At 46.7% G+C, this 102,412-nt stretch overlaps 2 protein-coding genes and 2 non-coding genes across 5 annotated transcripts; all 4 read right to left on the bottom strand.

Annotated features, from left to right (window-relative positions):
* Nucleotides 1-5,721: 5,721 nt before the first annotated feature.
* Nucleotides 5,722-46,581, bottom strand: SAG (S-antigen visual arrestin). The gene is made up of 16 exons (XM_007966691.3): nt 46,375-46,581; nt 45,135-45,237; nt 38,385-38,445; nt 35,743-35,787; nt 33,688-33,881; nt 31,482-31,541; nt 27,514-27,590; nt 26,125-26,260; nt 25,177-25,261; nt 22,949-23,021; nt 19,570-19,707; nt 15,569-15,646; nt 13,272-13,295; nt 10,719-10,774; nt 6,354-6,363; nt 5,722-5,963 (listed from the first exon to the last, which is right to left on the bottom strand). The coding sequence occupies exons 2-16, from the start codon at nt 45,207-45,209 to the stop codon at nt 5,858-5,860; spliced, it is 1,218 nt and encodes a 405-aa protein (XP_007964882.1). The 5' UTR covers nt 45,210-45,237; nt 46,375-46,581; the 3' UTR covers nt 5,722-5,857.
* An 11,521-nt stretch (nt 46,582-58,102) lies between these two features.
* ATG16L1 (autophagy related 16 like 1) lies at nt 58,103-101,666 on the bottom strand. Of its 2 annotated transcripts, XM_007966687.3 has the most exons (18): nt 101,381-101,666; nt 97,136-97,229; nt 90,167-90,272; nt 89,347-89,420; nt 88,272-88,523; nt 83,114-83,179; nt 80,135-80,221; nt 79,388-79,444; nt 78,394-78,496; nt 75,525-75,630; nt 71,968-72,038; nt 70,548-70,619; nt 63,796-63,916; nt 63,418-63,523; nt 61,496-61,645; nt 61,340-61,387; nt 60,397-60,498; nt 58,103-59,503 (listed from the first exon to the last, which is right to left on the bottom strand). In XM_007966687.3, the coding sequence occupies exons 1-18, from the start codon at nt 101,493-101,495 to the stop codon at nt 59,410-59,412; spliced, it is 1,824 nt and encodes a 607-aa protein (XP_007964878.2). In that variant the 5' UTR covers nt 101,496-101,666; the 3' UTR covers nt 58,103-59,409. The 2 variants fall into 2 exon arrangements, with proteins under 2 accessions (XP_007964878.2, XP_007964879.2); XM_007966688.3 differs by lacking the exon at nt 79,388-79,444.
* Nucleotides 64,797-65,061, bottom strand: LOC119625522 (small Cajal body-specific RNA 6). Its single transcript, XR_005241715.1, has one exon.
* Nucleotides 77,176-77,451, bottom strand: LOC119625523 (small Cajal body-specific RNA 6). The gene has a single exon (XR_005241716.1).
* Nucleotides 101,667-102,412: the final 746 nt, after the last annotated feature.

Below are 102,412 nucleotides of genomic sequence, written 5' to 3'. Positions count from 1 at the left end.
GTAAGCTGCATGTGGCTTAGCAGCTGCCACTTTGGATAGCACAAATACAGAACACTTCCTCCGTCCCCCCAGAAAGTTCTGCAGCACAGTCGCATGCTGAACTGTGCCCTCCCATCATCCCTATGTTGAAGTCCTAACCCCCAGTACCTCAGCATGTGACTGCATTTGGAGTTAAGGTTTTTAAAAAGGTAGTGAAATTAAAATTAGGTCACAGGGGTGGTCCCTAATCTGGTATGACTGGCGTCCTCATAAGAAGAGGAGATGAGAACACAGACACACACAGAGGGCAGCCCATGTGAAGACACAGGGAGAAGATGGCATCTACAGGCCAAGGAGAGAGGCCTCCAATGGTGGCATCTACAAGCCAAGGAGAGAGGCCTCCGATGGAACTCCCCCTGCTGACACCGTGATCTTGGACTTCCAGCCACCAGAACTGAGAATTTCAATTCCTGTGGTGGAAGCCGCCCAGCCTGTGGTGCAGTGCTCTGGCAGCCCTAGAGAACTCATGCAGGCACAAAGGGCTCCAGCCTCCCCAGAGAGTTGGAACTTTTCTATCAATTAACTACATGTGGAGTGATACACAGAAGCAAAACCCTGGGGGTGAGCAAGGCGACAGAGGGGCAGGGACACACAGGGGAAGAAAGAATTCATTCCTTCATTCCGCGGGGGAACCGGGTGACCTGAGCAGGGTTTAGAATTGGAATGGAGAGGCCGGATATGAAGGGAATTTCCCAGGACAACACAAAAAGGGGGAGACTACCCCCTACCAGGTGAGCAGAGCGGGTGACGAGGGATTTAGGTGAAGCTGGTAGCAAGGTGGGTGCAGGAGGCAGGGAGGTGAGCAGCCGCGCCAGGATGCGGAGTAGCCTCCCGGCCCTGCTATGAGGCAAGGACTTCAGTCCCGTGGACACTGGAACTGGCAAGGGGGTTTTGGAAAGCAGAGGAACTCATGTATCTGGGCAGAGAATGATCCAGGGGACAGAAGACTAGAAACAGGGAGGCCATTAAAATGCTGTTGCCTACAAGTGTTAGGAGCCCGGGGGACATCTGGGCCCCAGAACCCCTCATTTTAGAGGCAAGGGCATGAACATGGTGGTTAAGAAGCAGAAACCGTGGCTGGAGAGGAAATCTGCAATTACCAGAAAATACTGAGATTGTCACAGCCAAGAGGAGCCAAGGAGACATGATGACTAAACGTCACGTGGGATCCTAGATGGGATCCCAGAACAGAAAAAGGACATTAGGTAAAAGCTGAGGAAATTGGAATTAAGTACGGGGCTTTAGTTTAATAATAACGTGTCAATATTGATTCCCGGGTAGGAGGAGGGTAAGGATTGAAGAACTACCTATCGGGGATTATTGCTCTGATTACTTGGGTGACAAAAGGATCTGTACACCAAACCCTCATGGCATGCAATTTACCCATGTAACAAACCTGCACATGTACCCCCTGGATCTAAAATAACAGTTGGAAAGAAATACATGTATTACTGGAAACAAAATTTGAGTCATTCAGTGTGGCAAATGTACCCTACTCATGTAAGGGTTAATAATAGGGGCTTTGAGGTGTGGGGGACCTCACCATAACATCTTTGCAACTTTTCTGTAAATCTAAAACTATTCAAAATAAAAAGTGTATTTTAAAAAGAGAGGATTAGGCTTGGTAAAAATTATGTTCTTAAAGCAAAGAAAACTCTGGCATGAATGTTCTTTGATGATGAAGCAGCTTTTTTGTTCTCCCCGTGAGCGCACAGTGTGGTTCCCCTGGAGATCTCAGGAAGGGCTGAGACATCAACTCCCCCAAAGCGGTGGCCTGGAAGAGCACATTCCCTCCGGTGCTTCTTTATTGAATGAGTCACACTATGAATCATCTCTAACGAGAGCCTGCTCCCTGAGTCTACCCCACCTTGAGGGCATATCAAGGTGGCAGTAATAACACACTTCACGTCTAAGCTAATCCTTCTTTGTGGCAGGTCAGTGAAGAGGCGCAACTCTTGGCAGAAAGAACCACTTCACATTGGAGAATATAAACGGGAAACTTGAAAACATGGGAATCATCCAATTTTTACCCTCAACTAGGGTCATGATTGACATTTGGAGCCGCACGTTTCTCCATTGCATGTGACATAGAGCTTCTGGTCCCCAAGCATGTGAAAACCAAAAACCACCACACACATTTCCAAATGTCCCCAACTCCCACCCCGCACTTGCCCTACTCCTCAAAGATCAGTAAATGCGACTCAGTCCTGTGAAAGTAAGGTGGAAGGAAGAAACGTTTTTTAAATGTTAAATAGAAAACAGACACCCTAAAAAGAAAGTACACAGGTGACAAAATTGCAGAGAACTAAATACACATACAAGTACAAGTCCAGTTGTGGAGATCTGAGATGAGCAGACTGGACCCATGTCGATACCCCGGTGTGATACTGTACTATAGCTTTACACGATGCTGCCAATGGAGGAAATCAGGTAAAGCGTTCCTGGGGTCTCTGTATTACTCCTCACAACTGCATGTAAATACACAATTCTCTCAATGAAAATTTCTTTTTCTTTCTTTCTTTCTTTTTTTTTTTTTTTTTTTTGAGACGGAGTCTCGCTGTGTTGCCCAGGCTGGAATGCAATGGCACAGTCTGGGCTTGCTGCAGCCTCCATCTCTTGAATTCAAACAATTCTCCTGCCTCAGCCTCCTGAGTAGCTAGGATTACAGGCACCTGCCACCATGCCTGGCTACTTTTTTTGTATGTTTAGTAGAGACGGGTTTCTCCATGTTGGCCAGGCTGGCCTTGAATTCCTGACCTTGTGATCCGCCCGCCTCGGCATCCCAAAGTCCTGGGATTACAGTCATGAGCCACCGCGCCCGGCCTGAAAATTTCGATGGAAAAAAATAGCAAGGGCCAAGGGCAGTTGTTGAATCCTAAATGCTAATCTCCCTCCCCCGACTCCACCAAACTCTCCTACTTCCATTCAGCACCATACAGTGGGCAAAGGTCTAGTTACAGACTGAGGGACACCAGCATTCAAGCCTTGACTCTCACTAGCTGTGTGACCTTGTGTAGTAAGGTACATAACCTCTCTGAACCACAATTTCCTCATCTGAGGAATGGGAATGATGCTACTGATTTATAACTACTACTGGAATGGTTAGATGTCAGATGTGAAGTACAGTGGCAGGGATCCCCCTTCTCCAGCCCTTCATTGCTGGTTGCAGAACTTTGTGCAGCACCTTCGACTGCTCTGTACCCCATTTCTTGCACTGCACCTGTCCCAAAAACTCTGGGCCACACATTCAACCTACACATAGACTTCCTGCCTCCTGACACCAAGGGACACTGCATGCCAGTAGACAGCCCCACACACGTGCAGGCTGAGCTGAGCCAAGCTTCCACTTTCTGCTCAGGGCAGCTGGTGGCTCGCTTCCTTCCCCAACTCCCTCCCCAGCATGGCCAGCTGCAGGCCATAAACAAGCCAACACCTGGAGGGCGTGTCCAGACCTTTTGGCACCAAAATAACTAGGAGGGCAAGGGCTGTTCTGACCTCTCGTCTCCAGGGATTGGTCTTCCAGCCCTTCTCTCCGGCTCTCTCACCCACATAGTTCCAAAGGTCGGGCTTATTAACGTCCACCCTGACTTAGGATGTTCTGGGGTCAAACAATGCAGGAACCAACGGGCTGGTCCTCGCACCAGGCACCACGGGGCAGAATCCCAGGCCCTGGGCTAGCCCAAGAGCTCTAACAGGAGCTAAACACAGCAGCCTGTGTACTGTGGTAGAGGGCAGGGGAAGGACTCAGTGCAATGGGGAACAGCTTTGAGAATCCTCAGAGGAGTGTGCCACCCTGGCCGTCCCTTGCCTGCATGCCCTGAGGGGAGCATGGGTTAAAATGGTTATGCACCATTGCCTTAGCACAGAGAGGAGAAGAAGGAGGGACTGTGTCTGATCCTGCTAACCCACAGCCTGAAGGACCAATCTTCCACCTGTAGTCTAGTGTATTTTAAATCCTCCTCCCAATGCCAAGATGCCTGAGTCAACACACGGGTCCACACCTCGTTTTGTCTGGGATCCCATCCAAGCTTCCCAAGTGGAGCCTCCTCATCTAAATCCCAATCTGCAGGACCCAAACAGCTGGAATCCTGCTCAACAACCCCAGATGTTGGGAACCTTCATGTGTATGGAACCCATGCCCTGGCCAGCCCTCTGTCGCCACATTCCATCCCAGAAGGCTGAGCCATGTGTACTCTCCATCTAGAAGTTAGGGTCCCCATCACAGAAGGCACCCTCTGCCTTCTGTGAGTGGGTTGAACTGTGGAGGAATTTCCAACCTCCCTTTACCCTGCTCCCTTAAAGCATGGACCAGAGATGGACCAGAGCCTACGCATCCCCAACCCCTCCTTGGCCGCCATGAGCCTGTTCAGTATCTGTGCCATCAGCAGCAGGCCTGGTGGGTACCTCAGGGCAGGAAGGGACCCCACAAAGGAAAGGCCCCTGGTATCACCTCTATTATCCCTCCTCCACCTGCAGCTCACCTTCCTTCCTGACATTCAGAGTGCTCTCCCCTATGCCTTTCATGCCCAATCTCAGTGAAGCACACTCTAAATAAGCCCACGTGACTCACAATCAACCCCTTTTTCTGGGACTCTCCATCTTCAGGGCTGGGCTCTGCCATCACTGGCCATGGCCAAAGCTGAGCCAGTTGGATTCTCCTTCCCAATAACTGCCCACTGGGACCAAGAGACGCAGAGCTGGGAGCATGTGGTGCAGAGCCGCATGAATAGCCGCCCCAGAGAGTGGGTCCCTGACCCCTGGAGGTTCTCCAATTCCTGCTCACCCCAGATGCGGCAGCTAAGGTTCGTCCTTCAGTTCTCTGACCACACCAGGGTCCTCCCACAACATCCTTCTCCCCACCTTAAGTTGACCAAATCTGATTTTGTTTCTTGCATTGAATAGATCTTAACCAACAACCCAAAGCTCAAACAGGCACCTGCACCCAAAAGTTGAATCAGTAACCAAGAGTATTTTTGTCCACAGGTGTTCTCTGCCCTGTTTAACTTGGGAGGCTCTTTAAGGCCTGGAAGTTGGGACTGGTCAGGTAATTAGAAACATACACACCAGGCCAGGCCCGGTGGCTCACGCCTGTAATCATGCACTTTGGGAAGCCGAGGTGGGTGGATCACCTGAGGTCGGCAGTTCGAGACCAGCCTGGCTAACGTGGTGAAACCCTGTCTCTAACAAAAATACAAAAAATTAGGCGGGCTTGTGGCACGTGCCTGTAATCTCAGCTACTCAGGAGAATCGCCTGAATCCGGGAGGCAGAGGTTGCAGTGAGCTGAGATCATGCCACTGCACTCTGGCCTGGGCAAGAAGAGTGAAACAAGGAAGGAAGGAGGGAAGGAGGGAGGGAGGGAGCGAAGGAGGGAAGGAGGGAAGGAGGGAAGGAAGAAAGGCAGGAAGGCAGGAAGGCGGGCAGCAGACGGGCAGGAAGGCACTGTTTCCAGAGAAACACCTCAGATTGAGACTCCTAGGAACGCCCCTGGACACACCAAGGGCCCCACCTGGTAAGCACATTGATTTCCAGACACCTTCTGTCCCTCATGGGCCAGTGGTGAGCCCTTCTGTGGAAGACTGGCCTCCTTCTCCCCAACCCTCCAACTTTAGGGATCCTAAAGGTGGCAGCTTCTGTGTCATGTCATCAACTCAGCCTCCCCAACAAATCAACCAACTCATGACTCAGAGGAGAACAAACAAGCTTTATTTCTCAGAAGAAGACTCATCCTTTCATACATAGCATAACTCCAAAGGGCTAAACTGTGGGGCTTTACACTGGTAACTACAGGTCATTTTCTGGCATCCTGAGCTGACATCTTCACTCATCAACGTCATTCTTGTCTCTCTTCCCCTCCTCAGCTTCTCCTGCATCTTTCAGATTCTGTCGAGCAAACTCCTCAAAAACTAAATTTGCATCCTGATAACTAAAATAAAACAAACAACATTTTGATCATTGCACGCCCTTTGAAGCTGAAACTGAAACAAGATCCTTGATATTTTTGCAACAAAGGAACTGATCAATGTTTTCCCCATGATAGAACATGGGAGCACGTCATTTTCCTCAAGGCTTTGTTTAAAATTCCTTTAACTAGCACCAATGGGAGAAAACAAAGGCACGCACAGTGTGAGCAAGCCCAGCATAATGGTGCGCGCGTGCCACAAGCACTAGGGAGCAGACAGGAAGTAGCAGATGTGCCTCCTGAACCGGCCGGAGAGCTTGGGATATGTGAAAAGACTCAAAGAGGGGTTTGTGCTGGAGGAGAAGGTCCCAGGGCACAGGGCAAGTCAGGGCCACAATCAAGAGGCTCACTCACCTTTCCTTAGCTGTAAGCAGGAATTAAAGGGAGGCAGGGAAGAGGGAGAGAGAGACATTTGTTAGTATAAATTCTATATCATAGCTGTACCTAGAAAATGTCTCCCTTTTAGGTGACTTTACGGTTTGAGAGATAAGGCCTAGATACATGTAATTCACGATCACAGCGTGTAATTCCTGCCTCCCTGCCTTTCCCACTTGAACAGCTTTTCTCCTTGCATTTTATTTTATTTAGACTGAGTCTCGCTGTGTCACCCAGGCTGGAATGCAGTGACACGATCTCTGCTCACTGCAACCTTTGCCTCCTGGTTTCAAGAGATTCTCATGCCTCAGCCTCCTAAGTAGCTGGAATTTCAGGCATGCGCCATTACGCCTGGCTAATTTTTGTATCTTTAGTAGAGACAGGGTTTCAGCTATGTTGGCCAGGCTGATCTCAAACTCCTGACCTCAAGTGATCTGCCCGCCTCGGCCTCCCAAGTGCTGGGATTACAGGCGTGAGCCACTGCGCCCGGCCTCTCCTTGCATTTTAAATCACTGCTTCCTTTACAATGTGCCACAACCCTCACCTCCTCAAATGAAATCCCCCCAGTCTCACCTGTAGGACGCTTTCCCTGATCAGCCTTGCCCCCTCTGGTGTTGCTTCTCCTTTCTTATTATTTATTTATTTATTTGAGATGGCATCTCGCTCTGTTGCCCAGACTGGAGTGAAGTGGCACAGTCTCGGCTCACTGCGACCTCTGTCTCCATTCAAGTGATTCTCCTGTCTTAACCTCCCAAGTAGCTGGGATTACAGGCGCCCACCACCACGCCTGGCTAATTTTTGTATTTTTAGTAGAGATGGGGTTTTACCATGTTGGCCAGGTTGATCTCGAACTCCTGACCTCAAGTGATCCACCTGCCTTGGCTTCCCCACCTTCCATGTCCTCTGGACCCCATCAAGGTCAGGGTCACCAGGGTGCCATGAGAATGTGCGCCCTGGCACCTCCATCTGTCAGGCTTCAGAGGGCTGAGACCTAGGACTTGACATTCACCAGCTCCCCAGGGGTGGGGTGTGCATTAAAGCTTGAGGACCAACCCCCAGTCACAAAGTTTTCAATTTCTGTTAACACATTGATTTTGTTGTTGTTGGGTTATGTTTTCACATGTGTTGTATCCCCAGACTGACTGCTATTAATTTGAATGATTTTTGTTCTCTTTTAGCTTTCTGCCCACCTAGTTTTGGGAAGCACAGTGGCAATTTGATGGTGAACCCCTGCTCTTGTCTCTGGTGCCCACCTGGAAGCCAGCACTGGGAGGGACTGTCTATGAGGGTGGCTACGTATGGGGCCCTAGAGAGGCCAGCTTGTCAAAACATCCCCTGGGCAAGAAATGCCCTGCAGCCCACAGTGCTAAGCGAAGAAATGACACTAAGTGGGACCATCAGCCTTGCAGAAGTGGACAACGAGGATGAATCAAATCAGCATCTTCGGATTCAGTACAGATACCCTTGACAGGGGACAATACAAACTTGGTAGCATGTCACAGCACTTATTACACACAAACTGCTTGGCCCCCAGGCTCCAGCAGGGCTTAACTACATATAGCTTATGCTTTTTCTGCTTAGAATCTTACCAGCCTAGACTCAGGGAGCCGAGAACTAGGCAGAGAAGACAGGAGAGATGGCATTTATCTCTAGAAATCTCATCTATCTCATATCTATCTCATATCTCTAGAAATCAGAATTTTATAACCAAGGGGTGATTTGTCTTAACCTTTGCACCCAGAAATCTCACAGTACAAAAGATCATTGTTTCATCCTGACATTGTGATATGTTCGCTGTTACGGTCATGATGACTGGAACGTGAAAGTTGTATATGGAGAAAGAATTTTTTAAAATTAAGTCAGGCCGGGCACGGTGGCTCATGCCTATAATCCCAGCACTTTGGGGGGCTGAGGTGGGCAGATCACCTGAGGCCAGGAGTTTGAGACCAGCCTGGTCAACATGGGGAAAACCCATCTCTACTAAAAATACAAAAATTAGCTGGGCATTGTGGCACACACCAGTAATCCCAGCTACTCGGGAGGTTGAGACAGGAGAATCACTTGAACTCGGGAGGCAGAAGTTGCAGTGTACCAAGATCGTGCCACTGTACTCTAGCCTGGGTGACAGAAAGAGACTCTGTCTTTAAAAAAAAAAAAAAATTAAAGCATAAAGTCTACTCAAATTCCAAAAAACAACCCAACATAAACTATGACATATCCTCAAGTGACTATCTTTTTAATGTGCTTGAAAGGAACCAGAAAGCATCTTAATCTCACACCACTAAGTAGTAGTATTTTAATGACACAAGCATAAATGAATTGAAAACATATAGCTAGACTACATTTTTCAGTTTTGGAAAACTTCATTGAGGGTCTGAATCCAAAATATTTGGAAAAGCTGCTTTGAAACAAAGTACTGTTGAGACAAAACCTAAAATGAATAGCAGGGGCTCATTCTAATGTTTAAATGGCATTTCACTATCAATATAGAAAAGCTACTTGTAAAGTATGAGAAAAATAAACCCTGCTTGTTTATACCACTTTTACTTAAAATATCCCTTATTCCTATACTTGTGGAGAGTTCTCATTTAGACAGATCTGTTTTTCTTTCCTGTCACCTAAGCTGCCTCAACGTGAAGAAAATGTTTCTTTAGAATTTCTGAGATTTCACCTATATTATTTTTGCTGCTTCATTTACCTTTTTAGAAAGAGAATGATTGAGGCCGGGCACGGTGGCTCAAGCCTGTAATCCCAGCACTTTGGGAGGCCCGAGACCGGTGGGTCACGAGGTCAGGAGATCGAGACCATCCTGGCTAACATGGTGAAACCCCGTCTCTACTTAAAAAAATACAAAAAACTAGCCGGGCGAGGTGGCGGGCGCCTGTAGTCCCAGCTACTCGGGAGGCTGAGGCAGGAGAATGGCGTAAACCCAGGAGGCGGAGCTTGCAGTGAGCTGAGATCGGGCCACTGCACTCCAGCCTGGGCGACAGAACGAGACTCCGTCTCAAAAAAAAAAAAAAAAAAAAAACAGAAAGAGAATGATTGAGATCAAATTCATATACCATACAATTTACCTTTTCACAGTGGACAGTCTAGTGGGTTTTAATATGTTTTCAGAGTCATACAACTATTGCATAATTTCGTATCCATACAAGAGCCAGTAGATTTACAATTCAAATGAGCTGAGGTGTCAGGAACCCAGCCTGACCCTCTTTTCTAGTATTTTCTGTATTCTTATCATAACTGCCACTGTCAAAAATAGTTATCTTGAGGCCGGGTGCGGTGACTCACGCCTGTAATCCGAGCACTTTGGGAGGCTGAGGCGGGTGATCACCTGAGGTCAGGAGTTTGAAACCAGCCTGGCCAACATGGTGAAACTCCGTCTCTACTAAAAATACAAAAATTAGCCTGGCGGGGTGGCAGGCGCCTGTAATCCCAGCTATTCAGGAGGCTGAGGCATGCGAATCACTTAGGCGGAGGTTTCAGTGAGCCCAGGTTGTGCCACTGCACTCCCGCCTGGGTGACAGAATGAGACTCCATCTCAAAAAAAAAACAAACAAAAAAAAACAAACCAAAACAAAACAAAACAAAAAACAGTTATCTTCAGCCAGGTGCAGTGGCTCATGCCTGTAATCCCAGCACTTTGGGAAGATGAGGCAGAAAGAACACTTGAGCTCAGGAGTTCAAGACTAGCCTGAGCAACACGGCAAGATCTCATCTCTACTAAAAATCAAAAACACTAGCTGAGGGTAGTGGTATGCCTGTAGTTCCAGCTACTTCAGAGGCTGAGGTAGGAGGATGGCTTGAGCCCAGGAGGTCAAGTCTGCAGTGAGCTTGATCACACCACTGCACTCCAAACTGGGTGACAGAGTGAGTGAGACTCCGTCTCAAAAAAAAAAAAAAAAAAAAAAAAAAACTTTTAAATGCCTGTTAATGCTTTCAAATGAAACATGAGGCCTTTCGTTTCCAAATGAAATGCAAAATCCTTGTGCTTTCAAATTAAGTTTTTACCTAAATCATCTTTAATTCTAAATCCAGGTCTGTTGACAGCAGAGCTTCTGCTCTTAAATCATTCTTGATAAAATCTCACGAGATTGTCCCCATCCAAGAGCAAGGATGCTGCGTCTTGCAGACTCCAGCTGAAGCTGGATAATCTACCCAGCTCAGTGCTGAACAGATGGGCTCTCCCTCTCCCCCAGACTATTCGCCTTGTGCATGACATGGAATCTCTTATACCCGGCCACTCCATGCTCTAAGGTGTGGTCAAGAAAGACTAGAAATACATCAACAATAAATCTGCAAGTAGGAAATAATTAAAGAAAGCCAAAAAAGGACAAAACTGACCTGGGTCCTCAGGCTGAGGGTGCATGAGGCGGAATGGGACCTCAGTGGCGACTTCACTAGAAAAAAGAATGAAGATTGGTGTGAACACACACACACAATTATAAGTAACACAGCACAGACCTATGACTGCGGAGATTCACAGAAGATCCCCAGGCCCAAGCTGAAAGACAAGACAATGCAGTGGGATTTTTTTTTTTTTTTTTGAGATGGAGTCTCGCTCCGTCACCCAGGCTGGAGTGCAATGGCACAATCTCGGCTCACTGCAACCTCCACCTCCTGGGTTCAAGCAATTCTCCTGTCTCAGCCTCTCGAGTAGCTGGGACTACAAATGCATGCCCCCATGCCTGACTAATTTTTGTATTTTTGAAAAGTAGAGATGGGGGTTTCACCATATTGGCCAGGCTGGTCTCAAACTCCTGAACTCAGGTGTTCCACCAGCCTTGGCCTCCCAAAGTGCTGGGATTATAGGCGTGAGCCACGATGCCCAGCCTGCAGTGGGATTAAAAACTAAACAAAACAGAAATGGTCAAGTAGAAATTGGAAAGGTTCCAGAAACTTCACTTACACAGACACGGCCGAGGCAGCTAGTCTATTTAGGTCTCGCTTACTCCTGTTTACTAGGTACGGTGACTTGATACTGTGAGTGGGGAAGAGGTGAAATCCTGAAGAAAGAATTTTTTAAAAATATTCTTTGCAACAACATACACCGTGTTTCATATGTTAAAATTTCTGCAAGGCTGGTATGTTGCTGGCTGGGCACAGTCTCTTGCTACAGAGCAGAACGGAGACAAGCAGGATCCACTGAATTCCAAAAGCTAAAGGGCTGTGGGGCGACTTTCAATTTACATAAAACAAAGGAAGGAAGTAGAAGGGAAATTTAGACAAATGAAAAAGTGAAGAGAGGGGATGAAAGAAAGGGTTACTCTTCACTTCACCCAGGAACCAGGGCCTTCTACCCAAGGCTTACCTCCAGCCCAAGCACCTCTTTTTACAATGAAGCCACCACCCTCATCAGACCCAGGAGCAGATGGGTCTAAAAGAAAAGGTATAACCTGGGCTCCAGGTGAGGGAAGGAGATGAGAAGAGTTGGGATGATGGAGTACATAAGCTTAATGCCTGTCTCAAACATTTCTTAACTTGCTGCTTCTTCGTGCATAATTTAAAAAGGCAGCCATCACTATTTGCAATACCAAAAGGTAGAAACAACCCAAATGTCCACCAACAGATGAATGGGATAAACAAAATGTGGTATATCCATGCAATGGAATATTACTGAGCCATAAAAAGGAATGGAGTACTAGTACATGCTACAACATAGATAAACCTTACACTAATGACACTATGCTAAGTGAAAGAAACCAATAACAAAAGGCCACATATTGTATGAATCCATTTACCCACAATATCCAGAACAGGCAAATCTACAGAGATAGAGAACAGATTAATGATTATGTCAGAGACTATAGTGAGGGAAAATGAAAGTGACTGGTTAATGGGTATGAGATTTTCTTTTTGGGTGATAAAAATGTTCTAGAACTAGATAGTGGTGATGGTTGCATAACAGCGTAAACATATTTAATGCCACCGAATTGTGCACTTTAAAATAGTGAAGGCTGGGCAGGGTAGCTCACGCCTGTAATCCTAGCACTTTGAGAGGCCGAGGCAGGTGGATCACTTGAGGTCAGGAGTTCAAGACCAGCCTGGGCAACATGGTGAAACCCTGTCTCTACTAAAAATACAAAATTAGTTGGGCACAGTGGCGTGAGCCTGTAATCCTAACTACTCAGAATGCTGAGGCAGAAGAATCGCTTGAACCAAGGAGGCAGAGGTTGCAGTGAGCCAAGATCATGCCATTGCACTTGAGCCTGGGCAACACAGCAAGACTCCATCTCAAAAAAATAAATAAAATGGTTAAAATGGTAAAATGTATGCCAGGTGTGTGGTGGCTCATACCTGTAATCCCAGCACTTTGGGAGGCCAAGGCAAGATGATCACTTGAGGTCAGGAGTTCAAGACCAGCCTGGCCAACATAGTGAAACCTCGTCTGTACTAAAAACACAAAAATTAGCCAGGTGTCGTGGCACACGCTTGTAATCCCAGCTACTCAGGAGGCTGAGGCGGGAGGATCACTTGAACCCAGGAAGTGGAGGTTGCGGTGAGCTGAGATCACGTCACTGTGCTCCAGGCTTGGCGACAGAGTAAGACTACATCTCAAAAAATAAATAAATAAATAAATATAATAGTAAATTTTATGTTATGTGTATTTTACCACACACACACAAGCTGACTGCGTGGAGTACACCAGTTTTCTAGGTGTGCATATGTGTGTCCTTACACAGGCATAGGTCTAGCTGTGGTTCCAAAGAAATGTGGTCCCAAAGAAACACCTATGAGCCATGGTTCTGTGATGCATCTGAAGGCAAAGCATCATTCCTAACACCTCTGAGCACAACTGCCCAGAAAGCAGCTTTCACCAGAAACCATTTTGGAGCCCCAGGTTTGCTGCCTTTGATATTTTGAGAAACAAGCAAACAGGAAGGTGAACAGGCTTACCTGGAGGTGAGCTCTCCCAGAAAGCTAGAAAACACAAAATAAATGCCTGTGGTAACTGTCACAGTGGTAACGCAACCCTTTCCCATGGTTCAGAGGCAGGACACAGCCCAGCTCTCATGGTCCTTGCACCTGAACCAACAACGTCCAGGGTCTTTGTATCCCTTAATGTTCAGCTTCATTCCTGCTGTCTACCTGTGACTTCATCTCTTTCTCAAGATGATTAGTTTAAAAGGGGCTGGGCATGGTGGATCATGCCTGTAATCCCAGCACTTTGGGAGGCTGAGGCGGATGGATCATGAGGTCAAGAGATCGAGACCATCCTAGCTAACATGGTGAAACCCCATCTCCACTGAAAATACCAAAAAAAAAAAAAAAAAAAAAAAAAAAAAAAAAAAAAATTAGCCAGGTTTGGTGGTGGGCGCCTGTAGTCCCAGCTACTCGGGAGGCTGAGGCAGGAGAATGGCGTGAACCCGGGAGGCAGAGCTTGCAGTGAGCTGAGATTGAGCCACTGCACTCCAGGCTGGGCGACAGAGTGACTCCATCTCAAAAAAAACAAAACAAAACAACAACAACAACAACAACAAAAAACCAACCTAACCCAACTCTACTAAAAATACAAAAATCAGCTGGGCATGGTGGCAGGTGCCTGTAATCCCAGCTGAGGCAGGAGAATTGCTTGAACCTGGGAGGTGGAGGTTGCAGTGAGCTGAGATCATACCACTGTACTCCAGCCTGAGTCTCAGAACAAGACTCTGTCTAAAAAAAAAAGTGGTTGGGCGTGGTGGCTCATGCCTGTAAATCAGCACTTTGGGAGGCTGAGGCGGGCAGATCACTTGAGGTCAGGAGTTCAAGATCAGCCTGGCCAACACGGTGAAACCTCGTCTCTACTAAAAATACAAAAATTAGCCAGGCATGGTGGTGTGCACCTGTAATCCCAGCTACTCGGGAGGCGGAGGCAGGAGAATCACTTGAACCTGGGAGGTAGAGGTTGCAGTGAGCCGAGATCATGCCACTGCACTCCAGAGTGAGACTCCATCTCAAAAAAAAAAAAAAAAGTCAAGCCCTAACATTCAAGGTAAGTCACATGGGTTATTGTGAAATACCTGCTGGTTGCTTTCCTTGACTGCTAAAAGAAACTCCACCCTGTTTTTAGATCCTTTTATGCACTATCCACTGTGAGAAATTTAAAAAAAACACACTATACTAACGAAAAATGCAAAACAGACCCATGTTCTACTTGTTAGAAATTTGGGAAACTCTTTTTTTTAAACCCTTATTTTATTCAAGGGAATTTTTTGTTTGTTTGTTTGTTTTTTTTTGTTTGAGACAGAGTCTCGCTCTGTCGCCCAGGCTGGAGTGCAGTGGTGCAATCTAGGCTCACTGCAAGCTCTGCCTCCCGGGTTCACGCCATTCTCCTGCCTCAGCCCCCCGAGTAGCTGGGACTACAGACACCTGCCACCACACCCATCTAATATTTGTATTTTTATTAGAGACGGGGTTTCACCTTGTTAGCCAGGACTGTCTCCATCTCCTGACCTCGTGATCCGCCCGCCTCGGCCTCCCAAAGTTCTGGGATAATAGGCGTGAGCCACTGCGCCCAGCCGGGAATTCTTCACTACTTAGAAGTGTGAAACCTAGGTACAGACTTGCCTTTGATGGCAAAACTACTCAAGGCTTGTCCAGGTAAAAGGCCAGAGTCTTTAGCAATGGAACTTGAAACAAAAATGAGAATTCAAGTTTTTCCTTTTTGGTAAGATTAAACAAATGGAAGAAATTGGTTTCACACGAAAATGAAAGTGGAAACCTGTTCCCTTAAAACTCTGAGATATTGGCACTCTCGTATGAAAAGAAGACTCCTACACCCTGTGATTACATGTGCGAGAAGGGAGGAGAAGGTCCCTGCTTTATGGATCGATACCTTCTAAGATGCAACTACATGAAGATTTACTGGGTTATTTCACAGCAGTTACTCTTTTCTGAAGGATAACCTTTGACTAATCTTCATTCTTGCACATCAGCTTCCACCACATGCACATATGCACATGTACTTTTGCAAAGTGGAGCTAAGAGTGCACACATTTCAGAGTCTGCTTCTCCACCCTTTACCACCTGACATTTTATCAGACAGAAGCATGGTACTAGACAAACAGAATCTCTCCCAAACTCTACTTGGTAATCCTTGGTAAAAGCTGTGGGCCTTTCCTTGCTTTCTGTCTCCCAGTCATTCAGGAAAGGAACAGTTCAGACCATCTAAGACCAGGACAGAGCAGCCCGAGGGTTGGTGCCGGGACACTTACCCTGACACTGTGAGCTTCACCTTGATCTGGTAAGACACCAGGATCCCCAGGACGGTCCGATCTATGCCCTCTTTAATGCTGCCCAAACAGAAAGGAAAAGGAGAAGGATGATGGAGAGCAGAGGAGGGTGAAGAGCAGGTGGGCAACCTTTCCATTCCGGGCAGGCACGCCGTCATGGAGGTTCTCCAGGGACTGGTAAACTCACGAGCTGCCGAAGTCCTAGAAGTTCACGTACTTGGGGGGTGGGTGTGGGGACTCCTTGCAGGCACTGGAGGAATTCCTGCATCTTCTCCTCTAGAAGCTCCCAGAGGGCAGAGCGTGCAGCCCCCTTCTCTGTGCTTGACCTCTACAGATGCACATCCCCCGGTCATCCTCCTCAGCTCCTCCCTTCCACCACCTGCCAAAACTGCCATCTCTGCAGGTCCCCAAGTCCTCCTACAGGCTTTGCCTGCCTGGATTATCTCAGCAACTCATCTCCCATGCGCCAGGCCCCTTCTCTGAGCTCTGTGGCCACCTGCAGGTTCAGCCTCAGAAGCAGCCCGCAAGCCGCCCTGGCCTGCCTTTGCTACTTCATCCCCAGCTGTGTCCCAGCGCCCCCCCGTGCCAGACTTGCCAACACAACCCTGCACCAGAATGACCCCTCCTTCTCTCCTGCCTTCCAAGATATCCAGCTGGGTGTCCCCAGCACCCAACATCAGACCTGGCACCAAGTGAGAGCTGTCAATATTTAACTGAATGTGCAGGATGTGCAAGACCCTCAGATGCGTCCCCAAAGACAGTGCAATGTGACATTCCTTGACAGAAATGTCATTCCAGATCCCACTAATATGTACTGAAGTCCTACTATCTGGCAGGCACTGTGCTGGGCATTTCATCACCGATGCTTATCACGTGGGATCCAACGCGGAGGACATGAGTACTCCAGGATATCCAATAACAGGAATTAAGGTATAAAAAAAGGCATGAAATGCTAGCAAAAATCATGTAAATAATGATAGAAAACAAGCCCAGAAACCTGAAGGCTACAGGCAGAAAGCAGGGGAGGGTGGAACAGCTCTGGAAAAAGAGTTGGGGAGGCAGCCAGCAGGTGCTGGGCCTGGAAGAAGACGTCAGCTCGGGAGCCTCTGAGGGGAAGTGTCTGAGGCACGTGTTTCCAGGACCACAGTGCTCCCCAGAGAGCTCATGGGTGTCTGGAGCTCCTTTAAAAGAGGACAGAATAGCCAGACATAGTGGCTCACACTTTTAATCCCAGCACTTTGGGAGACCGAGGTGGGCAGATCACTTGAGTTCAGGAAATTCAAGACTAGCCTGGACAACATGGTGAAACCCCATCTCTGTTGAAAGTACAAAATTAGCCAGGCTTGGTGGTGGGAGCCTCTAATCCCAGCTACTCAGGAGGCTGAGCCAGGAGGATCTCTTGAACTCGGGAGGCGGAGGTTGCAGTGAGCCAAGATTGCGCTACTGCACTCCAGCCTGGGTGACAGAGTGAGACTTTGTCTGAAAAATAAAATAAAAATAATTTTTAAAAAGAGGGCAGAATATCTTTATCTGGACTTGCGGAGTATGGCCAAGGGAAGAGAGGATGCCTCCAAAGGGAAAAAAAGCGGGTACGAGCTTGAGATCCTCCCCTTTGCTGGGATTGGCCTTTTTTTTTTTTTTTTTTTTGAGACAGGGTCTTATTTTGTTACCCAGGCTGGAGTGCAATGGCAGGATCATAGGTCACTGTAACCTCGACCTCCTGGGCTCAAGCAATCCTCTCATCTCAGCCTCTCAAATAGCTGGGACTACAGGCATGTGCCACCATGCCCAGCTAATGTTTTAATTTTTTGTGGATATGGGGTTTCGCCATGTTGCCCAGGCTGGTCTTAAACTCCTGGGCTCAAGCGATTCGCCCACCTTGGCCTTCTAAAGTGCTGGGATTACAGGTGTGAGCTGCTGCCCCCAGCTGGGATTAACTACCTTGCACTGAATGGGGCCGAGCAGCTGCTGAACAGAACGTGCTCTGCCACCTGCCTAAGAATGCCCTGCATGCCGGGCACGGTGGCTCAAGCCTGTAATCCCAGCACTTTGGGAGGCCAAGACGGGTGGATCACGAGGTCAGGAGATCGAGACCATCCTGGCTAACATGGTGAAACCCCGTCTCTAATAAAAATACAAAAAACTAGCCGGGTGAGGTGGCGGGCGCCTGTAGTCCCAGCTACTCGGGAGGCTGAGGCAGGAGAATGGCTTAAACCCGGGAGGCCAAGCTTGCAGTGAGCTGAGATCCGGCCACTGCACTCCAGCCTGGGCGACAGAGCGAGACTCCGTCTCAAAAAAAAAAAAAAAAAAAAGAACGCCCTGCAAACTTTGTTCCCTGGCATCTTCCTGGATTGGGAGATCTGCTGTGGAGTGTACTCTGCTCTGCTATTAACTGATTTAGTGACCTTGGATAAGTCTTTCATTCTGGCTCAACCTCAATTTCTTTATCCATAAAATGCATATAAATATACCTTCCTCATGGAGGTGTGGAGAGTCATAAATGTTTTTTTGTTTTGTTTTGTTGTTGTTGTTGTTGTTTCTGAGATGGAGTCTCACTCTGTCAATAGGCTAGAATGCAATGGTGTGATCTCGGCTCACCACAACCTCCACCTCCCAGGTTCAAGCGATTCTCCTATCTCAGCCTCCCGAGTAGCTGGGATTACAGACACCCGCTACCAGGCCCAGCTAATATTTGTATTTTTAGTAGAGATGGGGTTTCACCATGTTGGCCAGGATGGTCTCCAACTCCTGACCATAGGTGATCCGCCTGCCTCAGCCTCCCAAAGTGCTGGGATTACAGGTATGAGCCACCATGCCCTGCCAAGTCATACATGTTTAGAAACTAGTCCACACGCCACGGAACATTCCCACAGTGCGGTGAGCTGTCATTGTTCATCTTATGATTCCTATGCCCTTGAATGCATTGACCTAGGCTCTCAGTTTCCCTGATATTCTCTCCTGGAGCTTCACGAATGTGCTTTAGAATCTAACACAGTCACTTGGTCAATTATTCTCAGAAAATCCTTTGACTTCCACCTGCTTTCTGCCAGTTATTCACTGCTCCCCACTCTCGGTGTCTGAGTGTGTCAGCTACTGAGCGTCGGGGTCTTGGGGTCAAACAATCCAGTCTGCCGGCCGTTGGCATCACCTTGGAGGTGGTCTACTGGGGCCACAGAGGGAACCCCCAGCACATCACATGGGGAGGTGGCAGTGAGTGGGCCCTGAGCCTGGGTTTTGGCTCCAATCCAAAACTCTGAGAGTTCACCAACAGACACGCTCCTGGGAAGGGAAGCGCAAAAGCATGGCTCGGAAGGACAGCGGATGCTAACTTGGGAACTTCACTGCACAGTCTTTGCTAGATCTGCTGCCCAAATTCAGTCAGGGGTCCTTTGAGTCAGGGTCAGCAGATCAGTACCTAATTTCATTTAAATTTAATGGACATCTAAAGTCATTAGGACCTCCCGTTCTTCACAATTCCTGATGGAAATGGATGAATGAATGAATACAGCCAAGAGCATCACTCAGTTTACATGCTTAGGGCACTACACTAGCCAGTGATGCTTCTAAAAACAGTAGCTGACATTCCTGGAGCACTCACTGTGTGTTAGGCCCCACGCTTTACATGGACTGTCTCACTGAATCCTTATAGCCATTCTATGAGACTTGAACTATTATTGCCCCCACTTTACAGACAGGAAAACTGAGGTTCTCAGAGAACTCAAGGCATTTTCCCAGGGTCAGCAGCAGAGCTGGGATTAGCGCACAGCTGTCTCCAGGGCCCACGGGTGTAACTCCCACATCACACCAGGGGTGAGAGTGGGATCCTTGTTTGGGCCCCTAGGTATGCAGTCAGTCCACACTACACACGCCAGGCCACCATGCTGCATGTGTGTGCCTGCGAGCCCAGCAGGGTGACGTGAAGGGGAGCAGACCAGCACTAGCCCGCCCTGCCGGGGCCTATTCCCTGAGCCTCAAGGACCTACATGGTGCTGGAGGCAAGGTTCGTGTCCTCATGCTTGATTTTCCCGTCCAGGGCAATGCCTCTCCTTTCTCGATTGTTAGCCAGCAAGGGCAGCAGCGTCAGCGTCTTGGTCAAAGTGCTGTTTGGTGGCACTTTTTCTCTAGAGGAAGAAGAACAGAGGAGATTTATAACCATAAAAGTTGCCATGGGCCCATGAGCCCCTATTTGACATTAGTCATTTTCCAGGATCCATATCCCCTGATGGACCTCCTGGGAAGCTGGGTTCAGGTGCCTGAGAACTTGCCTTATGAGAAGCAGAACAGTGCTTGTGAAATCTCAGGGTGGGCTGGCAGCACAAGGAGGATATTTCTTCAAGCAACTCAGCCTATTCTGAATTGCTGAATTTCCAGAATTTTCTATGGAGTTAATGAGACCAACTGGCTTGAGAGTTAGAGACCACAGTCTCCTCCTGAGACTGTGAACCACACGGTGGCCTGAAGAACGTTATGGTTAGCGTCAGCAACGAGCCCAGGCCAGAAAGGCTCTTGGCACCAAAAACTGTCACTATAAGGGGGTCACAGTGTGACTGTGTGGTAAGTTGTCTAGAGGGGCAACGCAGGGACCCACAGTTTGTGGATCACACAGACGGACTGGCTTGGGTCCAAACAGCACATGTTCTTTCTCTACTGGATCTTCTTCCACATCAGTCGGGGTATAGATTTCTCAACATCTGACAGATGGTGGGGACCCTGTGCCAACGGGCGGGTCTGGGATCAAGCTGGGGACACAGCAGTGTGTGTTTCTCCAGGCAGACACATGGCAGCATGGCCAGGATCACAAAGCAGCCTCCGCGACTGGGGAGTTGGCTCCTCCGCTCACATGCGTGCTGTGTGCCGGGCCTGGTGCTGAGGCCTGTCCCCAGAACCTCTCACCTTACCCTCATCAACCCCATACCAAGCAAGTGCTCCTAAGATCCCCATTTTCCAGACGGGAAGTGTGCTCACGGTCACGTGGCTGCACACTGTCTGACGGCAGAGCCCATTCGTGCCGCCAGCACACCCTCCATCCTGTGCCTAGCCAGAAGGAGGTGGGGTGTGGCCAGCATCAGGACCATTCTAAGGCTGTCCTGAGACAGCTGGAAGTCTGAACTGCCTCTCTGGGAAAGGACTTCGTTTCCCTAATCAAGTGTCCCTGGATAGGTAAAAGCAGCTGTTCCCTATCCTGCCTCCAATGTCTACAGGATGCTCTTTCCAGAAATCTGCCAGAGCCCAAGGTGGCCCACATCCTACCATCTGGGTCCTGGTAGAACCTCTCTTCATGAGCATAATTTGGGCATTGAAAAAAGCAGAAACAGCATCGTAAAGATGGCTGGAATAGGAAGAGGGCCCTTGGGGTTGGGCTCAGAGGATGGACTTTGTGTGTGTGCAGAGCTTGCCAAAGGACTATGTCTAGGCCCTGGGGCTGCTCCCCAGAGCTTCAGGATGTGGGTTTGGACGGCGGGGAGCAGCTTGGGAGTCAGGTCTGACCTGGTTCCGTGCAAGCCTGCCCACCAAAGCCCCAGAAGCCACAGGGCTCTGGGACGATGGCTCCTGCTCTGCAGCCTTCCGAGTGACCTCTAGCCTGAGACTCATCAGCACGGTCCAGTCCAGCTCCCAGGCTCCTCCAGCCTTTGGGGGAGTTTGGGATGCTTTCCAGCTTCCTGGGACTCTTTGACCCAAAATGCACCCAACACTTTGAAAGAGGACCAGGTGATGGAATACATATTAGGGGAAAACTGGGCCAGGACCCTTCGCTCCCATGTTGCTGCGCACATGTGGAAAGGTGAACCAGGGCCAAGACCCCCAGGACACAGGGATGTGTGAGGATCCCCTAAAGGCAGAACAGAGCCCAGGCTTGGCAGAAAGGAGGCAATAAGTGGTGGTTCTTTCCTGTCTCCCTCCCTTCTAGACCTGAAGGTTGAATCTGTTTTGAGTAACAGTAATAGTTTCTCCTAAAGTTGCCTTTTAAATATTACCATATAGGCTGGGCGCGGTAGCTCACACCTGTAATTCCAGCACTTTGGGAGGCTGAGGCAGATAGATCACCTGAGGTCAGCAGTTTGAGACCAGCCTGGCCAACAGGTGAAACCCTGTCTCTACTAAAAATACAAAATCAGCCAGGCACAGTGGCTCACACCTGTAATTTCAGCACTTTGGGAGGCCGAGGTGGGCAGATACCTGAGATCAGGGGTTCAAGACCAGCCTGGCTAACATGGTGAAACTCTGTTTCTACTAAAAATACAAAAAATTAGCCAGGGGTGGTGGTGTGCGCCTGTAATCCCAGCTACTCAGGAGGTAGAGGCAGGATAATTGCTTTAACCTGGGAGGCAGAGGTTGCAGTGAGCCAAGATCGTGCCATTGCACTCCAGCCTGGGCAACAAGAGCAAAACTCTGTCTCAAAAAAGAAAAAAAAAAATTAGCTAGGCGTGGTGGCAGGCACCTGTAATCCCAGCTACTTGGGAGACTGAGGCAGGAGAATGGCTTGAACCTGGGAGGTGGAGGTTGCAGTGAGCCGAGATCTCACCACTGCACTCCAGCCTGGGCAATGGAGTGAGACTCCATCTCAAAAAAATATATCTATTACTTTATATTATCTTAAGGAATCAGTTTGTCTTTCATCATTCCCCTACCCTAACCTTCCTCTAACTCTGCTAATATTTTTTACATACAACGGTGCTTAGAACATGCGAGCGAGGCAAAGAGTTAAGACCTAGCCAAGTTATCCTCTTGTGGGGCTGGAGGTGGGGGATCATCGCCCTCCACTCCAAGCCATGTGTTAAATGAATCTATTTGACTTTGTGGCACACAGCAAAGCTGGGCAGGTCTCTCAGGCCAGCATAAAGGAACCATGGCAGGATTCTCATTTGTTTTTGATTCTAACAAAGGGGAAAAGTCATTCACAACAACCGGCTAAGAATGGATATATTATAATCCAGCTGTCACTGGTGTTACGATTTTCAATTTGAGATGAAAAGATACAGAATCCTAGCCTGGGCTGACAGTTCATTTGACCATCTTCTGCGAGGTAGAAATAGTATCAAATTCCTAACAACTCATTCCAAGGATAAATAGAAAAAGCCAGTTGATCCCATGGTGACATTTCTGTCTTTATGCCTCTCCTCTGCATCACTCTTTGGCTAGCATTAATCCTCAGAACTCCTGTGAGATGGGCACAGAGGGGTGTGGTAGACGCAGAGATAAGATGCTCACTTTCTGTGCAGCCCTCGAAGGGAGAAAGAGGAAGGAAGTGGAAGGCTGGCGAGCTAGCTGAACATTCTAGTTCCCTCTTCAGCAATAACCGGTGAGAAACTTGACACAGAAGGCTGAGACGCCCAGGAAATGGAAACCCCACCAGCTACTCACTGCGCTTCCTCCATAGCCACAGGCTTGACGTAATAATCACTCGAGTAGAGAACCACATTGGCCACCTGTTCCACTGCAAGGGGAAGACGGGAGTCAGGTGGTCAGCACTGGTCCCCCGACACGTGCACATTCCCTGCGGCGTCCCAGGGTGCACGCTGGTCTCTCCTCTCTGATGATGGTTTCCCTCCACTTCCCAGGCTTGGCTTTCTCAGCCCTCAGCTTCAAGGCTGTGGTTTTGAAGTTCTGTCTCCAGGTCATTTCTGGTCACCCATAACCTGCTCTGTATCAACTCCCACCCATAGCCCAGTGCCTGCAACTCCCAGGCTGCAGCTCCTGGGAGACTCCTCCTTTCCTATGCTTAGCCCCATCTAACACCCTCCATCTTATTTCATGAACATTGTCCTTCCTGTCCTCCAAGAGACTAGCTAGAGGCAGCACAGGACTGGTTGGTGGGTGGAACGTGGTAGATAGGAAGGTGGGCCTGGAGCCAGGCTGTTTGGGTGCCAGTCTTGGCTTAGCCACTAACTGTGGGGTGAATTATTTAGCTATTCTAAGCCTCAGTTTCCCCATCAGTAAAATGGGGGTAATAACTGCATCTAACTCATAGGGACGTTGTGATGATTAAAAAGATGACTTTTAATCACCTTTAAAATTAAGTTTGAGGATTAAAAAAAAAAAATAAAGGCAGGGTCTCCCTATATTGCCCAGACTGGTCTTGAACTCCTGGGCTCAAGGGATCCTCCTACCCTGGCCTCCCCAAATGCTGGGATTACAGGCGTGAGCCACCACACCCAGCCAAAGTTTGAGGATAAAGAAACAATTTGTGCAAGGTATGCAGCACAGTGCCCAGTCTATAGAAAGCAATTAATATTTTGTTTTAAAAAATTTAACAGCTATCTGGGTGCAGTGGCTCATGCCGGTAATCCCAGCAATTTGGGAGGCCGAGGCGGGTGGATCACCTTAGGTCAGGGGTTTGAGACCAGCCTGGTCAACATGGCGAAACCCCCCTCTTTACTGAAAATACAAAACTAGCTGGGCAAAGTTGGTGCACGCCTGTGATCCCAGCTACTTGGGAGGCTGAGGCAGGAGAATGGCTTGATCCAGGCGGTGGAGGTTGCAGTGAGCCGAGATTACACCACTGCACTCCAGCCTGGGCAACAGAGGGAGACTCTGTCAAGACAGACAGACAGACAGACAGACAGACAGAAAGAAAGAAAGAAAGAAAGAAAGAAAGAAAGAAAGAAAGAAAGAAAGAAAGAAAGAAAGGAGGGAGGGAGGGAGGGAGGGAGGGAGGGAGGGAGGGAGGGAGGGAGGGAGGGAAGGGAAGGGAAGGGAAAAGTCTAGAATTCCTTAGCCTGCACGCATCAGAGTTGCTGACCCTCATCTGTGATGACTCACAGGGAAAAGTGGTATATGACACCTAGGGCCACTGCTCATCCTGGCTTGCCTGGGATAGCCCATTTTAGGACTGGAAGTTTCACATCCTCAGTACTGGGCCACCTGGGACAGTTAGTCACCCCAAGATGTATAAGTCTCATTTTGTCTCGGTCATCAAATGTTTGAGTTAAAAACTGAACTTAGAGGTTACCCTCACAGGTGATTCCATCATGTCTTTCTCGTAAAAGAGCCACATAAGACCATCATATATGACCCCCTGTGCTTTGATGCCCTTTGAGCTTAGTTAATGTGTGGGAAAAGCAGGCAAAGGCACTTCCCCTGCAGGATATGGCAAGGTCAGCCATGACATGATGGCCATTTGAGCCGAGACCGTCACACTTCAACATTTACAAAGCGCTTCCACATGGGACCTCTCCTGAGAGCCACACAAAGCCTGAGAAGGCAGACAAGGAGCCCCTGCTGCGGATGCTGGGATCACAGAGCCCACAGCAGGAGTCCACAAATTAGGCCTCACCCACGACACTGTGCTGCATCTGTCAACAATGCTGAGCACTGTGGGGCCTGAGCACATGGAAGGCATGACCATGGAAAGAGATCACTTGTCAGGAATTTTGTTCCAAGACAAAAACCAGCTGTAAGTGGGCAGGAAGTTGACTGAGATGACTTGTAAGGCCTTTCTCCCTCCACAGTCCTGCTGCCTATGACGGCAGAGACAAGTAGCCAGTTCCAAGGACCCAGAAGGGCCTTGTCAGACTGGAGAAGTGACCCCTCAGGAAACAGGATCAGAAACTCTAGAAGACTGCCCTCTACTTTTGAGAAGAAGGTCCTACCGAATGCTTTAATCTTCTTCACGGTCTTCTCTGTGTTATTGGTGACAGTCACGGTCACAGGGATGGGTTCCCCATGGAAATAGATCTGGAAAAGTCAGCAGACAGGTCAGAAGAAGAGAACAGATGTGGTAGTGTCTTTAATCTCACAGCTTTCTAGATTCATCTCAATCCCTTTCACTAGATGAAAAGCAGCAGAATGTAAGGAAGATGAAGTGACAGCAACACGTTTCTTCTAAGGAAGGGTCTGAAACATTCCACCCACCTGTGGAAAGCTAGGGAGGGGAATGGAGTTCCAGTCATCGCATGGAGGAGGCCAGGGCTCAGAAGGTGATGGGGGCAGGATGAGTGAAGTGAAAGGAAACCACTGGGAAAACCAAGTGCTGGCATCCTGCCCAGCAGAGCCCGTGTAACCCAGCCCCTGGGCACACCCACACACGTGTATGCACACACAGTGCACACACGGCTGACCACTGACCAGAGGAACCAGAGGCAGCCTCGGCCAGCAGCTTTCACCTTTTCCCACCGTGACACCCCTAAGAGATGACATCACAGGTGACACCGCCATCCCATATGGTTTCTGCAAAATTTAAATTTCCCAGGAAGTGAAGAATTTGCGATATCACAGCTATTGATGCTCCATGGTGAACGAGGCCAATGGAGGTGGAGAGGGCAAGGACAGCTGGGGGGCAGGTATGTGCAAAGCAGCGCACCTTCCTTCCCCAGTCCCTTGGGACAGCCAGTAGGTGGAAACCCTCCACTAAGGACCACGCTGACCAGCTCCAGGCTGTGAAAACAGGCCAGTCACTTACGCACGTTGGTGCTTTATCCTAAAAACAAGCTTCCTTGCAAGGCACCCATGTAGACAGGGGCTGGGGCTGGTGAAGAGGGGATGTGGGGCCTGCCCCCAGGCCTGCTGCCCTGTGGGTAGTAGCGATGGTAGGTGGTTACCTCTTTGCTGAGAGAGACCGCAAGGTGCAGGGGCTTGTCAGACATGAAGAACTGCCAGGACGCCTCAGCTCGGGGCTGGGGACCCATCTCAAGTGGGGCATGCTGTACTTTCCGGATCAGTAACCGCACAGAGCTCCTGCGGGGAACAGCCACAGACAAGCCAGGGATTGGCACCCAGGCCGCTTCAGGGAGGGCTCTGTTCTCTCCCAACCGTCACACGGGGATTCTCCAGGAACACTCCACATAGAGACAGGGTGGACGGAAAGAGGGCAAGGACACTGGTCAGAGCCTGAGGCAGCCCTGACGGTGGGAGAGCCTGGGGTTCTGGTTTCTGGTCCCTTCCCTGGGGGAAAAGCTGTGGGGCCAGGCAACGTCCCAAGGGCTAAGCTTAGCCTCTTAGGCTCCATGGGCTCCCAGCTCTGCCTCCTCTCAGAGAGGCTGAGGTGTGAGGGTATCAAAGACCTCATGGAATAGCTGCGATATACATGCAAGCTCCACTACTGCAGCTCCTGCGCCTCCAGAGATGTGTACACGGGACAGGAGGAGACTGGGTGAAGGGCCAGGCGGAAACCTTGTTTAGGTAAAAAAAGAAAACAGCACGCGGGTGGGAGATTGGGAGGGATGGAACGGTAGACTTAATGGTTGTAGAGTTCCTGCTCAGGCAATGAGAAAGTTTTGAGTATAGACAGCAGTGATGGCTACACAACATTCGGAATGTCCTTAAGCCACTGAATGGTACATTTAAAAGTGGTTAAAATGGGCCGAGCACAGTGGCTCACGCCTGTAATCCCAGCACTTTGGGAGGCCAAGGCGGGCGGATCACTTGAGGTCAGGAGATCAAGACCAGCCTGGCCAACATGGTGAAACCCCGTCTCTACTAAAAATACAAAAAAAAAATTAGCTGGGTGTGGTGGCGGGCACCTTTAATCCCAGTTACTCGAGAGGCTGAGGCAGAAGAGTCGCTTGAACCTGGGAGGCGGAGGTTGCAGTGAGCCGAGGTCACATTGCACTCCAGCCTGGGTGACAGAGCGAGGCTCCACTTCCAAAAGCAAAATAAAATAAAATACAAAAGTGGTTAAAATGGCAAACTTCATGTTGTGTATATTTTACCACAAAAAACAAACAAACAAACCAAAAACCTAAAGAAAGGAGAAACCTGGGAGTTTCACGGGATTATGTGAGCCCTGGAGGTTGCTAACTTCCCTGTCATTTTCTTGTATTTTTTTTTCCCAAAAATGATCAACCTTTGACCTCTATCCCACATGCAGATGGTACCCCAGCTGTGCCAGCCCTGTGGGAAGAGTTCTGTCCCACAGAGACAAGGTAAGGCCATCTCTTCTCTCCACCCCCACTGCAGACCCCTCACCTATTCCACAACCACACTCTTACTTCTTGGGGATTTTGTCCTCTTCGTCATCGGCGCTGTCTGTGGCGAATGCTTTGACCTCAAAGTCAACCCCACAGGACTGTTGGGAAGAGAGAGCAGACAGGCAGCGGTCAGCACCTCCCGCCCTGGGTGCCGGGCCAGAGGGTCACACCTCACGTAGGGCACGTGACGTGGCACTATCTCTTTTTGTCTTGGCCGTGTCCTATTCGGGGTTGCAGCATTTAGGGATTTGGAAGCATACTAACAGTGAAACAATGACAGTAGCACAAGGAGTGTGCCATGGGCCCAAAGCCCTCAGAGGGAGGGGATCCGCCTGCCCCATGAGCCCTCCTGCTGCCGTGGAGAGTCACTCGCATCCTCGCTGTCCTTGCCTCCCGCCACCTTGCACACTTAGGCGTCCCCAACTGTGACCCCGCACATGTTATTGACTTCCACTGCCTACAGCAGGGGCCAGAGGTACAGGCACTCACAGGGCCAGCGCTGGGGTCCAGGAATCCCCTGATATAGTATGAAACCCTGACCCCCATGGTCACCTGCTGTTCAGCGGCAGCCTCATGTGGCCAGGCAGCAAGGCACCCAGTGCTGGCAGCTCGATTTTTTATTTTTTATTTTTTTTGGAGACGGGAGTCTCACTCTGTTGCTCCCAGGCTGGAGTGCAGTGGTGTGATCTTGGCTCACCGCAACCTCTGCCTCCCGGGTTCAAACGATTCTCTTGCCTCAGCCTCCAGAGTAGCTGGGATTACAGGCATGCGCCACCATGCGCGGCTGATGTTTGTATTTTTAGTAGAGTTGGGGTTTCACTATGTTGGCCAGGCTGGTCTCAAATTCCTGACCTCGTGATCTGCCTGCCTTGGCCTCCCAAGGTGCTGGGATTATAGGCGTGAGCCATCGCACCCAGCCAGCTCGATTTAAAAAAAAAAAACTCCACATGGAATTTGGAATGAAATCTCCTAGTTTTTAAATTAAATAAAAAGACTTTTAAGCATTGTGTGGGTTGAATGAACACATCTGCCAGTGACCTTCCCCCGATTCCCAGTGTGTGAAGCCCCTGGCCCCCAGTGCAAGCCCTCAGTAACCTCCCTCATCTCTGCACGTTCACAGGTGTTGGGGAGCCAGAGGTGGGCACCAGTCTGCTCTCCACCACTGCCTGGTGGGGAAAGGAGAGCTGACAAAAATTACAGGAAGCCAGTTCTGTCCATGGTGACATATGAGGCACGGATTTATCGGTTCTGCAACCAGGGAACCATAGCAGTTCTAAACTCTAGGTGGAAAATAAATACGCATCCTTCCCTGCCATCAGCCAGCCATTGTTCAGCCACACCAGCGCCTGTTCTGCTTGCCCACCTGGGTTCCTCAGCTGTCGAGCCCCCAGGCCCCCAGGCATTCAGGCACTTCTCTCAAGCTCCCTGGGCTCAGGGCTCGCCCCCTTTCCTGAAGCCCTGCGGCTGTGCTAAGACCTTCTCCTCTCCTAGAACAGGAAACAGGTGGTGCTTTGGTGGGCCTGTACAGTGTTGTAAAAATCAAGAAAGGTCACCTAAAAATCTGAATTTGGGGTCTGTCTTATAGAAAACTATAAGATCTAACACAACCAATTTCATTTCCCATTGTTCTGTGCCCCCTTCTGTAATCACCTCGTCTTCCCCCATCTCGACTGCACACACCCCACCCCATTTTCCTGGACCAGTAGCTTCGAGATGTTCTGAAAGTTGGATTTGTAACATAGCCCAGTAAACAGACACAAACATCTGAAACAACTCTCCTGATACCACATTCAGCTTCACCATGTGTGACCCACTCTGAGATTTTCCAATCCATTCCATTTTGTTCTATTCTATTCTATTGTATTCTTTTTTTTTTTTTTTTTTCCAATGGAGTCTTGCTGTGTCGCTCAGGCTGGAGTGTAGTGGCGCAATCTCAGCTCACTGCAATCTCCACCTCCCAAGTTTGAGCGATTTTCCCATCTCAGCCTCCCGAGTAGCGCACCACCATGCCCAGCTAATTTTTGTGGGTTTTTTGTTTGTTTTTTGTTTTTTTGAGATGGAGCCTTGCTCTGATGCCCAGGCTGGGGTGCAGTGGCACAATCGCAGCTCACTGCAACCTCCGCCTCCCAGGTTCAAGCAATTCTCCTACCTCAGCCTCCTGAGTAGCTGGGATTACAGGCACTCACCAACATGCCTGGCTAATTTTTGTATTTTTAGTAGAGACACGGTTTCACCATGTTGGCCAGGCTGGTCTCAAACTCCTGACCACAGGTGATCTGCCCACCTCAGCCTCCCAAAGTGCTGGGATTACAGGCGTGAGCCACCGCACCCAGCCTGTTCCATTCCATTCCATTCCATTCTGTTTTTTTAAAATGCCATTTTGGATCCACAACATTGATTTCACAAACCACTATCGGGTCAGATGCCCCAGGACAAAAACACTGCCCTTGTCATCACCTATCACTGCCCAGTCCATAATCCAGCTACAGAACCTGCCACTCTGCCCTCAGTTGTATCTGTGTAGCTCCCTTCCTCATGAATCCCAGATCCAGTGGCTTACGGGGCCTGAACCCACAGCTCCTGGCACCTCCCTCTCCTCCTGTCCCTACTGCCTCCTTCCATGCTGGAGCCCCGTCTACCTGGCTCACTCCTCTCTCACACACCCTCAGCCAAATCACATGCTTAGCCAACTCAACTCCATTCTCAACTCTGTGGCCATAGTGACTGTTTGGAAAGTCAGCGCCTGTCATTCATAGCCTGCCAATGGCTCTCACCTCATTCAGGTAAAAACCCAAGTCTCTACAACATTGACAAGGCCCTTCGTGATCTGGCCACACCTTCCCTTCCACTCTAACTTCAGTTTCCCACTTTCTTTTTTTTGTTTGTTTTTGAGACAGGGTCTCACTCTGTCGCCCAGGCTAGAGCGCAATGCAATGGCATGATCACAGTTCACTGCAGCCTCTGCTTCCTGGGCTTAAGTGATCCTCCTACCTCAGCCTCCCAAGTAGCTGGGACTACAGGCATGTGCCACCAATCATGGCTATTTTTTGTAGTTTTTTGTAGAGATGGGGTCTCGCCACGTTGCCCGGGCTAGTCTTGACTCCTGGGTTGATCCACCCGCCCCAGCCTCCCAAAGTGCTGGGATGACAGGCCTGAGTCACTGCACTTGGACTCCCCTTCCATTCCTTGCTCCTCTCACTCAGGAGGAAGCCTCCTCACTGCCCCCGGAACATAGCAGGCGAGGTGTGCCCTCTACCTGGAAGGCTCTCCCCGGGAGAGTGTGGCTTTCTCCTTGGCCTCATTAGAGGCTGGCTTTAAACACCCTCAACACATATCCCACCAGATACTCCTGTTGCCTCTCACAAGCCTCTTGTTCTCCACAGCATCTGTGGCCACCTGACATGCCGTGTAGTTCCTTGTTATTTGGGTTTACCTGGTGCTCTCGATTAATCTGTGAGACTCATGGGGGTCGGGACTCTGTGATTTTGTTCACAAGGATGTTCATGGTTAATAATTGTTGAAGATGAGTGATGGGTTCACAGAAGATCTTTATACTGGTCACTCTACTTTTGGGTATGTTTGAAATTTTCCGTGACGAAAAGCTATCTTTAAAAGACTAATGGGCTGGGCACGGTGGTTCACACCTGTAATCCCAGCACTTTGGGAGGCCAAGGTAGGCAGATCACTTGAGCTCAGGAGTTTGAGACCAGCCTGGTCAATGTGGTGAAACCCTGTCTCCACACAAAACACAAAAATTAGCTGGGTGTGGTGGCACACACCTGTAGCCCCAGCTACTCAGGATGCTGAGGCTGGAGAATCACTTGAGCCCAGAAAGCAGAGGTTGAAGTGAACCAAGATTGCGCCACTGAGCCCCAGCATAGGCAACCGAGTAAAATCCTGTTTCAGAAAAAAATTAAAATAAAAAAATAAAAAGTCTATTGAAGGAATGAACAAATCCATGAAACCATGGCATTTCTTCTTGAACTAACCTTTCCTGTATCTTGCGGAGCTGGCTGCAACATCACTGAACAGGGCAAGTAGTCAGGAAACTGTGGAAAGAAACAAATGAAAAATCATTTATTTCAGAAGGGGCTGTTCCATAGGTAATATATAATCATGTAAAAATCAGAAAATAAAGATGATAAGCAAGAAAAAAACATTCACCTATACTCCTGACACCCAAATACATGTTGCTAACATAACCTTCCCAAAATTTCCTGCCTGTACACATAAATATGTATGTGTTGTCTTGAGATGGAGTCTTTCTCTGTCACCCAGGCTGGAGTGCAGTGGCATGATCTTGGCTCACTGCAACCTCTGTCTCTCGGGTTCAAGCAATTCTCAGGCCTCAGCCTCCTGAGTAACTAGGATTACAGGCACACACCACCATGCCTGGCTAATTTTTGTATTTTTGCTACAGATGGGGTTTCACCATGTTGCCCAGGCTGGTCTCAAACTCCTGATCTTAAGTAATTCACCCACCTTGGCCTCCCAAAGTGCTGGCATTATAGGTGTGAGTCACCACACCCGGCCACGCCTAAATATGTGTATGTGAGAAGACGTTTTACAGAAATGGGACAAAGTACTGATCATGTTCTGTAGTCTGTTTACTCACTTCATTAATCCTAGTCCTTTTCAGAAAGGATTGTGACCATTTTCCCACATCATAAAATATGGTTCTGAATCATCTGCTTTAGGGCTCTAGAATATACATTTAACGTAGCCAGTCCCCTTTGCTGGCTACTGAAGTGGTCTTTACTTTTTTGGCCATTATAAACAATGCTGTAATAAATCAGTTTTAGCCAATTAATTATATAAGCTGCACTGCTAGAAAGAGAACCACATTTTTTTTTTTTTTTTTTTTTTTTGAGATGGAGTCTCACTTTGTCACCCAGGCTGGAGGGCAGTGGCACAATCTCGGCTCACTGCAAGCTCTGCCTCTCGGGTTCACACCATTCTCCTGCCTCAGCCTCCGGAGTAGCTGGGACTACAGGTGCCTGCCACCACACCTGGCTTTTTTTTTGTTGTTTTTTTTTTGTATTTTTAGTAGAGATGGGGTTTCACCATGTTAGCCAGGATGGTCTCAATCTCCTGATCTCGGAGAAGCCCATTTTTAAAGGCTTTCAGTACATGTTGACATATTGTCTCTAAAAGGTTATGTCACTTCAAACTCCCAGCACAGGTACATGGGAGCACCCAGGACCATATAACTTTTTCATAAATGTGATTTTGTAAAACAATTGTGATAAACATAGAATAACATCAAATTTACCATTTAAGCTATTTTTATGGTTCATTGGCATGAAGTATATTCACAGTATTCTGCAGTCATCACCACTATCTATCACCAGAATGTTTTTCATCAGACCAATCTGAAGCTCTGTTCCCATTAAACCCAACTCCCCATCCTCCAACCCCCCAGCCCGTGGGAAGCACTACTGTGTCTCTGTTAGTATGAATCTGATTACTCCAGGTATCTCCTGTAAGTGAAACCATAGAGCGTTTGTCTTTTTGTGTCTGGCTCCTTTCATTTAGTATAATGTATTCAAGATGCATCCATGGTGTAGCACAGAACAGAATTTCATTCCTTTTTAAGGCTGAACCATGTGACTTTGGAAGTGTATATGCTCTTAAGACAAATAAACATGCTAATAAAGGGAATGGTAGCTTCCCCAACTGAGCTCACGCCCAAGACTTCAGGGAGTTTGCACACTGGCACCGTAGGTAGCCAGGTCTCAATGGATGAGAGACGGGCCCCCAGGAAGATGAAGATATCTCCTGTGATCCCCCAATCTGCAGGCAAGGGAAAAGATGACATCTTACTTCCCTAAGCTCTCCCGTCCTGTAGGGAACCCTTTCCTGCTCAGAACTCCCCAGGGCCGAGGGGCACTTCTGTGAGCTTTCTTTTTCGAGCTTAGCAAGCAAAGGAATAACACGTGCTCATGTAATTAGGGGGTCGGGTGAAGGGAAATATGTAAACGGTAGGTTGAAAGGGTGTCTTCAAAGGCTGAGAGGCTATTTTCAAAGACTTAAAAAAAGACAATCACAGACCATGCAATCTAGAATTTCTTTCAAGGGTGCAATTTCCAGGCCCACGGATGTGAAGTTCTTCCTCTGTCCCCTTCCCTTTGCCCCCACCCACATGATAAGGTGCTGCGGGTGAAGGAAGCAGGGCTGGCTGGAGGAGTCACCCACCGTCAGCAGAAAGGGGTACGTGTTGCTCCCCAGCTTTTTGAGCAGGCTCTCTTGCAGCTTTGTGGGGGTGCTCGCAGCCCCCACAGGAGGGTACACCTGGACCCGGGAGAAGTACAGGTCCCTGCGGAAGGCCAGGCCGATCACGTCAATGTCCTCTTGGCCATAGCGGAAGGCGCAGGTCAGAGTGACATACACTGCAAAGGAGATGAAGGCAGGGTTGGACTTGGCACTCAGCCTGGCACCCACCACCCCTGATGGAGTGGGCAGCGGGCACGGGTTTTCAACTTTTAGCATCTGGAAAGGATGCGGGTTGGGACTGGAGAGAACCCTGCTACCCAGCTACTCCACACCGCTCTGGAGAATCAGCCCCTTCGTGAGGGTTCACCACTCTAACGGGAGATCCTGGCATCTCCCTCCCAATTGTGTCATGTTGTCAGAATGGTAGGAATCTGCAGACAGAGGACCCAGTCCCCTCCATCCTGCCCGCCCCCTTCATTCCCTAGCTCCGTGGCCTCAGAAGCTTTGAGACAGTGCTGGCTGCTCAGGTTCTGGCGGGCAGGATGTCTGGACGAATGAAGGAAGAAGGTAAGATGCAGAGGGAAACAGTGCTGGGCAGCCAAGCAGATGTGGGCCGGAGTCAATCGTGGGCTGAGTGAGGAGCCAGAAGGCTCACAGGCCACATGGGGAGGCGAAGTCCAACTTGAGAAGGCTCGAGTTCCAGCCTCCTTTTCACACTGCTCTGAAACATACTGAGCGTGCTCCAAACCCCCACTTCTGAAAATTCCACTTGTTGAACAGACTTAAAGTGCGCGCCCAGTGGACTAAAAGAATTGTATGGAAGTTCACTACGCCTTCTAAAAAAGACACGAAGCATGTATCTCTCAAATATAAAGCGCGTCTGAGGTGGCCCCTCCAAGTGCTGGCAGCTGTTGGTTGAGAATTTTGCCTGTCAGCCTTAAAGGTAACTGCCCCTCGCTGCTGACTCAGAAGAAATGGTGGCCACTCACTCGCCCCTCATTCAAGGTCAGGACTAAGAAGGTGCCCAGAGACCACCCGGTTTGACAGCTGTCCTGTGCTGTGGCTTTCCCTGAGAACAGGCGCCCTTCTCTGGTCAAGGACATGGGCTTTTGGATGTCTCCTGGTCCAGAGAGGAGCAGGGCACCCAGATGTCTCCTGGTCCAGAGAGGAGCACGGCATCCAGGAGGAAGGTGGAGAGGACAGAGGGGGCCGTTTGGGGCCCCATTTCAGCCATGCCCTTCTCGATGCTGATGGCCCCACAGTTGACATATTCCAGTGGCACATCCAGGGTTCTCAATAATTCCTTGATGTTGCCAGTAGCAACACTCAAAAAGGCATATTTAGAATGGAACTGAGTCAGTGACATTATCACAAGGATAGCTGGAATCTGTTCTAATTTGGTTTACGCAACTGTTATTAGTAACAAATTACTTACCACACACATCAAAACTGCCAGAAATCATCAAGGGCACCGTGACACTGGTTCAGAACCATCAAAGCAAGCGCCATCATAAATTCCGGGTCTTACTCCCCCTGTCTCCCAGCAGGCATCATTTGCCCCTTTCTGGTGTTGGTTGAGAATTTTGCCCGTCAGCCCCAACAGTAACTGCCCCTCGCCACTGACTCGGAAGAAACACTGTCCACTCACTCTGCCCTCATTCATTCAAGGTCTGGTGTCCTCCTGAGTCCCAGGCACCCCAGGTGCCCTCCTGAGTTTGCCCCTAGCACAGAAGTACACGATACAGGGGCTAGCACACACGGATGGTGGCCACAGACCTGGGCTCCATCTACCATCTACTTATCTGCCACCCTGGACAATGACTTTGCTGAGCGAGTGAGCTCTGGCATCAACGGGACCTATGTCACGTGAATTAGGTACGGGAGTGTGGGTCAACCGGCCTGGCACTGGTTCCATGTGCAAGAGCGCTGCCTCTGCCTTCCTGTCTCTCCTTCCACATAAATGCCCCTTCCCAGAGCCGCCCAGAGAGCAGCCCACTCCACCCAGAAACCAGCCTGAGACAAGGGGCTTCATCTCACCTTTCTTTCCCTTCACGAGATCAGGATCAACCAACACGACACCATCTAAGGCAAAATGGGGAGAGAGTAGTGAGGGTGGAGAAGATCAAAGAAACCAGACACCTACTTTAAAAACTATGTATGTTTTTAATTGTACATGTAATCCATGTTCATTATAAGAAAGAAAGAAAAGTTAAGCAAACGGCAAAAAGTCATCCAAATTCCTACTACCTAAAAATACCTATTGTGAAGCTCTTGGTGCAGACTTTTATTTTATTTTTCCAGGCCAGGTGTGGTGGCTCACGCCTGTAATCCCAGCACTTTGGGAGGCCGAGGCAGGGGGACTGCTCGAGCCTAGGAGTTTGAGAGCAGCCTGAGCAACACAGTGAGATCCTTGTCTCTACAAAAAGCTTTTTAAAAAATTAGCAGCGGCCTGGGTAACAAAATGAGATCCTGTCTCTACATAAAATTTAAAAAGTTAGCTGGGTGTGGTGGTGCATGCCTGTAGTCCCAACTATTCAGGAGGCTGAGGCAGGAGGGTCCCTTAGGTCTGGGATGTCAAGTCTGCAGTGAGCCATGATCATGCCACTGGACTCCAGCCTGGGTAATAGAACCAGACCTTTTCTCAAAACATACAAAAAAGAAAAAAGAAAAAAAGTTAGCAGGGCATGGGCCAGGCATGGTGGTGCCTGCCTGTGGTCTCAGCTATGTGAGAGGCGGAGGTAGGGGGATTTCTTGAACCTGGGAGGTTGAGGCTGCAGTGAGCTGTGACCATGCCACTGCACTCCAGCCTCGGTGACAGTGAGACACTGCCCCACACCCCCGCCCAAAAAAAATTTTTCCAGATATATATCACTTAATTATATGAATGCTTTTACTAAGAAAAAAAGAGATCCTATTGTACTTACTGTTCAGCTAACTGCTTTCCTCACTCAATTATACATTGCAAACATCTATTCATACTCACATACATACATCTATACACACACGTATATATATACACACACACATATAGAGAAAACATGTGCTAAGCATTTTAATAGCTACATATTACTCCATTGAATGGATGTACCATAAATTATTTAATCACTTCCTATTGTTAGGGCATCTAGGTTTTTTTCAGTTTTTCCCATTGTAATTAATATTGTGATGAACATCCTTACACATACATCTTTATATCTCTCCATGACTTTTTAAAAATAAATTATAGAATTGGATTTGGCTTTTGATAACATGCTGTCAAATAACCTTCCAGAAAGTGTTTTGCCAAGGCACATTTTCATATCCAGTGTCTGAAACTGCCAGTTTTTCTACAGTCTTTAAAAAACGTTTTGTGTTGAAATGATTATAGATTCACAGGAAGTTGCAAAGATAGTACAGAGACGTCCCTCGTATCCTTCATCCAGTTTCTCCCAATGGTTCCATCTGCCATAATTACAGTACAATATCAAAACTAGGAAGCTGACGTGGGACGTTCTGAGAAACATTTTGGTTCTTTCCGGTTTGGAGCTACCACAAATAAAACTGCTGTGAACAATCATGTATAGGTTTTTGTGAGGACACAAGTTTTCATTTCTCTGAGATAAGTGCCCGGGATGCAACTGTTGGATCATATGGTAAGTACATGTTTCGTGTTTTACGAAACTGCTGCTGGGCGCAGTGGCTCGCACCTGTAATCTCAGCACTTTGGGAGGCTGAGGCAGGCAGATCACTTGAGCTCAGGAGTTCGAGACCAGCCTGGGTAACATGGCAAAACTCTATCTCGACAAAAAATACAAAAATTAGCGGGGCATGGTGGCACATGCCTGTAGTCTCAGCTACTTGGGAGGCTGAGGACAGAGGATCGCTTGAGCCCGGGAGGTGGAGGTTGCAGTGAGCCAAGATCTCGCCACCACATTGAAAGTAATGGCAAAAAACTGCAATTACTTTTGCACTAACCTAAAATATTTTAGCCATTTTGGGAGGCATATAATACACTCTCACTGTAGCTTTAATCTGTATTTCCCTGATGGCTAATGATGCCAAAGATGTTTTCACGTGCTTGCTTGTCTTCGTGTATCTTCTTTGATGAAATGTCTCTTCCTGTCTTTCCACTGTTTTCTCATAGGATCTTGCTTTTTGTACTGCTGAGTTCTGAGCGTTCTTCATACATTCCAGACATGAGTCCTTTGTCTCTTCACACTCTTTAAAATTCTTTCCAGCCAGACACAGGTGGTTCAAGCCTGTAATCCCAGCACTTTGGGAGGCCGAGGCGAGTGGATTAACTGAGGTCAGGAGTTTGAGACCAGCCTGACCAACATGGTGAAACCCCATCTCTATTAAAAATACAAAATTAGCTAGGCGTGGTGATGCATGCCTGTAATCCCAGCTACTTGGGAGGCTGAGGCAGGAGAATCACTTGAACCTGGGAGGCAGAAGTTGCAGTGAGCTGAGATCATGCCACTGCACTCCAGCCTGGCCAACAAGAACGAAACTCCATCTCAAAAAAATAAAAATAAATGTAAATAAAATTGTTCCCACTCAGCCAGTGGAAACTCACTGATGTTTTAATTTGCATTTCTTTAATTAGATTATTAGCAAGGCTGATTTTTGAAAATACAAAGTGAGCAGTTATCTGTGACTTAAAGGAAAACCAGCATCACAATTTTCTCCAAGCAACTTACCCACAGGCTGGACTTGGCTGACATGGTCTATGTAGTCTCTCTTCCCCAGGTAGATGGTCACCTGCAAGACAAGCGGGTGTGGGTCTAAGGGCCAAAGAATGCTAAGCTAAGGCATCCATGATAAAAACCAGCTGCAGCCTGGGCGCGGTGGCTCACGCCTGTAATCTCAGCACTTTGGGAGGCCAAGGCGGGCGGATCACAAGGTCAGGAGTTTGAACCTGGACAATACGGTGAAACCCTGTCTCTACTTAAAAAAAAAAATACAAAAATTAGCTGGGCATGGTGGCATGCGCCTGTAGTCCTAGCTACTCAGGGGGTTGAGGCAGGAGAATCGCTTGAACCCGGGAGGCAGAGGTTGCAGTGAGCCAAGAGCGTGCCACTGCACTCCAGCCTGGGCAACAGAGTAAGACTCAGTCTCAAAAAAGAAAAAAAAAGAAAAAAGAAAAATATGCAAATGAGATGTTTGCCATTCATTTGCATATTGCATCTTTTATTTCCAGTTGTGGAATGAAAGGTATCCCCTCTTTGTTACAAGAACTTCTGGACAGGCCGGGTGTGGTGGCTCACCCCTGTAATCCCAGCACTTTGGGAGGCTGAGGCGGGTGGATCACCTGAGGTCAGGAGTTTGAGACCAGCCTGGCCAACATGACGAAACCCCGTCTCTACTAAAAACACAAAAATTAGCTGGGCATGATAGTGTGTGCCTGTCATCCCAGCTACCTGAAAGACTGAGGCAGGAGAATTTCTTGAGCCTGGGAAGTGGAAGTTGCAGTGAGCAGAGACAGTGCCACTGCACTTCAGCCTGGGTGACAGAGCGAGACTCTGTCTCAAAAACAAACAAAAAAGAACTTCTGGACAAAGCAAAGAGGTGGGAGTTCTGGAGAAGCCCCTGAAATCCCACCAGGTGAACTTCTGCACAGGTAGACCTGAAGCCGTACCCCGAGGGAGCTGGGTGGAGAGGGGATGGCCATCATCTGGGCCCACAGGCCCTGCCCCTGTCCTGCCCCTGGCAGCAAAGGTCTCCACCCACTCATGGGAGAGCAGGGTTGGGTTCCCCAGCCCTCAGCACTTTAACCCATAGGACTGTGCCTTGGTGGTGGTAACCCGGAGTCTCTGCACGTCTTTCAGCATCTACTGCACAGTCCTGGGCACACAGGGATTCAGTGTTTGCCAAGTGCAGCCACGAATGAGAGCACACTCTTTCACTGAGTGGCCCCCCGGCTGGCCCCCTTCTTCAAATGAATATTTGGTATTCCAGGAACGGCCTGAATCATTTTTGTTGGCATTAAGTCCTGTCCTATACGCTCCCCTTCCACCCATATCAGATGTCCCGAAGTGTGGCCCTGTGTCCTCTAAGTTACTTGCATGATTGATGCTGAAGTGACTTCAAGCAAATACCACTAGAACCCTGGTTTACAGAGAAGATTCCGCAGGAAACCTTTTACTCCCAGCACTAAGCATATTTGGGAGGCCTCACTAGCCTGGGTGGTGTGGAAGCCTGGCATCTGAGAGGAGCGGGCTGACCAGGACTCACACTGCTACCTGCTGGTTCCTGCAGTGAGTCCCAGCTTCCTAAACACTGTGGGTGTACTGGCCTTGCCCTCAAGATCCCCCCTGGGAGGCTGACCAGGGTGTGTTACCCTAGTAGATTCCCTGGTCTTCTGGCTTCTGGGCAAGGTGGACCAGATGTTTGTCCCCACCTTGCCTGCATGGTGGCCGGGTCTGGGGCTGGCACAGCCCCCTAGTGGGGATCACAGTTCCTGGCAGGTAGCCCTGAGGGCCTCGGGGTTCTGAGACTTGTGTGATCCCTTAGCCCCAGGGAGGTGCCAGCGCCCAGCTGCTCGTCACTGCCATGTGGCGCACTGAGCTCTTTCTTGTAATTTTTTTTTTTTTTTTTTTTTTTTTTGAGACAAGGTCTCATTCTGTCGCCCAGGCCGGAGTGCAGTGGTACTATCTCAGCTCACTGTAACCTCTGCTTCCCGGGATCAAGTGATCCTCTGACTTCAGCCTCCCAGGTAGCTGGGACTGCAATTGCACGCCACCATGCCCAGCTAATTTTTTATATTTTTTTTGTAGAGACGGGGTCTCGCCATGTTGCCCAGGCTGGTCTCAAACTCCTGGGCTCAAGCAATCCACCCACCTCAGCCTTCCAAAGTGCTGGGATTACAGGCGTGAGCCACCACTGTACCTGGCTATTTCTTGTGATTTCTTTCACACCTGCCTACACCTTAGCAAACAGCCCCTTTTAAAAACTCTCCTCTGGCCAGGTACAGTGGCTCATGCCTATAATTCCAGCACTGAGAGACCGAGGTGGGAAGGATCGCCTGAAGTCAGGAGTTCAAGCCTGGGTAACAAAGTAATACGCCCTCCTCTGCCCCCTGCCATCTCTCCAAAAAAAAAAAAAAGATTAGCCTGGCAAGGTGGTGCCTGCTTGTAGTCTCAACTACTTGGGAGGCTGAGGAAGGAGGATCACTTGAGCCTAGGAGGTTGAGGCTGCAGTGAGCTATGATCATACCATTATACTCCAACCCTGCTCTCCCACAAAGGGGGTAAAGAGATCTTCACTGGTCTCTAGAGTAAGACCCTGTCTCTAAAAAAAAAAAAAAAATTCTCCTCAAATCAAGCTATTTGGAGGCTGCCTTGCAGGAATGGTAACTATTACATCGCGCTTCAGCTGCTCAGTGTCTAGTGGCTGCTCACTCCTTCCCTGTGGAATAAACTCCAGGGCCTTGTGCGTGGCCACCCTGAGAGTGTCCCCTCTAACAGCTCCACTCTTCCCCGGGCTCTGGCCACAGCGGCTCTGCCACAGCTCCCCCAAACACCACAGATTTGTGCCTCTGTTCCTATTGTTTCCACTCTAAGGAAGGCCCTTCTGCTGCCCTTTCACCTGGGAGCAATCCTATCCACGCTTCAGGGGACACCTCAGGGTCCCCATCTTTCCCTTTGCCCAGCACCCCCTGACCTTTGGTGCCCCGGGAGCATGTGGCCTGTGATTCCACCTCAGCGTGCAGCACACTGTGTTCTGGGTGTTCTTGCAGGAGCCTGTCTCCTCTGCTAGACTTCGCCTGTCAATTAGGCAAGTGCTGCTTTCATTCATCCCATACACGGCTATGGAGGCCCCAGCAGCTGCTGGCTACTGAAAATAAAAACTGAAGACGACATCCCCTTGGTCCCCAAGGTCCCTGCTCTTTGGTTGGGAGTGAACTGGCAATTGTGCCCCTGGAATAAATGCCAGGGCAAAGGCTGGTGGGGAGGAAGCCCGAGGGGAGGGCAGTGAGGAGGGAAGGAGAGAGGGAAGCCTCTTGCTTTCAGAGGAGGCTCTATCCAGTGGACAGATGGCATAGCCAGGGGACAGGGGACGGTGAGGGCATGCTGTCTGAGCAAAATGTATACAAAGCCCAGGGCCCTGAGAATGCTTCTGGAACTGCCAATGGCTTCGCCTGCAGGTGAATGGCCACCGAATGGGGATGCAGGCTGCTGCTGAAATGGTCTCATAGGACGTGGCCCTAAAGAACCTCAGAAGACGTTGAAGCGTTTTAAGCAGGATGAAAGACTTGAATTAAACAGTATTTAGAGAAGCTAAATAGAGAAATAGCTTTTGGAAGAATTAAATAGCATTTAGAGTGCTTATCATGTATCAAGGGCCAAGCTAAGCACTTTGACCACATGGTTTCACTTAATCCTCACAGCAACTCAATGAGATAGGAATGGAGCCCATTTTATAGAAGGGAGCACTGAGATTTAGCTCATATCAGCAGCAAAGTGGAGAATGGATTGGCAAGGGGAGGGCCGGTTAGGCAGCCTGACTGTGGTGCAGATGAGGGGCACTGGAGAGTGGTTGGGAGAGAAGAGGGTAGGTGAAGAGAGGACATGTTTCTTCTCTTTCAAAAGGTTTGGTTGCAAGGGAAGAAGAACTAGAAAGGATAGGGTCGAGGGTAGTTGGTGGTTGTTTTGAGGTGCATAAGATCAGTACTTATTTATTTATTTGTTTTGTTTTGTTTTTTGAGACAGAGTTTCGCTCTTGTTGCCCAGGCTGAAGTGCAATGGCGCGATCTCGGCTCACTGCAACCTCTGCCTCCCAGGTTCAAGCAATTCTCCTGCCTCAGCCTCCCGAGTAGCTGGGATTACAGGCATGCGCCACCACGCCCAGCTAATTTTTGTACTTTTAGTAGAGACGGGGTTTCTCCACGTTGGCCAGGCTGGTCTCGAACTCTTGGTCTCAGGCCATCCACCCGCCTCAGCCTCCCAAAATGCACTGCGCCCGGCTGGTACTTCTTTTCATGCTCAGACGAAGTACTAGCAAAAAGGAGAGGCTGCAGACACAAGCAGACCAATGGCTGAGGCCCCTGAGGAGGTGGCCAACCATGAAACCCAGGGTGTAGCCAACCTTCAGGGGGCCATCCAACAGCCACACACCCCTTCTTCTGGATAAAAGCTGCAAACTGTGTTCAGGGACCACCATCTTCCACCAGGTGGTGTCCTCAGAGGAGGCCAGCTCCAGGGAACGATTCTTGATTGGCCTGATTCACTGTGATCATCTAATTCTTCTGGCTTGGGATTGGTTTACGGTGGGCATGTGACCCAGTTTTGGCCAATGAGATATGGGAGAAGAGGCTTGGGAAAGATTTCCTGACCCTTACAAGAGACCCCAGGAAACCATAGCCTCTTCCTTCTGGATGTTGTCAAGTGTGGGTGAGACGCCGGGAGCGGGGGCATTTAGCCACCTGCTGGAGGATGAAGGTCAAAGAAGAGGGCAGCGTCCGGAGAATTACAGAGAAATGGGCTCAAAGCCCTGGCACCTCATGCCTGGGGCCACACAGACGTCGCTGGCAAAATGATCTGAATACATGAGACAGGAATTGAATTCTCTTTTCCCCAATGTGATGACTTATCCACAAAAACCCTCTACATTTCTGGGTGGAAAGGACATCTATCTAGGAGCGAGGGGAAAACAATGTGGGACACCAACACGAGTGGTTTCCTCTTTAGCTAGAAGTTGAGATAAAATGGACTGGAAAGATGCAACTTGAGAAAGAGCTTGGAGAATGAAAGAATCAGAGTGCTTGATTAAAATGACGGAGTTCCTTAGCTAGGAAAGGAGAAGGCGGGAAGCACACAGGCAAAGCCGGGTCTCCTGGGTGGCACAGTAAGGATGGGGAGGTTCTTTGGCCCCCATACGGGTTTCAGAAGTCAGCCACAATGGGCCAGGCGCGGTGGCTCACCCCTGTAATCTCAGCACTTTGGGAGGCCAAGATCGGGGGATCGCCTGAGGTCAGGAGTTCAAGACCAGCCTGGCCAACATGGTGAAACCCCATCTCTACTAAAAATACAAGAATCAGCCAGGCGTGGTGGCGGGTGCCTGTAGTCCCAGTTACTAGGGAGGCTGAGGCAAAAGAATTGCTTGAACCCAGGAGGCGGAAGTTGCAGTGAGCCGAGATCACGCCACTGCACTCCAGCCTGGGTGACAGAATGAGACTCCGTCTCAAAAAACAAAACAAAACAAAACAAAACAAAACAAAAACAGAATGATGGCGAGCTACCCTGTCCAGTAGGGTAGCCACTGCTTAAGGTGGTTCCCGGACACCTGAAATATGGCCATTCCAAATTGACATGTTCTGTAAATGTAAAATACACACCAGATTTCAATAATTCTTATATTATTTATGAATTGAACTGACAGTTTTTTGGATATAATGGGTTAAAATAAAATACAGCATCAAAATGAATTTCACCTGTTTCTTATTACTTTTTAAATGTGGCTACTAGAAAATTTAAAATTACATATGTGGCTTGCACTGGATGGTGCTGAGCTAGAGTTTTGGCTCATAAGAAGATGTTGAGTGGAGCTAACCACAGACGCTGGACGGTGGACCCTCCCCGATGCCAGGAAGTTCATGGACACACCTGGAGCATCTAACGTGCTTCTGGAGAGTGGTGGAAAGGGGGCAGACTGGGGCCCTGCAGGCCCAGCTGAGGCTTGAGAGTCCCGTGGTGGGGTAGGTGCACAGAGAAGGAGTCACATTGATCACTCTCTGGGTTTTACCCAGGCAGGTGACACAAGAGATAGACAAAAGGCCGAGGGAATCACAGGTAACACTGACAAAACACTGTTTAAATAACAGTGTTTAAATAGTAGGTCAAGGGTTCAAGGCCGGCTAGGAAAAGAAGCAGAGGTGGGGGAGTCAGTGTGGGGATTGAGGGATTGGGAGAAAACTGAGGGTCACAGGACTAAAGTCTTGCTGAGATTGAAGAGAACCTGTATTTCTGCAGTTCATTCACTCATTTACATCTCAGTGATCATCCATCTTAGACAGAGACGAAAATAGACACAAAGCTTCCCTGGCCCTCACAGGGTTTGTTTGTTTTTTATTTGAGACAGAGTCTCCCTCTGTTACCCAGGCTAGAGTGCAGTGGCATGATCTGGGCTCACTGCAACCTCTGCCTCCTGGGTTCAAGTGATTCTTGTGCCTCAGCCTCTCAAGCTGGGATTACAGGTGCCTGCTACCACACCCAGCTAATTTTTTTATTTTTAGTAGAGATGGGTTTTGCCATGTTGGCCAGGCTGGTCTCGAACTCCTGGCCTCAAGTTATCCCACTTCAGCTCCCAAAGTGTTGGGATTACAGGCATGAGCCACGTGCCCTGGTCCTCAAAGAGTTTTGATGTTGCTCGTGACTACACTGTTACTTGAAAAAGCTCCATTTTTAAAAAACAATAATTTCTATCAAACCACTCACTGCTGCACCACTCACCGATTTGTCCCGGGAGATCTTCTTGAAGATAACATGGTTCGGTTCGGACTTGCTGGTCTTCCCGCTGGCTGCCATGTTACCTGTCCCTGGCAACTTCTACCACCTTGGGGTGTTGGTCAGGCGTTAGAGGACCGGAGAAAGGTAAGACAATCCTAAATATCAAGTCAAGAACATCCTGGGTATGAAATCTACTCACGAGATGCTGTGCACCCTCACCATTCCCTTCTACCGGCTTCAAAATCCGAGTTTCACTGATGAGTCTTTGCTTAGTTTGTATTTTACTGCAGCATGATTTGGGGTGTTTTCAATATTTTTATTTTTCTTGGTAAGCTTCAGACATTTCTCAGTACACCTCACCAGGGAGTCTAGCTAGATTCCAGTGAGGTTTTACTTTCTGGCTAACCTTTGGTGTTATCACACTTAGCCAGGTGGAATTTAAAGTTCTATCGTGACTGTGTCTAATGGCAAATAAATCAAAAAAGTTCCTGAAAACCACAACATAACTACTTCATAAAGACTGTTTTCAAGAATATATTAATGGCCGGGTACTGTGGCTCACACCTGTAATCTCAACACTTTGGGAGGCTGAACTGAAAGGATCATTTGAAGCCAGGAGCTGGAGACTGGCCTGGGGGACATAGCAAGATCCTATCAATTTTTTTTTTTTAAAGAATATATTAAAATCCCAAAAGTTCTATTCAGCAATTCCTACTAAGAGATAGCCACTCTGTATTACAATTAAGAGGCCATCTTAGTGGTCTGGGATTAAACATACTCTGAGGTTTTTTTTTAAGATATAGGATCTCGTTCTGTTGCCCAGGCTGGAGGGCAGTATCACAATCACAGCTCACCGTAACCTCGAACTCCTGGGCTCGTGATCCTCCTGCCTCAGCCTGCCGAGTCACTAGGACTACAGGTGTGTGACACCACGTCTAGCTCATTTATTTTTATTTTATTTTATTTTTTTTGTAGAGACTGGGTCTGACTGTATTGCTCAGGTTGGTCTTGAATTCCTGGCTTCAGGTGATCCTCCAGCCTCAGCCTCCTGAGTTGCTGGGACTACAGGCATGAGCCATGGCACCCGGCTCACTCCGAGTCTCCTTAAATAGCAAAGTCTTATGGAAACCACACAGAAAAGGTGAAGGCGGGACCTACTGTCTGCATGAAAACGCCCATCCTGGCTCTTCCCCACACCTGCCCCAGGTTTCTGAGAAGGTTTTGGCCTGTGGTGGTCACATACCTTGTGATTTCTCACCAACCAGGTGGGAAGGGCCGGGTGGCAAGGAGAGGGTCTCTATGCTCTGAGACGATGAACAGCCAGCCCCTGTTCTGAGCAAGCTGGTGCCGTCTCACCAGCTGAGCCTGCAGAGGCACCGCTGAGGCCCCTGGCCTGTGTATGTGGGGAATTTGTAGGGGATCTAGCGAGGATGCCCAGCGTCCAGGTCTCAATGTCTAAAAGCCAAATCCCACTTAAGGAGCAGAGTTGGATTAGTGCTGAGACAGTGAACTGGTAGTTTCAGCAGTTCTAAGCATTAAGCAACACCCCCGCCCCGGTCACCATACGGAGGGTCTCAGATGTATGAGTCACCCAGCTCACTTGGGGAACGTTGGTGGGAGGGCCAACAGCTAAATGAAAGCTACTTTTTCTTCTAAACCTCTTTGGATTCTGGAAATAGACTGATTATCCCTTCATTCCCGGGCATTGCCAGGACGGGAAGAGATTTGATTAAACTCAGCAGGCAGCTAATGCGACCTTGGGGGTGGGGACTAAACAAAAAGGTCAAGGAGAAATGTCAGCCTCCAGATGAACCTGGTGTTATGCAAACCAAGCTGGATCTGTCCCTCTCCTCCACCCGCTCCTACTGACTGATGGCTTCAGGAGTCCTGTTGATCCCTTCACTGTCTCTGGAACCTATCTGCCTCCTCCCATCCCCAGCACGGCCTTTGCTTCCCAGGACTGGCCTGACTACATCTATTTCTTTTCTTTTTTTGTGTTGTTTTGTTTTTTGTTTTGAGATGGAGTCTTGCTCTGTCTCCCAGGCTGGAGTGCAGTGGCGCAGTCTCGGCTCACTGAAACTTCTGCCTCCCAGGTTCAAGTGATTCTCCTGCCTCAGCTTCCCGAGTAGCTGGGACTACAGGTGCCCGCCCACCACACTTGGCTAATTTTGTATTTTTAGTAGAGGCAGGGTTTCGCTATGTTGGCCAGGCTGGTCTCGAACTCCTGACCTCAGGTGATCCAACTGCCTCGGCCTCCCAAAGTGCTGGGATTACAGGCGTGAGTCACCACACCCAGCCGACTGTATTTATTTCTACCCTCCAAGCCCTTTTCCACACAGAGGCAGAGAGACCTTCTGAGCCTGGACCTGTCACCCCTTGCTTATAATCACCCATTGCTCTTAGAATGCAGGCAAAAAGCTTGCAGCCTCTGGAACCTCCGCCTGCCTTTCCTTCCATGCCTTCTGCCACGCTTCCTCCTTCCCACTGTTCTTTTTGCCTGGAACAAGCCTCTCCTCTCTCCACTTTGTTGACTCTTCTTGGCCTTTCAGATTTTTGACCAGGAGTCGCTTCCTCAGGGGAGCTATCCCCAACCTCCAGGACCAGACTGGAGGCACACTTGCATTTCACTCTTTTTTATTTTTTTCTTTTGAGATAGAGTCTCACTCTGTTGCATGGGCTAGAGTGCAGTGGCACCATCTCGGCTCACTGCAGCATCCGCCTCCTGGATTCAAGCAATTCTCCTGCCTCAGCCTCCCGAGTAGTTGGGATTACAGTTGTGTACCAGTACGCCCAGCTAATTTTTGTATTTTTAATAGAGATGGGGTTTTGTCATGTTGGCCAGGTTGGTCTCGAACTCCTGGCCTCCTGAAGTGCTGGGATTATAGGCATGAGCTACCGTGCCTGGCTGCATTTCATTCTTGGTTGGGGATTATTCTACGGTCTCTCTTCCCTCACGGGAGTCTAGGCTCCATGAGGGCAGGGCCTAGGTCATTTCATTTCCCTCACTTTTGTCTTCACAGTGCCCAGAACAATGCCTGTTCCCAAGAACACTCAGGGAATGGATGGAGGGGACTCTGTGACCACTAACACACTTACATGGGGTACTGACTTGGGAATGAAACGAGTATACGCAGAAAGCTTGTTCTGACGTTTGGGGTATCAACATCCACTCAAACATTCCAATGGCTTCCCATCTAAGTCTGGACAATGCTTGCCAGGTCCGGCATGCTCTGGCCCCCCATTACCTCTGACTTTATTTCTCACCACTCTCTCTCCCTTGTCCACTTCGCTCCAGAGTACTGAGTCTGTTTTCTTTTAGAGACAGGGTCTAGCTCTGTCACCCAGGCTGGAGTGCAGTGGTGCAATCACAGCTCACTGCAGCTTTGAACTCCCGGGCTCAAGCGCTCCTCCCACCTAAGCCTCCCGAGTAGCTAGGACTACAGGCATATGCCAACACACCCAGCTAATTCTTTAAAATTTTGTAGAGATGGAGTCTTGCTATGTTGCCCAGGCTGGTGTCGAACTCCTGACCTCAACTGATCCGCTCACCTCAACCTTCTAAAGTGTTGGGGTTACAGACATGAGCCACCACCGCTGGCCTGCTTTTCTTTAAACCTCCGTCTAGGCCTTTCCACTTGCCATTTCCTCTACTGGAACATTCTTCCCGCAGCCGGTGACATGGCTCACTCCTTCAATTGCTTTGAGTCTTCACTTCAATGTCACCCTATCCTTAGCATATTCTTTTGTTGGCCTCACCATACCTGAACTGCAAAAACTATTTTAAAACACAAAGATTATTCATTGGTGTTAAAACCATCAGGTGAAGAGTTGATGGGAAAATGACTGTAGGACTGAAGTGATGCCACATGGATCATGCTGTCATCCCAAGGTGCATGGCAGATACCAGGGTCAATCTTCATATTGCCGGTGGTGTTAGCCACATGGGATGTGTCCCTTGGGGTTAACTTGAATCCATGATCCTTCAGACATCATTTCTAGTTTATTGGAAATACAAAGAATGAGCTATGTGACACAAGTGAACTGCCAGACAAATCCAACAAACAGTGCCATAGAAATGGGGTTTACTAGGTCAGGCGCGGTGGCTCACGCCTGTAATCCCAGCACTTTGGGAGGCCGAGGCAGGTGGATCACGAGGTCAGGAGTTCAAGACCAGCCTGGCCAACATAGTGAAACCCGTCTCTACCAAAAATACAAAAATTAGCCAGGTGTGGTGGTGGGCGCCTGTAGTTCCAGCTACTTGGGAGGCTGAGGCAGAAGAATCGCTTGAACCCAGGAGGCGGAGGTTGCAGTGAGCCAAGATTATGCCACTGCATTCCAGCTTGGGTGACAGAGCGAGACTCTGCTCTGTCTCAAAAAAAAAAAAAAAAAATGGGGTTTACTATATTAAAAGATGCTGAGGCACTCAACACCCAGATGTCATGTGCAGCTCCAGACTGAATACACAACTGGCCAAAAAGGATGTGTAGGACATTTTGGGTTCATTGGGAAAATCTGACTGTGGTAAAATGCCTGGAGTAGAAAGGTGAGAGATTGTGACAGAACCAACAAGGTTGTAGAATGGTGCGTGTCGCACGTCCACGTTTTGAAAACACACAGAGGCTATGTATTTGTGTATATATACAGATATGTACATTTACAGAGCAATTTGAGAGGCCAAGGCAGGTGGATTATGTATTTGTGAATATATACATATATGTACATTTATTGAGCACTTTGAGAGGCCGAGGCAGGTGGATCGATTGAGCACAGGAGTTTGAGAACAGCCTGGCAACATAGTGAGACCCCATCTCTATAAAAAGTAAACAAAATTAGCCAGGCCTGGTGGTGTGTGTGCCAGTGGTCCCAGCTACTTGGGAGGCTTATGTCAGAGGACTGTTTGGGCCTGGGATGTTGAGGTTGTAGTGAGCCATGACCATGTCACTGTATTCCAGCCTGGGCAACAGAACGAGACCCTGTCTCAAAAAAAAAAAAAAAAAAAAAAAAAAAAAGTGCTGTGCCAGGCACAGTGGTTCACACCTGTAATCCCAGCACTTTGGGAATCAGAGGCGGGCGGATCATTTGAGGTAAGGAGTTCGAGACCAGCCTGGCCAACATGGTGAAACCTCTTCTCTATAAAAAATACAAAAATTAGCTGGGTGTGGGGGTAGGCGCCTTTAATCCTAGCTACTTGGGAGGCTGAGGCAAAGAATCACTTGAACCTGGGAGGTGGAGGTTGCACTGAGCCGAGACTGCACTCCAGCCTGGGTAACAGAGTGAGACTCTATCTCAAAAAAAACAAAAAACAAAAAACAAAAACAGACAAACAAGAAAAAACAAAAAACAAGTCATTCTTTTTCTTCTTCCCCTCTATCTTCATTGAGATATACATATAAAATGGGTGAATTTTGAAATAGAGATAGACATAGATGAGTGTAGGCAAATACATATAGAGGTAAAATGTATCTATTTAATAACTAACAAAATTCACCCATTTTGAGTGTACAGCTTGATGAGTTTTGGTCATCATATACATTGTGTAACCATCGCTGTGATCAATTCCACCACTCCCCAAAGTTCCCTGTACCCATTTCCATCAACAACTCCATCCACCCTCCTGCCCCAGGCAATCATAGATCTGCCTTCTGTCATTAGCTCTGCATATTCTACAATTTTATTATGAAATTTTAAAGCACAGAAAAGTTAGAAGAACAATACAATAGACACCCACATGGTCAACTTCAAGATTTGACAATTAACATTTTGCTGCCTGCACTCCTCTATATCTACCTGTTTTTTCCTTTTAACCATTTGAATGTACATGCAGACATCATGACACTTTACCCGTATCTCAGAATGCAGCTCCTAAGCATAAGGACAAAAATGTCCATTCTTTTTATGAAATAACAATCAAGAGTATGTGGTAGTTTAGAAAAAAGTCCTTACTTGGCAAAAATTAAAAGCTGGCAATCTTCCCCTAGATTTATTTTTGAGAATTACTGGTCTATGAATTCTCAAAGTCTGGGCACCAGTGGCTACAGCATGCTTGTTTCTCTGGGGTTGGCTTCCAGTGAGACGATGCTTTGAACCCTGTGTTTCATCTCCAAACACTAAACACAGCAGCCGGCTTGCTGGGCAGGGGAGGTGGGAGTGGGGTGGAGGCGTCCAGCTAAGAGGTTTATGGGCTTTGGGGTGGGGTTGTCATCTTAGGGGTTTACTGGGGCTCACGCATGAGGAAAATGGGTAACTCTGCTAAACATCAGCTACAAAATGAAAATCTCATGTCCTCATTGCCCTGATTTTACTGAAGCAGAGAACACCTGGGCAGTCTGAAGTATGGATAAAGAGTGCCAGGGAATCAGAGCTCTTAAAAGTCACCTTAATTCCAACATGTATCTCCTAGACTCAGTCAGTGAGTTTAAAGAATAGAAGGCTGTTTGGGGTTGGGCTGGCTAATAATATAATAATATCTGCAATCATAAACGCAATCCTGTGGGTCTGCAAGGTAATGAGAGACCTTTAAAAAAGAATCACTTTGTTCCCATTCCATCCCTTACTTTGATCTCCTCTGTTAACATCTCCAATAAGTTACTGAATGCTTCCAAGGATGGGGAAATCACTATCTCGTTGGATTTGTTGGATATCCACTTTTTTTTCCAAATAAAGAGTGAAAAAACTTATTTACTAATTATTAGCATTTACTATTATTAATATTTACTAGTATTATTTACTAATTAGAATTAGTAAATTATGATTTACTAATACTAAATTATTAGTATAAAGAGTGAAAAATTACGTTAGGATGGAACTGGCTTCCCTTCTGCTTCTCTCCATCGCTCGAACTTAATCTTTTCTGCACGTGAATCCTTCCACGATTAGCCTTGTAGGCACTGGAGCCCTCTCACCACCCTGGGGGGCCCACTCCCAGACAGATTCCCAATGTCTGTCTGGAGGCACTGTGCTGAGAATGGTACTTAATGTTGCGGGTTCCCATGTAATAGGAGCATGCTGTACAAACCACCCCAGATGGAGTCCTGGGTTCTTGGCCTACTGCTGAATCCATTATGACCTTGAGGGTGTAGCCTGGCCTATTTCCTTTATCGGTCTGAGGGGACTCCCCAGCCTGCCTTGTCGTGCAAAGTGGAAAGATTCATGGAATGTGCAGATGGCCTTAAGAAGGTCAAGTCTTGTGCAGGACGATCCTGATCAAGATTTTCTCTTGTCCTCTCCAGCGGTGAGGCTCATGTCTATCTTGTGTGCTTCTTCAGCCTCTGGTCATGCCACCTGGGCCTCAACACTAAAGGGGGTTCTGACGATGATGAGGTTGCTTCTACAGAAGAGTGGAGAGCCAACCACGAACTGAGGGCTTACCCTGGGATCCCTGGATGGGCTTCAGGATCTGTGAACCTAAGCTGCATGCAAAGTTATGTAGATATGCCTTTTTCTGGGGGAGAGGGCTCATAAGTTTCCTTCAGATAGATCCATTGCTACTGATCAAAAACGTCAGAAAAGCACTGATCCTCTTTCTTGCTGGAATTAGAGGGGGGGGTTGCACAACACTGTGAATATATTCAATGTTGCTGAATTGTTTACTTTAAAATGGTTTATGGTATGTGAATCTCAAATTTTTTTTTTCTTTTGAGACACGGTCTTGCTCTGTCGCTCAGACTGGAGTGCAGTGGCACCATCACGGCTCACTGCAGCCTTGACCTTTGGGGCTCAGGTGATCCTCCTGCTTCAGCATCCTGAATAGCCGGGATTACAGGGATGTGCCACCACACCCGGCTAATTTTTGCATTTCTAGTAGCGACAGGGTTTCATCATGCTGCCCAGGCAGGTCTCAAACTCCTGGCCTCAAGTAATCCGCCCAGCTCACCTCAGTGTTGGGATTACAGGTGTGAGCCACCATGCCTGGCCTACTATTACATTTTTAAACAATTCTCTCTTCCTTTCAGCTAGTTATACTTTGGGACAATCTTGGGGCTGGTTTGTTTTCCACTAATTCTACTACTATAAACCCACCGTGTGCCAAGCACTCTATCGGGTGTAACGCATATGACGGCCCTGAGATCTCCTTAGTCTCTTAGGACCATCTGGGTGTACTCCTGGGGGCAACAGGACTTACGGCTTCCTAACCAGAAGCCAGGCTGTTTACAGTTTATCCTCTTAGTGCCCGGCTCACAAGCATGCCTACCTATCCTCTCCTCACTGTAGTTCTCTGATAAAAATGAAGCCTAAAGCCAGAATTCGCCTGCCGTCACCTTCCTGTGCCTGGGGTCAGAGCAATCCACAGTGGGGGCTGGGCCCACAGTCATGTGCAGGACTAATGTCCCCACTTGAGATACAAGTGTATGCTTATGGAAAAGCCAACCACATCCAGTGTGGGGCATTCAAAAAAAGGTCAGCAAGAATTACTGTTCTAGAATACATACTCAGCGCCTGTAATCCCAGCACTTTGGGAGGCCGAGGTGGGCAGATCACGAGGTCAGGAGATGGAGACCATCCTGGCTAACATGGTGAAACCCCAACTCTACTAAAAATACAAAAAAATTAGCCGGGCATGGTGGCAGGCACCTGTAGTCCCTGCTACTTGGGAGGCTGAGGCAGGAGAATGGTGTGAACCCGGGAGGCGGAGCTTGCAGTGAGCCGAGATCGTGCCACTGCACTTCAGCCTGGGCAACAGAGTGAGACTTAAAAAAAAAAAAAAAAAAGTGACCCAAGGATAGTGACAAGGGCTTGCTTATACATGATGGATGCTTGCTTGCTTGCTTGCTGTGCCAGCAATCCCCCCAGCAGACGTCTGAACAAAGCCACCTCCACCATCCATCCCCACTTGACCAGGTCAGCTGCCTCACAGAATCTTAGTAAATAATCATTGTCTTAAGCCATGAAGTTTGAGGTAGTCTGTTATATAGCAAAAGCTAATTGGATTTTGTTTCAAACCAATCATAAGAAACACCGCTGCAACAATCAGGAACATGGGACTGAAGGGTGGGTGATACCGTCACTGTTAATTCCAGTAGGTTAATCACAGCCGGGTCTCCTTGCCGGGTTGGGTTGGGATGCATAGTAATTCATGGGTAAAACAACATGCTTGAAATTTGCGTTAAAATACTCTGGGGGGAAAGCATCAAAGAGGGCTGACTGAGACTGACAGGGCTGTTGAGTGGTGGGTACACTGAACTCGTTAGAGACAATACTGTCTACTCCCTTGGGTTCTGTGTTTGTCCTGATTTGGATGTTCTCACTGTGCTCACCAATTGCAGGTTAGAATATGAAGGCAACACGGTGCCGGGGAAGACTCACTAAGCAGCGGGGAAGGTTGAGAGGACAGGAACTGTTGGAGCATGCACAGAGAGGGAGGATCTGGAACAAACAGGCCAGGAAGGGTTGAGACCTGTTAGGAAAGTCAGAGTTCCTGGAGGCCAGAAAAGTCAAATTTTGCTTAAGTGAGGCAGCTAAGAATCATTCTGTGATTAGTCCCGTCTTTTACTGGCAGGTACCACATACTTCATGCACTTTCACAGAATCTACGCAGATACAGGCATACCTCATTTTACTCAAGATTTCCAAAGGTTTTTTTTTTTTTTTGAGACAGAGTCTTGCTCTGTCACCCAGAATGGAGTTCAATGGTGCGATCTCGGCTCACTGAAACCTCCACCTCCCGGGTTCAAGCGATTCTCCTGCCTCAGCCTCCTGACTAGCTGGGACTACAGGTGTGGACCACCACACCCGGCTAATTTTTTGTATTTTTGGTGGAGATGGGGTTTCACTGTGTTAGCCAGGAGGGTCTCAATCTCCTGACCTCGTGATCTGCCAGCCTCGGCCTCCCAAAGTGCTGGGATTTCCAAAGTTTTTTGGATGGAAAATAGGAATTTCTAACATAAGCCGGACTTATTAAAGCAGGACACTAGAAAAGGCCATGCGGAGGAGCACAGCCCATTCACTTTTGAAGACACAGCTTCGTGTCACACCTGTCCCTGTGGGCGTGGCCAGGTGCAGTGGCTCATGTCTATGATCCCAGCACTTTGAGAAGGCAGATGGGTGGACTGTTTGAGTCCAGAGTTCGAGACAACCCTCGCCAACATGGCAAAACCCCATCTCTACTAAAAATACAAAAAAAGAAAAAAAAAGTGCCAAGCATGGTGGCAGGTGGCTACAGTCCCAGCTACTCAGGAGGCTGAGGTGGGAGGATCACCTGAGCCCAGGAGGTCAAAGTGGCAGTGAACTGAGATTGCACCACTGCATTCCACTTGGGCAACTGGAATGAGACCCTACCTCAAAAGAAAGAAAAGATCTAATCAATTAAGATTGCTGTTGTGCTACAGACACTCAGGTAGTTGTGCAGGATTTGGTACACTCAGCAACCTGGGACTTCCCAGCTGACTTGCTCCTGGAGCCTAAGAGCAGCCCCTTCATCCATTCATCCTAGTGTCCACACGAAACATCCTGTGCCGTGCTGTGAAAGCAGGAGGGGCTTTGGGACATCTATGGTAAGAGGCAGCATATGAACGGGCTTTGGGTAACATGGTGAAACCGTCTCTACAAAATATAAAAAATTAGCTGGCTGTAGTGGCACCAACCTATCCTATCGTCCCAGCTACTCGGGAGACAGAGGTGGGGGGATCACTTGTGCCTGGGAGGCAGAGGCTGCAGTGAGCCAAGATGGTGCCACTCCACTCCAGCCTGGGTGACAGAGACCTTATCTCAAAAAATAAAAATAAAAACATAAAGAAAAATAGGGCCAAACAAAAGTGGCTCCACTCCCATACTCCTGGCACTCTGAGAGGCTGAGGCAGGAGGACTGCTTTTGGCACTGCCATTGGAGACCATCCTGCAACATACTGAGACCCCATCTCTATTAAAAATAAAATTAGCCAGGCATGGTGGTACGCTCAGGTTTAGGGAGTAGATCGCCTGGGCCTGGGAGGTCGAGGCTGCAGTGAGCAGTGATCACACCACTGTACTCCAGCCTGGGCAGCAGAGCAAAACCCTGTCTCAAAAAAAAATAAAAATAAAAAATAAAAACACAACGAACTAGCTGCTGGAAAGGCCCTTGTCCACACCCTAGGCAGGGAGTTAAAGGGCAATCACACTCCCCGGTGCTGTGAGACCCTCACCTTGACCTCAGCACTGGCGGGCAGTTACGGGACTGGAATGGAGCTCAGGCTGAGCAGAGAACAGCCACGCTTCCCTCCAGAATAGCCATGCTTCCCTCCAAATGCAAAAACAACATGATCTGAGACTATTCGAACACTTGTTTGGGGCCTATTTGGAGAATCATCTGCTTGAAGTGATTGCAAAGGGCTCATCCAACTTTTTTTTTTTTTTTTTTTTTGAGACAGGGTCTTACTTTATCACCCAGGCTGGAGTGCAATCATAGCTCACTGTAGCCTCCAACTCCTGGCCTCAAGTGATCCTTCTGCCTCAGCCTCCCAAAGTGTTGGGATTACAGGTGTGAGCCAACACATCTCGCCTTCATCCGGCTTTGTGCAAGTGCTGGCTGCCTCAGACTTCAGACCCTGATGGCACCTTGACTGCAGGTGCTAGGCTAAGTGGAGACTGGCTGAGTTTCCTGAGCAGGGTGGTCATCACTTGTCACAGCTCAGGCTGTGTGTCAGGTATCTGAGCCACCACAAGTGAATGCCTCTCCAGCATGGCATTTCACTGGAGAAAGGCTCCGTGTGGGGGGCTGAAGAGGAATCCGTGCGGGGCTCTTCTACTGCAGCTGGTAACGTGCTGAAGAAATACCTTTCCAGTGTCCGTTAAGATTTGCGTGACACGAAACTGGAACACTAGTGTTTACAGGGAGTGATACTTTGTGGAATGGAGCTTACATGATGAATGAGAAAAGACCATTAAAAAGTACTAGCCATTGTCACTATTCACAATAGCAAAGACTTGGAACCAACCCAAATGTCCATCAGTGACAGACTGGGTTAAGAAAATGTGGCACATATACACCATGGAATACTACGCAGCCATAAAAAAGGATGAGTTCGTGTCCTCTGTAGGGACATGGATGCAGCTGGAAACCATCATTCTCAGCAAACTATCACAAGAACAGAAAACCAAACACCGCATGTTCTCACTTATAGGTGGGAATTGAACATTGAGATCACTTGGACACAGGAAGGGGAACATCACACACTGGGGCCTATTGTGGGGAACGGGGAGCGGGGGGAGGGATAGCATTAGGAGATATACCTAATGTAAATGATGAGTTAATGGGTGCAGCACAGCAACATGGCACATGTATACATATGTAACAAACCTGCACGTTGTGCACATGTACCCTACAACTTAAAAGTATATAAAAAACAACAACAACAACAAACAACAAACAAGTAGGACACTCCACACAATTCAACCTGGTTCCCAGACTGCTCCCAGTAAATAGGAAAGTGCATCAGTTAAGCGGGTCAATGGCAACAGAGAGGCACATCCAAGGCGGAGCTGTTCAATGCTCTCTTTCGCTCCTTCCTCCCTCCCTCTTTACCTCCTTCCTGTCTTCCTTCCTCCTTCTATGTGTTTGCCTTTCTCTCTCTTCCCCCCCTCAACTTTATTAAGGGACAGACATACAATAAACTGCCCATATTTAAAGTATATAATTTGATGAGCTTTGACATATGTATATAGGTATAAACCCATCATCACAATCAAGGTAACAGACATTTCCATCGCCCCAAATTGTTTCTTTGTGGCCTTTTGTAATTCATTCCTCCCCCTCCCTCCATCTGCAGACAACCAATAATCTGCTTTCTGCCACTATAGATTTGTTTATATTTTCTAGAATTTTATATAAATGGAATCATGCAGTTAAAAAAAACAAACAAAAAACACAATAAACACTTGGTAAATGGGAAAAAAAAAAGTACTAGCCATTGTTTACAAATAACTACCAAGTAAACAAAGAAATCACTTTCTTTTCCCTTTCTAAGGATAAGGGAGAATAAAATAATCACCAAGAGGCATGGAGTTTGAAAAGTATATAACAGATTTCTTTTTAATTATTTACAATCAAGTTCTGTTGGGCAACATAACGAAATAAATAAAAGATGTGCCCTGGCCTGTGAATTTCAACTCTCCTTAAGTTCTCTGAAGGGCAAATTGGAAAGTGGCGACCAGGCAGGGAAGAGAGGGCAGGTGGAGGCCAGGACCCTCAGTGGGAAGGTGGCCTGACACCTCTCACTGGCTCTAGCACTCACATCCCCAAATGTCCAGAGAACAAGCATGGAAGAAAAAAAATAAAGTGCAAATTTAAAAGTGATAAGGGTGTTTTGCACACTCAATGAACTAAAACTTTATACACAGGTAAAATGGTAAAGATAAATGTTTTTCCTTGGCCTTCATCACAACCCCTGAAACGGAAAGATGGCACTGCTGTGCTTCTGAGCCCGGGCTTCTTGCACTAAAGCACCAAGGGCATGGCACACAGGCTTGGCAGAGGGGCCGTGGCCAGAATCACCAGCTTCAGACAAGTATGTTGGAGGTCTCAAATCCCTTGGCACCCCAAGCATGCAGTGTGCACCCACCTTCTGGGTGCCTGCAGATCGATACAGGAACACATCCTTACCTCTGCAGCAAACCCATTTCCCTGGAAAAGATTTTCTCACATCCTCTCCCACCTCAAAAAAACATAAAAACATTTTTTTTTAAACCACACAGAGATCTTTAAATATGTCGAATTTTGTGGGGGAGAGAGAGCCAGAAAGCTCTGAAGAACAGTGGAAGAGATCTGAGGAAATTTCAGCAGTAATGAGACACATTCATGCAGCCCACCAGGGAGGGGTCTGTAGCCTTGGAGTTTCCGTTAATCCAATGCTTAAAGTGAGTTCACCGGGCAAATGACCCCACGGTGATGGGACATGCGTCAGGCCAGAACCAACTTTGGAAGGATGAGAGAAAGCACAGAGAACACCACCTTGATGTGGGGGCTGTTTTTGGCACTGCCCTTGGTGAGGAGGCCCAGCGGGGCCCTGTGCTCCCCTAAGTGAGGTATGGAAGGTCAGAGCTAGTAGTGTTTCCCAAAGCAAGAACCTGAGCCTCTGCTAAGTGACCACAGCGTCAGGTTTTTTCAGTGTTATTCTTCCAGGCCAAGAGAGACCTCAGTCAAATCTTCAGAAATCCCATTCACGGCAAAGCTACAGTGCCACATAGCTTGAGCTTCTCTGGGAGGTCCATGCTGTACCCAGCACATCACCTGCCAGGACAGGGCTGCGGGAGCCCACGTGCTTCTTCTGAGGAGGGCGCTGGGGTCCTCCCAGCCCTGAGAGCCCCGTCAATACTGTGCCCACAGCACAGCTTTGCATCCTTTGTCCACGCTGACAACGTGCGAGCCAGAGGGCGACCACGCCACCGCATTGATGGACGAGCTTCAAAGGAGAGATCAGAAAAGTACCAAGTTTCAGAATATTTGGGATGAGATCTTAGTAAACTAAACACCAGAAGCTTGTGCACTCAGGGAGTCACAATTTTGCCAACTTCCATTTCACTCTCTGGCACTGTGCCCACAGCAAGGCAGGAGCTCACTACAATGCAAAAGACCTCTGAAAAATCCAGTGGTGTACTTAATTAAGTCACGCTGGGATGAAGGGAGTTTGGCCCCTTTGGCAGTCAGCGCTTATCACACTCTCCCTAAGAGAGGAGCTCTGGGTGTGCTGGAAAGAGACAGGACACATGCCTCTGAAGAGCCAGGCAGTGGTGGCCAGCACTGGTTAGGTCTGGGAGCAGTTGCTGCTGCCCAAGGGCAGGCAGAGAAGGTTCTGAAGGAAAATGGTATCTGGCTTCCGACTAGCAGGTGGGCTTGTGTGGGCAGAACAAAGTTAGGAAAAAAGGGGGTCTGGGGCCTGCCTATCAGGTGGAAGATAAAATAAGGTGTGTGGAAATTAGTGTTTAGGACATGTCAATGCACTGACAACAGGGACTTCCAAGGGAGAGAGGGAGGCAGAAAGGAAGGAGAGTAGAGAAGGGGAAGGAGACACAGAGGACATGGGACATAACCAAAGAGACAGGGATGTGTTTCTATAACCCTTTCTCCAGCGGCCGCCACTCTAACCGCTCTACCTGGAGTACTCTGTAGACTGTGGCCTGCTGTGCTGTGAATGGCCCCAGCTTCTCTCCACTGACCTAGCTCAGTCAGCCGAGCAGGTGGGCGGGCGGGCAGTGCCCTCATGGTGTTGACTGAGGTCTAAACCGGATGACCCTGAGATCAAGTCAAAGGCCGTGCTCACAACGCAAGGGGGCGCTGAGACAGGGCTCGTCTTACCTGTGCTGCTTTGAGAGAACCTTTTCCACTTTCCCTGTGAGCACGCTCCAGATGTAGAGAGAGCCCTCAGCAGAGCCTGCCGCCACGTAACTGCCGTCAGGACTAGAGAAGACAGGAAGAAAGGAAAGGCTGTCAATCCCCATCCCCCATTCAGCATCTCCATGGCCTTTTTCCCAAGAAGGAATGTTTGTTCTTCACTGATGGCCACTCCTGTGTACCTAGACCTCAGAATGTGTGCTATTCATGGCCCTTCCAGCCAAATCTGCTTTTCCCCAGTATTTCAGCACCCTCGGCTAATGAAGAGTGGCATCACATTACTTCTTGGGGCTCCAAGTCCTTAACCATCTACAGACTTGAACAAAACAACATATAGGGAGATCAAAGCCAACCTCCACATAGCTAAGGGTTTCAGCCCGTGGACTGCCTTGTTACATGCTTCAAAGAGGAGGAGGAAAGAAAAGAAGCATCTTAGCAACTGAGCCTGGAAACGTATTTGAAAGCAGCACGATATGTGGAAGAAGGGAACAAGGAGCGGAAAACTGCAGACCACCTGCACACCCTTCTTCAAAAAGGCTTTTCAGTCCCACCCCAGGCCCACAGCCATTCCTGCCCTTTTCCAAAGCTCTCACACCTTCCAAACTTAAGGTGTGAGGCAATAGTTCTTGCATGAATGAGTGATGAGAAGTGTACCTAATGGGCTCACCCAGAAGCAAGCAACCAGCCAACTGTTATTTTTTGGTACAACACGTTAGGTTGCTGTAATCACAAAAGGAACACTGGAAAGAGACAATAATGGTGGCCTGCAATAATGAACTTACAAGCACATTCCTGGAAACATAGGTTGGGCACTGAACAAAATTTAGCTCTGTATCCCCAGTGGGAAAATGCCCACACAGAACTCTTTGTGATGAACCAAATTGGCAGGGGGTGGGTCACTACTAACCTGAAGACAACTCTGGTCCAGTCAGAGCCGCACTTGAACCCAGGTGCACTGAAACAAACAACAGGGCACTGTCACTCAGGGAGCTCAGGCCATGCAGCACGTAAGAGAGCAGGGCTGGGACTCTGGTCTTCATGCAACCAGCACGTCTTCAGTTACCTGAATGTCTGCTTGACAGCATTTGTTCGGAGATCAATAACTTTTAGCAAGTCATCCCGGGAGCAGCTCAGGAGCTCAGTCCTTTCTGGGTTTAAGTCCAGGGCAGTAATCTTTCCCAACAGCTCCATCTCTCGAACTATACTCTCTGATCTAAGAGGGACAACAGATTTGAGAAATGTAACATAGGCCAAACTAGACCTCATGCCGTGGAGGAAAAAAAAGGCACTGCAATTCAACTAGCATGCAACGCTCTGCCAGCGCAGTAAATGTGTTCCCAGCCTTCTAATAACCTGTGACCGCTTTTCTTACTTTCTCATCAATAGACCCTAAGACAGTCATTTCCAGACTAGAACTCTGAAGTTGGTAAGAATTTCCTCATCCATTTTTGGGATGACAACAGTCGCCAATCAGAGTTTCTGATCAGCATGAGCTAACTAGGGCTACTACCCAATTAGTATTAGTTCAGTGATGTGATTTCAACTTTTGGATAAAGTTGGCAAAGAAACGTGCATTAGCGGGCCTGGGCTGCCTTGTAAGTGTAACCCTGTAGGCTCTTGCAGGTTTTCTGCCCTATTCAGTGTGGCTCTGTGGCCCTCCACCTCTAGACATGGGGCCAGGAAAGCCAGGGCAGAGCCACGGTTCTATGCACCTCCTTCTTCTCTGTGCTCCAGCCCGTGTCCAGGTCGGCTAACGGCCACCCTGGGCAGGGCCCTGTTGGTGACATTTACAGCCAAAGCAGGTGCTGACCTGTTCTGTGATGATTTTGTTGTAAGCCTTCAACGAAACCATTTTCTACCTCACACCGTAACTAAGCAAGAATTTATCTTACTGTTGCTAAATATGCAGCTTGAAGCAAGCTACTCCACTTCCTTGGGACTTGGGGTCTTTATCTGTTAAATTATGGGATGGACTAAGAGACTTAGAACATCCAGCTTAACTTTCAAATTCCATGTTTCAAGTTCCAATTTCAGGTTTTAAAAGCAAACTAAAGATTATGAATAAAATGTGAAGTGGTGTCCAGGAACCATGAGCATGGTCAGGACTTTCTGGTGCCATGCTGTGTTTCAAAGCATCATCTATCACCACGGGCCCTGTACCCCCGCCCTCTCTACAACCCTGCTGGGAGGCTGTCCTCATTTACTCTCCATCCTGTCTTCCCCCTCCTCATCCTCTGCCTCCAACCTGTCAACAAGCCCTGTCCAAATTCTCCTTCAAATAGATTCCCTTCTCCACATGTTCCTCTACTGACTTGAACTTAGGTCCTTATCAACTCTATTGATTTCCTGTTTCCCAATATGCCCTCTCAAAATGCCACCAAAGTCATCTACTAGACTCCTGCAAAGCAACCATTTCCTTGCTAAACACCCAACGACTTACGGGATCGAGTCGTTTGAACATGGCTTATCAAGCCCGTGGCAACCTGACTTCAACGCACCATAGCCACCTCACTGGCTTCTGCCCACTTGCCATGTATCAGCCACCAGACACACACTCAAAAGTCTGAGTGGCTTTCCTGCTGTGTGAATCCTACTCAAGTCTCCGGAGACATCTGGAGAGGCATTCTTTAGCACACTTGGGCAAAGGGACCTGCCTCTACTTCAACACATGAGTCACTGACTTTTATGTCTGCCTTCCCTACTACAGTTTAAATTACCTAAAGGAAGAAAGAGTATCCTGTGTGTCTTTTCTCACCTGCCAGCTGGTGAAGGGCCCAGCACTCACTGCATGCCAATAAATGACTGCTAAGCTCCACAGGCTACTTCACGGGAAAGAAGAGCCGAGTGTTAATAAGCTAACACTAAACATGCACATACTGAAGCTCATTTCTGCCATGTCCTGAGATTTTAAAAGCACAACCCATGTACAGAACCATCACTGTGGAGACTCTCATGTGCCTCCTGTCAGGCACTTGGGTATCATACCGAATGTCCCAGAAACGAATTTTCTTGTCAAAATGTCCACTCATTACACATTGCTCTGTGCAGACAATATCATTGCAACTGGATCCTGCAAACACTGTCTTTATGCCTGAAAGAAACGCAAACATCATTAATCAAGCAGAGGCACCAACGTGGCTGTTTACATAATGCTGCTACCCTCGAACCACTGACTTGTCAGAGTTACTCACTTAATGAAGCCTCAAACAAGAAAAACCATCACTACCCTCAGTGCCCCTCTAAACGTGCAGCCAGATCTGAAATTCAAACTATATGACATAAGTGCAGGCTCTGACGTGCAAACACACACCTCCACGCTAACATCTAAGCATATACACAGACAGAGAGACTGAATTTCCTCACAGACTTTGCTGCGTAGATCCCAGAGTTTGAGAGTCCGGTCGTGGCTTCCTGAGACGATCCGCGCATTGTCCAGCAGGAACTTAGCAGACAGCACTTTCCCACTATGTCCCGTGAGTGTGTGCTAGGAGAGAACACAGCCAGGGTGAGCCTCAGGGCGCCAGGCCCTGCCTATGCTGGCAAAGTATCCACAGCATCCTTACCTCCAGTCAGAGTGTCAGACCACCCTGAGATCCGGCCAGGAACACTCAAAGCGATAAGACAGCAAAGGAAAAAGACACAGGTCAGGCACAGACTCATGCCTGCAATCCCAACACACTGGGAGACCAAGGTGTGAGGACTGCTTGAGCCCAGGAGTTCAAGACCAGCCTGGGCAACACAGTGAAACCCCCATCTCTACAAAACCTTTTTTCAAAAATTTGCAGGGAGTGGTGGCATGTGCCTGGGGTCCCAGTTACTTGGGAAGCTGAGGCAAGAGGATTGCTTGAGCCTGGGAGGTCGAGGTTGCAGTGAACTATAATAATGCCATTGTACTCCACCTGAGTGACAGCAAGATCCTGTCACACACACACACACAAATCCCAAACAGGATACGAAGCAACAATTTCATTCCTGAGTCTTATCCAGAGGCCACATATTTCATAGGAAGCCTATCTTTGAGTGTTGGCCAAATGTGAGGTATCAAGACCAAAAGGATAAAATTCCCACTAAAAATAACATTAAAAACAAAAATTGAACATCACTAGGACCAAGCTTCACGTGCTCCCCATCCTCAATTTTGAATTTGAAATCAGCTCTACCACAGATATCTGCTATACTGTTTTTGTAATTTTTTGTATGTCTGGATTATATCAAATTTTAAAAAGTTTAAAGCCTCGATTTTGCCCCATGCTGCTGAAAGTCAGTTCCATATTTAAAGTCAGACTAGACAAGGTCACCACAGGCATAATTTACGAAAGGACTCTATGTAAACAATTAAAACCCCTGGGGGATTTTCAATCAGAGGTCTCAGCTTGAACAAGTCTGATCATAGCCACAGATATCAGCACTCCCAACAATCAAATCCCTTTGTGACTAAGCTGTTGGATGCCAACCAGTGTCTTCCCCGAGCTCACGGAGGAACACAGAATGAGGGACATCACGGAGTGTCAGCTGCCCTTCTGCCCATCACAGCACTTCTGAAGCGCGATGGAGGAGAGGCAGCTGGGGATAACTGGGATGCTGGGAGGGGATCTGAGGACTCAGACCTTTTACCATTCATCATTGACCTCTATGCAGTGCATGATCAACATTTTTCTATGTGTTAAAACACCAGAGGTTCAGAAGGTATTCACTGATGTTTTCTTTCTAATTAGAAAACGCAAGGGTGGGCAAAGTGGCTCACACTGGTAATCCTACCACTTTGGGAGACCAAGCTGGGAGGACTGCTTGAGCCCAGGAGTTTGAGACCAGCTTGGGCAAAATAGTGAGACCCTCATCTCTACAAAAAAATTCAAATTAGCTGGGTGTGGTGGTATGTACTTATAGTCTCAGCTGCAAGGGAGGCTGAGGTGAGAGGACTGCTTGAGCCTAGAAGGTCGAAGCTGCAGGGAGCCCAGATCCTGCTACTGCGCTCCAAACCTCAGCTCCCAAAGATGAGACCTCATGGTTCAGGGTTAGATTTTTTGTGTTAATATTTTTGAAACCAATCTTTCCTCTATTTTCAGTGGAGTTAGCTCCACTTCAGCACAGAAACAAAAAACTTATACTACCACATATACTACCCTCTCTTCTTCAATGAGGGAAGCTTGCATGAGTTCTCACACTGCCTTATCCCACATTCAAACCTCTGAAACTGGGACAGCATCTTACAACTGCTGCCAGTCGGGTGCCGGCTGTGCTACAGTTGTGTGAAAACCTCCCACTGATCCTTCTGTAAGATCAAGAAAGCTCCACTAACAAAGCCTCCACTACATACAGTCCATGAATAATGATTCCATTCAATATAAAACATCCACTCTGCACAAATCACGGGGAGAGACAAAAAAACTTGGGTAGGCTACTTCTTAAAATTCTTTTTTTTTTCTTTTTTGAGACAGAGTTTCGCTCTTGTCACCCAAGCTGGAGTGCAGTGGAGTGATCTCGGCTCACTGCAACCTCCACCTCCCAGGTTCAAGTGATTCTCCTGCCTCAGCCTCCTGAGTAGCTGGGACTATAGGCATGCGCCACCATGTCCAGCTAATTTTTGTATTTTCACTAGAGACGGGTTTTACCATGTTGGCCAGGCTGGTCTTGAACTCCTGACCTCAAGTGATCTGCCTGCCTCGGCCTCCCAAAGTGCTAGGATTACAGGCATGAGCCACTGTGCCCAGCCTTACATTCAATTCTTAATAACTATTTTATCAAAAATTCAAATTTGTATTTATATTCACTACCTATTTCTTAATGTTAAGAGTAAAATCACATTTCACAAACACAGGGAATAAAAAGACATTGTGCCTAAGTGGGATATGGCAAGCACAGATGATCCTCAACTTATGATGGGGCCAGTCCTGACAAACACATTGTAAGATGAAAATACCCTACATTGGGGACCATCTGTATATTCATTTTTATATACTTTACAGGAACATGTTAATCTTTACACAATTATACTCTTCCTAAAAATGTATCCATTGCTCTTTTAACCTTATAGCATAAGCACTTTTTCATATGATAGCTGAAAATTCATGGGCTTTGGGGTTCCACTAATTTAAACACCCTGGGTCTCTGTAACATCTGTGAACGGGAAACATCCTTGTGCTATCTTAGTATGGACTCAACAAGACGAATGGGATCAAATCTCTTCCTTGTTGCACCCCCCCTTCTTTAAGAGTCTGTCACAAAGGTTGCTGCAGTGAACATCCATGGGCATAGAGCTTTCTTCTCTTGATTTATTTCCAGGAATGAAACTGCTGAACTAATGGAATAAGGGAAAGGGACATTTTGTTTCTTGGCTCCTTGTATGTATTGTCAGCTTGCTTTTTACAATGTTTGGGCTTCTGCTCACCTTATTCTCAGTGAGAATAAGCTGAAGCTGCCTGAAGCTGACTCGCCCACCGTCTCGGTGCTTCCAATGGTATAGAGCTGGGCCTCCTACAGGCATTCAATCACCTCTATCATTTATAAAGAGTCCTTTGAAATGGATCAGATTTAAAATTCTTATATCCGTTAGGTGTTTCCGAAATCTATTTTTATGATTAACACCACTTTTAGGTTTCATCTTCTACTTTTAAACAGGGATTAACAAGAGAAGGGCAGCGGATTTAGATGTCATCAAGGCCGGGGCCTCAAAGCGGGGAGGCTTCAAGATTCCTCTGTTCCACTGGGCTCTGCACAGACTCTCTCTGTGCCTCATGGCAGACAACGAGTGACGACCCCTATTTCTAAACACAAAATTGCCCATTCAGGTAACAACTTAATCATGCAGCTAACATAACACCAACTAAAGACAACTGATTCCAGAAGAATGCAGAACTCAGAGAGGAACATTCCAAACAGAAACCATCACCTAGCAGCCATAGCCAATCCTCACTGTGGCCACTTCACCACACCACGACAGAAGTGGGCAGGGGGGTTCTCCAAGCAAGTTCCTCAAGTCAAATCTTACCAAGCAGCCGGGCAGTTTTGTACTGACTTTAGATTTTTAACAGAGGCATCACAGAGGACTCCTTTCAATGCCAGGCTGTTTCTAGGGTGCATTTACAAAAAGGATGTTAAAGCAAGCACTCAACCAGCTGCTTCTTGTTTGCCAGTCTCTCCCAACACCATTCCCTTGTCATAAGAGCAAAGGAGATACCAACAGGGCATGGATGTCTGTGAGTTTCACAACATATATGAACGGATTCCTATTCTCCAATACCATCTGTTAACTGGGGTCTAAAAAAAAGCCAGCACTCCCTAGCATAAGGAGCCTATTTTACTTTCTGCAACCTGGTAAAGTTTTCAGGAGAGTTCTCTGGGTACAGGGAATCTGCTGAAAAAGGCCTCCCATCTTCACACATTTACCAAGGAACAGGACAAGGTTATGATCAGGCCAGAAACTCAAAAGCCAACTAGTCCAGCACAGGAGGCTCCTGCTCCAGCATGGCATCACCAGAAGCAGCAGCCCAGCTGCCTGCGCCATGCTCCCGCATACTGAGAACATTTCCCCAGTGAGACCTCTGTGTGCCAGCTCAATGTTATGACCTTTGTCTCTCAGTTTAGCTCCCTGCTCTAGGTCCCCTTCTTGTTATTTCTAACCCAAAGGCTGATGCCCACCTGTATAGGACTCCTCTTTTACCAATTAAAAAATATCATCCTGCACTACTGGTTGACTCAACTTCTTCCTCTTCTCCTCTAGGGGACTATCATAAAAAAGGTTGTAGGCCCCTCTCCAATAATTGGTCAGTTTTACTGTATCTCAGTCTAGAATAAAAGGTCAATGATTAGATAAATCACAATATTCCACAGGATGGATTAGAACGTAGCCATGAGTACTGGCTAGGCCATCTTTTCCATGTCGTCAGGGTTCGTTATTTTGCACCTTCGGACCTGGATCGTCTTTCAATTGCGAATTAAGAATGACTACCCCTGAGGTATTGGCTAGCATCTAATACTAATAATCTTCTATACAACCCTCTCAAGAAAATCACCAGAAACCCACCTAATATACCATTCTACTACAGCTCCTCCACCTCCCTTGTAGATTTAAGAAATTCATCTGGGCCATGTGTTGTGGCGCACGCCTGTGATCCCAGCACTTTGGGAGGCCAAGGCAGGCGGATTACTTAAGGTCAGGAGTTCGAGACCAGCCCGGCCAACATGGGGAAACCCTGTCTCTACTAAAAAAAATACAAAAATTAGGCCAGGTGCAGTGGCTCACGCCTGTAATCCCTGCAATTTGGGAGGCCGAGGTGGGTGGATCACAAGGTCAGGAGATCAAGACCATCCTAGCTAAGACGGTGAAAACCCGTCTCCACTAAAAATACAAAAAATTAGCTGGGCATGGTGGTGGGTGCCTGCAGTCCCAGCTATTCTGGAGGCTGAGGCAGGAGAATGGCGTGGGAGGTGGAGCTTGCAGTGAACCGAGATCATGCCACTGCACTCCAGCCTGGGTGACAGAGCGAGGCTCCATCTCAAAAAACAAAAAAACAAAACAAAACAAAACAAAAAAAATAGTCGGGCATGGTGGCAGATGTGTGGTGGCAGATGCATGTAATCCAAGCTACTTGGGAGGCTGAGGAAGGAGAATCACTTGAACCTGGGAGGCAGAGGTTGAAGTGAGCCGAGATCACGTCATTGCATTCCAGCCTGGGCGACAGGTTCCATCTCAGAAAAAAAAAAAGAAAAAAGAAATTTAGGACAGGCACAGTGGCTCACACCTGTAATCCCAGCACTTTGGGAGGCCGAGGCAGGTGGATCATAAGGTCAGGAGTTCAAGACCAGCCTGGCCAAGATGGTGAAACCCTGTCTCTACTAAAAAATACAAAGATTAGCTGGGCGTAGTGGAGGGTGCCTGTAATCCCAGCTACTCGGGAGGCTGAGGCAGGAGAATTGCTTGAACCTGGGAGGCGGAGTTTGCACTGAGCTGAGATGGCGCCACTGCACTCTATTGTGTTTAATAGCCTGGGTGACAGAGCAAGACTCTGCCTCAAACAAAAAACAACAACAACAAAAAAGAAATTTATCTGGCTGGGCAGTGGCTCACGCCTGTAATCCCAGCACTTTGGGAGGCCGAGGTGGGCAGATCCCTTGAGGTCAGAAGTTCGAGACCAGCCTGGCCAACATGGTGAAACCCCATCTCTACCAAAAATATAAAAATTAGCCACACCTGTAATCCTAGCTACTCAAGAGGCTGAGGCAGAATTGCTTGAACCCCGGAGGCGGAGGTTGAAGTGAGCCGAGCAAAACTTCATCTCAAAAAAAAAAAAAAAAAAAGAAAAGAAAAAAGAAAAAAAAATTCATCTTAACATTACTTCCTGTTTTTGGTGTGGGTTGACACACACAAATGGCTTGTGTTGAATTTTTTTTTTTTTTTTTTAGTAAAATGCCTACTGATGCCAAATTCATCCTCCATTATATCTTTCAATAGCTTGTGTTTAATAAGCTTATGTGATGATTCCTTCAGGCTTATGGGGTAAAAAAGTCTGCAAATTAAGTTACATGCTTCCCCCTACGCCCCTGGCTCCCCTCAGAACAAAAATGATACAATCAAGTTTTGGTCTCTATCTTGGGTGCCAAGAGAATTCTCGGCAAGTTTCAGTTCAAATGCAGCTTTCCTCAACATCCAGTCAGTTCTTCCTGCTCTGACACCTGTCCCCTCTTTCTCAGCTGGGAGTTTTTTTTTCAGAATTGTCTTATCCCTATGATACATCCATTTGTACTTCTATATCCCACTTTACTCTGTGAGGTAATTAGGTTTTAGAGCCCACAGGGATCACAATTGCCATGCTGTTGCTAAATTCTGTGCCATTAAGCTAAAATTGCTACCTACGAAAAGTATCTAGTCCTTATGAAGAGAATTCCAAGGTTTTCATGCAAATGTGAGGGTCCTATTGCAAATATTTTGAAACTGAGTCTTGGACAAAGAGTATAAAGTGGAAACACAGATTTCCCCAAGGAGGAAAGGAAGGGCAGGGTGAATCAAGCATGATTTTCGGGAAAACAAGTCCCCTAATTAAGCACCTGCCAGTTTGTGCCTTGATAACACCACATGAAGTCTGGAGATTGCACTAACTTTCTTAACCGGGTCTTACCCGTAACCGATAATCATCCACAGTCCAGATTCGGCTTGCAAAATCATTTGAAGCTGCTAAGAGGTAAGAACCCTATGGGAATAAAGAAGAGGAAAACCAGTTTTTAGCCAAATCAGAGGAGTTAAGTTCACACGATATAAATTCCCCAATAATCAAGTCCAAGAAGGTTTAGATGCCTCAAACTATACACCCAGCCTGAATACCAGCTACTGTCATGAGTGTGCTTCAACTCACCACTCTCCTTCGAGCTCAGACCTTTTTTTTGAGCCTGTTCAATTTCACCTGAATATTGCAGACACCTCAAGCTCAAAATGGATCTCAGCCTTCCCTGCTCACTTTTCCCTTGGCAACCTTCACTAGCAGCAAATATCAACAAGTCAGAAACCTCAGAGGCACCCTTGACTCTCTCCTGGCCTAATCTCCCACTCACTCTGAGAACTGTTCTTCTTCAATGTGTCAAGCCTGGTCCCCTTCTCTCTCCCCTATTGCCTCAGCCCCCACCTGGGCCTTCTGCACCTCTGCAGAAGCACTGAACGCACCTTATTCCCTTATCATTCCCCAATTAAATTCAAGGAGCAGTTATTTAGAACTTAATAGGCACTGTGCCAGGTGCTGGGGGTACAAAGATGATTAACACCCAGACACCTGTCCTCAGGTAGACAGCTCTCAGCTTAGTAAAGGAAGCAGATATACACAACCACTGTGCCATAGAATAGGTTTGCACAAGATGCTGGGAATACAGAAAGACACTCAACCCACCCAGGAATGTGAAAAAGGCTCCCCAGAGATGACAACCAAGATAAGGACTCTTGGTAGATGAGGACGCTGCCTTGGCCTCACCCAGTCATCACCTCCACCCAAGCTCCTGCACCTGCCCAGCCCAACCTCTTCTGCTCCCTCTGCCTGTGGTGTCCGTTCCTGGCTTTTTGCCTCCGACCTTTGATTATCTTTAGACCCGCTTTAAATGCCTTACTGTGGCCCCTAACCCTTGCCCCAGAATGAACTACTCTCTCATCAGTATTTCCTTTCTACTCCACACACATCTCAACCATAACCTCAACACAACGCTTTGCAGTTTAATGCTTTCCCATAACTCTCATTTAGATGGTGAATCTCTGAGGGTAGAGCCACACTGGCCCCTGGAGTACAGCATCTATAAACTCAAAATACAACTATTAAGTGAAATTATACAGAGTACTGAGTAACATCACAAGCCTAATGCATGAAGCAGAACCCAAGGGTTTATCAGAGTTGATACAGCAATTAACCCTATAATCTACTTCCATCTTTCTTTAACATGGATTTGACTTAAGATACAGAGAATGGCAGAGAGAAATCGGGTAAGTTATTTAATAATTTCAAAAACTGAATGTCTTAAATTATTTCTAAAAACCTAAAATCATAGCTATTTGATACTTACAGCACTATCAAATTCAATGCTTGTAATTCCTGCATTACTGCCAGATAGGGAACCCTTGAACTCACACTTTTCTGTATAAAAAGAAAAAATTAGGATGATAGGAAGTTAAATAAAGTCAATAAATACATTAAAACTGGGCACTGAAATACAATGGAAGCCAATTATACTGCTGAAACAGCTATCCTGTACCTTTACAGAATCAAACAAAATAGCAGGACAAACAGAATGTGAGAGAGAAACGATACTGCTAGTTTCTAAGAGGAATGCATGTCTACGTGGACACTGACCCCAGTATCTTGCATGTGTGTTCTATTCTTTAAGAAATGTAGTTATTCATTCTCTTTAGAAAAATAAAGTGTAGGAATGTATAAACCATGTCAATCAAACTAGAGACTGGGTTTTATTCAGTTCCATTATTTCTCAGTAAATTTTAAAAACTCACATACATAAATCTTTGAATTGATCAGTATTTGTGCTAACTTAACTATCACTTTTGTATAAACTGGCAGTCAATTTCCAGATACATGGTGTGGTAATTTTCATTAAGGTGTGAAAAGAAATTGGGTTAGTTACATTTAAATGACTAGTCATTAGAATACCAGTCAAGCTAGTTTGAAGTTTCTGGAATTTGCCCTCATACTTTATCTCCATGAACCTAAGATCCTGGCAAGCGAACTAAGTGCCAGCACCTCCCGTCCCTCTACACAGCTTCCCTCACCAACAGAGCCACTATCCACTTTATCTACTCTGTACTGTCCACCTTATCTACTCTGCAGTGTCCACTTTATCTGCTCTGCTTCCAGACAGCCTGGCCACCCACATGGAAATTTCAGTAATGGGCAATTCCAAACTGAGAAGAGCAAAAATCTCAATGATTTGATTAAGTTCTTTTTAAAAGGGTAACTTAAGGATGATCCACATGGATAAGCTAGGAATTAAGGAAGCAATGTAATCTTATTTGTAAAAGAGGAACACAGAACAGAAAACATTTCAACACATTTGTATCTTATTCAGTACTTCTAAGTAGTAAAAATAATGATTCGAGCCAGATATCAAAGTGACACGAATACTGATTTGAAGCTGTCATGTACGTTCAGGCCACAGACTGTTAACCTGGTTGATGAACCTCTCCTCTAAATTCACTTGCAAAATACAGCATATTTAATGGCCTTTTCTGGATCCTAGCTTTTTTAAGATTTTCAAAAGGGTTGAAAAAGGCTAATATTCGCTAAGATCTTCCTTTAGATGAAGTCCTCACAGATAAAAATATTACTGCAAATTCTAAGAAATATCTCTTTGGCTTATGCTTAAAATACTGGTCTATTTGTTTGGCACGTAATACAGTGCTGAAATGTAAGAAGTGACCAAAAAATTAATTATATTCAATATGAGAGACAGATCTCAAAAAGAACAAAGACTGTATTAAAACTAATTATCTACAAGGTATGGGGTGGGGGTGGGGGGTGCTATGTCAACAGCATTTGTATAATTCCCAGTGGAACTTCTGCTTTAGAGAGAATGAGCAAAACCAGATGTTCCCAGTAGGTAGAAAGTGCCATTCTTCTGATATTCTAAAAGGATGAAAAAACAGGACCCCCAAACTATTTCAGAAAAGGTCTCTTGAACTTGGCCTCTTCCAAGATTCAGTAAATAAATATTAGCCAAGAGGAAAAATCTAGTAGACTGAAAAAGCTGTTTGTAGAAGAAAGGCCCTACACAAAACTGTAAGAAATGCTGCCATACGTTCTTCTACTTCTGTAGATTAGGTAGAAACTTAATGTGACTAACACAAATTATGCGCTGGTACAAATTATGTCAGTATTTACTTCAATTGATGTTCATTTCCTTTTCAGCAGCAACAAGGTTACTAGAATTAAAGGTTGGTACCTCTAATTTTCTTATAGGTGTTTTTACTGACCAAGGAGTAAAACAAAAATATTTCTAGTGTTATTTTTATTTAAATCTCAATGGCATAATCAAAACAGACTGTTTACTTCGATTTTACAAATCAAATTCCCTAAAATTTCCTCTTTTTTTTTTAAAGACACAGAATCTTGCTCTGCTGCCCAGGCTGGAGTGCAGGGATGTGATCATAGCTCACAGCAGCCTCTCACTCCAGGGCTCAACTGATCTTCCCACTTCAGCTTCCCAGGAAGCTAGGACTGCAAGTGCATGCCCACTGCACCCAGGTACTTTTTAATACTTTTTTTGTAGAGAGAGGGTCTCACTTTGTTGCCCAGGCTGGTCTTGAACTCCTGGCCTCAAGCAATCCTCTTGCCTCAGCCTCACAAAGTGAAAATTTCTTATGATTTGTTTTTATTATTGCTTTCTAATAGCTTCAGCCATTATCATTCATAAGCTAAAATGTTTCCGGGCAAAACAGCAAATTTTAGCATGCTTCGATGGGCTGTAACTGCTGAGTCCCTTTCCTGAAAATCAAAGGATGGGGCAGACAGGAGGGGTGCTTTACTAATAATCTATTCTAATAAGTTGTTCCTGCTCTAATAAACCTTAAAAGCAGTACCCCTATGATTTTTCAGTTGCTAGAGAACGCTGGAGAAGGCTACAGTAAGAACAGCATGGAATTTCAAGTCTTCTGACCTGCATTAGTCCTAGTTCCACCACTTCCTCACCATGGAAATCATTCACCAGCCATGTAAATCACGTAGTGTCTGGGTTTTATTCCCGTTATCTGTGAAATGGCTCAATCTCTACCTTTCTAACCACACAGGGCTGTTGTGAAGATCAGGGAAATTAACAGACAAAATCGCTTTGGAGATATTTATTGCTGGACAGGGATAATGTATGGACTATGGACACCCGACAAAGTGGTTCCTATTAAAAACCTTAAGCCTTATTCTTTGGCCTTACTTTAGTAAAAATACATGCATATTTAACTGAATCTTGAAAATGTCAAAACTGGGAAATGCCCAGCTTCAGATTTCTAAGAGATGGTTTCATTAACTTCCATTTTCTGTTTTAATGCCATCCATCTCTGAGCATCCTAAAAGTCCAAAGAGACTGAGTCTTGATCTAAGGGCCCTTGTCTGATACACTGGTAAAGACATCTTTTCTAGGTAATACGTGTCTCTTTTCTCAAGCTTAGACATGACTCCAGTCATTTTTTCCCCTAGGCTATTGCCACTGTCATTAAATGCATCAACTACAGCTTAATGTATAGTTTAACTGTAGAATCCATGATCATAAGACTTATTTTCCTCATAAAAATGGTACTATTTTGCAAGATGTTCTGATTGGTATATACTTGAGAAAAATTACAGAAACTTTACTAATATAAACATATCCATAACTTAACAGTATTTTCTGGTCACTACTTAGAAAATGACAGCAAACATCCACTCAGGTGTAAAGAATAACTGAGATGTACAATGCTTTGCTCAAATGATCCCTTACATAAAATGTATGTTTTGAAAAGATGAACAATTCACAGTGCCTGAAAGCAAGGTCAACCAGATGCCAGCAACACAGCTTCTTTCTGTGGTGCAAGGGTGCATCATCTCAAATTTTCAGTCTGAGATCATGCAGCAGGCTCTCACCTCCAAATACTTCCCAAAGCTTAACCCTGCGGTCCATGCCTCCGGTGGCCAGTAACCGGGAACCTGGACTGAACTGGACAGCGTTGACTTCCCCATCATGTGCATCCTGCAAGACAAGTACCCTGCGTCAAACCCAGTCATTCTCATTCCAAGAGCTCAAGATGTGCGAACACTCCAAATGCCTAATTCATGGGGAAATGAAATGCTCATCCTTAAAGACAGGTGGAGCCAATCACAAACTAAACTGGACTCCTAGCTCAGGTCTCCTAAGATTCTATTATCATTTTATTCTTCTAGTTACAGTTGCATCAGAGTACAGCGCAACCTTCTCAAAAAGCACTCAAAATCTGTGTAGATTGCTTAAAGTTGGTCCTTGCATTAATATCATTTGTTCCAACAATAATGGCCTATATTTATCTTAATAGTTTAAAAGTAAACCTAGAATTAGTTAATTTTGGTCTAGACTGAGTTGAATACTACTTATTGATCTACTAGTAATTACTAATTTACTAATAATATTAAATACTTCCTATTTAAATAATGTATAGCACATGGCCTCTCATAATACAGCTTTCACAATGAGACCTAATATAAGCAGATGGCAAAAACATCAATCTGTGCTACAATGGAATTCTATGTAGTTCTTTGTGGAAACATTATGGGACTAGGGTGTACTGGCAGTGTGACCTCTGCCAAGTTTCTGAAGTCTCAGTTTGCTCAGCTCCAGAAAGGTTTTTGCAACCCAGAATGGTGCCTGTTAATGAGTAAGCCGTGGATAAAAATGACAGTCGTTATTTTAGGAGAATTTATATTTTTAATAGGGAAATTTCTGATACTGGCATAAACACTGGCAAAAGATGGTACTTATGTTCAGGATGAGAAAGAAAACCAAGTAAAAACGCATCCTGGCTGGGTGCGGTGGCACACATCTGTGATCCCAGCACTTCGGGGAGACCGATGTGGGCAGATAGCATGAGCTCAGGAGTTCAAGACCAGCCTGGGCAACATGGCGAAACCCCATCTCTTAAAAACAAAAAACCAAAAATTAGCCAGGTGTGGTAGCACACACCTGTTGCTCCAGCTACTCGGGAGGCTGAGGTGGGAGGATTGCTTCAGCACAAGGTTGAGGCTGCAGCAAGCTGAGATTGTGCTACTGTACTCCAGCCTGGATAACACAGACCCAGCCAGCATCCCATTCTAGAATGGGAAAAGGGAATAATCAAAAAATTCACTATACTCTCTTAAGAAGATTATAGGTAGTGAAATATTTTTGGATGAAATATAATGCCTAGGATTGGCTTCAAATTGCTCCAGCGAAAGTGTTTGAAAATTTCTATAATAGAGAAGGAAAAGAAAGACTAGAAAACATAGACTACCAATATGAGATTGTTAAGTAGACAATCACTTGTCTAAAAGGTCACTTGGGGAAGAGAATATGTGATATTCGCATTCGCTTGTGACTAAGAAAAATAAGATACTTGAAGAATCACAGAGACAGCAATACGGGCTGGGCAGCAGGCGCCACTTTGGTAATTTCATTTTCTATTTTCCCTCCCTCTTGTGACCCACTGCTGAAAAGTATGACCGGTGACCAAACCTTTTACCCCCATGAAATTTCCTTTTCTTTTTCATGCTTTCTTTCTCCTTAGGAGGTCTCAGATTGAAAACTTGAGATCACGCACCATCACACCCGTGACTGCCACTCGTCAGTCTCCTGTGTACCTGGTTTTGTTGGATACTTGTCAGCTGTGAACCGATCACTCTCAGAAACACACACTGACAGAATCCCAAATTATCAGCTGCTCCATGATCCCATACACATGACTTAAATGTGACAGGAGGAAAAAAATGGGCTGCTGGGAGTTGAGGGCAACAAAGGGACTGTGACATTCAGTGCAATCAGACCTTTTACCAATCATCACCGACCTCTGCAAGGTGCCCGCTTCATCACGGAATCACAGGAGTGGAGTGGGACTGGGAAGGGGCCTTGATATGTCCCACCCCGACTCCTCCTCCAAAGCGGAACTCTCTTTACAACAGTCAAGGCAGCTCATCACTCAGCCAGTCCACTGTGTAACTAGCAAAGTCCCTCCTTACACCCAGAACCCAAAGCTCCCACCATATAAATTCCATCCCATTTTTACAGCAAAATCTTCCCTGCTTTGAAAGCTGGCTCCTTTCACTCACCCGCTGCCAGTTATTAGGCCAGTACAGGAGTCAGTCCAGCTCTCCAGGTTCTGTTCTTTGTGCTCTGTTTCCTACCCTCCTCATACTTTGACAGTTCTGAGCCAGGTACTGAATGTTTCCCCAGGCTGGCTCCATTTCTGCTCAATTACCCCTGCTGGGATGCAAACTATCTGCTAGCACTAGGACCCAGCTCTGAACTCCAGGTGACAGCCCTGGTATCCATCACAGTGGCTTCTGCCCAGGACTGCTTCCAATCATAGACCCCTAACGGTTGGGAGTCATACAGATAGGGGTATAATTCATGAAACCAACAGCTGTCCTACTTCCAAAATAGACCACTGACTGGCAACTCACTCTAAACTGGAGCCAATTGGTGACAATAATTATATAAATCACTCTCCCATTTTTCGCCATTCCTAATTACTTTTCCTTTGCCCTATCCTTCATGCTAGCAATCCTTTCTCAGTCAGCTCTGCCATTACAGAGGATGGTTGTAACAATTTTTTCCTCTGAAACTCAGCAAAATAGATCGATTTCTCACAGCTGACAGAGCCAACAGGTGTAAAAGCTTGATATAAGTAAAACAATGGAACGCTTAGCTGCAGGCATAGAAAGGAGCCTTTAATTGCCATGCTCTGTCACTATATCAAGCACGTGGGGCTTGGGGCTGAAGCATACTTACGAAGACACACAAGGCCGTAGTTGGTACCCTCACTTCTTTACCAGAACCAGGATGAGTATCCACATTGTCCTGGGGGACTGGGAAGGAAGAGACAGAGCGTCTCCTAAGAAATAACATAAAGACAAATGTCAGACAGGATTGCAAAGGTTTACTGCTCATCAAATTGTTAGAAAGGACTCCAAGATGACCTTGCTTAAGCAGACTGCCTGTTGATAGCCTGTCCCTTCTAGATTCTTCAAACTATAGAACAATTCACAAAAAAATCAAAAGCACCCTCACTCAAATGAGAAAGAGAGCCAGCACATGCCTTACTCTCCTGCACACTAACTGGTGGACTCCAAAACCCAACAATGAAAAGCAATCCTGAACAATTGCTTTCCCAGTCAATAAGCTGCTGGGAAACTTTCTCAATGTAACAGCTAGCTCGGAGGTAGCTCTTTGCTATTTTTCGCAAACCTATTTTATTTCTATGCCTAGTTAGAATCACCCTCATCACTTGTGATCAATGTAGAGTCTAACGCATGCCAAAAGAAAGCAACAAGAGCATGAGTACTGTACAAAGTGTTCAATGTGGCAGCCCTGCTCTGAGGGCCCCGGCATTCCTACGAACATGCAAAGCATCCTGGTTAGCACATGAACATCTGATGACTGAGGGCAGTGAAGCGGTGATCGGCATAATTGTTAAGGACCCACACTCACATGCTGGACTAAGAGAGGATAATAGTTTCACCTGGCAGCATCAGAAGAAGAATGATGTCCCAAAAGGGGAGACTCGGACAGACTAAAGGGAAAGGCCAGAGATCAGCACGCAGCGAGATTAAGAGGAAAGGAAGTTGAGGAAAAAAGGAAGAAGCTAAATGAAAAGCCGATATTAAGGCACATGTATACTCTGCACCACTGAAACCTGGTGTACATTTAAAAAATAAAAATAAGTCATGTACATATACTTAGGTATACTTATACACATTTAAAAAGGAAAGGTCTTCTAACCTACCCAAAGATATTAGTGATAGAATCCAGAAGGCCTCCAGCAGGCTGCGAGAGTCGCTTACTAAAGAGGAGGGGAGGATAGGTTTAAACCTTAGAAACATTTTGCCCAAATAATCAATCAATAAAAACAGCCCACAAAAACAGGTACCTGGGAGTATGTTTTCTGTTTAGTTCCCAAACCCCAGCCGAGAGAAACCCAACCTAGTACCAAACTGCCAGAAAATAGTGGGAAGGGAAAAGGGAAAACCCAGCCTAGAAGTTTCAAAAGAAACAAGGTTCCCTAGTATTAAATTAATTTCCCTGGAAATAAAGCATTAGACAACTAACCTCACAATTCCTGGCTAACTAACTTCACAATTTCTAGACAACTAACCTCACAATTCCTGGCTAACTAACCAATCCCCACTCTTTAAGGGTGGTGGGGAGGGGAAGCCCTAGGAAGAATGAAACAGGATGATCTAAACCTAAACAATCATTCTGCTTAATAAGGTTTAACTGTCCATATTTTAGTAAGCCACTACATTTTTTTGTATTTAGAAGCATCTGAAGCCACCCATGTTCTGCTTCCCTCCCATTAAGCAGAGGTGCAGTGAGAAAGACTAGACACCTCTGTGGTGTGTACAACGCTGGGTGTCCCAGCAAAGCGGTAGGCAGTTGGGTGCACCTGACTGCATTCTTTGTCAGGTCCACAGATGTGCCTTCATACTGCTCCTCAAGCTGTCTTTTCCCCAGCCCAAACCCGCCTACTTACGTGGCTGCTCTGCTGATGGCTCGCACAGGAGAGGTCTCTTCTGTGTGATCAGAGGTTTCATCCACAATGACCTCAATGTCATCATCCCTGAAAGGCAAGAGATTCTTTGATTCTCTTGAACAGGAGCTCTGTGATTAATCTGTTCTACAAATGCTAATATCATTTTCTAGTTAGATCCTAAATCACTTGCCTATGACAGCAATGTGTTAAACGTTCTTTGGAGAAAAAGGAAGAGCTGCCATGTTCTGAACAACACTAAAACAAACATTTAACCTGTTCAAATCAAATCCAGAATTTCAACTGAGAATAAATTTAAAAGTGAGCTTTTGATCCTTTTAGGTATAAACACACTTCCTACTTGGAAAGCAATGAAATATGATCTGTTGAGTCTATAATCACATAACCAGTGCCAAAGTACGGCATTCCATCAGCAGTCAGCATCACAGTTGAAGGGCTGCAGTACTCACCAAACATAGTTCCCATGACACAAGGACTGAGGGGTACCTAGGATAGTTAGGGGCAGCAGCTATGGAATATAGTAACAACAGTGTAGGGAGAAGAATTCAGGGAAAGAAGGGATGGCTAAATGGGCCATGAATTCAACAGCTGACTTAACCCAGTTTCAAATATTACTTTAATTAAAAAATAGAAAAGCAAAATTTAAGCACTATGCATTTTTGACTCTGCGTATTTTATGTTTAACTACATAGTGTCTCTGACATTAGGAGAGCCCATCACACTTCAAATGACATAATCAAGTCATAGGACACGTTCCCTTTGTTGCTGTTTGTCCCAGCGGATGCAAAGCACCTCTGGAATCCCCCTTCCTCACATGGACCACGTCTTTCCTAGTTGGAGGAGTGCAAGTAATTATTTTGGTCTTAATGACCTCCTACTGACATGCAACCTTTATGGAGAAGTAATATAATTAAATGTAATAACCCAAGATTTCATCACCTACTGTTTGGATTCACAAGAACTTGACAGAAAGATTTTTCCTTCTCAATGAGTAATTATCTGGATTAGGTAAATATATACTTAAGAACCTGTTACTAAGCAAGTTAAACCAAGTCAAAGTAAATTTATTTTCCTTAGCTATTTATTCCAGGACTATGTGTAATTATTGCACCACATTTTGGCCAGGATGTAGAAGGGAATAAAGCCAGGTCTAAAGAAAGAGGACAAGGCTATGCTTTATTTTTTTGATTGGCTTTCCCAGAGAGCAAGGTTTGTGAGAGTCACCTGTGCCCACACAAGGACGAGAGGAGAACTGCAAAGACAGGAACTGCAAATATGAGCTGAGCCTTTGACAATGTCCTGTTGAAAATAGAATTTTATGGTTGTAAGTACTTGGAACTGTGCTTAGGAGCGGGACCATAAGGAAACACTAGCATTTGCTAAGTTATCAAAACCTTTCAAAGATGTATGTCCTCACCCAGAAACTCCTTAGGGAAGCATAGAGATTAAGAACAGGCCTTAGGCCAGGCGCAGTGGCTCATGCCTGTAATTTCAGCACTTAGGGAGGCCGAGGCGGGTGGATCACCTGAAGTCAGGGGTTCAAGACCAGCCTGACCAACACGGAGAAACCCCGTCTCTACTAAAAATACAAAATTAGCTGAGCGTGATGGCGCATGCCTGTAATGCCAGCTACTTGGAAGGCTGAGGCAGGAGAATCACTTACACCCGGGAGGCGGAGGTTGTGGTGAGCTGAGATCGCACTATTGCACTTCAGCCTGGGCAACAAGAGTGAAACTCTGTCTCAAAATAAAATAAAATAACAGGCCTTTACAGCCCTGTGTTTGCATCCTACCTCGGCCCCTTCCTGTATGATCTTGGGCAGGATGCTCAACCTGTTTAAATTGTCACAGTCAACCTGGTTATGCAAATGACACTTTTATAAACTGTTATTTTGAAGAAACCAAATATCATTTCCAGGTCAACTATTTATTTACTTTGTGACTTGGGAAAATACAACTGAGATTAATCTTCCACATCTGAGTGTGTAGACACACACGTATCCTACACATCTAAAGCAAAGGCATGATATGGGAACCTTTGTTTCTTTATAAATTAAGACGTTAGTTGATGAATGACTCCTAGTTGAATTTAAACCCCTCCACTTACAAGGAATCAACCAACATTTTAAAAATTGGTGGATCGTAACTCTAAAACTATATTCCAAAACACATTTCAATAGAAAAGAAACATCCTAGAGCAAAGGAAACTGTTTTCTGCCACTATCAAAGCTTCAAATCTCAGAGAAGATACCCCACCTTAACTTGTAGGCAGACTAGGAAAAGCTCCAGAGCTAGTTCAATTCCTTCTGTTCCAAGAGCTCTTAGTTTTCACTTATGTTTCCACTTTAAGTTACAAACCAAAGGGAGCAAGGAGGGAAAAAACAAGCAAAACAACAGCAAAAACCCCACCGCAGCATCACATGGCAGGCACAGTGGAGAGGCAGAAAACTGATCGTTCAAAGTGCCAACAGGAAACAGCAAGGCAGTAATGTGTACCGAGTGCAGGAAGTTAGAATTCACATTCACAGCTGATGAACAGAAACTTTTCAGAAGGTTGTTTGGTGATATGTTCCAAAAGTTTTGACCCACCAAATTTTATTTTCAATAATCTATCTCAAGTAAGTAATCAGAAATAGGGTCAAAGGCTGTATCAGTACATTATTTGTAAGTGAGAAATCAGAAGCCACCAAAAGACAATTAAAATGATATATGAATGTTAGTTCTGAGAGGTGGAAGAATTGTATGGTTTCATTTTCTTCCTTTAAGTATTCTTTCTAAAATTTGTAAGATGATTTTACAGAAATAAAAACATTAGAAGCTATGATCACACCACTGCACTCCAGCCTAGGCAACAGAGCAAGACCCTGTCTCAAAAAAAACAAAAACAAAACAAAACAAAACAAAACTTGTAAGAGAGCCAAACTCTCAGGAGCACAGTTTCGATTCATTTATCTTTACTTACTGTTCGACTGGGAGAGGTTCCTTTGCTGCTTCTGCAAGCTCTTTCTGTAGCCGGGCTTGCCGCCTCCTGTTAAAAAAACAACAACAACAACAAAAAAGCCCACCATTTATGTCTGCTTAAGAAAGCACGGGGTTTGGGCTCTCTAGAAGCTACCAGTTCTAATAACACATTCCGTGCACGTGAAATAACAACTACCCTGAGCAAAATACTCAAAGTCACAAGCCCAAACTCATAACATCAGTGAGGCTCCCTTTTTAAAGGGTTTCAGAGTAAAGCCTAGAAGACAGATAGGTCACATTATTAGAGAAAGCAGTGAACTGGTAAAGGAGGAGGCCTGCCTTCTGGGACCCAGGGTCTCTTAGGATAGACACGTGCCTCAGGCTCACTGAGGGTTAGTCATGGTTGTGGCTTAAGTTTTCTGAAGCAAATAGTCTTATACGGGTTGAGCATCCATTACTTGAAATGTTTGGGACTACAAGTGTTTCAGATTTCTCATTTTCTCAGATTTCGAAGTTTTGCATAAACATGATATAAATCTTGAGGATGGAGATCCAGGTCTAAACATGAAATTCAGTTGAATTGACGGTAAATCGGAAATCTGAAATGCTCCAATGAGTATTTCCTTTGAGTATCGTGTTGGTACTCAAGAAGTTTTAGATTCTGGAGCATTGTGGAGTCTGGGATATGGGATGCTCAACCTGCATTCACACACCCACAGCACGATTACTAACAGTGACGATTTATCTAGGACTTCCCCGTACCTGACATTGTTAATTACAGACTTTAACTCATTTAAGCCTTATAACAACCTTTTGAGGTAAACACCATTATTGCCACTTATAAATGAGGAAACTGAGGTATAGTGAGATTCTTCAACTGTCAAAATTTACGTAACATTAGAAACTTTAATAGAAGTCTTGGCTGTGACAAATTTTACTATGGTCAAAGTTTCATCCACTAACTCCCCTTCTCAGAATCATTTTTCTCTCTCATTCAAGTCCTAAATTCAGAAACTCCCTAACTTCTAACCCTGACCTCACACTCTTCTTTGACAAATTTCACTTCTAACTACGGCTATACCTGTTAGGTGGAGGACTCCTAATTTAGAACTCCAGCAATGCTACTGAGCTGCAATCAAGAATTCTGCTGAACTTTCTCTTAAGCTTCTACCATAGTGATAATTCTCAAAATGAAGGTAAGCCCTCTAGGCAGTATAGCAGAATCTTGGGAAGGGTGTGGGCATAGCTTTAAAAGTACATTACGCTTTTGATTTTATACCTCGAAGACGAAAAATAACTTTTACAGGGCAAATTACCAAAAATACAATTTATCCAAATTTTCTTACCCGGAAGAGACAACCTGTGAACTCTCTTCGAGGAAGAACAAGAGTCTCGGTATGAGGTGTGTGAGTACCACTACTCTATGATTAAAGCACTTGTCGACTGTCTGAAATCTACTTTCTATAATTTTAGGTTATAGAAATACATGCAAGGTGGGGATAAAAACTTGACCTAGGGTCACAGGGAGAGGAAACCACCACCTGTCATCAGGGTTTCATCACTATAGCGGAAAGGAAAGGTCTTTAATAGTTCAGAGTCTGTCTCTGTCACCCCGGCTAGAGGGCAGTGGCATCATCTCGGCTCACTGCAATCTCCACTTTCTGTGTTCAAGCGATTCTCCTGTCTCAGCCTCCTAAGTAGCTAGGATTACAGGCACCCGCCACTACATCCAGCTAATTTCTGTGTTTTTAGTAGAGACGGAGTTTTTCCATGTTAGCCAGGCTGGTCTTGAACTCCTGAACTCAGGTGATCCACCTGCCTCGGCTTCCCAAAGTGCTGGGATTACAGGCAGGAATCACCGCACCCGGCCCTAGTGCATCTTATGAAGCAGTCACTGTGCCTGACCGCAGGGACACGTGGCAGCATAGGGAAGGAGGCAGTGTGTGAAGAGCTATTTCAAAACAGTGTGCTACATATGGCCCAGGTAAACCACAGCTGCCTGAAGCAGGAAGATGAGGGACATCTAAGCTGGGGAGGCAGGAAGTGGGTAATGAGGCGGGAAGGCTTCTAGGAGGAGAATCTACCTAAGCAAATGAAGACTCCTCAGGCCCCACATCTGCAATCACACGATACCTCCGAGTGCACATCCCTAGGAAGATGCTTCAAAGGGTGGGCTAGGGAATGAGGACCCCGTCCACTACACTGCTCAGGGGCTCTTCCTTGACATCGCCACACATCTCCCCAACTTCTCCCTCCAGCAGCCTCTCAGCTGACGTGAACGTGCAACCTAACAGCATCTAGCTCACCTGGGGCCCCTAACGCCCTCACACTTCTGACAGGTTCCATGGCATAAGCCAAACAAGTCTGCTTCAAGTAAATGTGAGACAGAATACAAAAAGGACAGCTTACTTTCTCTTAATAGAAACCAGAAAATTAGAAAATACAGGTAAGTATAAAATGAGAAATCAAAAACCATAATCTCACTACCCCCAAACATCGACACCAGTAACAGTACATATAATTCCTTCCAGGCCGGGCGCGGTGGCTCAAGCCTGTAATCCCAGCACTTTGGGAGGCTGAGACGGGCAGATCACGAGGTCAGGAGATCGAGACCATCCTGGCTAACACGGTGAAACCCCGTCTCTACTAAAAATACAAAAAACTAGCCGGGCGAGGTGGCGGGCGCCTGTAGTCCCAGCTACTCAGGAGGCTGAGGTAGGAGAATGGCGTAAACCCAGGAGGCGGAGCTTGCAGTGAGCTGAGATCCAGCCACTGCACTCCACCCTGGGCGACAGAGCAAGACTCCGTCTCAAAAAAAATAAATAAATAAATAAAAATAATAATAATAATTCCTTCCAGTCCTTTTTTTAAAAAAGTATACAAAATTGGAATCATCTGTATGAAAACATTTTGTGTCCTATTTTTGGTTATATTAATTTTAGGCATTTTCCACAGCACTAAGTATTCTTTTTGTTTTGCTTTTGAGGCAGAGTCTTCCTCTGTTGCCCAGGCTAGAGCCTAGTGGCATGATATTTGGCTCACTGTAACTTCCACCTCCCAGGTTCAAGCGATTCTCCTGCCTCAGCCTCCTGAGTAGCTGGAATTACAGGCATGCGCCACCAAGCCCGGCTAATTTTTTTATTTTTAGTAGAGACGGGATTTCACCATGTTGGCCAGGCTGGTCTCGAATTCCTAACCTCAAGTGATTCACCTTCCTTGGCCTCCCAAAGTGCTGGGATTACAGTGAGCCACCACACGGGGCCAATCTTACACCTTCTAACAGTATTTCTGTATCCATTTGCAGCATTTTTGTATCCATTAAGTAATCTCTCTTTAACCTCCCTCCCCACTACTTTTCTCATGCTCTGGTAACCACAGTTATACTCTGTATCTCTAGAACATTTTTCTTTTAGCCCCACATGTAGAAGAATGCAATATCTGCCTTCCTGTGTCTGGCTTATTTCACTTAATATACTGTCCATCCAAGTGGTTGCAAATGACATGATTTAATTCATTTTTATAGCGAATAATATTCCATTGTGTATATGTACAGCACATTTTCTTTATCCATTAAGCCAATGATGAATATGTAGATTAATCCATATCTTGGCTATTGTGAATGGTGCTGCCACAAACGACGGTAGCACAGATCATCTCTTTGATATACTAACTCGTTTTTCCATCATCACCCTTTAAAAGACTCTTTCCTATCGTAATTTATTCTTTTTAAAAGACTCTTTCCTATTGTCATTTATTCACTTTTAAATTAACTGGAATAATCTCTTCAAACTCAAAACTACTGATATGGGGATTTAAAAATATGTATGTTCTAATCTGTAGAGCTTTTTTGTTTCTGGATGGGGTCTCGCTCTGTCACTGAGGCTGGAATGCAGTGGCACAACTTTGGCTCAGTGTTGCTTTAACCTACTGGGCTCAAGCAACTCTCCCCATCAGCCTCCTCAGTAGCTGAGACCACAAGCACATGCCACCATGCTCAGCTTTTGTTTTAGTTTTTCGTGTTTTTTTCGGACAGATGGAGTCTCACTATGTTGCTCAGGCTGCTCTTGAAACTCCTGGTTTCAAGCTATCCTCCTGCCACCCGCCTCCCAAAGGGCTGGGATTACAGGCATGAGCTACGTACCGCACCTGGCATCTGCTGAACTTGTTTTAATAGCTTTTCAGCTCATTTTCTTAGGTTTCTAGGTGGATGATCACCCCTTCTTTTCAATGGTTGGTTGGCCAGAACATCCAGATCAGTGTTCTCTATGAGTTGTGAGAATGAACCTCTCCTTGTTCTCCTGCAGGTTTTAGTAAGAGTGTATATAGATGGTTGATCAGTGGGCCTTGACTAGGGGATGACTGGACTCTCTGGGGCAGCTTTTAAACACACAAATTTCCCACAACAGAGATTCGAATTCCTAATGTAACTGATTTCTTGATAATCCACTTTTTAATTCCCACGTCTCAGTAAGTTTCAGATTTATCTTAAACAGACTTAGAAGGATTGCCGTGAATTCTTTAAAAATCTATCAATGGCCAGGCACGGGGGCTCATACCTGTAATTCCAGCTCTTTGGGAGGCCGAGGCAGGTGGATCACCTGAGGTCAGGAGTTTGAGACCAGCCTGGCCAACGTGGTGAAACCCCACCTCTACTAAAAATACAACAATTAGCCAGGCGTGGTGGCGTATGCCTTAATCCCAGCTACTCAGGAGGCTGAGGCAGGAGAATCACTTGAACCTGGGAGCTGGAGGTTGCAGTGAGCTGAGATCACGCCACTGCACTCCAGCCTGGGCAACAGAGCAAAACTCTGTCTCAAAAAATAAATAAATAAAAATCTATCCATGAGTCTGATTTAGGAATTTCACAGCTATATTCATATGAGGTTGTATTATAGCCTCCTTGTGCATTAGCAAGATCAGAATTTTTATATGCAAAAAGCTTCACAAAATTATAGGGAAGAATTCTAATTGTGGTTTCTTTCCTTTTTCTAACTCTGGTTTAATTTCTATTGTTCAGAATTAGCCTTTCTCCTCGAAACACTGAAAGAATTCCCTGACAAACCTCCTGCAGTAACTGCCAGGTTTATGTCTTTCTTTGCAAAGACCTAGGTTCTACTCTACTAAGGATGGAAACCACTAACTGTGGATTGATAGCCCACCTGGAGTCTTTTTCATTCTCTGCATTGAGCCGATTGGCCTCCTGGGCTTTCTCAGCCATCCACCTGGTGACCAGCTCCTGGTTCTCTTCCGTAGTTTTCCTCAGTTTTTCCTCCAAGGCAGTAAAAGTGATCTGCAGGGCATCATATTCATCCTTCAGGGTCTGGTTGGCTCTTTCAAGGTCACAAAGCTTAGTGCGCAGTTCTAGGCACTCCGTCTCCAGGTCAGAGATAGTCTGCAAACATTCTGCGATTCTGGAAGCATGACATCAGAGGAGGAATAGTACCTCGCCAGAGCCCTGTGCCAGAGCCAGACGGACCTGGCTGCGTGCTTAACACTTTGTGTCTGTTACATCTTTTAGCCAGGCCCATCCCCATGAGGTACAGGATAATCCATTAGGAGAGGAAACACTTAAGGTGAAATTAATCCAATTAACGACTAGGAAAAACACGACGTGAAGGAAGAGAAACGTTCAATGCTTAGATTGGTAAAGGGGAGTTAAAAGGAGGCTGGAAACCCTATATATTTCACCAGCTCTGATATTTCCCAAGCAAGAATGCCTGAGCAAGTGCCCTGCCTTTCCAAGCCTCTAGACCCCTTTTTACATATTAAGGAAACCCAAGCACCCCCCACCCCAGCTCCAAGCTCTCAGGATTCAGAGTCCCGATTTATCTTATCTGTCAGGCTTCTCTCTGATCAGCAACAGTTTTGCTCACAAACTCATTCCCCTTTTCCCAAGGGCCATACGCTCAGCTATCCTGGCCCTACCACCTCCACCACAGGAACGTACCAGCTCCCACACACAGCGGCCACAGGAAAGCTGCTGAGTGTCTCTGGGAAACTTGCAAGAGCCAAGGCGACTTCCCTAGGAGGACACTAGAAGCTTGCGGGACTATCCTTGCTTTTCCTTCTCAGAGCTGGTAGAAAAGGATCCCAGAGCGTGCATGCACTGAAAATCAAACTCTCGCTAAGTGCACTGTGGCCACTCACTGCCACTGGCCTTGCTCACAAGAGGTCAGCAGAACAAGGACATGGGACCCAATGACCAGGCTCCAAGGAGGCACGGTCTCTACTCACTTTGCTTCATTCATCTGCATCTCCCTGTCCTTCTGCTGCATTTGGTTATTCAGGTCAATCACCAATTGAGCTAACTGGGAGATAAAGAAGAATACTTTTATAAATAAAATTTTAGGACCTCACTTGGAAACTACACAGTGGGTGGCGATTTATATTTAAGAAAGAATAAATGAGCTGGGTGACAGCAAGGAGCCGAGGCACCTATGGGGACACAAAGGGGAACTGTCCCTGCCGCTCCCTGTTGAAGGACAGCTTGGCTGGAATGAGAAGTGTTCCAGGTGACTGCCAGGGGCTTGCTGAGGACAACTGTCTACTCCTCAACCTCAGCTACCTTTTTGGAGACTCATTTCTGCTGAAAAGACAATCAATTCAGCTGTATTGATGGTGAACTGTATTTTCCCAAATGGAGCTTTGCTATAAGACCACCATCCAGGCGAACACATCCCTGGACTTGATTCTTTCTCATGAACGTTTCAGGGTTCGTACTGAAAAGCTTTATGAAACCATCAGTGAGGCCTTCAGTGGGCCAGGGAGCAGGTTTTTTGTTCTTTAAAGCCTCTCCACTCTTGCACCTCATGCTGATTTTGGAGCATGGTAACTGGCAGTGCTCTCACAGGATTGCCCTTCTGGTGACGGGCCTCAATCTGCCGCCTGGTCTTTTCATTCTGTTTTCCTTGCCCTTTTATTCCTATAGAGGGGGCTTTTGATGCCACATATGGCTAAGGCCGCTGCCAATTCTGGTGAGAAGTGACTGAGCTCCCCCACTCCCCACAGGACTCTCAGAGGGCAGAAGACAGATGAGAAAAAGGGCTAGCTTTACCTCCCCACGTTTCTTGTGTAATTCAGTCAGTTCTTCTTGGTGCTTGATCCTCAGCTGGGCCATTTCTTGTAGCTGACTGTCATTCCATGTGCCGTCATGTCCGGGACTAAATTGGCAAACCAGGCAGATGAAGAGAATGTGCAAAAAAAGGAGGCGAAAAATGAGACTCCAAATCTTTCCAATTAGGCAGTGAAACAACAACTCCAGAAACATGTTCACAAAGCCAATAAACCATTTGGGTGTCTCCAGCAGCTGTGGTTACAGGCACTATGAGTGGAAAGGAGGAGATGTGAAACACGTGGAAAAAAACAAAGCAACCGTGACCACCAGGCATGTCAGGAATAAAGGGTGGAAAGTTCCTGAATGAAGTCCCAGTAACAGGCACACCAACGAGGCCCACTGGCTCAGCAAGGACCTGAGTGCCGATGATGCAGCAGTGAGTGCAGGGCTCTGCTTTCACACAGCTGACAGTCAACTGAGAGCATGTGTGAGGTCAGGAGTCACATGTACTTGCCAAAAACTCCAGGAGAAGAAGAAAGGGAACGGGGGAGGAGGGGCTATTTTAATGTAATTGAGGAGAGTTTCTCCAATGTGACACATGACTAGAGACTGTAAGAAAGTGAGGAACAAGCCATGTGGACCCCTGGGGGAAGGGCCCTCTGGACAGAGGGAGTACCAGCAGCAGGGCCTGGAGAGGCATATAGCAGGCGGTGTATTTGCAGGAAGGGTGACTGAAGCCCCAGCACAGGGGGACAGAGGTGCGGCCAAGGAGGAGGTGGGGAGATGATGCAGAGCCTTGTGGACCCCTCTGAGGGCTGTGAGGTATACTAGGCGTGAAGGGAAGCTGCTGGAGGGCTCTGAGCAGCTGAATGACTTAGGTTTTAAAAGGAGAGCAGATTGCATGGGGGTAAGGGCCGAAATAGGAAGACCAGCCAGCAGGCTACTGCAAAGTGCAAATATGGGACAGTGCAGCCCAGACCAGGGTGGGAGCAGTGAGGTGAGATACTGTCTGATTCTAAATCCATTCCAAAGACAGTGCTAACAGGACTTGACTTTGAATTGGGTATGGGGTGTGAAGAAAGATAGCAGTCAAGGATAACTCAAGGCTTTTGGCCTGAGCAACTGGTAGAAGGCAGGTGTCGGCCACTGAAATGTGCAAGACTGTGGGAGGAGCAGGTTTTGGGGGAGGCCTAAAGAGTTCAGTTGTGGCCAGTCAAGTGAAAACTGAGTACTGCCAAATGGAAACTGAGTATTAAGAGTCCAAACCTGCCGGGTGCAGTGGCTAAAGCCTGTAATCCCAGCACTTTGGGAGGCTGAGACGGGCGGATCACTAGGTCAGGAGATCGAGACCATCCTGGCTAACACGGTGAAACCCCGTCTCCATTAAAAAACACAAAAAACTAGCCGGGCGTGGTGGCGGGCGCCTGTAGTCCCAGCTACTTGGGAGGCTGAGGCAGGAGAATGGCGTAAACCTGTGAGGCGAAGCTTGCAGTGAGCTGAGATCTGGCCACTGCACTCCAGCCTGGGCAACACAGCGAGACTCCGTCTCAAAAAAAAAAAAAAAAAAAAAAAAAAGAGTCCGAACCTCAGGGAGAGGTCCAAGCTAGAGGCTAACATGTAGACACTGTCAGCAAATAGATGTGCCTAAGGCCACAGGAGTGAGTTCAGATCACCTCCAGAATCAATGCAGTTTTGGAATCTTTGCCAAGTGTTTGCATGGTATCTCAGAAACAGCAGAAGACAACTAGAACTGTGGATTTATAGTTCGAGAGAAGGCTGGTGTCACAGGTGAGAATTATCAGATTATAGTGAGTAGCTGAAATCAGTGCCTGGGGAAAGCTTGTAGATGGAGAAAAGGAATAAGGCTGGACACTAGGATATCAACATCTGAAGAGAGCGGAAAGAACTGCCCACTCCATATGACCTAGAATAAAATAAAAAGAGGGGGATAAAGGTGGCAGTATAGCAGTCTTTTCATCTCTATATGTATTGCTATCACATAGCTGAGCACAAACTAATACCTTATCTTGAGGCAACCTGGTACTTTCCCAATCTTAGCCCAAGAAGTAATGGCCAAGAGATTAGAAAGTAGAACACATTTTACATGAAACTATCCTAAATTAGGCAGAATAATTATCAAATCTTCCCCACCTTTCAAAAAAGTATTGAGATGGTATCTATGCTGCAAAGGCTGGCCTCGAACTCCTGGACTCAAGTATGTAGGACGTGGTCCCGCCTTCCAAGGAGCTGGCTAGCTATAGAACAGATTCATGAAATAAAAACTAACAACAGGCCAGGCGCGGTGGCTCATGCCTGTAATTCCAGCACTTTGGGAGGCCGAGGCAGGCGCAATCACGAGATCAGGAGATCGAGACTATCCTGGCTAACACAGTGAAACCCCGTCTCTACTAAAAATACAAAAAATTAGCTGGGCGTGGTGGCAGGTGTCTGTAGTACCAGCTACTCAGGAGGCTGAGGCAGGAGAATGGCGTGAACCCGGGAGGCGGAGGTTGCAGTGAGCTGAGACTGCGCCACTGCCCTCCAGCCTGGGCGACAGAGCGAGACTCCCTCTCAAAAAAAAAAAAAAAAACCTAAAACTAACAACATAAAGAAAAACAAAAGTGTATCAAAGAGTGACGAGAGAAAGTGTTAATCATGTTCAGAGGCAAAGACTTCCCCAGACAAGGATGGTTTCATTTTGGGAGGGGTTTCCCAAGAGGAACTAAAGTAGGAATCTCCTAGGAAGGGCAAAATGGAGGCAAGATCATCAGGCAGAGGGGCCTCAGGATTAGATGCTTAAACTTCAAAGTCTACCAAGACACAGAACTCAACAGAAATGCCAGGAGAGACTCAGGCAAGCAGGATACAGCTCTTTCCATGACCCAAAGCCTCCAAGGACTTCCTATTTTACCTACAATGAATATCATCAGCCCACAAAGGTGCTTTGGCAAGTAGAAAAAAACAATCACTTGGAGGGCATGTTTCAAGCACAGATTCCTGGAGCCCACTAACAGGTGATCTGCCTTCCTAGCAAGGCCCAGCAATCTGCATTTCTCACTTTCTGTGCGCTGGTGATAGGAATGTTGCTGGTTCCAGGAAGTCTGAGTAGCAGTAAAGGTGGTAGTGCTCAAACTTTAGAGGTCACTAGAATCACCTAAAGCATTTCTGAAAACACAGATTACCAGGTCCCACCCCTAGAGTTTCTAAAAGAATAGGTCTGAGATGGGGCCCAAGAATCTTTGTTTCTAACAACTTCCCAGAAGATGCCACTAGTCCAGGAACCATGCTTAGAATAAACAATTTTGAGGCTGAAAAGTTTGATTTTAAACTGTAGGCAAAGTGATGAAAATACTTAAGAGAAAGTCTGATAACTGATGCAGATGACTATTTAAGCACAGTGTGCACTGTTTTACAGTTAATTAGGATGAGACAGGCAGGGACTTTGGAGAGACAGGAAGGAGGGGAAAGGAAACCAATGAAGTGCCCAGCTTCTGTGAATACCCTTACATGCTCTAGCAAATGTCCCTTTGAGTTGGTCTCCCCCACTAGACTCTACTCCTCCTCAGAGTAGGGACTCTGGCTTACTCATCTCTACACCCCTAATGCCCAGCCCACACTGCGGTCACAGAAGTCCGCATTTTTGAGTGAATGAGGCTCTCACCACAGTCTGGGAATAAGAAGATAAATAAACAAAGGAGGTGGCAAAATAAATGTAAACCAAAGGATGCAAGAGGCTAGGGGGTGGAGAACCAATGGGCTTGGTGAATATGGGGAATATGAGGAATAAAGGAAAGTGGGGAGGGGAAGATATAGAGGGAAGAAGGAACCATAGATGACTCGTGGAAAACAACGATACTGTGAATGGAAACAAAGAAGTCAGGAGGGCAGACTTATTATGGATAACATTTGTGGAAATGGAAAGACCGAACAAGGGGTAACCTGATGAAGCCCACCATTCAACCTGCCTTGCCTGCTTTTCATCACTTTTTTCTAGTTCCAAACTCCCACTAACAAGTCAAGTTGCCAAACAATACATAACTAAACTCCCACTAGCTTCCTTATAAATAATAACAGACTGTGGCTCACTACAATAACTGGTGCTTAAGGTTTTTCTCCAGGAACTAGGAGGCAGCTCTTGCTCATTAAAGCCGGCTGAGACCCCCAACCCTTCAACTGGGCCTGTGTGAATGCCCAAGAGGTGATCAGAGGGCCAAAACACTCCTCCCTCAGATGGCGCTAACGCCACCATTTTCTGCATGTGTCCTATGAGGAACCACATAGCTAGATTATGCTTGCATGGAAGCCCCAATGACCTCATCTTTCCTACCCACCAGTCACCTCTTCCTGCACTTTAGACCACCCTGCTTTCTATCGCATAAGTACCCCCATCCCTATTTTCAAGGAGGTGGATTTGAGACCTGTTCTCCTGCCTCCTTGCTTGGCCATGTTATGAATAAACTCTCACAAAACCCATTATCTCAGTGATTAATTTGCTGTGAGTGGGCTGAATGAACCTGATTTATAACAAGACCTCCAACTAAATGACCATCCCACTGGATGTGGTGGCTCATGCCTGTAAACCCAACACTAATGGAAGGTTGAGGAGGGAGGATCACTTAAGCCCAGGAGTAAAGACCGGGCTGGGTAACATAGTGAGACCCCTATCTCTACAAAAAATTAAAAAATTAGACTGGCATGGTGGTGCACACCCGCGGTCTCCAAGCTACTTAGAAGGCTGAGGCAGGAGGATTGCTTGAGCCCCAGAGGTTGAGGCTGCGGTAAGCCATGATCATGCCGCTGCACTCCAGCCTGGGGGACAGAGAGATACCCTGCCTCAAAAAAGACTATCCTAGTGAAATTCAGCCAGAAGAACTGCTGCATATTCCAAGCACATGAGTTTGGCTAACAGATAAAGAATACAAGAATACAGTCACCAAGGGTTTAATTAGATAGAAATGTTTTTAGTTTTCAGTTGGATGAATTTAGATGAAAATGGTAAAACAGCATTATCTACACCTAAAGTTAACCAAAATACTAAAACTAATATCTTAAGTACTACAGAAGGCCTCCCAGGGCCACAGCCAGGCAGGATCTCCTGAACTGTTACAAACCAAGGACGGAAGTGAGGCCCTGCCAAGCCATCTGTTCTCTGGTATCTTTCCCACTCCGTCCTCTACCAGGAGATCATCCTGCCAGATGAGGAGACTACAGCTCTAGGAGTAAATACATCAGGCTACAGCTACCATTTCTAGACACCATAAATCACCAACCTTGTTTTTACAATTGCTAAATGTGTGTAGATTTCAGAGAAATAATGGTTACTGTTCCCATACCAAATTTAACATGCAAACACAATGAAAATTATGGAAGAGAACAATAAGACTTCAAATATACATAAATGCACACAAATGACCCAGTAAACACAAATACGCCACCATGAACAAATACGTATCTCATGAAATATTCTAATACACACACACACACATACACACATAGATATATATATTTTCGGGACGGAGTCTTGCTCTGTCACTCAGGCTGGAGTGCAGTGGTGTGATCTTGGCTCACTGCAACCTCTGCCTCCCAGGTTCAAGCAATTCTCTGCCTCAGCCTCCTAGGTAGCTGGGATTACAGGCGCCTGCCACCAGGCCTGGCTAATTTTTGTATTTTTAGTAGAGACGGGGTTTCACCATCTCGGCCAGGCTGGTATTGAACTCCTGACCTCGTGATCCACCCGCTTCAGCCTTTCAAAGTGCTGGGATTATAGCTGTGAGCCACCGCGCCCAGCACACACTGGTATTTTTCTAATCTAGTTCTTAAAGAAAAATAAGAGCTTATTGCAATCTGCTCATTTCTGATGTTCCTCTACTTACTGAGGCTAAGTCCCTTTAAACCCATCAGAAGTTGAAAACACATACTAGGTTGAGAATATATTCAATACATCTCACTTACTGAGTATCATAGGTTACACTTACATTAGCCTACAGTTGGGTGAAATCATCTAACACAAAGCCTATTTTATAATAAGTTGTTGAATATCTCATGCAATTTATTGAATACTAAACTGAAGGGGAAAAAACGGAATGGTTGGATGGATACCCAAAGTACAGTTCTACTGAAAGTGTATCACTTCTGCACTATTATAAAGGTGAAAAATTGTAAGCTGGCCAGCATGGTGGCTCACGCCTGTAATCCCAACACTTTCAGAAGCTGAGGTAGGTGGATCATTTGACGTCAAGTGGTCGAGACCAGCCTGGCCAACACGGTGAAACCCTGCCTCTACTAAAAATACAAAAACTAGCCAGGTGTCGTGGTGGGCACCTGTCATCCCAGCTATCTGGGAGGCTGAAGCAGGAGAATTGCTTGAACCCGGGAGGTGGAGGTTGCAGGCTGCGGTGAGCTGAGATTGCGCCACTGCACTTCAGCCTGGGTGACAGAGCGAGACACTCTCAAAAAAGAAAAAAAAAAAGAAAAAGAAAAATTGTAAGTTGAACCACTGCAAGTTGGGGACCATTTGTATGTTGAAAAAAACACCAACCTAAAAAGGATCAAATAGACCCATACTGCACAAAAGCAATTTTTGTGTATGTACCAATCAATCCTACATTAACATGATCTACAAAAAAACCTGCTCAGAAATACTTGTCTGTGATTATTTAAAAACAAACAAAGAAACAAAAAACATGAACCCTGGCAGGTTAGATGAGAAACTGACGTAGGGTTACCACATGCACCTGCCTTAAGAAATTTCTCAAGCTGAGAGCACTGTACTGACAATAACCTTTCTAGGTATGTACATACCTTTTAAAAAACAATTTTAATTACACGGTTTTAGTTCTTATTTGAAAGGAGCTGACAAAAACCGGAACACAAAATAGTACTTGATTTGCTTTTAAATTAGAGAAGTGACAACTGAATTGAGATAAATCTCATTAGAGACACAAATAATATAGGTTAGTTTTAAAATACCTTATCTCATGCCTGTTTGGTACGTCATGTTTTTCAGCCTGTAGTTTCTGGGCCAACACTGAATGAAGATCTGACTTTTCCAGCAATTTGTTATCTATTAAAATAAAAAAGTCAGAAATTAAGTTATTATAACATATATACACTTGCTAGGTACCTACCTTGTCATGTATTGAAGGATAAAATACAGGAACATACATTCATCAGCCATAGTAACCTACAGAATCACCTGCAAGAATGTCTTCTCTATTAAAGGGAGCTGAAAATGCTTCCTAACCCCAAAGTTGTTTCTACCTTGGGAGGAAAAAAGAAAAAGAACCACATGAAACACGATGGCAAAGTGAAATGCTATGGACCTTTAAGTACTACAGGAGAACTTTACCATAACTGACACATTAAATTACTTTTTAGGTCAGGGAACCAGAAATATAAATAAATGACAGTCCCCAACATGAAGGAGTTAACATTTAATTCAGTCAAGTATAAAAAGGTACAGAGAATACACTCTGTACTCATTTTTATGAATGGTGTCACAGGTGGTGATCCACGCAGAAGGAATAAGAGTCTTTTGGTAAGTGGCTGGAAATAAAGGTTGGAGCCAACACTGGAAAAAGCAGGATCAGAAATTTAGACTTCTTACTGGCAATGATGAAATAAGAAATTATAAAAGCAGGCAGTTACATTAACAGATCCGTATTGGTAAAAAGTCAAAGATTATTCTGAGACTCCTCACTCAGGCAACTGGGCAGAGGATGCTAACATGTGAGAGAACACAGGAGGGGAGAGCTAAGAGAGGAAATGAGTTCTCTTTCCAAACATAATCAATTTGACAGGAGACAGAGTACAGAAACTCAAAAGACAGGATTAGAAAGAACATGGAGTTAAGAGTAATAGGCACACAGGCCAGGCGCAGTGGCTCACGCCTGTAATCCCAGCATTTTGGAAGGCAGAGGAAGGTGGATTACCTGAGGTCAGGAGTTCGAGAACAGCCTGGCCAACATGGTGAAACTACTAAAAATACAAAAATTAGCCAGGCATGGTGGCACTTGCCCATAGTCCCAGCTACTAGGGAAGCTGAGGCATGAGAATCACTTGAACCCGGGAGGCAGAGGTTGCAGTGAGCTGAGATCGCGCCACTGCACTCCAGCCTGGGCGACAGAGCAAGACTCTGTCTCTAAATAAATAAATAAATAAATAAATAAATAAAATGAAATAAAAAATAAGAGTAATAGGCATACAGGCACCAGTAAGATCAGATATGGGTACCGGTTCTGCAGGTACCAAGCAGAACAAGACAGGGTTTAGGCTAGTGACTATTCCTGTTAAAAGAGCTTGTTTCTCTTTTAAAGAGTCTTGAGTCCCACTTCCTGATATCTGAAAAGAGAATTCCTGGGTAGAAACACTCTCATCTGTATTAGTCAAATGAATTAGCTCAGCCAAACTGGGCATTGGTTTCAACCTGGGACATCATGATCAAGAGAAAGGTTTAAAATCCACCAGTGTCAAAGGGCTCTAGTAAGATCTTCAGATGTTAAACCAAAGCTCAGAGGCATTCAAAAGAAGTCCTTCTCAAAGGTTGCTCCCTGAAGAGAAGGCTGGAGACAGAGGGAAGCCTTTCCCCTCCCCCTACAGCTTCTTTCCACGGTTCTCTTCAGATTCAAACGCACGGACTGAACAGGGAACAGACTCCAGGTTGATGGAGGGTCAGAACTTGACTGGCCTGGGGAGGCTGGAATGAGTGGAATGAAGGTGTTTCACAAACTATAATAGAAACGATCTCCCTAAACATCAATCCCTCCACCTAAACAGAAGATCTTAACAAGCAAAGGCTGTCTCACTCTCCTGTTCATTGTTAGCTTCTCATCCCAGTCTCCTCTCCTGGTCCCTCAGGCAAGCATTACTGGCTACTCTAGTACCCTTTAAAGCTATCTTCTTTCCACAACTGACCTCTTATTCTGACTGTTCTACATGTTCCTGTCCCATCAAGATGCCATTTTCAAAGTGCAGGAAAACATTCCATTTGTGTCAAGAGATAATGCTTTACAATTACAGGCTATTATACAGATGGCTTTGAAAGCACTTACATGCACAACACTGTTTTTATGAAGTGGGCAGGGCAAGCTTCATCCCCATTTTATAGATGAGGCAAAACAGATTCAGAAAGTAAGTGAAAAGGTTCAGTGAGGGGTGAGTCAAGCCTCCAACCCAATTTGACTTTCAAAGGATATTAGCTTTTAAAGCATAAGCACCCAAAAAGCACCTAATGAACTGATTTATGTCATCTGTCAGGGAATCATGTTTTGAGTAAGAGGGACCTGTGCTTCCGGCTTTCTGAAACAGCACTGTTCTTCAGGGCCTCCTAGAACAGCAAAGCATCCCCTTTCTTCTCAGTTTTGTTAAAACAATGGGTGCAGTGAAAGCAAAGAACCATTTGCTGGGGGAGCCAGTGAGAAAAGCAAATGCAAAAGGTAGTCATCAAGCCTGAGTTCAAATCCCAGTCCCGGCTGGGCACGGTGGCTCACGCCTGTAATCCTAGCACTTTGGGAGGCCAAGGCAGGTACATCACCTGAGGTCAGGAGTTCAAGATCAGCCTGGCCAACATGGTGAAACTCCGTCTCTACTAAAAATACAAAAATCAGTCGGGTGTGGTGGTGCTCGCCTATAGTTCCAGCTACTAGGGAGGCTGAGGAAGGAGGATCTCTTGAACCTGGGAGTTGGAGGTTGCAGTGAGCTGACATCGCGCCACTGCACTCGAGCCTGGGTGACAGAGCAAGACTCTGTCTCAAAAAAAAAAAAAAAAAAAAAAAACAAACCCCAGTCCTACCATTAACCTGCTGTGCAACCTCAGAAGTTACCTATTCTCTCTTGGCCTCAGTTCCATGTGTGAAAATGGCAATAACCATTCCTGCTTCATATATAGAATTTTGGGAAAGATAAAATGAAATAACACATGCAAATAATTACCACAGTACTCAAATTTCTCTGCACAGTAGCGTCATTTGGGAAGCATCAAAAAACACTGATAACTTGGCATGCAGTTCTAGGCTGAATCTCTCTCTCTCTCTCTCTCTCACACACACACACACACACACACACACACACGATACCTGTGTCCTAACTTCATATATTGTGATTTAGTTGGTCTGGGGTGTGGTTTGGGATCTGTAATTTTTTAAAGATCTACAGGTGATGCTAATGTGCAGCTAAGTTTGAGAACTACTGATTTTGCGCAATCAGAATGCAAAAAAGGCAGCAATTATTATTTTCAATCCCATGATCAACATAACTTGGGAAAGTTGTCAGGTTTACTTTCAGGGACAGATAGAACCACCCTAGGACCATTACAATTTACGTAAAGGTACAAACATTTTTGTACCCTTAAGCTGCAAGCAGTAAGCGGAAAGACAACCACCTCTTTCATACTGAAGATTTCAGTAACAGTAAAGGTTCTGTCCCACCTAAAAGAGATTAAGAATGAAAATATATTATAACACCAAGGTGGGACCGGGATTATAGGCTGACGCCTATAATCCTAGCACTTTGGTAGGCCGAGGTGGGAAGATCGCTTGAGCCCAGGAGTTGGAGACCAGCCTGGGAAACACAGTGAACCCTCGTTCCAAAAAAAAAAATTTTTTTTTTAATTAGCCGAGCGTGGTGGTGCGCGTCTGTAATCCCAGTTACTCGGGAGGCTTAGATGCGAGGATCACTTGAGCCTGGGAGTTTCAGGCTGCAGAGAGCCGTGATCTCCACCACTGCACTCCAGCCTCGGCGACAGAGCGAGACCCTGATCCCCTATCCCTCTTTCCCCGCAAAAAAACCACCAAGGTAGAGTAAGGGAAGTAAGTTTGAGGAATCAAAGGACACCCATTCCAGTGCATTGAGAAGGCAATGTTAATTCAGCGACTTAAAGTCAACGACCGTTTCATTCACCTGACCCCATAAATGGGATGTTTCTGGGACTTATTTAAGTGCATAAGCGTTGTGTGAGCTGCTGGGATTTACAAATACAAACATGAACTGTGCCTCCCCACAAAGATCGCACGGTTTAGCAGGGAAAATCCTCCAAAGATAAAACACAAGTTAGAAAAAACATTTAAAAGGCTTGGGGCGTCCCAAGCGCGGGGTACCCGGGGCGGTCGCCAAGCGTGAGGGCGGCGCCGGGGACTCGGCCTCAGGTTTCCGCGGGCGCCCCGCATGCCTCCGCGGGACCCGCCCGCCCCGCTCCCAGCCCGCACCAGCGCCGCTCACACTGCAGGATGATCTCCTCGAACGCCTGTCTCTGCAGCCGGTCCCGGCGCCTCAGTTCCTCCGAGATGTGCCGCTTCCAGCGGGGGAAGTCAGCGGCGCGGAGGCCCGACGACATGTCGCTTCCTGTCCCGGCACCTCAGCGCCACCGATGCGAGCGGGGGCTGGCGGCCGCGGCCTGCAGCATGAGGCAACCAGCGGACGCGGGAAAGCCGGCAATCCCGGAGCTCACCTCCACACACTGACCGTCCCCAGGGCCATCCGGGACGGTCTTCCGGCTCCTGCCGGAAATGATTTTCCAGAGGGCCGGAAGACCCTCCCCCTCACCCGACGTATCACGCCGCACGGGCTCAGGGGCCTGTGCCTACGCAAGGCGCTCGCTAGTGACGCCAACCTGTAGCCGGAAGCGTCAGAGGCAGAGAGGTGGCCGCTTGGGGGCATCCGGGCCCCGCGCAGGGCACAGCTCCGGGCGGGAAGGAGGCGGGAAAGGGGCCGCTTCCTCCTAACTGCTTACTTTTGCTGCTCTTCAACCCTTTTCGTGTTTTCTTTCTTGGCCTGTTTCCCCCAACTTTTTTTTTTTTAAATCGCAGTTTAGGAACAAATGGGGTTCCCTCCCTTCATAGTAGCTCTGTGACTGTGGGTGATGGCAGCCTCCCTAAGCCTCAGTTGTCAGGCAATCTGTAAACTGGGGTCAGTAGTGATACCTACCTCAGAAGGTTGTCACGAATAGTAAAAAGAAAAACCCATGTAATGCAGTCAGCACTGTGCTTGGCACAGGGGAAACCTAAGTTTACAAAGACACTCGGTGTCTTCCCAAGGCCTACCCTGACAGCAGGACCGTTGCCATCTTGGATAACTGCCACCATTTTAAGTTCCCCTTGATTAAAAAGCCACCTAAATCCAACCCAAAAACATGAGCCTAATGGCTAATGTCCGCATAACCAGAGAACATTCCAACCCTAAGATAAACCCCCTTCCAACCAGAAACATGCCAACCAGGAGATAGCCTCCCCTCTGATCAGAGACTTTCCAACC

This window comes from Chlorocebus sabaeus, chromosome 10 (genome assembly GCF_047675955.1).
Source record: "Chlorocebus sabaeus isolate Y175 chromosome 10, mChlSab1.0.hap1, whole genome shotgun sequence".
Taxonomy (NCBI): domain Eukaryota; kingdom Metazoa; phylum Chordata; class Mammalia; order Primates; family Cercopithecidae; genus Chlorocebus; species Chlorocebus sabaeus.
The sequence above is the reverse complement of the archived record's forward strand: the minus strand, read 5'-3'. Positions and strand labels throughout refer to the sequence as shown.

Bases quoted from the DNA above. Each gene is read 5' to 3' on its own strand.
- SAG (XM_007966691.3), bottom strand. From the start codon at position 45,209: ATGGCAGCCAGCGGGAAGACCAGCAAGTCCGAACCGAACCATGTTATC. The intron at 27,591-31,481 runs GTTAGTTCAAGA...TCTTCCCAACAG, and splicing joins CTCCGCAAGATACAGGAAAG to TCCTGTGGGGTTGACTTTGA. The intron at 10,775-13,271 runs GTAAGCCTGTTC...TCTTTTTTCTAG, and splicing joins CTGGGAGAGCTCACCTCCAG to TGAAGTCGCCACTGAGGTCC.
- ATG16L1 (XM_007966687.3), bottom strand. From the start codon at position 101,495: ATGTCGTCGGGCCTCCGCGCCGCTGACTTCCCCCGCTGGAAGCGGCAC. The intron at 63,524-63,795 runs GTGAGGAAATTC...CGTTTCTTTCAG, and splicing joins GGATCTACGCAGCAAAGTCT to GCATAAAGACAGTGTTTGCA. The intron at 60,499-61,339 runs GTTAGTAGTGAC...TGTCTTCTCTAG, and splicing joins TGGACCAGAGTTGTCTTCAG to TCCTGACGGCAGTTACGTGG.